Below are 143093 nucleotides of genomic sequence, written 5' to 3'. Positions count from 1 at the left end.
TGTTTATTTATTTAGTCATGTATTTATTTTAAGTATTTTATTCTGTGCATATATGTATGGGCATATATGTACATATTTTATTTAGTAGTAAAAAAAAAAAAAAAAAAAAAAATTTCCGCATATTTATTTATTATAGGGTTAGGGTCGTTTCAGTTGGTATCAGAGCACGGTTCTTGGAGGGGTCACTACTGCTATGCGAGCTCAGAAATCCACGCTACCGGTCTGTAAGTTTTAATGTTTATAGTATGATTTAATTTCTAGAATTTAAAGTTAGCCTTAATTTTAAACACTTAGTTATGCATGGCGATTTACGTAAATAAATATGTGGTGGTGCAGAATGCCTCCCAAACAAGTGAACCGACGTGGGAGACCTCCACATCCACCTCCACCTCCACCGCCACCTCAGCAGCACCCCATGACAGCACTGGAGCAGGCCAGTGCCACGATGATGGCGGGTATTACTGCTCTGTTGGAGCAGCAGGCTGCCCGTCCCAGACTGTCCCATGAGGAGGACGTCGCAGAGAGGTTCCAGAAGAAGGGGCCTAAGGAGTTTTTGGGGACCACCGATCCTTTGGTGGCTGAGGGATGGATTCGCTCTCTTGAGTCCATCTTCGATTATATGGGGATCACAGACACCGACAGGGTGAGCTGTGCGACTTACATGATGCGAGGCGATGCAGCCCTTTGGTGGGAGGGTGCAGTTCGAGGAGTCCATCTACCTACACTGACGTGGGCCGAGTTCAGGCGTATCTTCTACGCCAAGTACTTCACTGAGGACGTGCGCAGTCGCATGATCCGAGAGTTCATGAGTCTCCGTCAGGGGGACAGATCTGTTGTGGAGTACGTGAGCCAGTTTGAGAGGGGCTGTCACTTTGTGCCCATGATTGCTGATAGTCCGCAGGAGAAGCTGCGACAGTTTGTGGAGGGCCTGAAGGCTGAGATCAGGCACGACGTGCGTATGGCAGACGTCTTTACATATGAGTCTGCAGTCAGCAGGGCCTTGCGTTCTGAGGAGGGACGGAGAGAGATACAGAGAGAGCAGCAGGGTAAGAGGCAGTTTATGCAGACAGGGTATCAGCGACCATCTTCGCAGCCACCTGCGAAGAAGCAGTCTACAGGGCCATCTAAGGGCCCGAATCAGCAGAGGCCTCAGGGGAAGCCACAGCAGCAGACTAGGGGCGGGGCCCCTACTCCAGGGAGATATCCAGTATGCCCGAAGTGTCAGAAGATGCATTCCGGGCAGTGTCTATTGGGAGCAGGAGTCTGCTATCGCTGCAAGGAGCCAGGGCATCAGATTGCCAACTGCCCGCAGAGGCAGAACGTCAGTGGGCGTGTATATGTGATGCAGGCAGAGGAGGCAGACCCAGATACCTCCTTGATCACCGGTATACCTAACCCCTAGAACTTTTTCAATTCTTTGCTTTTGTTTTACTGCGATTATATCTGAATGCCTGTTACATGAGTTTAATTATCAGCATGCTAGAATAAGAATTTTGTTTCTTTGTGATTAGAATTAAGGATTTTAGTGTTTTAACCTTGGGAGCATAGTGGTATGAATTGTTGGGAATCTTCTGCGTGCAGGGAGAATTCTAGTTGGAGGCAACTCCACGTTTGCGTTGCTAGATTCAGGAGCCACGCATTCGTTTATCTCCCGAGATTTTATCAGACGGATAGGCATTTCACCGGAGGTTGTAGACAGTGGTTACGATGTTACCATGCCATCCGGACAGATTATCACTACCACTAGTGTCATCAGGGATCTGGCATTGGAGTTGCAGGGACACTCCATTCGAGCAGATCTAGTGGTTCTTCCATTGACTGGGTTTGACTTGATTTTGGGTATGGACTGGCTATCAGTTAATGGAGCTTCGATTGATTTCCGACGTAGGACAGTGTCAGTGAAGCCAGCAGGAGGTGAGATGTTTACTTTCTTTACATCTCAGTCTAGCAGTATTCCTCAGATGATATCACTTGTTCGTGCGAGGAAACTGTTGCGCAATGGATGTCAGGGTTTTCTTGCTAGTGTGGTCACTACCTCAGACGTTTCTAGCAGATCTTTATCAGATATAGAGGTGGTACGTGACTACCCAGATGTTTTTCCTGACGATGTTGCAGGAGTTCCACCAGTGAGAGAGGTGGAGTTCAGTATTGAGTTGTTGCCGGATACTGTGCCTATCTCTAAGGCACCGTATCGACTTGCTCCTACAGAGATGAGAGAGTTGAAGGAGCAGATTCAGGAGCTGTTGGAGAAGGGCTTTGTTCGTCCTAGCTTTTCTCCATGGGGAGCTCCAGTGTTGTTTGTGAAGAAGAAGGACGGCAGCATGAGATTGTGCATTGACTACCGAGAGCTCAACAGAGTCACAGTGAAGAATAAGTATCCGCTACCGAGGATAGAGGATTTATTCGATCAGTTGCAGGGAGCTTCGGTATTCTCCAAGATCGATCTGCGATCTGGTTACCATCAGCTGAGAGTCAGAGATTCAGACGTGTCAAAGACTGCCTTTAGGACACGATATGGGCACTATGAGTTCTTGGTGATGCCCTTTGGGTTAACCAATGCTCCAGCAGTGTTTATGGATCTTATGCATCGTGTTTTCCAGCCGTATCTAGATCAGTTTGTCATTGTATTCATTGATGACATATTGATCTACTCGAGGAGCATTGAGGAGCATACACAGCATTTGCATACAGCCTTGCAGACTTTGAGAGAGCATCGACTGTTTGCAAAGTTCAGTAAGTGTGAGTTTTGGTTGGAGCAGGTGGCGTTTCTAGGCCACATTATTTCTAGGGATGGGATTGCAGTGGATCAGTCCAAGGTGCAGGCAGTGAGGGATTGGGGGATTCCAAAGAATGCTTCGGAGATTCGTAGCTTCTTGGGTTTAGCAGGATACTATAGGAAGTTCATCAAGGGTTTTTCCTCTATTGCAGTACCCTTGACTTCCTTGACCAAGAAGAACGCGAAGTATAGTTGGAGTCCAGATTGTCAGAGGAGCTTTGATCAGCTGAAGGATGCACTTACTTCAGCACCGGTGTTAGCTATGACAGTGCCACATGAGGAGTTAGTGGTGTACACCGACGCATCCAAGCTTGGTTTGGGCGCAGTACTTATGCAGAGTGGCAGAGTTATCGCATATGCGTCGCGACAGTTGAAGATTCATGAGCAGAACTATCCGACGCATGATTTGGAGCTTGCAGCAGTGGTATTTGCGTTGAAAATCTGGAGGCACTATCTTTACGGCGAGAAGTGCAAGATTTTCACCGACCACAAGAGCCTCAAGTACTTCTTCACCCAGAAGGAGTTGAACATGAGGCAGCGCAGATGGCTTGAGCTTGTTAAGGACTATGACTGTGACATTAGCTGCCATCCGGGTAAGGCTAATGTAGTGGCAGATGCTTTGAGTCGGAAGTCGTCAGTGGTATCATGTTTGACTGTACAGTTACCACTACAGACCGAGATTCAGAGATTTGGTTTGGAGTGCTATCCGAGTGGCCATGCACCGAGCTTGTCAGTGTTGACGGTGCAGCCAGTTCTGCGAGATCGGATTAGAGAGGGACAGTCCACTGATGAGGAGCTACAGCGATGGAGACAGAGAGATGAGGCCAGAGGTAATCTCTTGTATACAGTGGAGGATGACATCGTTCAGTACCGTGGGAGGATGTGGGTACCGAACGTTGATCAGTTGAGAGCCGAGATTCTAGCAGAGGCTCATGCATCTCCGTACTCCATTCACCCCGGAAGTACGAAGATGTACCGAGACTTGCAGTTATTGTATTGGTGGCCTGGGATGAAGAGTGACATCGGGAGAGTGGTGTCAGAGTGCTTGACTTGTCAGCAAGTCAAGGCAGAGCATCAGCGTCCCGCAGGACTTCTTAGACCTCTCCCTATTCCGGAATGGAAGTGGGAGAATATTACGATGGACTTTGTGGTTGGCTTACCGAGGAGTACCAGAGGGTGTACAGCGATTTGGGTGATTGTGGATAGACTCACCAAGTCAGCTCATTTCTTGCCGGTAAGAACTACTTACACTTTGACACAGTATGCAGAGCTTTACGTCAGAGAGATTGTTAGACTGCATGGCATACCAGTGTCTATCGTGTCAGACAGAGATCCGAGGTTCACCTCAGCGTTTTGGAAGAGTCTGCACACAGCTTTGGGGACTAGACTTTTGTTCAGTACAGCATTTCATCCCCAGACAGATGGGCAGTCCGAGAGAGTGATCCAGGTCCTCGAGGATCTTTTGAGAGCTTGTGTCATCGATTTTCGAGGATCTTGGGAGACTAGACTGCCATTAGTGGAGTTTACCTATAACAACAGTTTTCAGTCGTCTATAGGTATGGCTCCTTATGCAGCACTTTATGGGAGGAGATGCAGATCTCCAGTGCATTGGGATGAGGTTGGTGAGAGGATTTTGTTGGGTCCAGAGATTGTGCAGCAGACAGCTGACATCGTGACGCAGATTAGAGATAGGATGAGGACTGCGCAGAGTCGGCAGAAGAGTTATGCAGATGCCAGACGACGAGATTTGGAGTTCGCAGTCGGTGATCACGTATTTCTGAAGGTGTCACCTATGAAGGGAGTAGCACGTTTTGGACGGAGAGGCAAGCTTAATCCGAGATATATAGGGCCATTCGAGATCTTGGAGAGAGTTGGCACGTTGGCCTATCGTTTAGCTCTACCTCCAGGGCTAGCGGCAGTGCACAACGTTTTCCATGTATCCATGCTTCGGAGATATGTCTCCAACCCGTCGCATGTGTTGGATTTCGAGCCCTTACAGTTGCCACCAGATCTTGTGTACGAGGAGAGACCAGTGCGGATCTTGGCTAGAGAGGAGCGGAGGCTTAGGACACGGGTCATACCGATGGTCAGAGTCCAGTGGCTGAATCACTCGGAGGAGGAAGCTACTTGGGAGACCGAGGAGGATATGAGGACTCGCTACCCAGAGTTGTTCGGGTAAGTACTTTAATTTCGAGGACGAAATTCAATTTAAGGGGGGGAGAATTGTAACACCCGGTATTTTAAATACGTAAATCCGCCTGCATAATTAGGATATTTAATTATTTAAATTTATGATTTATGGGTTAAATATTTATGTGAATTATTTATGCATGATTTAATTTATTTTTAAGCATTTAACCCATAATTAGTGATTTTTATGATTTTTAGTATTTTTATTATTTAATCGCGTAGACGGGACCGTGGACGGACGAGATGACGACTTTCTAGCCAAATTATTTTATGAGCCTTTTTGGAGCCTTAAAATATTATTTTGAGTTTTATTATCTCAAAATTTTAAGTATTTAATTTTATTTAATTTTAGGGGTCATTTTTATCCAAAATTAGCCAAAATATTGACTTTTTAGTATTTTTAAAATTTCCCTAAATTATTATTTCGAGATTTATTTTATGTTATCAGATTTCTAAAGTTTAATTAAGAGTTTAAGTTGTTTATTAATTAATTAACCTATATTCTATTTGACACAAAAATTAAACCTAATCAACCTAAAAATCCTAGTAGCCGATTTCTTCACCCCTTAGCCGCCTCCACTCTCACAAAATCTTCATCTCCTTCGGCCAAGACCAGCTCCAAGAACACCATAGCCATTATTTCGAAGGTTCCAAGCAAGCCAAGGCATCCCGTCGTCGTCCCGTCGTCCCGAAGCCCGTCGTACACGCTTTTAGCTCTATAAATCGGTATTAAGGCATGTTTCTATTCACTTTTCAAACCTATATCAGTGTATGTATGCGTGTGGGTGTGTAACATCAGAATTTATCATTTGACAGCAAGCTTTTCGAATTTCCTTCACTAATGCTCTCGGTTTTGACATGTGTTGGTTCATGCTCACGTTTTTGTCATCCATGGCTTGAAGGGGGCTGCTGGCTAGGTCCTATGGGGTCCCTAGGATGTCTAGATGAGTCGGCCATGGTTGGGTTGGGGCTAGGAATCACGGCCGATCGGGTTTTCAGAAAGGAAACTGAGGCGCGCAGGCTAGGGTTTTGGTGGAAGAGGGCTCGGTGTAGGCTAAGGGGGCAGCATGGGGTTCGGGCCAGGGTGTGGTTCGAACCGGCAGGACCCTGGGGAGGTCCTGCCGGCGGGGCTCCGGCCACGGTGGCCGGAGCTGGGCTGCAGCAGGCCGTGAAGGCCTGCTGCTCGTGCGGCCGAGACAAGGAGGGAAAGGATGGTTATGGTTTCGGGTTCTAGGATTTGAGGTATGGTCCGGGTCGGGTCTTGGGTCCGGGTCGGGTCAGTAAATAAGATGGGTTAAGTTAAGTGGGTCCGGGTCCGGATTATTTTATTCGGGCTCGGGTATTTTTATTTTTAAGTCTTTAAGTTAATTAGGAATTAAATGGACTAATTAAATTCCCAAAAAATTTAATTAGTACCATTTAATTTATTTGGGTTCCATTAATTTATTTTGGGTTATTTTATTTATTTTTGGGCTTTTAATAATTTTTATTTAAATTTTTAAGTTGGCCAAAAATTTTTATGGGCTTGGGAGCCCATGAAAGTTATTGGGCCTGTTATTGGGCTTTTGGGCCCATTGGGCCAGGGACAGTGTTATTGGGCCTAATTTAGTCTTAATGGGCTTTGGTTGATTTATGGGCCAAGTCTTAAGTTAATGGGCTTGCATGTCTAGGGCCAGCAGCTGTATCAAACCATGAGAAATTGCATGTGTCCTGAGTTTATATTTAATTATTTTTATGCATGAAAAGTTATTTGAATATGTATATGATATATAAAAAAAAATAAATTAAATATAAATGAAGGACACACAATTTATTTAAGTACATGCATTCATGAAATCAATTTTTATGCTATGATTTAATTTTCTATGGTTGAGCAAATAAAATATTTTAGGTGGAAATTGAAGTAGTGTGGCCATTTATGTATGGGCAGTTTCTGCCATTTATGTATGGGCAGTTTCTGCCATTTATGTATGGGTGGTTCGCCACCAGCCTCGTACGATGGTTTCTTAGACTGATCAGTCGCACTATGGGTCACACTTACGGATAGGACCATTCGATGTTAAGAAAATAAATGCTCAACAACTCTTGTATGTATGATATTATGTATGTTATGTATTTATTTAAGTAAGTTATGTTATGTAATTTTAAGCATGCTCATTCATGTATATGTATGTATTAGTATTAAATTGATTTAAATTATTTTAAACCCTTGTTAGTATGCATGTTGGGCCTCTAGGCTCACTACACTGATATGGTGCAGGTGAGTACGTAGAGGAGCAGGTTACTCCTACCGGTGGTGAGGATGTATGAGCAGCGCTGCAGTAGCCCCGTGACCGTGACAGCCTCTGAGTCACCGTACATGATGTCATATGATACATTTGGAATATTTTAAGGGTTGATGTTTTTGGATATTTTATTAAATATTTTTAGTGCATGCACTCTTTTATTTATTTTATTTATGCAGTATATTTTTAATTCTAGGGTTGACTCAGATGTTTAATTATTTTAAAGAATGCATTTTTCTTAAGTATTTAATTGTTTATTTATTTAGTCATGTATTTATTTTAAGTATTTTATTCTGTGCATATATGTATGGGCATATATGTACATATTTTATTTAGTAGTAAAAAAAAAAAAATAAATAAAAATTTCCGCATATTTATTTATTATAGAGTTAGGGTCGTTTCATATATATTATTAGAAATCAAAAAAAGAAAAACAAGAGAGGGTGAGTAAGCTCAAACCTCTCTCAAGATCTAAATAATTAAATAAGTTTCGAGTGATTTTTAATATAAGAAAATTGTCGAACATGATCAAAATGCTCAACTTGGATTTTTAATTGCAGCATCTCATGTTCTGCAAAGTTTTTGGATAAAACTTAGTAAATAAAACGAGATTCATTGCATTCAATTTTCTGCTAGTTTATTTAACACTATCTATTCTATGTTTATCAATTAAATTACAGTATGATTCATGAATATAGTAAAAATACGTTGTTATCCACAAATATTTTCGATCAATTATTCAACATATAAAAATAGTCAATAAAAAATAATCAAAAATGCAAAAATTAACAATGCTAATTTCATTTTTTACAATAAATTTTAGTATTTCTAACATTGATATCGAATGTGTTGTCCCATAATTAAATGAAACAAAGATTTAAAATAAGAAAAAAAAATAAATAGAAGAATTAAGAAATATATGCTCTCAAAAAACCAAAACCTAATTTTTTGAGAAAAAAATGATTTAAAATACACGATATGAAAAAAAATACACAAAAAAACCTAAAATCATTTATGAAATGCCCTTAAATCTTTTTTTTAAGGCAAAATGACCTTAAATCTTAATTGGGTGTTGTGTGTCACTGTGTTGATCGTCCACTCGAAAGAGTCGAATAGAAAAAATAAATCAAATATCCCATAAAAAAAAGAATTTGATCGCAAATTAAAATAAATTACTTTATTTTATTTGAGAAGCCAATTTATTATATATTAAAAAAAATGGGACACAACCCATTAAAATTTATTAAAAAGAAACAAATTCTTTCGTTTTCTTTTCTTTTTATTCCAAATTAAGTGTTTTTTAATAAAAGTAGAGGAAGATAGTCATATGCATCTACTTAGTTGAAAAAATAGTGTCTAGTCAATGTTATAACTTTCAGCAAAAAAGTAAGAAAAGAAAGCCAACCAAACAGAAAGACCACAGATAAAGAAGATTAAATTTAAGAGTTAAAATCTGAAAAATGGAGGGAATTGAATGGTAAGTAGATATATACATGTTTTAAACCACTAATCCATGGCACCCCAAATGCCATAAAAATAGATGAACCTAAAAATTCATTCTTTAGAAAGATTACTAAACATATATTTGACAGACCCATCGATTACAATCCAATGCATCTGAAACACATTCACAAAGGAAGAAAAAAAAAAAGAAGGAACCCAACAAAAAGAATTCGGGAATATGAAAACATAGAACATAGGGCAAGGAAATAAAAGACAATGCCCGAAAGGATTGTCCGAAAGCACTTCTACAGGAGAAAGGACTATAGTTCGAATTTGTTTAACAGACAGTTTTTCACAAGAAATAAATTAAACAAAAACAAAGAGTTTCATTTCTTACCACAGAATAACAAATAATGAGTTGTTGAGTAAGGTTTTGTTTTTATATTTAAATAAATAAATTATTGCAACCTAATTCTGCTAAGATGAACGGTGTATAGAAGCTCTTTTTAAAAAATTTGCATCAATGTACGTTACATGAATTAAAAAAATAGCATTCATAATTATTTCAAACAACAAACTTCACCTTTGTTTCTTATACTTGCATATCTTACTCTGCATGTCCACATTGCCACCAACACATAGTGTATAAATAGTGTATTAATCTGAGTTCTGAAAAAACAACAACTACAATTATGCATACAAATGAATAGAAATAAAATCTGAGTTCAGAAAAAAAAAACAGTAAATAGTAGTCATGCAGCCGCAAACAGTACATCAGTAGTAGTTATCGAAATGAGGCAAACGACATTGTAACAATCCATAAATTATTTAGCAGTTTCGATCCTTTAATTTGTGAGTAAAAATTTAGACAATGGAGGAGGGAGTTAAATGATGAGTGAATATATAAATACTTTACACCATTAATTCATGGCACCAAAAAAAAACAAAAATCCAATGCATTTGAAACACATTCACGAGGAAAGAAAGAGAAAAAAAGAAACTCAACAAAAAGAACAACACAAAATCGGACAATGTAGATCAAGTTCAATATTCAATTTTTGAGTAAAAATCTGGACAATGGAGGAGAAAATTCAACAATAATCCATGACACCCCTGGGATTCAACATGGAGAAAAAAAATTTAAGCTAACAATCACCTTAAAAGCAGAAGAATCCACAACATTACGCAAACACCATGAAAATGATAACCCTAAAATTAATTTTTTTACAAGATTATTGGACATATTCCATAAATACATCAATTACAATCTAATGCAACTGAAATACATTTGCAGAGAAAGGAGAGAAAGAAATCCAATGCATTTGAAACACATTTGCAAGGAAAAAAAACCCAACAAAAAGAACAACACAAAATTGGATAATGTAGATCAAGTTCAATATTCAACCGAGAACTTAAGAGTAGACAACATATGATATTTAAAGTAAACCAAAGAAGTTAAAAAAAATCCAAAGATAACATGCTCAAAACAGTTAATTATTTGACTACTGTACTGATGGGTGAGGTTTTTTTTTAAACTGAAGAGGATAGCGTGTACTCTTGTTGATGTGGTGGCTTTAGGATGAGAGACACTTTTAGCTGACGGGATCACAAACAGAAAATATATGTTAGAATACATTAAACGATGTGTAAATATAAACAAGAAATACTTATCAAATTTTTTTTGAAGTGTAGATATGATAAATCCCTCAATCTTGTTTATGTTGTTTTGAGCTTTTATGCGTTGGCATTTCTTTAGATTAAGCTCTTTTACCGGTTGAACTTGTTTGTTGTTCAACTGGATTTGTTGATATGAGCTCCTCTTCTATTTTTGAAGTGCTTTCCTAGGAATCAATCATAAGAATATCTGGTGCAAAACTTTTTCAAGATGTGAAGATGAACCTGGTTCTTCAGTGTTGTGGGTTGCTGATGACGATTCAGATTGTGAAGACAGACTATGATTGTATTTCGAACAAATGTTCTTCCTCTACTTTCATTCTTAGATGTTATAATTTGAAAAAAAAAAACCGTAAATCTTTGAATTTTTCATTGATATCATGGGATTTGAAATCTTCTTCCTGTTGTTTCATGCTCAGATTGCTCCAGAGCTTGTGGAGCTGTGTACGGGTGTGAATTCATATGTTTCTATTGTAATAATGACTATCCAAGTCCCAAACCACTGTGAGTTTTTTCCATAGTTAAAACAAATAAATCCATTACAAATATAATATCCAACTTTTTACTGACAAATATTTATAAGCTTATAATGTTATTTAACGTACATATATAGGTTACGTTTCCAGACAGATATATTTGATTTTGATGGAACATGAAGTTTGAATTTTTATGTAGAGAACAAAGAAGCAGAAATGTTATCCAGTACATGATCAGGTACAAAAATAATTGAAGCAAAAACACGAGGTATATTCAATTTAAATTTTTTTTGTTTAGCAAAGATTTCCATGACTTGTAGATTTATAAATTTTCCCTTGTCTACAACAGGAAGAAGATTTCAACCCCCATGATATCAATGAAAAATTCAAAGATTTACGTTTTCTTTTTCAAATTAGAACATCTAAGAATGAAACAAGAGGAAAAACAATTGTCCGAAATACAATCATAGCCCGTCTCTCACAATCTGAATCGTCATCAACAACACACAACACTAAAGAACCAGGTTCATCTTCACATCTTGAAAAAAGTTTTGCACCAGATATACCAATGATTGATTCCCAAGAAAGCACTTCAAAAATAGAAGAGGTGCTTGTAGCAACAAATCCAGTTGAACAACAAACAAGTTCAACTGGTAAAAGAAGTTTAGACTCTAAAGAAATGCCAACACATAAAAGCTTGAAACATCATGAACAAGATTGAGAAATTTACTATATCTACACTTCGAAAATTTTTTGGTAAGTATTTCTTGTTTATATTTACACTTCGTTTAATGTATTCTAACATATATTTTCTGTTTCTCATCCCGTCAGCTAAAAGTCTCTCTCAACCTAAAGCCACCACATCAACAACTACTTAGCACCCAAGAGTACGTGTTATCCTCCTCATTTAAAAAAAAAAAAAAAAAACCCACCCATCAGTACAGTAGTTAAATAATTAACTGTTTTCGAGCCTGTTATCTTTGGATTTTTTTAACTTCTTTGCTTTACTTTAACTACCATCTATTGTCTACTATAAAGTTCTCAGTTGAATATTGAACTTGATCTACGTTATCCAATTTTGTGTTGTTCTTTTTTGTTGGGTCTTTTTTTCCTTGCGAATGTGTTTCAAATGCATTGGATTTCTTTCTCTCCTTTCTTTGCAAATGTGTTTCAGTTGCATTAGATTGTAATTGATGGATCTATGGAATATGTCCAGTAATCTTGTAAAAAATTTAATTTTTAAGATTATCTTTTTTATGGCGTTGCATAATGTTGTGGATTCTTCTGCTTTTAAGGTGATTTTTAGCTTAAATTTTTTTTCTCCATGTTGAATCCCAGGGGTGCCATGGATTATTGTTAACGTTTCTCCTTCATTGTCCAGATTTTTACTCGAAAATTAAATATTAAACTTGATCTACATTGTTTGATTTTTTGTTGTTCTTTTTGTTGAGTTTCTTTTCTTTCTATTTCTTTCCTTGTGAATGTGTTTCAAATGCATTGAATTTCTTTTTTTTTCTTTGGTGCTATGAATTAATGGTGTAAAGTATGTATATATTCACTAAGCATTTAACTCCCTCCTCCATTGTCTAAATTTTTAATCACAAATTAAAGGATCGAAACTGCTAAATAATTTATGGATTGTTACAATGTCGTTTGCTTCATTTCGATAACTACTACTGATCTACTGTTTGCTGTTGTGTGACTACGATTTAACTGCTTTTTTTCCTGAACTCAGATTCTATTTCTATTCATTTCTATGCATAATCGTAGCTGCGGTTTTTTCAGAACTCAAATTTAATTTTAATACACATTTATATAGCATGTGTTGGTGGCCATGTGGACATGTAGGGTGGACATGTAGGGTAAGATCTGTAAGTATAAGAAACAAAGGTGAAGTTTGTTTTTTGAAATACTTATGAATGCATTTTTTTTTTAAATTCATGCAACGTGCATTGATGGAAATTTTTAAAAAATAACTTCTATACTCTCTCATCTCAACATAATTAGGTTGCAATAATTCATTTATTTAAACAGAAAACAAAACATTAATATTAACTTATTATTTGTTATTCTATGGTAGGAAATGAAACTCTTTATTTTTGTTTAATGTATTTCTTGTGAAAAACTGTATGTTAAACAAATTTGAACAATAGTCCTTCCTCCTGTGGAAGTGCTTTAGGACAATCCTTTCGAACGTTGTCTTTTTTTTTCCCTTGCCCTATGTTCTCTATTTTCATATTCCCGTTCTTTTTGTTGGGTTCTTTCTCTTTTTATTTTTTTTTCTTCGTTTGTGAATGTATTTCAGATGCATTGGATTGTAATCGATGGGTCTGTCAAATATATTTATTATTTAGTAATCTATTACATATATAAATATGTGAGTTTAATTGTGAATTTACATGTCTACTCTTTTCTATTAATACTACATAATTAATGTGTTTTTTCAATTATCTATTTATGTGTCTCTTCAACTAAGGGAAAACTGCAAATTTGGTCCTATATGTTTGTCACTTTGCGATTTTGGTCCTCTATATTTTCATATTTCAGTTTTAGTCCTACATGTTTCGATTTTTGGCAATTTTGGTCTTTTTTATTCGAAAATGCTTATGTGGCACTGTACACGTCAGCTCCACATCAGCACTGAATTGGTGTCACGTCAGCGCCACGTCGGAAAAATGACTAAAATTGCCAAAAAAAATAAAGATAGCGGACTAAAACTGAAATCTGAAAATATAAAGGACTGAAATCACTAAGTGACAAACATATAGGACCAAAAAAACAATTTTCCCCTTCAACTAATTATGATTCATTTAAAAAATTATATCATGCACTTTTTAAATCTATTGCATTACATTACATATATAAATATGTGAGTTTAATTGTGAATTTACATGTCTACCCTTTTCTATTAATACTACATAATTAATGTGTTTTTTTAATTATCTATTTATGTGTCTCTTCAACTAATTAAGTAATTCATTTAAAAAAGTATATCATGCACTTTTAAAAATTTTATATATAAATATGTGAGTTTAATTGTGAATTTACATGTCTACAATTTTCTATTAATACTACATAATTAATGTGTTTTTTCAATTATCTATTTATGTGTCTCTTCAATTAATTAAGTAATTCATTTAAAAAAGTATATTATGCACTTTTTAAAATAAAAAAATTAAAATTTTGTGCATCTACTATTTATTATTTGGCCTTGTTTTTATTTGATATGCACTGTTTCAAATAATCTATTATCTATTATCTATTATCTATCTATTACATATATTACATATATAAATATGTGAGTTTAATTGTGAATTTACATTACATGCCTACCCTTTTCTATTAATACTGCATAATTAATGTGTTTTTTCAATTATCTATTTATGTGTCTCTTCAACTAATTAATTAATTCATTTAAAAAAATATATCATGCACTTTTTAAAATAAAAAATCTATAACATATATAAATATGTGAGTTTAATTGTGAATTTATATGTCTACCCTTTTCTATTAATACTACATAATTAATGTGTTTTTTCAATTATCTATTTATGTGTCTTTTCAACTAATTAATTAATTCATTTAAAAAAGTATATCATGTACTTTTTAAAATAAAAAAATTAAAATTTTGTGCATCTACTATTTATTATTTGGCCTTTTTTATTTGATATGCACTGTTTCAAATAAATCTATTATCTATTTATATTAGATATATAAATATGTGAGTTTAATTGTGAATTTACATGTCTACCATTTTCTATTAATACTACATAATTAATGTGTTTTTTTCAATTTTCTATTAATACTACATAATTAATGTGTTTTTTCAATTATCTATTTATGTGTCTCTTCAACTAATTAAGTAATTCATTTAAAAAATTACATCATGCACTTTTTAAAATAAAAAAATTAAAATTTTGTGTTAAGCACTTTTTAAAATAAAAAATTAAAATTTTGTGCATCTACTATTTATTATTTGGCATTGTTTTGATATGCACTGTTTCAAATAAAAAAGGGATAATTCTCACTTTGGTCCCTCGTTTTAGACTCTGTTCTCAATTTGGTCCCCTATTTTTCGATTGACCTAATTTAGTCATCCATTTTTTTCTCATATTTCCGCAATAGGTTCTTCTGTCCAAGATAACGTCAAAACTAACGGAACTAATCTGCTTAACCTGCTTACCCAGTTAACGTCTTCAATTCTCACTTCTTCCACGGTCAATGAATTTCATTCTTTCCCAACCCTCTAAACCCTGACTTTCCCATAGAATTGAATTCCTGTTAATGACTCCAGAATTTGGCCTCCTTGCATTTATGCATTGTTCCCCAAATTTACTCCCTTTAGAAAAGATTGTGTGAGTCGAACACGATGCAATATTTTACTTTATTTATTTCGTGGTATTTATTTTCTTGTTCTGAATCTTTTCTTTTGCATTATTTCTCTTTTAATATTGTTTCGTGTTGTAATTCAGAGGTTTTCTTTGCCTCCACAACTTGTTCTTCTTATTCCACTTATCCAATTGATGCGCCTGGAATTAATTTTTTTCTAAAAAGGAGTTTTAAGGTACGAAATATTTATAATTTATTATCATTGATATTTTGGAATTTTGGGGAAAACATTGAATCATATTTCATTGTTGGCTATTTTTCTTTTATTTTGAAAAATAAATTGAAGTTTTGGCTGAACACTATGCGTGAAAAATATTGTAATTGGAGTTCTAGTGATTTTTATCATATATCATCACTTTCGTTTTGTTGTTCTTACGCAGTTGGCCGAGTATATATGTTGAACATTGAGTGAATGAGCTGGCTATAAGGAACATGTAAGGCTTCAAAATTTTGTGTATTACGGCTCTTGTATGATGAAAATGAGAAAAAAAAAATAGAGGGGAAATACTTTCAATTCAATATTATACCGTCATGAATCTTCAAGAAGAAAACTTGTAGTATTTCGATTCTTCACTACTAAATTCCATGAAAAAAAAACCCCAAAAAAAAGGAAAAAAATTATAGTAATTTTGGGCGACCAAATTCTGGAGCGAAAGGATTTTATGGTATGAGAAATTTAAGATTTATAGTGTTGGAGAAGAATGAAGATGTGTCGGACCGAACGACCGGTTGAAGAGGTCAGAATTAAAGCTTTCAAAGTGCTAACAAGGTAAATACTGTTGGTTTTAACACTAAATTGGATGAAAGGACTAATTGCGAAAACATGAAGAAAAACAGAGGATCAAATTTTGACAATCAAAAAACGGAGGACCAAATCGAGAAATGTGCCTAAAATGAAGGACCAAATCAAGAATTATCCCAATAAAAAATGATAATTTTGTGAATCTACTATTTATTATTTGGTTTTTTTTATTATTTTATTTAATTTCTCTATTATATATCTCTAATATCTAATCTAATACTATAGTCTATATTATAACTTTAAATATATGAGTTTCATTTGAGACCAATTTTATTTTACCCTTATCTAATATAATAATATAATCTATACTACAACTATAAATATATGAGTTTGATTTGTAACTAATTTTACCCTCTTATTTATTTGTGGTTGTAAATTTACATGCTTACCCTTTTCTATTAATACTACATAATTAATGTGTTTTTTCAATTATCTATTTATGTGTATCTTCAAATAATTAAGTAATTCATTTAAAAAATTATATCATGCCCTTTTTAAAATAAAAAAATTAAAATTTTGTGCATTTACTATTTATTATTTGGCCTTGTTTTTATTTGATATGCACTGTTTCAAATAAAAAATGATAATTTTGTGCATCTACTATTTATTATTTGTTTTTTTTATTATTTTATTTAATTTCTCTATTATATATCTCTAATATCTAATCTAATACTATAATCTATACTACTATAAATATATGAGTTTCATTTGTGGCCAATTTTACCCTTATCTAATATAATAATATAATCTATACTACAACTATAAATATACAAGTTTGATTTGTAACTAATTTTACCCTCTTATTTATTTGTGGTTCATAAGGTTGTTTATGTCATTTTTTGCACAAACTTAATAGAGTCATTAATACTATAAATAACTCCACCAAATTTCATAACCTTGTAGTTTGAATGTTTATTGAAAAATGATATTTCTAGGAAAAATAAGAGCTATCGACTACCCACTTTAATTTTTGTGAAATTAATGTTTTTTCCCTTTTCATAAATATAAATAAATTTTGATTTTATCTTCGTGTTTTTGATTTTATTTCAATATGAAGGATATAAAGGCGTATGCATTTTTCCGATTTGGTTTCCATATTTTAATTTTTTTTTTAAAAAAGTAATTTTACGTGTAATTTTTTGCTAATAGCCACAAGTAGAATAAAAAATTATAAAATCAAAAAAAAAATCCACAAGTGCCTTTAAATATGTCAGTAAATATCATTTTTTTTAGTTTCTTTCCAATGAAACTGGATATTGAAACAGGTAGCTAGATTATAAATGCGCTTTTGTAAATTTGTCTAAAGTTTATTTACACTAAAATTTGATTAGTTGATTTATTTTCAATTTTATTTATATATTTTATTCTTCTATCTATAATTTATTTGTGATTCATAAGGTTGTGTCATTTAATTTTCTATACTAAATTAATATAGTCATTAATAGTATACTTAACTCTACCAATTTTGATAACCTTGTAGTTTGAGTTCTTAGTAAAAAATGATATTCCTAAGAAAAAAATAATATCTAATTGTTTTTATTATTTGATTTATAATGGAAGGATTATTGATTGATGCATTCGAAGCGTGTGTTTGCATTTAATTATTTCGATAATGTGTGTTAATTATTATGACCGACTATCCATTTTTTGTGAAATTAATGTATTTTTTTGTTTCCTTCTCATCTTCCTAAATATAAATAAATTTGTCATTCATTTTCTTGTATTTGATTTTTCACTTCGATATTAATGATATAAAGATGTCTACATTTTTTTGTTTGGCTTCTAGATTTTTCTGTTTTTCAACCTTTACATATAATTTTTGCCTAGCTAATAGCCACAAGTAGAATAAAAAGATTAAAAAAAATAAAAAAACTTAAAAAAAATCCACAAGTGCCCTTAAAATATGTTGTAATTTTTTTAGTGTGTCTTTCCAATGAAACTAATTATTGAAAACATGTGTATTTTAAGTGTGCTTTTGTAAATTTTTCTAGCATTTATTTGAACTATAATTTTATTAGTTTGATTTATTTTTAGTTTTATTCATAGAAAAATAAATTAATGAAAAGTTTTAAATGATATAAATTACTTTCTATTTTGAATTTAATATAGACTATATATAATATAATATTAATTATAGGAAATTTTTTTTACATATGACGTTCGATTTTTTTTTTCTTAAAACACATATTATATTTTTTGTTTTAAAATATATGTTTTTATTACACATATTTATTTAATTAATCATATATATCATGAGAAATTTTATTTCCCATGAAATTAATTTTCATCAATATTAATTTACAGAAGAATCATTGTGACATAAAATTAACTATTTATATTATGTAACTCTAAAAAAATAGAGAAAGATTTTAAATGATTGAAAATTTCGCACAAACATGAGTGGTATTGAATTTAATAACAATTTTAGAGTTTCTATTTAACATTAATACGATCATATTTTTAATTAAGAAAATTTTCCGAGGCATAGAGCTTGAGTTGTTGTGCAGTTTAAAAGATTTGAATTGCACCGTCACCACCAGCTATAGTTATTGGTAAGTGCCATACAATCGGTCCTACATTATTTTTAGGATAATACTACATGTTCATGGAGAGTTACACGTTTACACATTACACTTACAATTACATGATTATCCCTGATGCATTTTTGAAAGATTTTTTTTCAAATAAAGTGTTGGGATAATCATGTAATTTTAAGTATAATGTGTAACTCAACGTATAACAATCCGTGTACATGTATAGCACTACCCTTATTTTTATTGGTTTTATTTATGATTAATATTAATTTAATGAAAAAATACTCTATATGTCCAAATTATGTAGGTCACGTTTTTTTTTTGTCTCAAATATATAATAATATTTATTACACTCCTTGACTAATATACATTTATTAACTATATCTTGAAAATTGTGCAATTATTTTTTGAATACATTAAATAGGAATAGAATGAGAAGTTTGTACAAAATTTGTTTCCCAATATTTTTTTTTTAATTCGTGTGAAAAAAATAGGTCTATATAATTAGGACGAATGAAATATTTTTTTTACTTGAGGAGAGTTGTTCTTACATCAATTACAAAAAAACACGGATTGAAAAATGTCTTATTTGAATAGGTGAATATATATGATTTATTGTAATGCACAACGTTTTTTTTTATCTAATGTGTTTTGCTCTTTAAATTGATAAATACTCCTAAAAGTAGTATTATTAAATGGATTTAAACAATCTAAATTTCGTGATCATGTTTTCAACCATTAGTCATCCGTGCAGCGCACGTGCACTTTCCTAGTCTTAATAAATAATGAAGTTTTAGGTTCATCTATTTTTATGGCATTTGCTGTGTGCCAGCTTAAATTTTGGTTTGCATGACTGCATGTTGAATTCCTGGGGTGCCATGGATTAGTGGTTTAAAACATGTATATATACTTACCTTTCAATTCCCTAAATTTTCCAGATTTTATCTCTTAATTAAATTTAGTCTTCTTTATTTGTTTTAACTTTCTGTTTGGTTGGCTTTCTTTTCTTACGAATATGCTGTCAGTGAATAATAAGGAAAAATGAAAATTCTTTAAGCCATCATCAAATTACAAAACTTGGCGGATTCTGTCCTTAAAAATTTTCCTTCCCATGTGTCAATATGCAAGTTTGAACTAATCCATTCTATTTCACATGCAAGAATCTCCAAACTCACTATCAAATAGAATAACCAGTAACACAAACAAGAACAAGCAAAGATCAAATTCGAGAAATAACACCGTAAATGCCCTCGACGGGAAAAAACCTGAACAAGATAACAGGAGAACAACTAACCCAGATGAAGAGGGAACACTGCGCAGAAGATTCAACCAAAAAAATTGTAAATCGGAAAAGCAGACGATGGTAAACACACCTATGAACAAAGAAAAACGCAAATAACCAGAGATACATTGTATTTGTATAGCAGCACGTAAAACAATAAAAACAAAAGAAGAGAAAAGGGGTAAGAACCGAACCCTCCACCACTCTTCTGTGTACGTGTATGTTCTTTGATGGCGGTGTAGAAGAAAGGAGCGACGCGTGTTTATTTGGTGACTGAGAAAATTGGCCCATTTTCACTTATTCGCTGTTCGCTCTTTGATAATAGTATAGATAATAGATAAACTTATGATATTTTTATTTGGGATAATTCCCAATTTAGTCCCTCATTTTAGGTCGCATTCCTGATGTCATCCCTCACTTTTTCATTGACCTAATTTGGTCCTTCGATTTTTGTCGTGTTTCCGCAATTAGTCCATCCGTCCAATTAAACATTAAATCTAACGGGGATTACCGACTTAGCCCATTCAACCTTCAACTCTCACCTATTCAACCTGTAAACCCTATTCTTCCTCATTTCCCTTTCTCTTAAACGTTATGAACCCTAACTCAGATTTCGTTCCCTCGAATTCGGCAACTCAAAAACGTCGTAAGTTTCCTTCCTTAGTTTTGGGTTTTTTTTTTCAAGTTCTTGGTTTAATTTTTCTTCATTCTCCTCTGTTAGGTTTTCTTCTTAACATGTGATGAAAATTAAAGTTTTTTTTCCCTTAAAATTGTAAAAATCACACGTTTCTTGCGATCAATTACAAGTGGGTTTTGTTCTTTCTTTTTTATTTCCACCCCCCCACCCCCAAAAAAAAATAAGAACCTGTGTGATTTATGATTTATGATTAATTTTTTTAGAAAGTAAGGTGTTTATGTGATTTGTGAGGATATAAGATGTGTTTAAATCAGCTTAGCTTTTAACATTAATGGTAGATTATGCATTCCAAAACCAACAACCTTGAAGACTCGAGTGTATTAATTTTTTTTCAACATATATAAAATGGGTACTGTAAATCAGCTTAGCTTTTAACATTAATGGTAGATTATGCATTCCAAAACCAACAACCTTGAAGACTCGAGTGTATATAAAATGGGTACTGTATATAAAATGGTAGATTATGCATTCCACAAATTTCATCAAGGTGGTTAAAAAACAGTACATTTTTTAAAAAATATCAATATTCATGAAATGGACAGATTTTTGGTGCTTGTTAATTGTGGAATATTGTATGTTGTTCAGGTTTGGTTGTGCATCATAAGGTCATCAATTGTGCTCAAATGGTGAGTCCTATAATTTAATTTTTGTTTAAGTATTTTATCTATGCAAGTTTTTTCTTTGAACTAATGTTAATTAAGATTTATTTTCCAATCTAGGGGAAAACATATGTTGTGTTTGTTGGTCGTAAACCTGGTGTCTATGATCGTTGGGAAGAAGCACATGTTGAAGTGAATAAATTTAGTGGTGCTTCCTATAAATCATATTTGAGCAGAAAAGAGGCCTTGAAAGCTTTTGATGCATTTATGAAGAAAAGGTCGAAACAGTCTGCAACTTCATTCGCTTCCAGTTACGATAATTGTTCAACTTCAACTTCCAGTTCTAAGAACGCACCTGAAAAATCTGAAATAATGGCCAAACTGTTGGATGCTCAATTGAAATTAGCACGTGAGAACCGCGATCATGCATTACGAGTTGCAAAGATGTATGAAGACATGGAATCAACAATGAAATCCTTCCGGCTGTGAAAGATGATGATTGAACTTGTTATCACTCAATATTAAGCTTTGTGTTATTTCCTGACTTTGTCATTTGATCACTTCGTAAGACATGAATATTTGTGTTGGTTTGTGTACTCTTATCTATTTATGCTAGCTTGTGTACTCGTATGTACTCATTTGAACACTTTGTTTATATGATGTTAAATTTTCCCCTTTATTTTTTGATCCATCACTCTGTTCATTTAAAAGAGAAATTCAAAATTAGCAAACACTTGATCAAGTGTTTAATTCATGAATTGAGATTATTGATTTAGCAAAATGGGTTCTGGATCGCTTTTTTGGTAAAATGATTCATGAATTTGTTCCAAATATCATATCTCGATAAACACATATGTCGATTACACATTAAAGATAAAACATAAGAGGAGAAAAATGACCAGTAAATTTGAATTAAAAAGTAAGTTGGTCATTGGGCCACTTATGGCTTAGTTAATATGCGTGGCCATTAACTATAAAGTGTGGTTAAGAAGTTCAATACTTCACATATTCATGATTAAATATTCATTTCGTAGGCAAATGATATTAATTTATATCTTTTCAATGTGCACGTGCATCACTTGGTCCACAGCTTGACAGGAGTAGGATATTAACAATGACAAATCATGTAGTTCTTTCTCAATAAGCTACATCAAAATACAAGACATATTTATATAGCTACTACTGTTTTAGTATGTAAGAAGTGTCTAATATTTATTCAAAGCTTCCCAAAACTAAACAATAGAAGAAACTGATAATATTGCATAATCTCATAAATCAGTCAAAAACGGTGAAATCAATGTATTTTCACCACGGTCTAGAGAAGAACTAACATCGTAGAGAGAACAAAAGTAGCCAAAATACACATTCAACCTAAACAAAATAACCACCAGTAGCAAAACACAGTTCTTCTCATAAAATCCAATAATGGTCATTTTTTGTTGACTGAAGCCTGCGACAAATTTCTTTTCTTTTCCTTTGAGAAGGTTGGTATGGAGTTAAGCTTTGATACCGAGGCAACTGGTTGAGATGTTGATTGAACTTGTCTTCTTTGATCATCTGAGATAGCTCTTAGCCGAGAAATCGTGGTGTAATTTCTACCACCTTTGACAAACACTGGTTTTTGAATTATGGTAGATTGATTCACCTAAAACAATTTAATTCATAAATCTAAAATCTGAAAAGTAAAATGACAATCAAGATCTGGTTTTTGACCGATAGTAGATTGATTCAACTTACATTCACATCACATATCTTGTTCGAGCTTCCTTCAATATGTATCCCAGTAGCACTTGGTTTTCTTACCTATATACAATGTTCATGGAATTTATGTAAAGAATAAAGAAAACCAGACACCAAGAAAATGCGCAAATAAATAATAGTTGATATCATGGTATCAAAACAAATAATTATAGGAACCAATTCACAGTAGCCAGCATCAACATGTTCTAGATTGATTAATTTTCCAAAAACAGTAAAGAACATCCAAGAACCAATAATACAACTTCATTAAAATTTAACATCCAAGTAAAGGAATTCAGTGAAATAACCTGTAATTTCTCCCTTGTGTTTATTACCGAATCTATATCCGTTGGTTGGGCATTTCTTTGTTGTGAATTGGCCTCATGTTGTGAATTTGCCTCATTTGTACAAGTCCTTTGATTATGACCTAATCGACCACAACTTTTGCACTTGTTTTGTCTTCGTGAACCTTTCAATTTGGTGCGACTCGAGGCTGGGGGTTCATCAGGTTCCCTTCTTCGCAATTTGGCCGGTCTTCCAGCTTTGTTTTTCTTGTAAACGGGAGGCAGTGGTGGTGGAAAATCACAATCAGGCCACAAATCAGGTCCATTCATTGGTATTATTGACCTTGAATAACACTTCTTATAAAATTCAGTTGTGTAATAGTGACTGACATAAGTCTCTGCGTCTTCATGCTTGAACCAAAGAGCGCATATGGCATGCTTGCATGGAATACCTGTCAAATCCCATTGTCTACAACTACAAGATTTTCTTGAAAGGTCCACTGTGTATTGTTCCTGACTGTTTGAGGCCTTAACTTGGAAGTTCATATCATCCGATTTCATGGGAATTTGCTTGGCAGCCTCCAAATAATTTTTTCGTAAGATGACTCTTATCTTTGGACAGATTCTTGTATTCCATTTTTCTGCCTTCTCGCGATTTAATTGAAACCGCAACATCAGCAGATTTCTGATTGCTTCAAACATTTCAATTATTGACTTGTCTCTTGCATCCAAAATAAAGCTATTGAAGCATTCACACATATTGTTTAACAATATGTCGCATTTTGGGAGAGTGCTGAAATATGCCTTACTCCAATGATTTTCAGGCTTCTTTGCTAACCACTCGTAAGCATTACGATCAATCTCCTTCAACTCTTGCATCCGTCTATGAAACTCATCGACTCTTGTTGACTTTGCAGCAGCCCACAAAGCATTTTTTATAGCCACACTTTTGAATCCATCATTCTTCATGTTGGTATGCAAGTGTCTTACACAAAATCTATGCTCAGCATTCGGAAATAAACTCTCCAAAGCAGGAATCAATCCTTTCTGTTTGTCTGACATAAATGTCCATGCATAATCATTCTCTAACTTTATGTCGGTGGCTAACAACTGCAAAAACCACATCCAAGTATCTTTCGTCTCTCCCTCAACCAGTGCATAACATACTGGAAATATGTTATTATTTGCATCTAACCCAACAGCAGACAACAATTGTCCACCAGTCCTTGATTTAAGAAAACAACCATCAATGCCAATCACAGGTCTACAAGCATCTTGGTAACCAAACTTACATGCAGAAAAGCAAACATACATCCTTTGAAACCTCGGTCTACCTTCATCACCAGTCAACTTCAAAATCACAGTGGCATCTCTATCGGTTCTTTTCAACTCGGCACAATAGTTTCTAATTTTACTAAATTGCTCTTCAACACTGCCCTCTGCCAAACTCAATGCTTTTCTCTTTGCTAAATAAGCAACTTTCATTGTAACAACTGAATTCAATGACTCACGAACCTGATTCTTGAACTCAACGCTTCCTAACTTAGGATTTGATATGAAATTTTTGGCAAATGTTTTTCCTAACCAAGTTGAGTTCATGCTTTTGTTTTTCAGAAGCCAAAAACAATTGTTGTGCTCCCCTTTGAAAGTTTTCACTTGCCAACAACTATCATTTGTCATCATCGATACATGAATTACCCATCCACAGTCATTGTTTCTGCATTGCGCCCTAAGCCTCTTGCCATCATTCTTTACAAACCTGATCGACATTCCTCTTCTGATGCAATGAGTTTCAATTGCAAATTTTGCTTCTTTTTTTGACCTAAAAATCAGCCCAAGCTTTAATTCTGGGTTTTCAGATTCAGTCTCTGGATCGAACATAGGAAAATTTCGCATATCATCATCATCCTCATCAGAATTCAATGGAATCCCCGATCCATCATTATTTACGCAATCATCATCCCCCTCATGTTGCTGCATCCTATGAAGCAAATTCTCAGATATGTTCCCGTCATCATTATACCCACTGAAACAAGCATCACGATCTATGAGTGTATCAAACAATTCATCAAGTTCATAATCACTCTCGTTAAATGCATCAACATCTTCATTTTCATCGTCAGTATTATGTATCTCGGTTTCCCCAATTCCTGTCTTCATCCTAATCAGTATGCTACCCAATCCCGTCTGACTGCTCGCACCATCATTACGTTCAATGTATATTTCGACCTCGTAATTCTTTGGAATACGAGGGATAATGTCCATAACATCTATATCATTCTCTAAATATCTTCCATCCCTCAGATTTTCTCCAAATTTATGCCAAAATTTGATACACTGCTTGTCTGAACATCCTACATCCTCTGCATAACCCCACAGTTCGATCATCCCCAATTTATCCCTATCAACATAGTCAAAATACTCAAACTGTCCACCAATGTATTCTTTGTACTCAAGACCAGATTTCATAACCCCGTTATAATGTAGTTTAATCGTAAGACTATCTGGACGTCCGCAAATTCCTAAAACAACATGCAAAAATTAAAACTCAATAAATAATGTAAATAGTAACAAAGTTATAGTATATGAAAATCATAACCCCGTTATATGTGTATTACCATAATTTGGAGTCTGATACAAGCGAGATTTACTGCGTTGAGCCATTAAATCTCATCAAGATGAAATCAAGTGTAATCAGCAAATGAACTTTTCTTAGAATTTTTATTCCTGCAAATAACTTTAAAAAACTCTACTTAGGTAGAATTTTCAGTCCTGCAAATGAAATTTCCTCAAAATTTTGGACAAACCAGCTGTAAAAATTAACAGAAACTAAGAGAAAATCAAGACTTTGATTAAACATGATAATTAACATAGCAACTGTAAATAATAGAGATTCAATATATGCTATAAATAATTTCAACACAAAAACTACTTTATGTAAAATAATAAAATTACGTGTATAATATAAAATCCAATTAGTCGTGTGTGCAATGTGATGTGAACATGAATTAAATTAATCTGCTTAATTATTTTGTTAAAGATCGAGCATTTCATGGCAAGCTAAAGTTTGATGCTTTAGCACTATCAAGATTTTTAAAGGTATGGATGGATAAGAAGCTAATTAATAATTAATAATTTGTGAAATAATTTATTCACGAAAAGAAAAAAAATTAACAAATTAAACCCACCGATCAGTAGAAATAAAGAGCCCAAGATCAACTCCAAATCAATCTATGCCCTAAGTTGTCGAAAAAGCTAACTAATAATCAATAATTTGTGAAATAACTCATTTACGAAAAGAAAAATTAAAAATAAAAAAATATGACAATTTGAACCCACCAATCAATAGAAATGAAGAGTCCAAGATCAACTCTGAATCAATCTATTCCCTAAGCTGTTGGAATGACCGCTGTAGTTGGCCGCCCGTGGAGAGACACACCATCGCAGCTGAAGGAACGAGGAGTAGATTAGGTTTAAAGTGTCGGTGGAGAATAAAATTGAAAAATATGGGTTGACCGGTTGAAGGAGGTTAGTAGTAAACTTTTAATGGGTTAAGCAGGTAATTTTCGTTAGTTTTGACACTTGATTGGACGGAAGGATTAATTGTGGAAAGACGGTGAAAAACAGAGGATTAAATTGGGTCAATGAAAAAGTGAGGGACGACATCAGGAATGCGACCTAAAATGAGGGACTAAATTGGGAATTATCCCATTTTTATTTATTCTGTATTTATTTTATTAGGGTGTTCATCGGTTGGTTCGATCCAATTTTTGGTTTTTTATTTCGCTTTTTTTGGTTTTTGATTTTAGAAATATGTAATCCGATATCCAAACTATTTTTTTTCGGTTCGGTTCGGTTTTTTACTAAATCGGTTCGGTTATTTTAGTAGGTTATTTCGGTTTTGATATAATTATTTTAATTAATATTATAAATATATTTTAAAATATAATATGTCATCTTTTAAATATTTTTTTTGTAAAATATTTAAATTCAAAGTCTAAATAAATTAAATAAACAATAATCAACTAAAAATTATTAAATGATTCTTTATTCACTAGATATCATATCATAAAATATATAATATAAACAATTATATAAATAAAATTATTAATTTAATAAAATTTCGGTTTTTTCGGTCGATTCGGTTTTGAGATATATAATTCGAAAACGAACCAAATAAATTTCGGTTTTAATATTTATATTCGAATTTTAAATTTTGGTTTTCGGTTCGGTTCGGTGTTTGGTTTTTTCGATTTGGATTTCTGATTTTTTTGGTTTTATTCGAAATTTGAACATCCCTATTAATTCTATATCTATATTATCAAAATAGATAGGCTTATACTCGCTAATTTGGTGAAACCACTATGGAAATTACAAAACACATTCTTCACACTTTATTTTTAAAAATATAATAAACAATAGCACACGCAATCTTTATTGTAAAGTAATGTATTGATGCTTACACATTTTTTTATTAATGTAATATAAAAATTATCGAAAGACTAAATTGTAATTATATAAATTATTAGGAGGTGATTTAAAATATTAAATTTTAAAAAAATAGAGAAAAAGCAATTATAGATGAAAAGATGGTGTCCTCACTCTCTAGCATGCTCATGTATTATATATAAACTATAGTATAGATAAACATACACATGTGTACGTCAGTGCTAATATATAAATTTAAAATGAATGGTGTGTGGTAAAGTGGAATAGTGCAAGATTTGTAAAAGAAATATAGATGAAATCAAATGACTATCATGGGAAAATATATAGAGAAGATTGTGTAATTACCCAATAATTGTATGATTTAGCTTATCAATTCCATTTTTTCAAAAAAAAAAATAATAATAATCGATTCCAAATGTTTATATAATGATATAACTGAATTATGATAATGTATTATTAATCGTGAATTCTTTTACTGATTGACAAATGACAATGCATAATCCAAGGTCATTAATGCAAACAAAGAAGACAAAAAATTAATGATGGATGCCTTTTCCCAAAGTTTGTAAATGAACACACTAGAAGCATCATCATCAATCTTCTCTTTTGATTTCTTCCTCAAACACAAAGAGAGCCGAACGTGGATGCTCCTCCACCATCACAATTCTAAGACTCTATCCACATCACTAGCAATTTGTGTGATACACAAACTCCCTACCCCTTCTCACACTATTTTATAACTAATAATACTTCAAACTTTTCACATATATGTTTACACTTGCCACACTCATTATTCACTGATCTAGCTAGTGATTAGAAACTACTACAATGGCTGCTCAAACAATGCTGCTCACTTCTAATGCCATTAATGGCGGGGAGGCATTGATCCGAAGGCTGAAACCCAAACCCTTTTCTCATTTCATTTTGCCTCCCAAGTCTGCAGCCTCTTCTACAAGTGGAATTGTTGCCCTTTTCAAGGCCAAAACCAAGGCTGATCCTGTCAAGAAGGTTTGTAGTATTCTTACATTGCTGGGATTGATCATAAAGTATATATTGATCAAGAGCAATGAACTGAGTTTTTGCAGTGGACTTGTTGATTTCTTGGTTTGATTTTTAATCAACACAGGGCCCAGCTGTGAAAGAGAAGGCTAAGGTGGAAAATGGGATCTTTGGAACTTCTGGAGGAATTGGTTTCACAAAGCAAAATGAGCTATTTGTTGGCCGTGTTGCCATGATTGGCTTTGCTGTGAGTAACTAGATTGTGGCAAGAGAATATAAAATTACATCTTTACAAATATTATGTTAAAATCTTGAGTTTGCAAATGTGACTTGATTCAATCTGCAGGCATCACTGCTGGGAGAAGCAATTACAGGAAAGGGAATCTTATCACAGCTGAATTTGGAAACTGGAATTCCAATCTACGAAGCTGAGCCTCTACTTCTGTTTTTCATACTGTTCAACTTACTAGGAGCCATTGGAGCACTGGGCGACCGTGGCCGATTCGTCGACGAACCTACCGGACTTGACAGGGCCGTTATCGCCCCTGGGAAAGGCCTTAGGAATGCATTGGGTCTTGGTGAAGGAGGTAACTGAGTACTATTTCAACGCTCTCTCGGAATTGTTAAGTACAATGTTTTATACATGAAGTATTGAGTGAATGTATAGGTCCTTTGTTCGGATTCACGAAAGCCAACGAGCTTTTCGTTGGGAGACTGGCACAACTTGGTATCGCATTCTCGATCATCGGAGAGATCGTTACCGGAAAAGGGGCATTGGCGCAGTTGAATATCGAAACCGGAGTTCCCATCACGGAGATCGAACCCCTCATTCTCTTCAACGTCGCCTTCTTCTTCTTCGCAGCCATAAATCCTGGCACTGGCAAATTTCTCACTGATGATGAAGAATGAGTTTAGGCAAAATTCATATATGTATTGGCCTCTGTAATTTATTTTTGTTTTCATATTTGAATGAAGTTTAGTGATTCGTAATTCGTTTCTAAGTCGAACCATCTTTATTTTTTCTACTCTTTCTTCAGTTTAATAAGTTGTTTTGCAGTACGAGTGACTTTCTTTAGGCGAACAAAGACAGCCCTTCAGCGTCTGTATATTTTATTTTTAATTAATTAGCCAGATGAAAAATAATTCGAATACAAAGCATACTACTGAATTCAGGTCACGATCAACCACGGCTACATTTGAATAACTTGAGAATTGCATTCGAGTTTTTTTTCTCTACCAGATTACTGCACAACCCGAATCGAGCCGACATCAACTCTTCTACGCACACAGGCATTTAGCTGCTTGGAGAGCAAAATAAGTGAGAATGATATCTGCTCCAGCTCGACGAAGACATAACAGAGATTCCATCATCACTTTCTCCTCATCAATCATTTTAAGAACCCCTCCAGCCTTAATCATCGAGTATTCACCAGAAACCTACGGGCGAAAAATATACTACCAAGTTACCCATTTTACCCGAACAACAAATTTGCAGCTCATTCTATGTTCAATTAGAAGCTAAACTAAACATTGGTGAAATTCATTCAAACTTGGCCCTTTTAAAAGAAAAACTCATGGTGATATTGAATATGTTGCTAAAACCGGCATGCCTCACAAATCACCATGATATGTCAGCATGAACCTTTTTTATTTCCTCTCTTTTCCTTCTTAACTGGCATCTAACATTTCGAAGGCACCGCTTTTCAGCCAAAATATATTTTCCCGTTTTGGCGAACTCAAAACTTTTTAAGCAATTCAACATGCCAGATAATGTACCTGGTATGCAGCAATTGGCAAAGGAGAGTTATCTCTTAAAAGCCTTATTATGTCCAAGTATGGTTGACCCGGCTTCACCTACAATCAAGTGATGAATTAAAATGGGATCATCAATTTAGACAAAGGCGAACTCTCGAAGAAATTAACGACAAAGGCATACTAACCAGAAGAATGTCAGCTCCTTCAGCTTCATCCTCATGGGCTTCGATCAATGCTTCTCTATAATTTGCAGGATTCATCTGATAGCTATTTTTTCATTCATGCAAAAGCAAGCTAGGTTATTGCTAGTGAATTCCAAAACCAAAAAGTGCAATCAAGATTTAAAAATTATGTCTGATGAGAAGATACATACGTCTTCTTATCTCCAAAACGTGGATTCGAATCCAGAGCCTCTCTAAAAGGACCGTAAAATGAGCTTGCATATCTGGAGAATGAGCCAACATTGTAGAATTGTGATCAACTCAAAAAACATAGGATAATTGCAGCAAAGGCTAGATAAAATGAGATTACTTGGCAGTGTAGGACATAATGGAAACATGTTGAAATCCTTCAGCATCAAGAGCCGCACGAATCGCCCCAACACGTCCATCCATCATATCACTGGGACTCACCACATCCGCTCCTGCTCTGGCCTACTTATGGAAGTTCACCGGGTGATAAGTTTACAAACTTAGCAAAAACAATAACAAAATCCAGAGAAAGTGCATATGTATCACTCAAAAAACTTTCGACAAAATTTCAAAATTCAATTGAAATTACCTGGGCAACTGCCTGCTTACACAGCTGATGCACAGTTTCGTCATTCATAATAACTCCTGCAATATGTGGCAGTAACTCAAAAGTAACTCAAGACATTCTATTTTGTTCAAATGCTCAGATTATGAGCATTGTCCATAATCAAATATGATAGCCAGTTCGGAATGTAGCACTGATAAAACTGTTATGAGTATCATATTTTAAGCATCTGATTTGCATTAGTAAGAGCAGTCAATCTTTGATAATATTTTCAGAATTATCACTAGTTTTTTACTTGCAATTTGGGTTCTTAATTGTTTTCTTGAAACACCTATATTCGCAGCACCAAATTGACATCAGGATATCTTACCATCTTCTCTAACGATACCATCATGCCCATCGGAAGAATACGGATCTAAAGCAACATCAGTGTAGATAACCTACACATATAAATCTCGAATTATCACATACAAGAATCAAGATTCAATTAACTGAAAAAAAGACCATACTCAGAAACACATATATGACTTCATAGAGAAGAATAACTTACAAGATCAGGATACTTGTCTTTAAGCAGCCGTATTGTCCGTGGAACTAGCCCATTTTCATTGTAAGCTTCATCCCCTGAAGAGGACTACAGTAGAATCCAATCAAATTAAATCAACCACAATAATTTAGCTAAATACACAATATGACAAAACTTCAAAATAAGAACCTTCAAAGCATCTGGAACTTTCGGAAAGAGAACGATGCTGTTAACACCGACATCTCGTGCCTTAGCTACCTGTAAAAGATGACTTTTTTCAGAGCCTAGACATTTCAAGTCTTAAATCATGCACCAAAATAAATAGCAATATAATGGTTGTTTACCTCTTCAACAAGTCCATGTCTCCATCCAAGCCTATAACATCCTGGCATCGCTCCAATTGGAGTGTCTTCCTCACCTGCATATCTTCTAAGAATGAGGACATATAAAAAGCACCTACGAAATATAAAAATGACAAAGTGGAATAAAAAGTTCTTATTTCTTCTTTTCAAATTGCACATCATCCACAACATACCCTCATGAATGAAAAGAGGATAAACCAGATTTGCGGGACTCAAAGTCGTTTCTTGGAATGCAGCCCTCAGTGCTGGGGACCTCCGGTTCCGACGGGGTCGGCGACTAAGTGGCTGGACAAGCATCATGATGGCATAGATAGATTGTATTAATTAGAAAAGGAAGATTAGAATGGCTAAATTGTTGATATAGGATATTACCAAATTCACTGATGAAACACGAACTAAATTACTAGATCTTAAAATTTGTCATATTGAAAAAGTTCTCAGTTCCTAGCAACTCAGGCAAATTATTCAATATCAAACAACATGCACAATTCTTTCTAGATTAAACCCCGTAATAAGCATATGTCAAGCATTGTAAAGTACTAAATCATAATTAAATGTGCATGTTTGAACTTAAATGCCTGAAGCGGGGAAAAAATTGATTCAGCTCGAAGAGTTGAAAACCGAGGCAAGCAAACACTGGGACTATATTTGTAATCATATATTCAGATAGGTAAAACTATCCTTTAAGCGACTGCAAAAACCATGAACATAAATGTGAACCTACAAGTGAGGGCACGACCGGGGTGCCAGCTGGTGCCGCGGGTTTTAGTGGGATCGGAGGTGCTACTGGGATATTCCCTGCAACCACAGCAGCCTCGCACTCCTCATCAGTCATTCCGATCTTGACGGGAACGATGTCCTTTTTTTTATCACATGCCGATATTGCAAGCTTCCGGGGCACATTTTTTATCGAACAAGGCCTCACACACAGGACGTTCCAAGGCAATTCCAATGGCTTAAGACCCACGTAATCAAGCTTCACAGCTCCACTAGCGCTACAATTCGCTGACTTGAGCATTGTTGAAGCCATAACTGGATGAGCTCAAAGCACCTATGCAACGTATGCAAGAAAAGAAGCCAAAAACCACCCGGGTGATGTCTCTACCAAATACTAAGAAGTATAAACAGGGGAAATTTTGGGTTCTAACATAGAGGAGAAAATACTGAAAGCTTGGAACAAAATGACAGAATTTGTCAAGGATTCGGCAAATCAGACAAAAGCTACCATCGGACCCATGATTATCAGTTGAGGCAACAAAATGATGTCAAATTTCTAGTCATTCCGCTGTAATTGAGCAATTTCACTTGGAGACCAGAGATTTACGAAGACAACCAAACAAGATCAAGTCTTTGAGATGATCTGAGATCAAATGAAACCCAGAAAAAAAAAATTCCTAAAATGAAAAACCCACCTTCAGGTACCGTTCGAAGCCTTATCCAAGAAGCACTGGAGAAACCCAATTGGATTCCAGTTTTTGTAATGTCATCACGTGAAATTATCTTGACAAGGATGGCGGCTTCGGTGGTTTGGAATTACCTGCGGTTGTTTACTTGTTTTCTTTGAAAGCGTGTGTCCGTAATGGCTAAAGTCGAGGAATTATGGGAGTCTTTTTTTGAATTGGTAAAAGTTAAACGACTGCAGTTCAAATTTTGCAATTTTTGCGAAGTGGGAATTGTTTTTTTTAACTTTATTTTTTTTTTTTAAAAAAAAAACCATATTTTAAGTAGTTGAATTAAATTTATTATTTCTAAGACTAACTCTTAGTATTATGTTTCATGTATCTACTCAAGATAGTAATTATACATACGAGTGAAAAATGAACAAGCATTGTGTCTATAAAATACATTTTTTTTTTAGTTTTTCATGTAAAAGGTAGCGTGAATGGGATGTTTTAATGGGGTTTTGAGTAGAAAGGGTATTATACAATAAAATATTTTTAAAAAAAAGAAATGCTCCAGGTGTAGCATAGAATAATTCTTTCGAAAATATCTATTTTTTTTTAGTAAATTTATCTTTTATATAATTAAATAGATATAAATGAGAAAATATACGGAATGCTATGGGGAAAAATGATCACTTTTATCGGTCATGCTTCCTTGTAGGCAAAATCAATGTCAAAATTAGATATTACAAACTACAAACGTAATTTGGGTCAATATTTTTGTTAAATTAAGTAAATACACATTTGATGAGATGTTTGGTGTGTCAACAGGTCAAGGCAGAGCACCGACGACCTGGAGGATTGCTTCACAGTCTGCCTATTCCTGAATGAAAATGGGAGTTTATCACAATGGACTTTGTGACTCATTTGCCGGTATCCCCGAGGAACTGTGATGCTATCTGGGTTGTGGTGGACCGACTCATCAAGTCAGCGCATTTCATTGCCTATAGCCGGGAGTACAATGTGGATCGTATGGCTCGATTGTACATTCAGGAGATCGTTCGACTTCATGGAGTGCCTGTGAGCATTGTCAGCGATCGGGACCCCAGGTTTACTTCTAGATTCTGGGGGAGTGTTCAGCGTGCGATGGGTACTACTCTCAGTTTGAGTACTGCCTATCATTCGGAGACTGATGGTCAGTCAGAGCGCACTATCCGTACTTTGGAGGATATGCTTAGAGCGTGCGTCATGGATTTTGGTTCAGCCTGGCAGGATCATTTGCCGTTGATCGAGTTCGCGTACAACAACAGCTATCATACTAGTATTGAGATGACACCTTTTGAGGCGTTGTACGGGCGACGTTGTCGTACTCCACTCTTCTGGAAAGAAGTGGGGGAGATACAGGCTGAGGGACCAGAGTTTATCCAGCAGGCGATAGACATTGTTGATCAGATCAAGAAACAGATTAAGACTGCACAGGATCGTCAGGCCAGCTATGCTAATACCAAGCGTAGGCCTTTGCAGTTCGATGTCGGGGAGAAAGTGTTTCTGAGAGTGTCACCTTTCCGCAAGATTCTCAGATTTGGCCTTAAGGGCAAGTTGTCTCCCAGGTTTATCGGTTCATTTGAGATCTTGGAGAGCATTGGCGATTTGGCTTATCGACTAGCTTTGCCACCGCATCTTTCCAGTATTCACGACGTGTTCCACGTATCTCTGTTGCGACTATATGTGGCGGATGAATCTCATATTCTGCAGCGGTATGAGGTTCAGGTGAACAAGGATTTGACCTATGTTGAGAAACCTATTCGTATCCTGGATTATAAGGATAAGGTTTTGCGGAACAAAGTCATTCCTTTGGTTTTAGTTCAGTGGCAGCGCCGAGGCACTGAGAAAGCTACTTGGGAGCTTGAAGACAGGATGCGTGAAGACCATCCTGAGTTGTTTTGATTTCATTTTCGATTTGTATTTAGTTGTAAACTCTGTAAGCGTTTGACTGGAATAAAGAATGTCTCTGATTTCTGTTTTATATTTAGTAATTAAGATCTGTTTTCGAGGACGAAACATCTTAAGTGGGGGAGAATGTAGTAGCCCGTATCCGAAATCAGTGATTAAGTGTTTATCAATTCATTAATCCTACTAGTTAAGAGTAAACATGATTAAGGGAACTCTTAATGGGTTAACGGAGTCCGGAATTGGATTCAGAACACTTGAAAATGGTTTGAGGGTAATCGAGTTCGGAGGCTCCGAAGTCCAGGTTCGGACGGTCCGAAGTTAGGGTTCGGACGATCCGAAGAGTGGTTCGGATGCTCCGAACGTGCTGCCGATAGTCGTCATGGGTGACGTCATCATGCTGACGTAAGCAATGACGTAATATTGTGTTCGGACGACCCGAAGACAAGATCGGATGGTCCGATCGCGTTCGAACGCTCCGAAGTCCAGTTCGGACGATCCGAACTCCGTCTATAAATAGGAGGGCCGAGATTCAGATTTAGACGCACCAATCACCTCTTCTCTCTCGATTCCTTAGCCTTCAAATTCAGATCTAGGGAATTCTAAGCGTCCCATCGGGAATCCGAAAGTGGCATAGCGATCCAGGCGTCGTAGCGGAGCTGTGGCCTAGTTTTGAGGCACTCGACAGCAAAGGGCTAACGACAGACGAAGGTATAGCTTTTGCTTCCTAAAAATATTTAGGAGTATGCTTTAGCTTAGTTAAGGCTTTTAGAGCGCTATAATGATAGTAATATCATTTGGCAAAGTAGCGCGGATTATAGGCGTGGACTTAGGGCTGATAGCACTTGCTTATTATTTGAGATACGAAAGTACTGTTCGAGATATCCTGACTGAGTATGCATGTATTATGTGACTGCATGGTTTATATGTCATTGATTTATGCTGCATTCATTTGCATACTGAGCTATCTCCTTCGAGATGTCTGTTAGTAGGGTTTTTCCCTATCCTGTTAGTGGTTGGACTTCCATCGATTTGGGTCCGGCATATCCACTAGTATTATGGTATGGGAGCCACCTCCTGAAGCGACGGCACAACGTGCTACATAACAGGGCCCGATCTGTCTCTGTTATCTGATCCTTGACCTCGAGTTTATAGGGAGTTCACTTTGCATGCATGTATACTCATACTCTCGTACTGAGTGTTTTATGCTCACGTCTCGTACTCTGTGTTTCTGGACACCCTATTCCATGGGGCAGGTTTGCGATTGGATGAGGCGGGTGGATCCAAGAGGGGCTAGGCAGTGGTTGGCCAGCTGGAGCTTCGTCTAGGTTTTATTTCTGTTGTTTTGGGTTGATACAGCTATTCGATTTGGTTGTATAATATTTGGATAAATTACAGATTCCTTTCCTTGGGATTGTATTTATTTATGGTTTCCGCAAGTTTATTCTGATATCTGTTTTATTAAGTTAATTGCATGCCTAAGTTCTGTTTAGTAGGTGATCTGGGTAAGGGTCACTACATCTTAGCTAGCTCACCAAGGTTGTCGAACCCATTTACTAAGCTAACTCCCTACTAATATTGGGGCTGAGCTGAGCCCCAAGCTCCCGAGCTGAGCTCCCGACCCGAGCTGGAAATTATGGTGGAGGAGCTTGGCCGAGCTCCGAGCTCCGAGCTCCCGAGCTGATCTCCCGACCCGAGCTGGGAATTATGGTGGGGGAGCTTGGCCGAGCTCCGAGCTCCCGAGCTGATCTCCCGACCCGAGCTGGGAATTATGGTGGGGAGCTTGGCCGAGCTCCGAGCTCCCGAGCTGAGTTCCTGAACCGAGCTGGGAATTATGGTGGGGAGCTTGGCCGAGCTCCGAGCTCCCGAGCTGAGTTCCTGAACCGAGCTGGGAATTATGGTGGGGAGCTTGGCCGAGCTCCGAGCTCCCGAGCTGAGCTCCTGAACCGGTTCTGGTTGATTAGGGATGTTCCTTTTATATTAGGATCATCGATGAGTTGAGGTGATTTCCTCCTCCTGGTATCACAAGTCCCTCCCATAAAAGTCGAATTGAGGTCAAAGACTCGAAATTCGTTTTTATTCTGAGATGACCCTAAAATAATGCCGAGCTGAGGTGCTCCGCCGAGCCCAGCTGTCACTCTGACAAGCACTAGGTGACGGTAACTTTTCCAAAGAATCTGAGCCATACACCTGTCTAATTTCAACGGTTCGATTTAACCCGAGATTTCTATAAATAGCCCCTTGCTGTGAAAACTTCATTTTCACTTTCTTCACTTCCGTAAATTCTCTCTCGAATTCCTTTTTCCAAGCTTCCTCGCTTTCTTACCTTTCTCCCAAGTTTCCGAGCTTCCTAAGTAAGTATTCCTTTCATGGCCACTTTTTCATGAGCTCACTCTGGAAGCTCAGACAAAGTATTCCATGAGGTGGATCAATTTGATTCCCTCGCTCTTACTCCCGCAGGAGAGCCTATAGGCCAGGACCCTGCTTGCCCCTCGACCTCAGCTCAAGATGTTGACTTGGGCAATGACCCTGATGTCCCTGCGGCGCCGTGGTTTGAGTTGTATCCTTCCGAGCTAGATGCTTCGAACGAGGACAAAATAAGAGCTCTATCCCATGCTCCCAAGGAATATGAGTTCATTATTCCTGACCTTGATGACCGAGCTGACAATCCCCCAGAGGGATATTACACCTTTTATGTAGATCAATTAGAAGCTGGTCTTAGGTTTCCCCTGCCCCTTATCTTCCAGAAACTCAGCCGTTATTATGAGCTTCACTTAGGGCAGTTCACCCCTAACTCCTTTCGAACCTTGTGCAGCTTTATAGTTCTCTTCAGAACATTAGGCTTTGAAGTAACTTGTTTTACTATCTGTAACTTTTTGCTCCCCAAACACTCTGAGGAGGGCCCTTTTTACTTCTCTTGCCGACCTAATTGTAAATTTTTTAAGGGCTCTCCTAGTTCAAACAAAACTGGAAAAACTCTTTCTTTTTTGTTCATCCCTCCGATGCCTGGGACATATGCTCAGATTGGAGGGAAACTCTCCCCCTCCTGCCTGTTCCTACCCCGGACTTTCGACAGGGGGAGTTGTTTACTGGAGCCCTAAGGGCTATAGGGGTAAGGTGCTTCGATACTTCTGCCCTTCTGGCAGAAGATCTGCTCTGTCACCATGGGCTCAGCTCGGCCGATGTCTCGGTCCGAGGAAATTTAGGTATGGCCCTTCCCCGCCCTTGCTCTTTTTTTTTTTTTTTTTTTTTTACTGACCTCCTTTCTACTTGCTCAGAAAAAAGAGTCATGAATGCTGCAATGAAGAGGATGCTAGAGAAGAAGAAGACAACAGCTCAGCCATGGAGCAAGGCTGAAGCTACCTCGGGCAAATCCAAAGCTGCTTCGCCCCGCGCTGCTGCTGCCTCCGATCCATCCTCTGCCCCTTCCAAAGGCTCTAAGAGGCATGCTGTATCCAGCCCCCACCCCAAAATAGTAGAGCTGGATTCGGGAAATCTACCATTCCCGAGGTAGTGCCTCTTCGGCAGTTCAGGTCGGAGAAGCCTCAAACCCCTGTGGTCCGATGCCGCTCTAATTTTTTTGACATGTACCATGATGAGCTTCGGATAGTGGGGGTAGGTCCTACCCCAGCAGCAGGATCAGTCCTTCGGGACATGCTTCTCAAGCCGATGCTGACTTTGTAAAGAACCTTGACTGGGCTGAGCTCCTACAACGCTCCAACACTGCTTCCGCTGAGGTGATTTATACTCTATTTAATTTAAGTTTAGCACTTTATACTCAGCTCAAAACGATCTCTGTCCTATGCCAGGCTGCTGCACTGAACGCCGAGGTGTCCCTCCGAGCTTCCATTGCTCGAAAGCAACTCATCAAGGACAGCAGGAGTTTTGATACTCATCTTGCTGAGCTGAACCAAGAGCTTGAGGTTCTAAAGCTGGCTCATAACAAGGAGGTGGCCACTCTCCGAGCTCAAATGGAGGAGATGCGGATGGGCTTCCAGGCCGACCGGCTGAAGCAGTTGAATGACCTCCGAGTCTCCGAGGTGCAGAAGGAAACCTTGCAGGGTGAACTTAAAGGTTCCCAGGATCAGCTTTCTCAAGCTCTCCAAGAGCTAGAGCTGTCCCGAACCGAGCTGGCCAAGGGAGCTGAAGGCTTCCTAAAGTCGGACGAGTTCATGGATGAGGTTGCTGTCCAAGCCTATGGCTACTTATCGAAAGGGTTCGAGAGCTGTACCCAGCAGTTCAAGGCGGCAGGTTACCCTCCTGAAAGGGTTCCTGTAGATTTTCTGGATTTGGATGGGTTTGCCCTCTCCCTCACCTCAGGAGAGCCAGTTAAGGAAGGTGAGGGCGAGGCTGAGCAGGGTGAAGGGGAGGGAGAGAATGAGCACTGATTTTTGTTATGAGGGATGTAAACATTTAACTTCTCGTTTTACTATGCAAACTTATTTATTACATTGTTTCTCTTTTATTTATCTGAATTGACCTACAAATGGGAAATAAGAGCTGAGCTAAACTAACCCCCAAAGGTGTCAAGCTCAACTAACACCCAAAAATTTTGAGCTGAGCTGAGCTCCTTGAATGGAGATAAGATTAACATTTAAAAATAAACTAACACCCGGAGGCGTTGAACTGAGCTGAGCTCCCTAAGGGGAGCAAAGTGCTTATTTAAAAATAAACTAACACCCGGAGGCGTTAAACTGAGCTGAGCTCCCTAAGGGGAGCAAAATACTTATTTAAAAATAAACCAACACCCGGAAGTGTTGAACTAAGCTGAGCTCCCTAAGGGGAGCAAAGTACTTATTTAAAAATAAACCAACACCCGAAAGTGTTGAACTGAGTTGAGCCCCTTAAGGGGAGCAAAGTACTTATTTAAAAATAAACTAACACCCGAAGGCGTTGAACTGAGCTGAGCTCCTTAAGGGGAGCAAAGTACTTATTTAAAAATAAGCCAACACCCGGAGGTGTTGAACTGAGCTGAGCTCACTAAGGGAAGCAAAGTACTTATTTAAAAACAAACCAACACCCGGAAGTGTTGAACTGAACTGAGCTCCCTAAGGGGAGCAAAGTACTTATTTTAAAATAAACTAACACCCGGAGGTGTTGAACTGAGCTGAGCTCCTTAAGGGGAGCAAAGTACTTATTTAAAAATAAACCAACACCCGGAGGTGTTGAATTGAGCTGAGCTCCCTAAGGGGAGCAAAATACTTATTTAAAAATAAACCAACACCCGAAAGTGTTGAACTGAGCTGAGCTCCCTAAGGGGGCAAAGTACGTATTTAAAAATAAACCAACACCCGGAGGCGTTGAACTGAGCTGAGCTTCAGGAGTCGAGCTGAGCTGCGCTCCCAGAGCCGAGCTAAGCTGCCGTAGCCAAACTTCCAACCTGACCTGACATATGTTCTCAGATCGCCTAAATGGGCTCCCGAGCTCACGAGCTCCCAAACCAAATTGCCCTGACTCCCTGCTCATCTAAATGAGAGCAATGTGAAGTGACTCCTCATAATTACCAAGTGTGTGTTTAATTAACCTGCTAACACCATTTGTACTTGAGTATCTAAAATGGGCTAAGGGTTGAAATCAAAGTGCTGTAACTGAGCTGAGCCCAAAAATCAGGGTCGAGGTGACGTGACTAAGGTAGGGAGCTGAACCAAAGTCGAGCCTAAGAGGCGTGACTAAGGTAGTAAGCTGAGCCAAAGTCAGGGGCCTAAGAGGCGTGACTAAGGCGATGAGCTGAACCAAAGTCAGGGGCCTAAGAGGCGTGACTAAGGTGATGAGCTGAACCAAAGTCAGGGGCCTAAGAGGCGTGACTAAGGTGATGAGCTAAGGCACATTTACATCAATATTTCCGAAAAAGTAACTGCTCATAGATAAAAATAGAATGTAACTTGCATGAATTACAACTTAAAGGAAAATTGTACTTGCAACATTAAGAATAATATTTTCGTAAATTGTAAGCGCTCCAAGGCCTCTTCATCATCTTTCCCTTTAAATCTTCCAGGTATTAAGCATCCGAACTGAGCCTCATCACCACCTTGTACGGTCCTTCCCACTTAGGGTCGAGCTTCCCTACAGCCACCTCCTGAATTCTCCTGAGCACCAAATCTCCTACCTGAAAACCCTTCCTGCGCACCCGACGATTATAGGACCGAGCTATCCTGTTCTTGTATGCCTCCATTCTGATAGCAGCAGCTTCTCTCTTTTCATCCAAAAAGTCTAGGTATTCCATTCTCCTTTCTCCATTTTCCTCATCATAGAAAAATATCCGAGCCGACTCTTCTCCAATTTCTGCTGGCAGGACGGCCTCATTTCCGTACACCATACTAAATGGAGTCTCTCCAGTTCCAATTCTCGGTGTGGTATGATATGACCATAACACACTAGGGAGCTCTTTCACCCAATTTCCCTGGGCTTTTCCCAAGCGCGTATTCAAGCTTTGCACCAAAGACCTATTAGTCACCTCCACCTGACCATTACTCTGAGGATAATGGACAGAGGTAAAGTGTTGCTGAATTTTCATTTCTTTACACCAAGCTTGCACTCGAGCCCCTTGAAACTGTCTCCCATTATCAGAAATAAGCTTCCTGGGTACTCCAAATCTGCATACTATATTCTTTCATAGAAATTTCAGCACTTCCCCTTCAGTAATTCGAGCCAAGGCCTCCGCCTCCACCCACTTAGAGAAGTAATCAATATCGACCAACAAGAATTTCTTTTGAGTTGGAGCTGGAGGGAAAGGACCCACAATATCCATTCCCCACTGATCGAAAGGACACGCTGCCACAATTCCTTTCATTAACGCTGCTGGCTGATGCTGAAGTCTGCTATGTCGCTGACAACTGTCACAAGAAGTCACCAAAGCTATGGCAACTTTCAAAATAGTAGGTCAAAAATATCCTGCTAAGAGAACCTTATGAGCTAGAGAATAAGACCCCAAGTGATTGCCACAACACCCCTCGTGTATCTCCTTCAGGACATAATGAGCTTCCTTAGGGCCTAAACACTTGAGAAAAGGTCCAGAAAATGACCTCTTATAAAGAACTCCTTCCACCACCACAAAGCGAAGACTCCTCTGCTTCAACCGATATGCTTTCTTTGGATCTTTTGGTAACTTGCCCTTCTCCATGTATTCCAAGAGCTCTTTTCTCCAGTCACTCTCTTCCTGAGCTAATGGTGTGAGCTCAGTAGAAGGTGTTAATTCCACTTGCACGACTACGTCTCTGTTCTTCCAGTTATGAAGTGAGCTAGCCATCTTGGCAAGATAATCTGCTTTTTCATTGCTCTCCCTCGGAATTTTTTCAAACATTACCTCATCAAAGAGGCCCCGAGCTTCCTCTATCGCCCTCATGTATTCCTTCAACTTCTCATTTTTCACTTCATACGTTCCATTAACCTGCTGAGCTACTAACTGTGAATCAAAGTAGAGATGCACCCGAGCTGCCCCAGCTTGCTTAGCTACTCGGAGGCCGATTAACACAGCCTCATACTCTGCCTCGTTATTAGAAGCTCTAAAATCCAACCTAACTGCCAATCTGATCTCATCTCCACGAGGAGAGATCAAAAACACCCCCACTCCACATCCTTCATTATTAGAAGAGCCATCAACATATACTTTCCACAAATCCTCTGCTTCCACATGTCTCGTTTCGGCCAGAAAATCTGCCAATGCCTGAGCCTTAATGGCTGACCTTGGTTCATACTGGATGTCATACTCACTGAGCTTCGTAGTCCATTTCACCAATCTTCCCGAAATATCAACTCGAGTCAATATCCTCCCAATAGGGTTGTGGGTCAGTACCACAATAGGATGTGATAGAAAGTAAGGTCTGAGCTTCCTTGCTGTCATAACCAAGGCTAACGCTAGCTTTTCCACCTCCGAATACCGGAGTTCTACACCCTTAAGGGCATGTGAAAAGAAATAGATAGGGTGTTGAGCTGCTCCCTCCTGCCTAATAAGTACTGAGCTGACTGCCCCTTCCAAAGCTGATAAATAGATGTACAATGGTTCACCAGGAATTGCCTTAGCCAACATAGGGAGTTCAGCTAAATAGCTTTTTAGGTCATCAAATGCCTTCCCGCATTCATCATCACATTCAAATTTCTTGGTTTTACGAAGCACTTTGAAGAAAGGTAGACTTCTATGAGCTGATCTTGATATAAATCGAGACAAGGCTGCTATCCTTCCTGCCAACCTCTGAACTTCTTGCAGATTACGAGGAGCAGACATGGATCGGATAGCCTGCACCTTCTCAGGATTGGGCTCTATCCCCCTTTCAGTAACCATGTACCCCAAAAACTTACCTCCTCTAACTCCAAATACACACTTCTTCGGATTAAGTTTCACCTGATAAGCTTTTAAAGTCGAGAAAGTCTCCTTAAGGTCGGCCAACAATCCCACATCATCCTGAGACTTCACCAGAATATCATCCACATAAACTTTCACATTTCTGCCAATTTGGGAGGCAAACACTCTGTCCATGAGCCTTTGATAAGTGGCCCCTGCATTCTTTAAACCAAAAAGCATCACTCTATAACAAAAAGTTCCATGAGAGGTAGTGAAACTTACTTTGTCCTGATCTTCCTTCGCCAAAGGAATTTGATGATATCCCTGATATGCATCCATGAAGCATAAGTACTGATGACCTGCCGTAGAGTCAACCAACTGATCGATTCGAGGCAGTGGATAACAATCTTTGGGGCATGCCTTATTCAAGTCTCTGAAATCGACACACATCCTCCACTTTCCTGAGCTCTTAGGGACCAAGACCACATTTGATAACCAAGTAGGGAACTGCACTTCCCTAATGTGTCCTGCCTCAAGGAGCTCATCCACTTCTTTTTTAATAACCTTATCCTTTTCTGGTCCAAAGTGTCTCTTCTTCTGTTTTATCGGCCTCACTCCCGCAAGAGTGTTGAGTTGATGAACCATAATTTCCGCACTAACCCCTTTGAGCTCTGACACAGACCAAGCAAAAACATCCTTGTTCTTCTTCAAGCAGTCAACCAATCTTTGCTTCACTGATGGGATGAGATCAGCGGCTAATTTAACAATCTGAGCCCCCGGGCTTAATTCCACCTTCTCATTACCTTCTCCAGACATCAGAAGCACCTTCTGACCAAACACCCTCGATGTCCGACCTACTGAAACCATTCCTACTTCCCTCCTATTCTTCTTTGCATCAATCTTCACTTCATTCACAAAACACAACCGAGCTGCCTTCTGATCACCCCGAACAACCCCCACTTCTCTTCCACTTGGGAACTTCAACTTCTGATGATAGGTGGATGCCACGGCTCAAAAATCACTCAGGGCAGGGTGCCCCAATATTCCATTGAAAGAGGACGGTGCATCCACCATGGTGAAGCAAACCATTTTGGTTACTCTCTGCTCTCCATTTTCAAGAGATCATGAGAGCACTATTTGTCCCAACGGTTGCAAAGCATGACCCGTGAACCCATACAACTCCGTGGTGATTGGGTCCAACTCAAATCCTTCCAACTTCATTTGATCAAGGGTTTCTTTGAAGATAATGTTTACTGAGCTACCAGTATCAACAAAGATGCGAGCCACATCATAATTAGCTATGGTCAAGGTGACCAATAAGGGATTATTATGAGGTACCACCACATCCTTTAAATATTCCCTTCCAAAACTAATGTTTGGATCAGTAGGACAGCTAAGTTGAGAATTTACCTCAAAATTTTCCAATCTACGCCCGTGAGCTTTGCGAGCCCTTCCTGAATCCCCATCTGTAGTGCCTCCTGAAATCATATTGATCATGCCCCTATGAGGGTGATTTGCAATTTGCTCAACCCTATCTTCCTGACCATTTCGTGGAGCTCTTCTTTGATGATCAGGTTGGTTTCCCCTTACTTCATTTCCCTGATCCCTCCATTGAGGAGCTCGGCCTTGGCGAGAAGGATTTGCCCTCCGAGTTAGCTCAGCCCTGAGTCGAGCATCCTCAGAAATAATTCTCTGCACCTCCTCGCCTAGCCTCTGACAGTCATTAGTGATATGCCCATACTCCTGATGAAAGTTGCAAAACTTGTCAGATGGCGGTAACCGCGGGCCTTTCTCAGCATTTCGAGGCCTCACAAGCGCTCGCCTATCCTCACAGACTTGCATTGCCTTCTCCAGGCTTACCGAGAGTGGTACGTAAGGGTAGGGTCCCTTAGCCCTGTTCATCTCTTCCGCAACCCTTTTTCTTCCAACAGCTGCCTTCCCTTCTACCTTTGCTCCTATCTTGGTACTTGGCTTACTCCCAGAAGTTCCTTCATGTCTCCTTTGCCTTTGTGCATCTTCCAAATTCACATACTTCTCAGCTTGACTAAGGAGCTCATCATAAGTCAAAGGAGGCTTCTTGACCAAAGATTTGAAAAACTCTCCTCCCCTCAACCCTTGAGTGAAAGAGTTTACCAAGGTATCTGCAGTGGCCGCAGGTACTTCCAAAGCTGCTGTATTGAAGAGCTGAACATACTCCCTCAAAGGTTCCACCTTAGATTGCTTCAGATTAAACAAACTAAGAGAGGTCTTCAAATATTTTTTGCTACTCGCAAATTGGTGTAAAAAGGCTGAGCTGAAGTCATTGAAACTTCGAATGCTACCAGGCTATAAAAGGTTGAACCATAGCTGAGCTGATCTCACCAGAGTGGTGAGAAAGACCCGACATTTAATTGCATCCGTATATCTGTGCAACAGGGCTGCATTTTCAAACCTTCCCAAATGTTCCTCTGGATCTGAGCTCCCATCATACTCCCCTAAGGTGGGTTGCTTAAAATTCGCAGGGAGTTCTTCATCTAAAATAGCCCGAGCAAAAGGGCTTTCTCTCTGTATCGGCCCAGGCCGACCTCCGACTTGCCGACCCAATCTCATGATCTCTTCCCACATCGCATCCATTTGGTTTGGCTGACCTCCAAGTGGAGGGGGAGGAGGTGGTGGATTCTGACCCATGGCTGTTTGCACCGTTTGAGTGATGAACTGGCTGAGCTGATCTACAGTCATGTCCGCCACATTTCCTCCTCCCCTCCCTCTTCCTCTTCCTCTTCCCGCCATATCTACGCCTTAGCTTAAATTTTCCACAGACGGCGCCAATTGATTTACCTCAATAAAGTAATCTTCTTGGATGAGCTAATTAGCCGCGCTAACAAAACTCCTCCAATAAATGATGACCTGTTGCTGAACTGAAACCACGAACAAGAGGGTTAAAGGGGGGCCGGAAGGTGTTCCGGTGTATCCCCTCCGACGCTCAAGTCAGATGCTAGGATAGCGAAATATAGAGAGTGGTGTGTGTACACGAGTGAAAATTAGGATTCAAATAATGAAAGTGAACCTGGTATTTATAGGAGAGAACTCCGAATCTTACGCTTACCTTCCTTATCAGGAACCCGAGAATCCCGGGATTGCAATCCCGAATATATAGGCGGATATCTCGTCTGAATCTAGCTTGACCGTGAAAATATCGACATGTACATTTTATCCAAGCTGACCTGTCATCACTAAGACTCTATATTGCTGCTCCCCCAGGGGTCATATGAAAAAGGGTGAGTGAGTTATTACTGAACTCCTGAGCTCGCCCTAAACATTGATCCTAACATCTTAGCTAGCTCACCAAGGTTGTCGAACTCATTTACTAAGCTAACTCCCTACTAATATTGGGGCTGAGCTGAGCCCCAAGCTCCCGAGCTGGAAATTATGGTGGGGGAGCTTGGCCGAGCTCCGAGCTCCCGAGCTGATCTCCCGACCCGAGCTAGGAATTATGGTGGGGAGCTTGGTCGAGCTCCGAGCTCCCGAGCTGGGAATTATGGTGGGGAGCTTGGCCGAGCTCCAAGCTCCCGAGCTGAGCTCCTGAACCGGTTCTGGTTGATTAGGGATGTTCCTTTTATATTAGGGTCATCGATGAGCTGAGGTGGTTTCCTCCTCCTGGTATCAATATATATAATTTAATTTTTTTTTAATAATATATGAAAGCTGTTGTTGGCCAACAGCAACTTTCAAAACTTGAACACGCTACAGCCTGCAGGTTCAGCTTCTTCTTCCCAACTTAAAAAAGTTGGGAAGAAGCTGGGGTTGCGAATGCCCTAATACCAATCCCTTTTATCAAAGAACGACAAACGCAATTTGGGCCTTTTAACTATAAGATTCGTTTACGTTTGGGCCTCTACGCCCATAACTTGAATGCTTCAGCTCATTTAAGGTGACCTATCGCAATATTTGTTTCCACTTTAGATCTTCATCTTATAACTTAATGAATTTATTTACACGAAACCCAATTAATATATAAGGAAAAAGTTTCTTGTGTCAACTATTTTTTACTATCTTGTAAGGTTTACTTATTATTAAGTTTTTTTAAAAAAAGGAAACGTGAGAATTTCAAATGAAGTGAAATATGATTGATAATGGGATATTATCTATGTAGTTAAAAACAAGAGCAGATCTAGGGAAGGAGCTGGAAAAATCATTGGAGAGGGGGGAAGAACGAATGCTTTAAATGTTACAAAATTATCGATAAATAAATAATCTATTAGTTAAGACAACATCACACATGAAAATATCTAAACATTCAAACACATTGTTGAAATTTCATTTTGATAATATATATATGTATATTGTGTATTTTTCACGTTTAGGGTATATATATTTGTAGTCTTAAAATATTGTTTGATTATTATATAGAGTGAAATTATTTAGCACTCCCTTTTTTTGGCTATTTCATATGAAAAATGTTGGAAACTTATTTATCATGAATTCTTATTGAATAAAAAACAAAAGAATGAGTAAATTTTTCACTCGATTAAATAAAAACCAGGGATTTTCCGCTTTTGTTTTTTCCCCTGAAAAATATAACAGTTTTCTATATTTTCTTGAATGTCTTTTTCTTAAAAAAGTTAGTGGGACACTATAATTAGAATTATTCTGCAAAACATAAGTGTAACCTTGATGATAGAACCCCACGAGCAACATTTTTCTTTGAAAATCACGCTTGATTAATTAATGGAAAAGATAGGTCAATATGAGGATCCTTAAGTTTGATTTTATGGTCCCATTTTTTGTCCCTAAGTCAAAAATCTTTTAAAGCTCTCATAATATCACATATAAATACACATAAAAGTACATGCATGCATGTTAAATTTTCAATAAAATTATTATGAAAAAAAGGCTATAAAATGTGTGTATATATCCATTCTAACACATTGATATCATTCGAATTCGAATGTGCTAGCTATGAACTATAGCATAATACATTAATACAAGCAAAAGTTTCCATATTCGGTATTCTTTTATGAAATATAATTTTTAAAAAGTAAATATTTATAATATACAATTCAATATTTGAAAAGAAGAAGAAAGAAATTTTAGTAAATTGATATATATATATATATATATATATATTGTTTAATAAAAATCGATCCAATCTTTATATATATATATTTTTTCACTTTATTATAAATAATTTGGTAGTCAATCACTTTAAAAAATGAAGATTGATTATCTGAGAAATGTTTCCATTTTCCCTTCAATCAAAAAACTTAAAAAGCGAATCTTCTTTATTTATTTATTTTTTAAAGGTAGGGAAAGAAAAATCTTGATTGAATAAATAACCTTGTTTATTTGAGTTGAGGGTAGTAAATATTTCCTGTCCTTATCTGATGAATTTTAAATTCTCGAGTAGATAATTTTTTTTCCTTTTTGTGTTATAATATACTAAATTTCAAATGTTTTTTGATTCTAAAAAAAATTCAAATGTATTCATTCGTTTAAATAGAGTCTATAACTTCTTAAACAAAAGCTCTTATAAACGTTTCTTATATGTTAATTTTATTTTTTATGTGAAAATTTTACATTTCACTTAAAATTTAAATATAAATTAGGTTGATTCGTCTTAAAAAACCTACTCGATTTTTATCCTTGGGCAAAAACTCTCATCCGTCTCTACTAATTCAATTTATATTTCTATCTTTATCCCATTTAATTTAGGAAAAAATAGTTTTTGGTTCATTAATTTGTTTATTTTTTGTTTTGATCTATTAACTTTTTAAATTTTGGTTTGGTATACTAACTTTTAAATTTCGATTATTTTGGTCTCCACGGATGATGTGGCACGGGAAAATACGGACTATTTCATGCTATCTACAATGACACTACCCCATGATAGATCTAAGGGTGATCATTCATCAATACACGTGGGTTCCACTAAAAAAAAGTAGATCTCATATATTTTGATAGATGTCAATCGTTAGATGTATGTCAAGGCAGTGCCCTTACAGATAGCATCTAACTAGCTGGAAAATACTGATGTGACATCGAAACTACTGACCTGTCAACCTGCTACGTCAGTAATTGGACCAAAATTATCAAAAGATTAAAAATTAGTGTACCAAAAGTTCAAAACTCAACTTTGAAAAGTTAAAACTAAAAAACAAACAAGTTAATGGAAAAAAAAAATCAATTTTCTTTTAATTTAATTATTTTACATAAAATTATTACTATATATATATATATATATATATTTATATATATATTTGAATTAGAATGGTATAGTGAATTGATAAGAGGCATGGGCAGAAAAGCATAAAGAAAAATGGTGATGATGCAGCGGCTCACACGGCGGATTTGGATGCCAGTTCTTTTGTCTTCCTCATGATGGGGTCTAAACGTGGAGGACTCAACACGTGCCAGACAACTAATATTTGTGGCCACCTTCAATAGGAAATCCGACCACCCTTTATGTTATCGTTGTTTCATATCGAATATTAAAACACACTAACAAAATTAAGATGTTTGGAATGGAACACTTATCGGATTCATAACACAACAATTTTTCAACACTCTTGTTTTTATGTAATATTAGTAACAATGATATGAAATACTATAATTGTTTGATAAAATAATATTATGATTTGCTATATAGTTTGTTGGATATGTAGAAGTTTATTATTATTCTCAATTTCTCATTAATTCCAAGTCTCGCTTGACTGTGAGGCAAAGGCGGGAGTTTGAAGGGGACCGCAAAAGATTTGTATATTATGAAAAGGACCCACAGAGATTTTCAAATATTTGCAGGTGGGTCCCTGAACATGTACCTTTATTTATTTCTTGTCTATATCATCATAATAATTACATAACATTTCAAGATTTGATTCTCAACTTCCGTATCCAATCCAATCCTCTATCACGCTATGTCTCTTTGTATGCTCACAAGTATCTCAAGGTTAAATAAATTGTTAGGCTTTTTTCCCTTTTTTAAAAAAAAATATATGATTGTTTTTTATATATATAAATTAACAGAATTTATTAAGTTTTTGTCTGATTAAAAATTTTTTTGAAATCATATTGGGTAATTATTTACATAAGATGCAAAATAAATGTAAAAACATGTGATAAATTTTGTATAAAGAGGTTGATGAAAATGTAATTAACTAAAAATGGGTTTCAAGAAATGAAATAAAAGTGAGAATAATATATAGTTTTCTTTTTTTTCAGATAAGGAATATTATTCTTTTAGAAAATTTGCATAATGTCATCTCATTTTTTTAAAAAAAATACAAATATTGTAATTTTTGGATGTTGAAAATATTCCACAAGTACGAGAATTAGGGTAAATTTCACGATTTTGTCACTTGGATTCATAATGATAAATTGTTCACGGATACATATTGAATTTGTAATAAATGGTATCACCAATTTCAGTTAGTAATTTAATGAAATTTCTTGTCAACTAATTGATGTCTCACTATTCCGGTACAAATCAAATTGAATGCATCGACCCATCGGTTCAACTTCTTGTAATGCATTATCATATCATCATAGCATAGACTGAATTAGGCCGTATCATTCATTTTCCTTTTGCGATGTGACTATATATATACATACAATACACAACAAAATTACATCTTCGTGATTAAAAATATACATATATATATATATACATATATATATATATATATATATATATATATATATTCTGTTTTTATTGTATTCGCTACTTAATCAGTGTAAGAAATGTTAAATAAATTAAATTCAAATTGTATACATAAGAAAGAAGAATATGAATAATACAATTGTGGATGTATGATGCAAAGTGTGAAAGCAATACCCCATCGTAGTGTAGTTTGATGACTTTTAAAAGTCATCTATTTACTAGGACCTCCCAAATCAAACCTCAGATTGTAAACGTCTACACAAATTGGGGCAACAAGATCATGGTACATGGATTTTTACTTGATCAATCCAAGAATCTTGATTCCAAATTGTTGTCTATATTTTTTTGATATCATCTGTTGGTGTTATGTTTCGGGAAAATAGTCAATTTAGTATTATAAGTTGTCATGTTTAATTGTTTTTTTTTATTAAGTCACATCATTAGTATTTTCAGTATCACAACAATATTTTACACTACCACATTGTCCAATAGCGAAGCCAAGATTAAAAAAACTACCCGGGCTAAAATTTTAAATTTCAGAATAATTTTTTTAATCGAGTCACCCGAACTAATATCAAATTAATCCAACATTATATAAAATTTATATACATAAATTATTTTTAAAAAAAAATGGGCCACCCGACATGTGGCTCCACTACTGACATTATCATTCCGATGAAATATGACTAAAAACCAACAAAATACAAAGTCAGAGGACTAAGATAGTACTTGAATTTAGGGTTGGGATACCGTACCAAAATAACGAATTATCGGGATACCGTACCGAATTTTTTTTCGATATACAGACATTTTTTTTTCGGTATAACGAATTTTTTTTCGGTATCTGTACGGTATCAGTATGAATTTTTTTCATATCAAAATTTTGGAATTTCGGTATCGATATCGGTATCAGTATGAATTTTTTTCACGTCGGTATTTTTGGTTACCGAAAATCCACCACTACTTGAATTTGCTTCCAAAAAGTGCTTATAAGTTTGTCCTTAACAAAATTTGAAAATATTGTGAAGGATTCAAAGGAAAAACTCACGAGTACATTTTTGAAACAACCGCAAACGTTACCAAAGGGTTAAGATTCAATTTTGGCTGGTTAATTAGAGGAGGAAATGAAAACTTATATGACTAATTTGACAATTTTCTCAAATTATTTCGATCGAAAACAATTTATTCATACATCCATTGGTATTATACCATTAATTAATGTATGTTTATACTGTACGTTTAATCATAAAATAAGACATTAAATAATTATATTTTTTCATCTAATATATGATTCGAGTTTTAGCATTAACCCTCAGTTTCTATCATATCAGAAATACATCGATTGAAATTCACATCAAATGCAAGTTGAGCATATGAAATGTGAGAGATGGATGTCACGTCATAACCATTCTTTAAAAATCGGATCGGATGTGACCCAATTAATCCATTATATACATATAATTGGAGATGAGAAATTAGAATGAAGATAAATATTATTAATTAAGACATAAATATGCAATTAAATTAAAGTCAAGCCACACATATATATATATATAAATATATTATAGACATGTTTTCTATCACTAACTAGATTTATGATGGTTAAAAAAAAACTAGATCTATGATTTGGCTATACGAAGGTTGGTCGCGTACGCTTAATAAGTATACTAGTTGTGGTGGCACACGCGATGCGTGTATATAAAATAAATAATAAAATTTTGTTATGTTTATAAACATAATAGTAAAATTCATGATACAATATTATCTACGTCCTCCAAAGAGGAAAACAAAAATTGATAGTTTTTAAATTTGAAATGTGACACACCAACGTATCAAAAATATAGTTAAGTAGTGTTTGAGAGGACTTTTAGAAAGTACTTCTTAGCTTTTCATTCACAAAATTTTATAAAATTTCAAAATTTTATGAAGAAAAAGCTCAGAAGTGCTTTCGAGAAGCTCTCATAAACACTACCTTGTTATCATATCTCAAGTTTAATATAGTAGGAAGATATATATAATTACAATTAATCAAAGTCACGAGTAAAATTTGAATACAAAATTAGGAAAGACGTGGGCCCGAAAAAGTGGGATGGCAACATTCATCTATGAATCATGATTTTGTACCAACAACATGTCTGAAGAGAATCTAGTGTGAAAGATCACTCGCGATCAATTCTTTCTTTTCCTTTTTCTTTTTTCACACCCATTTTCGTATATTATTAAAAGTTATACACACACATATGTACATAACCTCAAAAAAAAAAAAAAAAAAACGCACACACGCATATATATTAATTTTCGTTTGAGTCTGAAATAAAGTTAAAAATTCCAAAAACTGAAATAAATTAACGACTAAAACTGAAATTTATATATCCACACGGAAGACTAGATCGAATTGAAAGAAACCAAAACAAAAACAACTCAAAATTGCAATTTTCCACACACATGCATGGATTATTCTATACTACACCTGTAGTACTTCTCTCCCATGATGTGGTCAAATATCAACCATTAGATCGATCATCAAGACATATGTTAATTTTCATAAAAAAAATATGAGTCCCACATGATCTAATGGTATTGAAATAGGGGGAAAAATACTCCCAGTGTAGCATAGACTAACCCCACATGTATAAACACATACATACATACATCAATACATATTCAAAGATACTTCACACAAACATTGACAATGTAAAAACAAAAAAAACAAAAAAACAAAAGAAAACATTATTTGAAACATTAATACAATTATAGAAAAATTATTTTCAGAAGTCTTACGAAAAACCACTTTGGATCCTACACATATAATCATAAATAAGTAACACGTACGTACATAAGAATAATTGGATAATTTTAATTATTTGATGGAAAAAAATAACCAAAAAATAAAAATAAAAACAAAACTTTATTTATATTTGGTGATTGAAGTGACGTACGAGAATAAGTAATAAACTCAATCCATGCATATATATAACATGATGTTCCTCATACCCTCGCTCTTCTTACTACACAACACAATACAATACAATACAACTTCCTCCATATAAATATATATATATAGTACTCCATCAATATTTAATCCATTCACACACTCCAAATCAACACACATGTATATGCATATTATTATAAATTTATTATAACCTAATTAAATCACAACGAAAAAACAAAGAAGATCAAATCCGGTGCAGATTAATGGAGAATTCAGAAGCTGTTCAGCTCAAAAGCAGTACTGACCAAGAAATCAAGCATCGTTTTCATGTATTGGCTGTTGATGACAGTCACATTGATAGAAAGCTTTTGGAGAGGCTCCTCACTGTATCTTCTTACCAAGGTATAATATATATATATAATATATATGACAGATAATAAATAAAGAGCTGATTATTTTCTTGAATTTTCGGTTTCGTTTCGGTTCGGCGACGTTAATTGCAGTGACATGCGTGGAGTCTGGAGATAAGGCTCTGGAGTATCTGGGGTTACTCGGTATTCAAGAGAATGAATATGAAACAACATCATTATCAGGTGCTGCTTCCAACCCAGTATCTCAGCCAGAGGTCAGAATAATACAATCTTCTTTTTTTTTTTTCCTAATATATTTTCGAACCCAAATTTTATAAGAAGTTACATTCTAGTTTGAATATGATCTGGAAAAGTTTTACATACAGCTTGATCTCTTTCTCTTTATATGTGATTAATTATATTATCATATCTAATATCAGATAGAATTTGGAACTAGCTAATATGTTCAAGTTTTGAAACGTATATATATATATTCCTATTTTAGGACAATTTATATATTGAGAATTATATATACATTAGTCATCATCAGTCAAAGGTATAAAAAAAAGGATTAGCTTAATTTAAGGCACAATGTTCGTGGATCGCCTTTTTATGATCTTTTTTGTTATCTCTAAAAAGGAGAGATATATATAAAGATCATGAACAAGATTAACAAATAATTTCACAATTAATAACAAAAAGTTTCAATTACTGCATGCATGTGTGATAATTACAAAGATATATTTGAAAATCAGTGTAGCATATGTATGGAATTGAGGATAAAATTTTGTAAAACAATCTCTTTTCGTCCTTATTAAAATTCGTGAGTCCTCTAGTTGTTGAAGATGTAAAAGACTTCGTTAAAATTATTTGAATTGGCACTGTTTTATTTGTGGACAGGTAAAACTTTAATTTATTTAGATCGCGTTCTATAATTAATTGATTAATTAATTGAAGCAGTGAATTTCGGACAACACATATATGGTACGTATGTACTACATTACAGTAGTCGATCGATCCACATAAAATTCCTACCATCTTTTAAGCTACGGGCGCGCGATCAAGTTTGAGATTTGAAATTGGATTTTTAAAAACAGTATTTTCTATTTTGAGAGTCATGTTGGATTTTTTTTTTTAGGGTTTCTTGTCCTAATTCAAAATTTTATTTGTCTATATTTTGCTATATTGTTGTTAATTGTGACAATTATTAATGTTGCTCGTGTCATGCTTCTTAAAAATTTCAATTTCAGTTTTACATGTCCGTCAATATATATATTTTTTTTTTTGCAATTTTGGTCATTTTCTCGACGCGGTGTTATGTGACGCGGACCGCGTGACGTTATCAACTACAGTTTTATATATCAGCATTCCCATGGAAAAGAAAAGATTAAACTGACAAATTAAAATTTGAAAGATACATTATTAGAACTGAAATTTGACAGCAGGAAGTCGGCCAGAGACAAACAATATGCATTCCCTGAAATGCAATTTTTTCTTAATAAAAATGAACCTGAAATTCAATTACTGGTTCCCACTTCTAATTTCCTCCTCCAACTACTTGAGGAATTGTCGTTGATTTGTGAATAGTAAATTGAGAAGTCAACATATATAGGAGTTTACTTTTAAGTGTTATAATTGAGAATGATGCAATAGAAGGGGGACCTAAGAAAATAGTACTATATATATTTTTAGGTGTCATTATTATATACAGTGATCCGATGACAATATTTTATAAGGTCCCCAGCTTAGCTCCCGCAACCATTGTGTCTTTTATTTCCTCAATGAAATGTTGAGGATCCTATGTTGACTTCTTGCGACAAATCAATGTCAATTCCCAACGCATGCAAGAAGTGTTCATTAATTAATATTGTGCATTTCTCCATCTTGGGATCCATTCATTTCTCCACATATATGAAAGTATAGATCCAAGACTAGGCATGCAACTGGAGTATCCCATGTCTTTCTTAGGATCGAGTAAACCTCGTCCTCTCGTGTTTTTCGAGGATATATGTTCGGGCAAACATCTAGCTAGCTAGTTTGAAAACAAAAAATATACTACTGATTGACAATACATATCCATAATTAATTAACAAGTTATTTACTAAATAAGATCATTTGCACTTTTAATATAGCAGAAGTACTTATATATATGTTGAATTTATATGCGCGCAGGTGTCGAAAATTAACCTAATCATCACAGATTATAATATGCCGGGAATTACTGGTTACGATTTACTGAAACGAGTCAAGGTTAGTACGTACGAAATTGCATCAATGAATTTAATTAATTGTTGGTTTTTGTACATGATTTCTCTTTAAACAGTACGTATGATTTATGAATATCTTAAATGTAATTACTAATTTTGATGAACTATTTTTACTTTTATTTTATTCACAGGATTCTTCTTGGAAAGACATACCAGTTGTTGTTATGTCATCGGAGAACGTCCCCTCAAGAATCAACAAGTAAACTTCATTATATTGAATCATATGACACATTATATTCTATTGACATTAATTTCTTTACAATTACTCCGGGCTGTTCTTTTTAAACCATAGAAAAAGGGGCAAATTTCAATCATTTTAAACCATTTGATATGCACTTATTAATTAGCGGTATGATAGCTAAAAATATCAGTTACTAATTTGGTAATTTAGTTCAAGTGCTGCTTTTTTCCTCTCAAATTAATTACAAACACAACTTAGCGGAAAATTTCATTCTTTCTGTTAATTTGGTTGTTTAATTTAATGGGTAATGCTACATGTACACTGAGGATTGCACGGGTTACACATTGCACTTGAAATTACATGATTATTCTATATGCATTTTTGAAAGATTTTTTCCAAATAAAGTGCAGAGATAATCATGTAATTTCAAATGCAATGTGTAACCCAACGTGTAACCCTCAGTTACATGTAGCATTACCCTTAATTTAATGAGGCAACGAAACTTGAAATTTGAAAATGATATAAAGGTGGAGGCTAATAATATAACGTACGTGTGTGATATATATATTGTCATGTATGTGTAGATGCATGGAAGGCGGAGCAGAAGAGTTCTTGTTGAAACCATTGACATTATCAGATCTAAGCAAACTTCATTCCCATCTTCTCAATTCCATTACTCATCATGACCATCCTCGTGACAAAAACGAACAAGACGAGGACGAGAACGAGGAGGACGTGGTGGTCAACAAAAACAAGAGGAAACTGGCGACATCATCGGAACCCACGGAGAGAAGGCCCAGAGTCAAAGAATTGCATGTTTCTTGATCAGAATATTACACACGTTTTCTGTATCTTAACCACTGGAGGATCCAATATAATTAATATTATGAGGGTGGGTACGTAGGTCACGTCCTCTCAATTAACCCAAAAAAATATTTTTAAAAAAATGAAACTTTATGCGCAATTAATTATTTAAAGATTCAATTAATTCCTTACTATCTCGCCCCCCACCTTACAAACATGATGGTATTATTATCATTAAAGGAGTCGAGCATATAATTATTGAAAGAGTTAAGATGTACGTACTAAGGAATGAAATAGGATTTGGGGTAAAAGATTAATGGAAATATTGGTGATTATTAATTTTGGATTGAAAATGTTGCTGTGATCACGTACGTGAACAAATTTTCATGTGAGGAATATTGAAATATTCCTACGTGTGTTTTTTTTTCCTTTTTCAAAACATAAATCGATAAAAGTAATGTTATTTTTTAAAACAAAATGAGAGTTTTCATCAAGAAGTTAAATTATCTTTTAGGATCGGATACCGAAAGACGTACACCAAAAAAAAGTAAAGATGAAGAAATTGCGTCAAACGAAGAAACCAATAAGAAAAAAAAAAAAGAACATCACATCATCACCGAAAAGAAAAAAACAAATTTTTAATTTGTTTCTTAATAGGAAAACTTGTAGTTATTATCCTTTGATGTACATTAATTGCAAACTAGATAAACCTGAGGCTAACGTCGTGTCATGTAAATCACGTTAGTTAATTAAGTAAACTACACTGATTAAAATCTATACAACAGACTCACCCAAGAAATATATTAGCTCGATTATATGGTTTTTCAACAAAATTGTTCAAAATCATCAAGTTAAGGCAGAAGATATTTATTCATACATGCTTCAGTTCTATCAAATTAGAATATTCAAGTTTTTTTTTCAGTTCCATAACCATTAGCTGAAAATTCCTATTTTTATGAAAAAATTAGCTGCTGTATAGTTATAATAATTCAAGTAGAAGGCACCAAATTTAACACAGACTGATCAGCTGCGGCCTACCCCGCGAAAGTGGGTCAAAAAACTAGGCTCGCAATCAAACAACAAAATCCACGAGACCGAAATAGTCCAATATTGACCACGCAAGGGGAAAAGATGACCCGTGATGATTAGGGATCTGCTCTTTTATTTCCTTATTATTATTATTCTTTTCAGGATAAACTGAGAAGGGCTAGTTTGGTTTGTTAGAAAAATTATTAGAAAAGGGTTTATATGATTATTGTACCCTTTTAAGTTGAGAGTTCTGTGGTCCAAATAATAATAATAATAAAAGAAAAAATGTTGGAACAAATGCTTACGAGACCAAAACCATTCAGTTCATAACCAAAGATGTCACTAATGCCAAAACGGCAACCACAATCATTATATTAAGGAAATAGTTTGATGCGAGAGGCTTATCCGGGCTCCCGCCCACGGCTTCGTACTCGGCTCGGATCTTTTGTTTCATAGCCTCTGATAACTCTCTCTGCAATTCAAATAAGTAAAGGACTCATTGAATTTTATTCTTCTCCTTCGTTAAAAATGTCCAAATTTTTAGATATCGTTGATCACACGATTTGGTAATAGCTTCAATCTCTTGTTATTTTTAAGTAACAGCAAACGAAAAGTAGACACTGGTATTCAATTTTAGTCCTGCACCAGCCATAAAAAGTAACGAATTTAAGAACTTGCATCATCATTCATGTGAAGATTTTCGTGCATGAAAAGGGAAGTAGACAAGAAAGTTCAGAATAAGCTGATCAGAACACTACCTTTCCTGTCGAGTACTTGGCCGCAACAAATTTTTCTGGTTGACCTTGAGGGGGACTATCATCCAAAGGAAAGCCCTGCAAAAGAAGTTGACTTTATAATATAGAGCAAAGGTATTTTTGTAATAAATTCTAACTAATCTCGATGTTGCATAAATTTTTGTACAAAAAAGATGAAAACAAAAGGGCGTAGAAAAAGAATGTTGAAATTTCTGCCGCAAAAATAACTGAGAAAATACCTCAGGTGGCTCAAATTTGGATCCAAGACTGCTAAGCTTAGCATGGGCTTCAGCGTAGTCCTTGAAAAATGCATCTTGATCTTCAGCATATTTCTCTGCATATTCCTGAATATATGTAGGACCACGTGAGTTGAGGAGCAAACGACGAAAGCCTCTCAAGGGAGGATACTGCTGTTTTAAAATGATTTTTATCTACGTAGAAAGGGCATTAACATAAAGAAGCTCTTTATGTGTCATTTTTCCACTATACCTTGAATGAAGGATCTTCAACAAGAACAGCATCCGTAGGTAAAATTAACAGGTCTTCATCTTTCTTTTCTTTGATATCCTATAGATCAATTATACATTAGAATGGAACGGAGTTTTTTCCACCCAACAAATTTATAGGAGGGTGAGAATATTATCACTGCACCTTGAAATAGGAATTATCAAATTTCAGCCACTGCGCGGTCCAGGACTGTCCTCCAGGAGCCCCAGGTCCATCTTTCTGCCATGCAAAGAAACAGATGGTCAGCAGTCCATACATTTACATGAAAAATGACTTATGCCCTTGGTTGCACTTTGTTAGCAAATGCTGAAGCCCGAATACCCAAAACTGGTCTAATTACTGAACATCACAACCCGAATGCCCAAAACTGGTCTAGATAATGTATATCGAAAAAGTAAAGTAACATGGATAATAGATAATCGAGATTTATCTCATCAACATATCAAAACCATTTTCGAATGATCGTGCCTTTACAATTATACAATGATCCACTCAGCTTAATCAATAAGAGCCTTGATGTTCCTCTCAATACTTTTTACTTGTTTTAGTAAGACAACCAGATGAAATGCAGCATGCGATAATAGGCTGATATACTATCAAAATAATGTCCTGCTCAATACCGTGTATTTTGTCTCAGGTTTGCCCCATCCACTACGCTCAGGCCTCGACCTTCCAAGAGTGTGGCCACCAGAGAGTGCAACTATTTCCTGGATAGAGAAGGCCAATCCATAAACACCATGATTCCCTTTAAACTCACGATAATTTCGAAATGAAATAAAATAATAGATTACCTTATCATTGAGTCCCATGCGGTAAAAAACATCACGTAAATGAGTGGCAGGAGAAGGGGGACCAGCATCTGATGAATGAAGACATTTAGTAGCTGATTTGAAAGAAAGTAGGCACGACAAATGCAGTCTAACGTCGATAGTTAAAAGTGCACCACGAAGTTTAAGCATGTGATCTCGGAACTACATTATGGAGTCGCATAAAAGATCTACTTCAACCATGAGGTCACAAAGTTCAAGCATCTTTCAAACAATTTCAGCAATTTTTTCAAATAGATAATTGGATCTCACTCATCAAACCAGGCACAAGTGTTAGTGGTTACCGAAGGGCCAAGTGACCATGTACCTGTGGCCAACAGATTCGATATTATATTATATCTCAACATTCAGATGCCATCCATCATACTCTTCATTCAAGATGCTTTAATAGCAATTATAATGCACCACATAAAAGAGATTTACAGGGGCTACAGTTTTTACCTGGGAGCCTCCCTTCTTCTGGGCATTGTTCAGGTTCCGCAACATCTACTCTTCCATACTTCATGGGAATTTTGGGGCCTCCAGCATCCTTCAATCAAAAGAAGCATCAGCAAAATACTTGCTAAATAAGTTTTCTCATTGCACAAAACCAAAAGAGAGGAACAACCTCAATAGCCGTAGCACTGGCCAACTGAAATAAGTCGGCATAGGTCACACTAGAATACTTCTCCTTGATGGGCTGAAGAAGTTTAAGAGCATTCACAAGCCCTGCATGTCAATAAACTGTCAGGCACAAATTTCATCAACCAGAACGAGTAATTCATAAAATTGAAACATTACCGGCATTTGCTCCATGTTTCAGTTCAATTTCAAATCTTAAACTTCCATTGGCACCACCTCTTTTTGGCCACTCTTCGATATTCTTGTTATACGTACCAGAATCATGCCAAGCCAGTCGAACCTGTCAAGATAGAAATAAGACAACAACTTCCTCTTCATGTATCTCATCATTAGAATTTAAAACTGCACCGTTAACTACACCAGCAGAATTCCAAATATGAAGCATTCCTTCAAATATATCCTGACAGCAATTTGATTAAAAAAATTTACAGCCGAGCAAACTACATTTAATAATTTTGCTCTTCCTGCAACTATGAAAATAAATTATTTAAAGATTTTATTTCAACTCCTTGAAAACAAAAATCATGTTAAAACCTGGCCTTAACTGCAGTTTAAAATGGCAACAGCAATAAAAAAATCAATTAGATTAGTCTGTTAGCCAACAAAACCTAAAATGTCGTAGACAAACATGATACCTAAGGAAGTGGAACATATCTCAGATAGAGATCATACAAATTCGTACAAGTTTGTAAATTTTTCAACAATCCAATCCAATTCTATTACAACACAAAGTTCTCTATTTCTCACATTTTCTCTGCTTCTCGGTATTCTACCTTCTCATTAAGTTCAATTTTATCGAACTTTGTTTAACTTCCCTCGTTTTCCTGATTTAACGATGAATATTTTTTACCCCCTTAAATTGATCCCGAAGTTGGCGATGAAGGTGTTCGTTCGTTCAGTTAACATAGTGATATACCAAAATTAATAAGGTAAAAATGTAAAAGTCAGTTTAAACAAGCCGCATTGAGCATTCAACTATTAATTTTTTTAGAAAAATACTTCCGCACAAATTTTTGAAAAGGTAATGAAAGGTGAACTCGGTAAGTTTACCAAAATAGGATGACAGAACTTAGTCTTCAGGAGCTCCTTAATATCCTCCCGCGCACTTTTCAATTGCTCGGGGTCCGATGCAAAGCATTTCGGGGAAGCAACGGTCGAATACCCAATCCTCCCATTCGATAGTCGCCGCGAAGCTCTCCTCTATCGAAAAAAAAGAAAACAACCACGAGTTCATTTATCATTCATGATCGAAAATCACAAATTTGTATGAATATGAAGCCCTAAATATCAACTCTAGTTTATGGAAAACCTGGGGAAGGAATTGGTGGGAGAGCTGTGGGGAGGATGCGAGAGACTTGAGGTAAAGAGAAGAGGAGTAGGTGAGTTTCGTGGCGGCGGCTGTTGCGGAAGGAATGAGGCGCGTTGCGGCGGCAGCGGCGGCGGCGGTGGCAGCGGAGAGAGAAGTCATGGTTGCTGATTGGGAAAAATGAAGAGTAGTGGTTGGTTGGGTGCTTTATATTGTGGATTTGTGGTTTGAACTGGACCTCTCCGGTTAATTCCTTTGAGTAAATGCCAAAAATACCTAGAAAATTTTTATTTGACCACTCTCATCTTTTTACATTATTATTATTTAATAATTCAACGACAGCTTCGTGTGTTAGATTCTCTTCCCTCCCATAATATTCGGTGATTTTAATATTCTCTATTAACTCTGCATATTAAAAATTATGCAACCATTTTTAAATGCATTAAATAGTTTTTTCGATTATTTTTCTTCATCTGTATGAAAAATAAGACTATATAATCGAGACGGAGAACCCTGTATATGGAATATGATTCGCTTGAGCTAGTTTTTGAGGTTGGAGTTGAGTCTAAGTCCGTCCGTCATCTTTAATATGATATTAGAGCTAATTTCACCATCTTCAAAATTTGGACCACCAGTTTCATTCCTTGACGTGAGGGGTTGGAATATGACAATCCTTGTATATGAAATATTTTAGACACAGATTGATTAACAATCTATCGAAATTAAATATAATTTCATTTTTGTGACTTATGCTATATTTCTTCGGAGAGATGAGATGTTATCTTAAATTATTAATGATGTTGCTTAAAAATACATTAAATGATAGCTATTTATTAATACAAGTTTATTTTTCTATGAACACCACATATACTGTTGGCATATTACTCTAATAATAATATAGTGAAATTAAATCTCCTATTTCTTCTAAATCAAGTAATAATATTCCGAGAAAATTGATCTGTCCATATTTATTTATATAAAAGCCCAACATGTTAATGATAATAATATTTTTTTTGTTTTCGAGCAAAATAATAATTATATATATATATATAGCAATTTGTCTAAGTAAAAAAATTTAATTGTATTTGTGCACCGGCCCAAGAATCAAATAAGGCGACTGTGTTTGATTATTAACTTGGAGCCTCCTAGTTTTCTAGAACATCGGAAACGATTCTTTTCACATTTATACAATCGCAGGTCGACAAATATTTTGCAAAAAGGTTTTCCTTTCTGCACATAGTCCATGAATTGATTTGCATTTCTATTAAATACGCATAATGCTTAAATATCATACAAAATATTCGTGTGAAATATTAAATAAATAGTCATATTAATTAAAAAAAATTCCACGTATTCTTGTCGTTTCGATTTGGAGCATTTCACAATATGGGATGTTGTGCCTTAATTATAGAAAGCAACCAATTGCAAATCTCAAATCCAATATTGCTCCGAAGTAATTTTTGAGTTTTATTAATATGATTTTTTATTAAAAAAAATTAGTAAAACATTTTAGGTTTAAATTTGTTTCCTTTTCTTTTGATTTCCTTCTCATGACTCGTCATTTTTCTTTCTTTTTTTTTTTTCTTCCATCCAATTTTTTATTTTAATTTTGATGCATTCAAAAATTTCTGCATTACATAAATTATCTTGAACTGGGTTCGTTCGATGCTGCCTTTAAAGGCAGTGCCTTGATCCATTCACCAATCGACACATGGCAAGTCTTTAGTTTTCCTTTTTATTTATTTTTTTTGTTTTTTTTAAAAAAATCTTTTTTCCTCCACTCTCTCCATCAAACCCAACCCAACCTTCAACCATGGTAAACAGATCTCCTCACTTAAACCATTTTCATATCTCCTTGACTCCTCGCTTAAACCATTCTCATTTCTCTTGAGTCATTCCTCGTTTAGATCTACTCCACCGTAATCGGCGTTGTCACCCAGATCTCCTTCACCGACTCCGAGTTTGACTCTTCCTTTTCGTCACAGACTCCGGCTACCGTCAGGGTCAAGGTCAAGATCAAGATCCACACCACCGAGGCTTTCGTTGAACCACCGCTGGCTAATCTTAACTTAGGACAATTAACGATTAATAAACAATTAATCGAGTCAATTAAAACATAATCAAATCAAGAGCTAAATTTTTTTAAAAAAAATAAAAATAAAAAATTGGCCCTGCGCTCGATCGGACAAACTCATGCGATCGAGCGCACATAAAAGTTGAAACTTTCTGTTTTTCAATTTCCGGCTGCGCTCAATCGCACGTACTCACACGATCGAGCGAGCTTCAAATTCCAATTCTCTATTTTTGCAAATCACGAGCCGCGCTCGATCGGACGTACTCATGCGATCGAGCGCACGAGTTCTGTTCAGAATTCTGCAGAATCTTTGTTGCTGTCAACTATGCAAACTCAATCCAAAATAATCAAAAACCAACTCAAATCATGGTTTATAAAATCTGTAACATGCATATATACATGTAGTAAGTTCCTAGCATCAAACCATGTGATTATTACATCAACTAGTCGTTCAAAAAGCAATAAACGACACATCTATCGTAATTCTCAAAAGTATACTTCAAACTAAAATATAATATCATGTTTGATGCTTCTAAACCTTCTACAACCCGAATCCTCACATGCTAGACTCTCTCCCCACTGTCAATGATGTCGATAATCAGCTCATGTCCTCTCTGTTGTCATGCACACATACAAAACAAAACAACAGCCGGATAAACTCCGGTGAGAAACAATTCTCAGTATAACCAACATATATAGAAAGCGTTAAATAAATCATATCGACTCTATTTAAAACTCGACTCAGCAAATAGAGTAATCAACGCTTCAATAAGAATTGATTCATATCATTTCATTGCCATCAAGATTCGTAAACGATCTTGACATGGATATCCATCTATCGTAGCCATTCCGGGCTAGAAAATAAGGTTAACCGCAACCTTGGCATTGAATCAATTCAATATGCTATCATATCAACTCAAACTCAAAGATTCACTACCTGAGATGGATCAATAACATCAAAACATATCAAGTATGTGGTTTTTACGGGCCAACTCAAGAATAGACGTTCTTGAGTTTCAAAGTCCCTAACTCATGATGTCGTCATTATACCTTCGTTTAACTCGATTTTGAACTCTTCAAATCTGAAAGATATAATCAAAATACACATATCAAACTTCATTACAATCTATCATATCAAAATCGAGTCGAAAACATCATAAGATCATCGATCAAACTCATTTCAAACCTCAATCAAACTTCTTCGGTACAAAGTCGACGTCTTGATTTGTTGGTCTTCCAAACTCAACTGAAACTGAAGAATAAAAATGCTATAACATTCATATCATCTAGATAACAACTTCAGCTCAAAGATAAACCAACAAAACAGTCTAAAAACTCAATTCGACGGCGTAGCGATTGAAAATCGATAATCGACGTAATCCCGAAATCATTTCTAACTTCACTCCAATCATTCGTACAACATATATCAACTAATATATCATCAAACTCTTCATAATATCAGTTATAAACAATAATCATAAGCTGGAAATCATGCTTGGACACGTTCAATACAAACTCCACAATCCGGTTTCGAGATAGAATCGTATAAACAATGATAAACATACTCAATAACTCAAAACCTGATCTCTGCCCCAAACTGATTTTGAAATTCATATAAAACATCATAAAACTTACACGAGATCGAAGCCCTCGTCGTAAGGACTCCAGAACAATTTACGAAATCGAAATCGGATAACCGGAGCAAAAGTTACAAGGATTTGAATATCCAACTTTCAAAGAAAATGAAGGTCTATGTTCTGACTTCTCTCAATTTTCTGAACATAGCTATAGGCTTACACGTTGAAAGCTGAGTAATAAACTAAAAATCTGATAAGTTCAAGTATAATTGCAGTTTAGCCCCTCAATTCTTCAATATTTGCAATTTGGTCCTCGGCCCTTATTTTAATTCAATTTCAATCCTAAATAATTTAAAAATATTAGAATTTAAATCAAAACTCTAAATATTTTCAAATTAAATATACTCGGATTAAAATCAAATTAAATTCAGATTAATTTTTAATTAATCTCGGGCCTTACAGAGTCCTTGGCCTTGGCCATGGCAAACCATCCATTCTAGCCCAGCTACACGACTATGGTCTACAAAAAACCTTTTTGGTCACTGTTTAAGTGGACAAGGGGGAGGTTTCGTTTTCTTCGGAGGTCCTGGCTTCATCCCTGCTTCAGATATCGTGTGGGCACCGATGTTGCACGAATCGTGAGTCTGTCAATTATCCCTAGCTTCTTGATGCGTTTGATATATACTTATATCCATCAGTACTACTTATATATATTATGCTAATTAATGTTCCACTTGTTGTTTATTCAGAAAATACCACTCTTTGGAATCTGTAGACCTCCAATTTGGTGGCAAAGCTACTGATATTAAGGGCCTCCCAGTAGTTTTTGATACCGGAAGTACCTATACTTACTTCAGTGCTCAATCATATCATACTCTAGTTTCTTTGGTAAGATGAAAAAACCGGCCGATAAATATTATTCAAAACGTAATCATCTGATTGTTCTTGGGGATTACTACTATTCATCATATTGGATTGTTTTCAGATTACAAACGACATAAACAAGAACCACTTGCTCGAGGCAGTGGAGGATACTAGCCTTCCACTCTGCTGGAGAAGTATAGAACGTCCTTTTCGATCCGCTAGTGATCATGCGGCCCGTTACTTCAAGACTTTGGCATTGAAAGTTGGAAATGTTGGGTTTGAGCTGCGTCCCCAAGCATATCTTATCGTGACGGTGAGTGATTTTTCGAATATTTTCTGGTGATGATCAAAAGAGAGAACTAATCTTGAGCTAACTGGTATTGCTTATTCTAGGAACATGGCAATGCGTGCTTGGGTATCTTGAATGGAGAGGAAGTTGGACTAGGAAATCTCAATGTTCTTGGAGGTATGAAATTATTAGGACCGACAGAACTCATGTTGAGGTTTGTGTCCTTAACAAATACATAGATATTGCGCAAGCTTATAGTTTGTTTTCTTACAAAATTGCAATGAGAGACAAAAGATTGGATGGGCAGTGGCAAATTGCAGTAGACTCCCCATTTCTTGACCAAATTAATGTGTTTGTAATTGGTTCGATTATATAATTACCCTGATATTCTTTTGTACATGACAATTGCTAGTTGTCACACTTGCATTTTTCCAATCCTGAATTCAAACCCAAGATGTGTTTTTCGATTATAATCTGAAGTCGCCACGTTGTTGTGATATGTTCAAATGTTTCTTCTATATATGTCTAACGCAAATTCTTTTTTGATAAAACTGGATGTACAAATGGAAGACGAAATCTTCGCTAAAAACTCATCACTTCCTCAAACATGTAATATGTCGTCGACCTCGCGGGGAAAAAAAATCCGAGGTCTGCACTTGTATACAGTTTTGACAAGTGAGGCTACAATACAAATATGATGAATGCAGCAATGTTCATCAAATCTTTGCATTTGAATAACCGGTTAACGTCGAGAAAAACTGCAGCTTTTCTGAGAATTAATCACCATTTCAACAAATTTGCGGCTACTTGAGAAGAGAACAATGTTCTAATTACTTCGCACAAAAACTAATCCATCCTTCCCTTGAGGATTCTCTCTGTAACTTCATCAGGTGTGCTGTTACAAAATAAAATATTTATGCAAATCAAATCCATGTGATAATAAATAAAAACACTAGTTTGCTGACAAATTAGATCAATAAAAGTGCTCTTACACGAGATATGCATGTCCTCCCCAGCCACTCAGACAGTCTCGATCGACTGATGACAGGAGTGCCTGTGAGATGGTCTCGAACAATTCTTCTGCTTCCTGGATACAAAGAGTTATGTTATTAAAATTATTGGCACAAAAACAGAAAAAAGAAACCAAAAATAGAAGGTTGGCTGAAATCTACATATCCATCGATATCTATTTTCACTTTTTACTAACTACATAAATTGAGAGCACTTTGACATGGCATAGCCCAAAGTGACAAATTTTCATAAGCTGAATTTCTGATCCTATCCCTCCATTCCAACAAATTACTTACGTTAGCTGACGGATAAAAATCCAGATGGGAAATTAGAAGGTCACAACAGTGCACATCGGATCTTTAAAGGTAGAAGCAGGAAATATTAGCTAAACAGCATATTGGAGTTTTTAACATTGGAATCAGCTTGTAAGTTTTCTTATGGCTTTTCAGAATGCAAATCATCTTTCTAAAAAGAGAGGCAATACCACCAAAAATGAGTAGAAAAAGTTCGTCTCTCACGGAGGTATACGGAAAAGAATAGTAACGGGTATTCTTCTTTCTAGCCTCTAGGGTTGATTCTGTTAGTTAGACCATCACTATGACATAGTGAACTAAATCAGTGTAAATTACACTTATCACTGGCTTGACAATAAGCCAAGTATTATTGGCAATTTGGATTTATGGGTATGTTTCATTCAGCGGATATTTCTTCCTAAAGCTATCTCAATCATATACTTTTAGTTCATTAAAATCAATTAAGACAAATAGTTTCAACAATCTTTTCTCACACACACCATATCAGGCTTGAACATTGATTCACATGCACCATACAGCGATTCCGAGGCAGTTCCAGCAACAACAAAGTCTTTGGCAAGCTCCCTGCATTTGTCCGTAAAAAGTAAAACATGGCATTTCAAAGCAATCTCATGCAACATGTACAAGTTAAATCTGAAATCAATATTGCCCAGGCCATAAGCTTTGCAACATCATAACTACAGTAGAAGAAGGCTTAACAATTAATTGCACTGACTTTATCTGAGTTAAATACATAAGAATCACGCCACATGTTACAAATCACAAAGACTGATAAGAATTGCTACCGTAAATACCAATTCATACTCACAATAGGAAAAAATGACATTTCAGAACACAAAGGTGAAATTGACACATAGTTAACTTTTTCGCAAAGTTGCGAGAAAAATATGGGTGACTGCATTACGATATCATTGATCAATAAGTTAATAATCAGAAAATAAATACTAAAGGAAGCTTAACATACTTGGCCCCAATAGAATCCATAGTGCAAATGAAGGGCTTGTTGTCATTGCCTAGTCCAGCTATAACAGGCTGGCAAAAGTATGGACCAAACCTAAACAAGAGAGAGAAGAAGAATAATGTGATTATCTCCATATCAGTTCCTTGCAATGAATTCTGAAGTACGATACTCGTCATCCACTGAAGTAATCCACGACAACAATGGGAGGAAGGAGAATCAGTGAGCAAGGGTCAGGGAATATTTGTGGATTGATCTAACTGACCTTTTCTCATAAAGAAGAGCAGATACAAGGCTTGTAAAAGTTTCAGGCCTCATATCTCTTTCTTCCCTCAGCTGATACAACTTGTGTCGAAAAACAAGTTTTTGATACCTTCAGATAAAATCAACCAAAATCACAACTACGAGTCAATACAAAATTCATCTCAGCATAGACCAGGAGCATAAACATAAAAGAGAGTTAATACAGTCAATATATCTAGATTACAATACATAAAGTCATAAACCACTGTTTCTTAAAATAAACGCATCATAATCTATCATCAAGAGCTTACGATAAATATTACAATTATTCCAGAAACAAACAAATCGAACAAAACCCCTAAAACAAATCAATACCCATCCGTGACTATATTTTCAAAAATATCTAAAGCAGCAAATTTAACTATTGAATATCATGTGTCAGCAGTCCAATGTTTTTTATCAGCTCTCAAACACCATTTCATTTCATAGCTTACTTTAAAACAACAAAAGAAAATGTAACACCATCAAATAAACAAACAACATTGACAAATAAAACAAATGTGTTTGGATTTATAAAAAATGGGATTTGGAATTGAAATTGGAATTGGATTTGAAATTGGATTTGGAATTCGTGGAATTGAAATTCCGATTTGGTGTTTGGTAAGAATTTAAAATATACTGGTGTGAATTGATAATATAATTTTTTAGATAAATGATATTTTGTAAAATTTGCAAAGAAAATTTGAAATCTACGATTAAGTTATATAAATATAATTTTTTAAAATTTTATTATAATTTTTAAAACTCAAATTCTATGAAATCCCAAAAAATCCGACCAATTTTATAAGAATTTCATTTAGTTAAATGAAATTCCATGAAATCTCATCAAATACCAATCCCATTTCGAAATCCTATTTTACCGAACACTAAAATGGTATTTGTAATTCCGAATCCCATCAAATCCCATTGAAATCGTGCATTCCAAACACACATCCATCTTGCAGTAACAGTTGAACATCCATAAGTATTTCAGACCCCAAATCCACACACAGTTTTTAAGCCCATTTCAGATATCAAGGTTCATATTTCGTACTAGCTCTATAAAGTGCATGAAACTGGCCTTCGGACAAAATTACCAAACTACCTCTCTACTGAATACAAAACTAATCCGTAATAAAAGAAGGGATATAAATTAATATAAAAGTTAAGAACTTGCAAGGTTTGAGCGTCGGTGGCCAGGCCCGCTAAACCGATAAACAGCTTATCGTGGATTTCGTAAATTTTCTGAAAATCAGTGGCGATAGTCTGCAACTGCACCCCAAGTCGCCGGTCACTTGCTATAGCAAAGCAATTCTTCCCCACCATTGCCACTAACGCACTTCCGTTATACTCGAAGATCTGTAAGAAATGCAAAAAAAGCCAATTAATTCAGCATAATCACGAACAAAAGAACGGCAAGAAGAAGTAAAAATCCAATAAATTGAAAAATGCATGATTACATGTAATCATGTAATTATACTCACCGACATTTATTTCTTTAGACTTTAGATTTTTAGAATAGATTGAAAAGGAAGAACAATGAAAATGGTTTCCACAGTGAAATCGAGGGGGGTTTTCTTGGGAAGGGGGTCCGGGTACCTACAATAAAAATGGATCGGGTCAGCAAAAGCCCGTTCTCTGAAGGGCTTGCAAAGTTATCTTGAAAATATAATTTCAATATATATTAGGTTATGGAATTATTTTTTACTTCAATCGCATACTATATAATCTTATTAACTTGAATTCTCTATTATATTTTCAGATAAATAATTTTATTTTAATTAGTGAGTAAGTAACATTAATGACATAATCATGTTGAGATCAAGAACAAAATTCATATATCAATGGAGTACGTAAAGAATAGGTGTTAAATTCTATAATTCCAATGTCATGTTTAAAAATAATAATAAAGTTATCTTTTTTATGACAAGTTTCTGACTAGAAAATATGTTCTCAGATACTTATTCATAGGGATGGAAATTGAGCGGGTTTGGGCAAACCCGAGACCCGCCCCGTCCCGTTGACCCGGTGAATCCAATTCGGGTTAGACTCACTCGTCAAATTAAATATAATTTAAATTTTATTAAATAAAAAATTAAATAAGTTTAAAATTTAACAAATCATTATTAAATTTATTTTTTTAATTTATATTAATAATATTTAGGACAAAAAAATATTCCTACAAGTTAAAATATATCATTTTTTATTTAATTAATAATTAATAACAAAAGAAAAATCATAATAATATATTTTCATATTAAAAATATCATAATATATTAAAATTATTTAAATTCAAAAATATTATAAACTCAAATTAGAAATAAAATATTGATTATGTAATATAAATAATATAATTATATATTATTAATATATATACATGCATATTTTATATTTATATTAAAATATTTAATATACATATTTTTGGCGGGACAAGTTCGAGGTGGGTCCAGCCAAATCCGAGACCCGTCCCGAACCCGCATGTGGACCCGCTTGGCGGAGTCGAGTTTAGACCCGAGCCATTGTCATGCTTACTTATTCACATTATCAAATTTCACAATTACCAAATTGCAAGTCATATAGCATTATTCACAATCATTAAGATCCTAAAACAACGTAGTAATTTATGTACTTTTGAGCTGTTAACATACAATTTGTATCGAATCAATCATCATCTAATCAAATATACCACTACTATGTGAGGGCGCGCCAACCACCAACTTGGTGGGTGATATGAGTTTGGTTTTTTTTATTTGTTTGGTTTTTTTGTATTTTATCATTTTATTTTATTTTTCAACAAATTTCAAAATTTGCAAACTATTTTTTTTTACCATTTAAATTCATAGTATCAAAAATTATTTAGTCACATACTACGTCAACCGAACACTATCTATACATTATTTAAGAGGTCATAGGTTGATTTGATATCTGATGGAATGAAGTAATGAACTACCTAGCCATGAATTGTGAGTGAAATTAATAATATATTCTATGATGTTTTACACATACTTTAGAGATGTTAACATGCAAATTATATTATTTCTCAATAAATAAATAAATCAAAATCATATCAAATCAAAAACATCAACTACAACTTTATGTTTAATTGCAGATACAAATGGAAGGCTTCGCAAATTACAGATACAATCGACTCCATATTTACATTTTAGGCAAAGTTTGAAGTAATTCGAACTAAGGAAATGTTTGAAATCACTAAAAAAAATGATTCTTAGATTTTAGTTTTTTTTTAAAAAAATCACTTTTATTTGTTTCTTAAACCAGAATTATATGTTAGTCTATACTTAACTTAATTGAAATCCAAAAACTAATCATATGGTAATTATGATTCTACAAAAATAATTCTAGTAAAAAAATCAATGTTAAAATCACTTATTTATCAAAAACTATTTTTAAATTTTCACATTTTTTTCAAAACACTACCAACTTTCATTTTTTCTTAACTTTTTTATAATTGTAATCTATAAATGTAATCACTTCTTAAAAAACATAATTTTTTGCAAACACTCTCTAAGTCATCTCCCTTGTAGGTTACGCATATTTTTTTTTTTTTGAAAAGAAAGATCTCATAATTTTATTGTAGTAAATCTTTAATTACAAGATCAATCATCAGAAAGGAAAACACTCGCGCACCCAAACAAAGAGTGTGAGTGAGAAAGCAGCAAAAGACGCAATCTATTCGCAGATCTAGACACATGACGAATAGAATTAAAATCTTCTAGATATAACAGATTTCGAATTTCACTAGCAAGAGCTCCCGAATAGGAATAATCCTCCCCTGGCATTGTGACTGCTCGCACAACAAGAAAAGAATCAGAAGTTATAATTTGAGGTCGAATACTATTGTCTCGAGCAAATAAAATCCCAGCCTGAATAGCCATTAGTTCCGCATAGACAATATCCTGAGGTCGCTCTATCCGTCTTCCAAAAGCAAGAATGGGTTGACCATCATGATTTCGAACAATTCCACCAACAGCGTATCTGTCTAAATTCTCATTAAACACAGCATCTACATCTGATCTGAATTGAGATGGTAAAGGAGCGTGCCACTTTCCTTCAGAGCAGCATAAAAGTCGATTTTGATTAACAAGAGAAGCACGGCCCACCCCCTGGAAGTCTTTCAACATAACATCACACCAATCAACATTAAGCACTAAGGTGGGATTTGATTTATTGTGTAAAATATCCAGCCTAGCTTTCCAAACCGCCCACGCACGCATGATCAAAAATTCTGCATCTTGTTTACTCATATACTCTTGCATCCACATAAATATATCAATCATGTCCCAGTGCATTAACTTCTTTAATTGAGACCAGAATTGCGTACCTTTCCAACTAGCTTTAATAATTGGACAAGCGAATAGAGCATGAGTGGCTGTATCTTGATGATGTAAGCATAAAGGACAACAACCCGAGACAGGAACATGGTGAGTTTCCAAATTAACTTCAGTGGGTATCAGATTATTTACAACCCTCCACCAAAATATACGAACTTTTTCCGGAATCGATAGTGCCCAAAGAAAGAGCCACCAACTTTTGGTTTTAGCATTCGAACTCGATGGAGACGATTCATAAAAACCGATCTCTACTTTGTAGCCATCCCTTACCGAATATTTTCCTTTCGAATCAAATTTCCAAAATCTGAAATCCTTTCTCCTACTTCCTACCAGAGGGATACTAAGAATATCAGGAACAATATGGGGAGAAAAAAGATGTTCCACCAACGCAATTTTCCAACCCTCATTACCGATCAGATAGCTTACCATTAATTCCTGTTCTTTCTCAGAATGTGGAACTAAAGTTTCAGAAATTTTAGGAACCCACTTATCCTTAAAAACTCGAATTTCCGATCCATCTCCCACACGCCAACACAATCCTTTTGCCATTAGAGATCGACTCCAAAGAATTGATCTCCAAATGTAAGATGTGTTACATCCCAGCCCTGCATTCATAACATCTTGATGGCGGAAATATCTAGCCTTCAAAACTCTCGCCATTAATGATTCCGGATTTGTGATGATTCGCCAAATTTGCTTACCGAGAAGCGCTTTATTAAAAGATTCCATCTCGCGGAAACCCAAACCTCCCAAACATTTTGGCTTACTCATTGCCTTCCATGTTCTCCAGTGCATGCGTTTTTTGCCCTCATTCGTTCCCCACCAAAAATCGGAATATTCACGTTCGATCTCTTTGCATATTGATTTAGGGATGCGAAAACATGACATAGCATACGTTGGAATTGCTTGAACAATAGATTTTATAAGAGCTCTTTGCCTCCTATCGAGAATAGTTTGTTATTCCAGCCTCTCATCCGCTTGCTAACCCTTTCCACTAGGTAACGAAACTGCAACTTTTTACTACTCATAGAAAACACCGGTATAGGTTACGCATACTTTAAACGAACTAACTAGACATGAATTGTGAGTAAAATTAAAATATATTATATGATGTTCAATATCTGATTACGCATACTTTAGAGATGTCAACATGCAAATTATATTAAACGAACTCGATTGGATCAGTTCAAAGTATGATTATAATAGGCTCGATTAGTGCTATTATAAGAGATATTAAAACAAAGTCTGCATTGTAGGGTTGATTCATTTAGCTAAACCTCGTTGCAGAAAAACCAAGATGATACATCAAATCTTTCGCCTTCGCGTCCTACGGGGCACAACCTGAGAGAAGACAATCGAAAGAATGTATGTCATAAACAGACAGGCTAAGTTAAGAACACGAGAAGGCGGCATCAGGAGATGCGTGAATTATATATGGATAAGACACGATATGCAAAGTATTTGCAAGACAAAAGATTATGTTTTTGGTCTCAGCTAATAAAAAATAATTAGAATAAAGAGTCCTGTGCATCATCACAACGTTGGAAACTGCATTTACCTTGATATTTTCATCAACTTACAGGTCAACAGGCGCCAAGAGAAAAATCTAAATCTAGTTAATAAACAATAGTGCTCTTTTAATCATAGTGCAGGAGTTCAAAGGATTCAAGGGCCATGTGCAGGAAGTATTATATGATTTATATCATCAACTTGGACGATGGGCGAAGTTTTTTTTTTAAAAAAAGAATAGAACAAAGAAGTGGAAACAAAAGCTCACAGCATTGCTATCCATATTGATGACCTCCGATGTTGATACGTCCACTGCATCTTTAAGCTTCCTGTCTCTTTTTGCTGCAGGTAAAGAGAGTTTCGAGAAATTATATGTGCTTACAATCCAGACACACTTATACGGGAAAGAGCAAATTCATCAACTTAGCAGTAACTAAAAAGAAAACAATTCAATTAGAATGCATTTGACTGGATAGATTTGAAGCTGAGGATTTCAAGTTCATAGTAACAAATCCATCAGTTTGCTTAGCAAAATTCACTTGTCAGTGGATTCCAAATTCACCCCAATATAAAATCATGTCAAATTCTCCCTAACCCCTCAAATCCAAATCCTCTCATCCAAACGCAACCTAAAAGATAAGAAACAACTCAAGACCAAAAAGTTTCGGTTCTAATTAATTTATTTGACATGATGGAATGTTCCAACCTGACTCTTCTAAAGCAGGAATTTAAAATATTACCGGCCTGAGGAGCTCCAGTACAGAAGTCTCTGTTTTTTGGCAAACTTCCCGCTATGGAGTCGTATTCAAATGCACCAAGATTTTTTCGTTGATCATTTGTGCAACAACCAACACCATGATCACTACCAATGCAATAAATAAAATTTCAGATAAGCAAAACGTATTAAAAAAATGCAGAGTGTAAGTTGGTGTTAATGACAACATTATTACTTTCCCTTCTCTTTATGATTTTTGTAAGCCTCACCAGGAAGGTCAATTCAATATATGAATTTGAAAAACATAATGTGGATAGGGGACAATATTAAACAACAATTGGAAGATGAACCAAAGGAAGAAAACATTAACAAGCACAATTTGGTGGGTTAAAACTTACAGAGAACTCGATGCGATTTCATCCAAATCCTGTAGCATTATGTCAAAGCTATGTCATACAGTTTCATAAATCAAAAAGGCAAACGCATTTAAATACACTAGCAGATGAAAGCCATAATTTTAAAGAAGGAATACGGCAGTATTGATAAAATAGAGAATAACATGAGTAAAAGAATACATTAGAGAAAGGCAAGAAAAACAGCAGCAACCATACAAAATTTCGCTCTATGTTACAAATAAAGACATGCAAGGAGATAACTGTCTAATTTCTTTCCTCAAAGAAGTCGAACATCAAAGTCCTATTCTGGTTGTAAATTCCATGGGGACAAAATGGAAAACAAAACTAACAGTAGAAAAGGAATTCCAAATTCCAATTGAGTATGAATACCAGACATAACAAATTATTGATATAACTAGCAACTACTTTCTGGACACATCAATCAATGCCAGAAAGATACCGTCATCGAATACACAACTGTCAATGCACTAATGAGAAGGGAAGAAAAGGACGAATTTTTTAATTTCAATTGCATACATAAGAGCAAATGCAGCTTGGAAATAACATCTCCTTTCAAGTATTCATGACATATGAGAAATTGTTGCTTCAAAATTTGAGTACCGTGTCCAACACAATAGAAATTACCTGATGTATGCCATTGATAGAATCAAGATCATCCATGACACTAGAATGATAGCTGAACAAAAATCAAATCAAGGCTCCATGAAAAGACAAAAAAAAAAAGCTCTCAACTTCATGGAAATGGCACGCTCTCACCATATTTCTGAAGTAGAACATGCTTCAGGATGCTTGCCAGCAAATGCTTCCCCACTAGATTTGATAATCTGTGTACTCGGCAAACAACCACCACCTATTACAAAGAAAGAATACCAAAAAAAAAAAAGAGCAAAATAAAACAAAACAAAACATTTGCATCACTCTCACCTTGGAACTACAACAAATCATGTGGTCAGTTGCTCTCGATAAATTCGATTGTTCAGCACAAGCATTGCTACCTCTAGTACCAGTATCTTCTTCACTTCGATTACTCGTATTTGCCCCCTTTTGAGCAAACAATGATCTCGATGCCTCTGAACCACAAGAGAATGAAAGTTTTGCATCAAAGTTTTTGTGAGTATCTTTAAAATTTCCATTCCCTACTGTGAACTTGTTATGCAACCTAGCAGATCCATGGGGGGAGGACATGATCTGGTTTATTTTCGTCCCTGTGTCAACCTCCTGATACGAGGTCTCAAACAATTCCTCATTTCCAGTATGTGGTCCACCAAACTGATCTTTTATTTTATTCATCTCTAAATCTTCCATATTTCCAGATTTAGCATCTATTTTACACTTTGGCCATAAAGAATTCTTGTGTATCTGTTGCCCAAGATGTACGTCATTACCAATCTATGGAAGGAAAATAAGAAGAAAATCATTAAGCATCCTAACATAAACAAGCAGTAAAAGATCATGTATAAGCAAATCCTCAAGACCTCAGTTTTGAGGCTAGATATCAACTTCTTAGTAAAATGTGCATCGATTCTATAACCGTTTGAAGGATAAATGTTAGCCTGCACAGGATAAGAGAGTGTCATAATGACAAAAAAAACCAGAAGAAGAAATATCATGCATGCATTACAAGATTAAATATCAGCACGCCAACTTGCCTCTCTCGTCTTAGCAGGACCACTTTTATAGAGTGATGATGGAAGCAGAATGAGTCCAGTAGAGAGTGGCCGTGCGTTATCGGTATTTAGAGAATTCAATATAGAAATTCCCACATCTGCTAAAAGATGAAGTTTCTGCAATGTGGCAAGCAACATGGCTATATTAAAAGTATTGTAGCACCAGGAAAAAAAATGTGGGTGTAGGTGTATAGGTATGTGCTGTTTTGTACTTTCTATACTTGAGCAGAAAGATACCAAATAGCAGAATACTTACTGGAGTCATCTGACCATCAACAGCATCCTCTGCCTTTTTGATTGCATGAAAAATACTTCGCAAGAACGATGAAACATTTGAGGAATGGCACGAGTTGCTGTGAACTATATTGACATCTAATATTGCCTGCAAAGTGATGAAGAGAGGACTGCCACAAGAATGGTAATAAAAAGTCAGGAATATTCAATCGCCAAGAATAAAACTATTTGTGCATGCATCAGCATTGCATTGGTGTGAAAATCAGAAACTAATAGTACCTCAGGAACTTAGCATACATATCTTCATCTTGACAGTCAGGAGCAGGGAAATCAGTATCATGAGCAAGAACATGGATTAAAAACACAGTTACGTATAGAGGGTCATTAGCTGCTTCTTTCATATTCATGGTTTCATGTATCTGAGTTCCTTTACAATATTTCCGAATATATTCTTCCAAATATTTCCTAGCCTGAAATAAAGATTTCAATAAACAACAGCTACTATAACAGATAACTCAACAGAAGACATTTATTTAAGTGTGATTGAAGATATGCACCTACATCACATCGCAAATCTTTTAGAGAATCCACAGCAGCAAATGAAAAGGCACATGCATATCTAATGGGCAACACCTGATTCCTCAATAACTTGTATAGTTTGTTGACAAAAGATCTACGTATCCAGGGAGACTTATCCTGAAAAACTCCGGATAACCAAAAATTAGTTACTGATTATACAAACAGCAAGTGTACGTGGTACTTGACAAAATAAGAATGTAGAATATAATTGGATATCAATATCAAATTTACATTCTCCTACAATAAACCTCCTAAACACAAATAACACATTCATATGGGCTTCTAATGTGATGTTTTTATCTAATTAAAGATTACCAGCGCATAGTAAAAATGCCCCCTTCACTCAAAGAATAAAACTCATGAACTTCATGAAAAAACCAAACTAAGGACCAGGAGTAGCATGAGCTTCCAGCAACTAATTCATGCAATGTGCTTGGTGAACAACGGACTGATCTATCCATTTCTATAGTAGATTGTCCACCAAATAATTATCACATTGATATCAAATCTGATTTCAAGTAATTGGAAAAGGTAGGAGTGATAAAAGGGTCGGACGTGAGAAAGGAAAGAATTGAAAGACTGATTGGGCAGTAGGTAGAGTATAACTCTGCTTTCAATAAAGGTGGTGTGAAATTTCTGATCCTTAAAGAGTTCTGCCATTTAGATAATGACAAGCTTCCGCATTTGTATTGAGAAATTTTTCCCACAAAAAAATTGATCATTTGGGGTCAACCGGTTAAGGAACATGTCAACTCAAATCATCAAGAATGGACAAAACCACCCTGACCCGCAAGTAGGCAGGTGTAAAGGAACTTTTATCGCTCTGAATCACTTTCTTCTTATTCTAGAGTAATTTTTTTCTCATGGCTCTGGCCCTAAAGAATGAACTGGAAAACAAATAGTCAACTTCCAAGGTTGCTCTAGCTCAACTTATCAAGTCTTTGTTACATACAGCATCCAATATACAGAGAAATGCTGCTGCATGCAACACATCCAAACTGCATTTTTTGCACAAGTCGATAGGAAGAAGTTTCTGAAATTTAAGTTCACTGAAAATGAAAGAATGATGAAGCTTTATTTCAAATTCAAGCACTCATAACTCTGTTAAGAAATTAGACTTGGATCTAATTCACTCCTAAAGCTAGCTCAAGAGGGGAGGTTTGTCATTGTCTATATTAAGGGCTCCCAAGTTATTTACCCAACCGATGTGGGACAAATTTAACACACCAACACACCCCTTGCAAGCCCAGGAATGAAACGACTGGAGCGTGAAAACATTAATGGGTGGCCCAACTATGGGACGGGTGACCAAATTATGGGACGTCTAACACATAACGGTGGAACCTGGTCTCTGATACCATGTTAAGAAATTAAACTTGGCCTTAACTCACTCCAAAAGCTAGCTCAAAAGGGAAGGTTTGTCCTTGTCTATATTAAGGGCTCTCAGGTTATTTAACCAACCAATGTAGAACAAACTTAACACACCAACAAGCTCACCCAGTAAGACATGACCAAAGCAATAAAAGAGTGAGACCAAGCCAACCATCTCTTCTACCAAACTTCTAGCCAAGCAAAATGCTATTCTCACAATCAAAGTAAATGAAAAGCAAGTGAAGATAGGAACAATCACAATAGCTTATACGATCTTTTAACACCTAGTATCTAACAAGGTGATCCATTTTTAGGTAAAATAGACTATTGTGTAGTTATTATGGCTGCAGGCTTACTCATACAAATTTACTATAATTACTTTTGTAATTATGAATCATGTTAAAATGTCTTCATCTCAAGCTCTAGTCTCTACTAACCTTGGATGTTAATACTGTTAAGCGGAAAATCTGGGGAGAGATGTGTAATTCCCATTTCCTTGAAAGCCGGATCACAGACTTGGCTGCAGCTAATCGGATGTGGGACTCATCATATTTACTGGAAATACAAAAAAGTCGACGCATGTTAACTAACTTGCCTCAAAGGAGAGTAAACGAGAGAATTATGATTTGTACAACAAGAAAAACAGAAGGCTTTAGACAGGAAGCACGCATTTGTCAATAAAGCGACACAGTATGAGAATCACAGAAAGGCTCAGAGGCCAATATGGAAGAACAAATGATTATGACAAGGAAGCCTAGTAAAATCACTCAGTAGCCAATCTAAAAGCCTAACATAATTGTTTATGGCTATCCTCAGTCATCACCATGTGCTGGTACAATCAGAAAATACATCCTTTTGTAACATTCCAAAAGATATAGGAAGCAGGAAATTAAAAAAATTAAAAAAGCATCCTCACCATGGGATGGTACGATCAGAACACACATTCTTTTGTAACATTCGGTGAATGATGTCCATCAAAAAAGATATTGAACGACGTGGAGTGGAACGTTTATGTGGTAAAAAGCTCCGTACAAGCGTTTTAAGCCCAAAGACCTGTAGCCCCGGGGGTATACAATTGGTTAAAATTCACAAAATAAGAGATATATCTAGTGATGCTTTTAAGACTGATAACCAAAAGTGCCTGTACTTAGGCCAATGGATTGTCAGGTTGCCAAAAATGTTATTCTTAGGAAGACATAGTAAAGCAAGCATTCATTTGGCCATGACCTATAATCAAAGAAGCTTGCAGGCTTAAGGCCTCCATGATTATTCAAAATAAGCCTAAGAAAAAGATAAAAAATGTGGCAACAATATAGTGGACGATATGCACTTCCAAAGATGCTTAAATGTCATTAAACAAAAAATTTAGAATTTGTGTAACATGATTCTACAGGTTGAAGGCATATTTTTACCACCTCAAAAGAAAATGAACAAGTATCAATATAGTTTTTTCTTTTTTTTTATAGTGCATCGACGATATGCACTTCCAAAGATGATTAAGGTAGTGTTTGGGAGAGCTTCTAGGAAGCTTCACAAAATTCTAAGATTTTGTGAAATTTTGTGAAGGAAAAGCTGTGAAATGCTTCCTAGAAGCTCTCCCAAACACTACCTAAATGTCATCAAACCAAAAGTTTAGAATTTGTGTATCATCACTCTACAGGTTGAAGGCATATTTTTACCACCTCAAAAGAAAATGGACAGGCATCGATAAAGTTTTTTTTTTGGGTGTGGGGGTTGGGGGTGGTGGGGGGGGGGGTGGAGGGTGCGCGCAACGCTAATGAACCACACTTGTTAGCATAAAAGTTCGCCAACATAGTACAAAAATTGTCATGCTCACCTTCAACTTACAGGAACTGCAACTTTCAGATGATTCATGGAGTAGAACAAGATCCTTTGAAGCGAGAGCCTGATCATGGAGAACAGAAGAGAAAAATCAAAAATAACATGTGCAGGGTAACATATACAACATGTGGCATGACCCTGCTCCAAACAAGTTCAGGAAGAGAGAGAGAGAGAGAGAGAGAGAGAGAGAGAGAGAGAGAGGAAACGAAAATTAAGGGAAAGAGCAGACTTACATCATTTTGTTGAAATATTTCCTCAACAATGTACTGTGTAATCAATTTTTCTTGGGTTTCAAATGTTGAAACAAAATGCTGAGCCACACAGCCCAAGGACTGCAAAACAGTAGGAGTATTCTGTCCATTGCATAGAGAATCCACAAGCATCTGGTTTCACAACAGGAGAACGGAGATTAACATTGATAGACAGACACCTCACAGATTTCATAAAATCTAGCACCATTTATCCAATCAAAAGGCCAGCGATATAGATGATTGACCTTGCAAAGTTCTGATAAAACAAACTGCTCAGACGCATCAGCTAAGGCAGCAATAGCAGAAACAACAAGTTTAGACTGCACGCGTGTTGCCTCCAAACACAACTTCGCCAAGGGAGAGTACATATGACTGCATACATAGAAATTACAATTTTATAAATACTTAACAGAACGCCAGTCAAAATGGCTTACCCATGGACGATCCTGTGATTCAAATAACAGACTACTAAATACTTCTCGTTTCTTTAGCATTTTTACCCGCTAACATTTAATACAAATGGGTTATAAATTACCATCATCGTTATTTCTTTCATTGTTTGGCAGGAGGGAATTGAATTTTCCATTATGTTAAAAAATTTACAGGCATAATGCCACTATTAGTAGTATCAACAGAGAACCAATAGGAGAATCCTTGGGTAATTCCAATCAATGGCCGCACAAGCTCACAGAAAATATGCAGTTATTGTCAAGGTTGGGTTACACAAGGTATAGAAGTCACAGATCAGATAGGATTGGCCCAAAGGAACTATCTAATTGATGCTACACACAAATACGTACTACATTTGAGTCAGTAACAAAGAGTGAATTGATGTGCGATAACAAGACTTTCACATTCAACACTAACTTAAAACAGTACTTTACCAGGTTGCACTTGGAATTTGGAAAATATCCATATTCTTAAAGTTTCTTATCACAGAGAACAAAGGTTAGCTCCTTGTCTCAGGCAATCACTTTAAAAACCACTTTTCAGCATCAACTGTACTTTAGCTTTAGTGCTAGCTGCATTTCCAGTCAAATGCCATACCCAGAGAATAAAGGTTATTTCGGTAGCGATTTTCTTTAAATAATTTGATCACAATACGAATTCACAGAAAAATAAATGAATGAAATCTAGTGGCCACTGTCAATGTGAAAATGTTCTCAGATAAGTACACCCCTGTAACAGAAAAAGAAAGGCAACTTCCAAACAATATTGAAAAAATTATTTGATAACGGCAAATAATTCACCAAAAATATTGCCAGAACCACATGCAACACCTCTGTCAAGTATCAAACCCAAAACACTAAGATGGCAGTGGCACTATAACCAATTTACTGGAAGTATTACCTGAGTTTAATAGACAACTGAGAACCCTCTTTGGCGAATATCTCAATCAGATCTTCATTAAAAGGAATAACCTTTTCTGATAACAAAAGCTGAAACTGCTTCTCTGAACCTCTAAGAAGTGATGGAAAGGCACCAACGATCGTCTAGATAAGGAATTAAATTGAGAATTTTATAATTTCCACATAGAAAAACATATGAATGAAAAGGTAAAAACAAAAAGATGGTTCGATTCAGCATTTAAATACCACAAACAAATAAAGAAGTAACAAATTAAAAGAAACTTAAAACTTCATAGGTGATAGGAGTATCACTTACCAAAAGAAGTTGTACAGAATAATCCTTCAAGCGTTTACTTTCAGCTTCATCACTAGAAAGACGATCTAAAATGTATTGCACTTGCTTTGAGTTAAAAATGTTGAAAGAGGCCTTTGTGGAGAGTATGTGGAAAAATTCAGAAGGTAGATTTTGCTTGCCAAGTTCTCTAAGATATCCATCCTTAAAAAGGAATTTATGACTGATTAGACACATAAAAAAATTAAATATTACGAACAAAATTACACACGAACTCAAAAAAAGAATATGACATAGCCTGTGACGAGAAACACTTGAATTGATCATCCAAGTTGTAGTTCTCTTTCTCAAATGGAAAATAATTCTTTTTTGTGTATGACATGAATAGCATAAAAATATCGTAGATGTGATAAATATTCAGTTGTTGTGGGGTTGTTGAAAATTTCAACTCACCATGGTGGTCTGACAATCGAGAGCAATTCTCTTTCTAAATAACTGCTGCAACCCAATAGCTGTCCCTTTGTCAGTCAATTCATGAAAGTAACCTCTTGCTTTGACTGGATCGCAGAAGCACGCAGACATTTTCAAAACCAATGCCTCAAGTTTTCTTTCTGCATCCTCAGAACCATTACCCTCCAAGGAGACAACCTTCAGGCCAAGGGCATAAAACAGATTGATATGCACACAAAAAAAAAATTGTCTAACCAGATACAGTTAGCCGTGTACGCACTTTGTTTCTCTTATATGCTACAGAAGGGAGGGAAATCTCCAATGCAAGGAACATAATCAGCAACTGAAAATCAGTAGCATATTGCACAAAAGTCTAGGGAAATTCAGTGACTTGAGAAGCAAAAGACAGTTTGAGGTTGGAAGTAGCTGATGCAAGTAGAGCCATAGGGACATGTGAACCCCTTTGGATGCGAAGTTTAGGTGCAAATATGATTATGCTTGTAATAGGAACTATGAAACTGTTTGGCAACAGTTGGTTAGCTATTAATGTGGTTATAACGGCATGACCGTATTAAGCACATGAAGATGACAAATAGAAAATGAGATTATTGCACTATACTACACTCCAACAGAATCGCAGAAGCTAACATTCTTACCAAGGCTCTACCAAAAATAGATTTAGATTGCAGTTCTATGCTAGTAATGACAGAGATTCTGATGTTAAGAAATGAGTACTATATTGTATATCCAACCAGTCGAGGAAACTATATTGTTCCTCCACAGAATCAGACATTCTTACCAAGGCTCTACCAAAAATATATTTAGATTGCAATTCTAAGGTAGGAATGACAGATATTTTGATGTTGAGAAATGAGTATTATATTGTACATCCAACCAGTAGAGGAAACCATATTGTTCCTCAATAGTATGTAACCAGTCGAGGAAACTATATCGTTCCTCAATAGCATGCTATACCTCCGTTCTACTCCACAAATCCAAGTATTCCTGCAGCCAGTCTTGTAACCTAAAAGAATGAATAACAATGTGTTGATCGAATTTCGCGAAAGTTTGAAATCATATTTTCAATAAAAACACCTTCTTTTTTGGTGCAGAATGATTTTCAAAGCTTTAACATGAGGAGGCTTGAAGATTGAGAACATTAATATCCAATGCTTTGTCCTTTCCTCAGTTGAAAGGGACGTGGGAAACAGGTCTGCTAAGACTAGTTCAAGGCTTTGAGGCCTGAGAAAGTTAAAAACTGCAGTGTTTCACTTCACTGAAAACGATCAAAGCAATTTTACTTTCAATTTCAATATAAGTAGGCAAACCTGAACTCTGGACAATCTTTTCCAAAACAAAGCATTAAAACATTGCAAGGAATCTGTTCAATTTGTTCATTGAGAAAAGTATTCCCCGCCGCACACCGTGTGCAATACTCCTGATATAGTTCTACTAACTTCTGCAATGCAGTCTTTCTGACTGATACCTAAATCAAGGAAAAATAAAATAAGTAGAAAGGCAGAGAGGGTTAGCAGACCGAATCATTAGAAACCTTAAAGCAAATGTAACCTTCTTATCTCGAAGTCTTTCAGATGTTCCAGATATCAAATCCGAGGACACCAAATTTATGTTAGTCTTAGCTAGATCACACATCACTTTTACTGCTTCTGATCTCACTTTCTCGTCATGATCTAGCAGTCGACCATGAATGGCAGCTTCCCAGCCCACAAGCAGTTACAATCAATTAAAATAAGCACTAGAAAAGCTAAGAAAAAGCATGCTGCAATGCACAGGTATTATTGCAGTTCTGACAGCTTACAGAGAACTTCAAGAGATTCACTCCCTGATGGATTGGTCAGGAAAAGGCATTTTGCACATGAAATGGCTGTCAGTCTCACTTCGGCCGATTTGTCAGAGAATCTATTCAACAGCTCAATGAAAACAAGGCGGTATTCCCTCGCAATGTGGTTCCCAGGCAATGATAAGAGCTTTCTTATTAAATTAAGAGCTTTGAGTCTGACATCAACTTGATCGGTCTGCAAGTTTTGTTAATTTTTAAGCTATCAAATGTGTCAAAACAGAAATCAATAGCATAGCATCACTTGTAAAAGGTCATACTAAATAATTGTTCTTGGGGAGAACCATAATGAGTTGTTAATATATAAGTTTCAAAAGCAATGCATAGTCTCAAAACCAGTCAACTATGCAATCTCATAAGAATATGATGACATGAGTTTTCATCTCCTAACAAGGATTTTTGGGACAGATAAACTCTGATAGGATTACAAACCAGTAATTCATGGGTCAAATTAGGTATGACAGACAGAAGCATTTGAGGAGCAATTTGGAATATTTGAAATATAATTTCATGGTAAAACTCTTTAACAACGCTCCCAGCTGCATCCCTATTCAATATACATGAAGTCAAGAACTGGCATATATAGTGCTCCAGCTTTCCGTCACAATTTTTCAAAACAGAAACGGCCAGTTCAAATGAAGCAGAGGATACACCCTGAAAAGCACAAGGGCAGATATTTAGTAGCATGCAAAAGTGAATTCTCAAATGGAATAGAAGGCTAAAGGCATGGAGCAAACTTGCAAAGGTAAAAAGTAAGAATTTTCTGTGGGTTAAAATTAAATAGCAAAGAGAAAATTATTAGTCTACATCGAGACCCTGCGTCCATACATGTGCCATTGTTGGAAAAATTTTAACAGGGAGGAAATATAGAACCATTTAACATCTACCTCTCCTTCTTTAATGATATGCTGCAAAATCAAGTCTAAGAGTTGCTGAGTTATATCTGCTTCAAAATTAAGAGGGTCTGAATGTGCATCCGTTACTTTCTCCTCCAATATGCGTGCAATAATAGATGACATTGAATTGATCAAACTTTGAGGATGATCTTCCCTAAAAGGAAAAAAATTATTAAGTTAAAAACATATCCATGTATGTACTTGATTTCAACATCCTGCTGGAGTACCAACCAAGGGAACAGGATCATGTACTTGATCTAAAGCCACATTATACTCCAACTCAAAAACTTATGAAACCTGAATTCATATGAAATTATTCCATCTAATAATCAAACGAGAAAGTATGAAGTATTCCTCGCATCATTCCCTAAAGAAAGATGATGAATTGCTATAATTAAAACTATAGTTTCTTAACCTTTGCCCCCCCTTTTCAGATGAAACTTATGATGGGATACAACACTTATAATGAAGGCGAGCAGTAAAACGTATATTCACAACCAAGGAGAACAAAAGGAAAAGTTATGAAGAAGCAGTACAAGAAAATAACAAGAAATAACGGAAGGCAAAGAATGAGATAAACCTCACAACGTTGAAGAAAATTTTGAACAATTTCAAAACTAAATCCTCACATCCAGTGTCTAGCATCAGCACAAAAAACTGCAATTTAGCAACTGTCTCCAGTGATTTCACGCTCCAAGAGAAATAGGGGCTTGCGATATCATCAAGATCGCCGAACAAACTTAAAATAAGTATAAATATGTCCTGGAAAAGGCCAAAAACAAAATGAATGTGCCCAAAAAGAATGTGATTCACAAGAAAAGCAGTTCAGCATGAATTACTGCAAATTAATTTCTTACCCTAAAAACTGCATCACTAAATTCTGGATTTGGTGCGATGACCCTTATAATTTCACATAGGCAGATGCCAACAAGCAGCTTTACATCTTTATCCCTATGTTGGAGTAGGCTATGCCGAACGAAAGAATCACTCAATGGCTTAACTACTGATTTTAGTGATTCTGACTGTTTTAATTCTGGGAAGGCGGTTGTAGCTTGCTGCATGTACAAATCACAAGTTAACTGCCTACAGTGAGAGAATGGCAAGTTTCACAAAAACGTTGTGGTTTTTTTTCCCACAAATTATGTCAGTTAACAAAATTCTACAGTTGAATTACACAGATGGAAAACTAGATATTAAAAAACAAATTCTGTCATTATCATGCTACTGATTTATTCTGCGGGTCCATCCATGCTATAATATTGTTAAGAATGTGCATTTGGGAACCTTCATAGCACATAGGATTATTTCGGGTGTGATCAACTGATCTTTCAAAACAAGAAAACTCTAAATCATAATACAGATCTGGGTAATTAATATGCCATTACCACACCGTAAAAAGTTGTGAATACGTAGACATCCCTAAATATAGAAGTTTAATTGAATAGTTTGTTTAGCTCAAATTTTCATATTTCAAATAAAGTCTGAAGTTTCCGAGAAAAAGGAAAAAAATGGGATTCTGTTAGAATTGATGACAGTAGTATCAAATCAAATTAGACCGAATCCTTAAGTAAATACACAGCAGCTTTCACCCATTACAGCAAGTACACACTAAATAATTCAAGGCCAAAACGCCAGTGAGTTTCGGTGCCATATTTACGCCAAGAACATGTTTCTGTCAATTTTATCAGCCAAAGCCAGAAGAAAAATCACAATAGACCGAGAATGAAACGTGAATACGCGAAATTAAACTCAGAAACGGCGAATAAAGAACGCAAGACATTAGAGTCTCTACTTTGAGTAATTTGACGAGGGAATGTTTGTTGGGGCAGGTTTTCGAGGCCGCGAGTTGTTGGCCTATCTTTGCTATCAGCTTACGCGCCTCGATATCCTTCTCCTCGCCTCCGTCCGCCATTTTCACTGTGGTGTGTGTGTGTGTTTGGTGCGGTTTTTTTTTTTTGGGTACTTTTTGAGAGGGGGGAGATCCCGCCACTACCCTAAAAAAAAAAAAAGATCCCGCCACTGGAGCACGCTTCAAACGCAGCCAAATTAAATATTTTGATTATTTAAAAAAAAAATAGGTTGAATTTGATATAATTTAATAGTATCATATATTATTTTGATGCTCATCGTATCTTTTTTATATGCCGATATTTTAGATGATATCGAGTATTTATGTATTAACTATCAATCGATGGAGCGTGCAAGTAAATAATTTAATATTTAATTAAAGTTATAATAAATACGAAATTTTAATAATTTTCAAATAATATGTTGATATTAAACAAAATTGCAATGAAATTTCTTAATTGAAATGAATCTTTAATTTTCACAACACATGTATATAGTGAGCGGTTTAAAATGATGGGAGTGAAAAATGCAGCCGTGAGTTTTTATCATTTTACCCAATAATCATTGTTTGGTGTGAAAGATAACACATTGATTGATTAATAATCATTGTTTTGTCCAATGATTGGCTCAAATTCTTCAAAGGATTAGTGACATGCACCATTGTCTAATCCATGTATATTGATATAAAATCCTTATATTATTAATTATTCATCATCCAATCCATGAATCAAACAGTGCCTATAGTATAATGTATGTTTGAGGATTAAAAATGTAAATTTGTATTTGTGTCATCAAACGAACAAAAACCGTTTTTAAATGAGTCTCAACTTTTATATAATAGTATAGATTTAAAAATGAAAGCTTCACGTGGAAAAAAATTAATAATAAAATAGATTGCGGACGATATAATTTATTTCTTCTCCAAAATTCTTTTTGTGTCGTTTCATGTTATGGTTCACTATTACTGTCGATTGAACATAGCTTAGTCAAAAACATTTACAGCTTGAATAATTCATATTCATCTTGTCATCCACGTACCTACCCAAGCACATTGTCAATGGTGTACAATAACATTGAATTAACTTCAAGTTGTCCACATTAAAGAATAACAGAAAACACTAGATTGAAATTTTATGTTTAATTGATTCATCTAGAATGTAAAATACAAAGTCTTTGAATGATAAACAAAAAGGCAACAGAGTCAAGAAGACTATAGTTATGCACAGCTCTTCCACGATCTTTTTACAAGAACAAGAACAGGGAAAACACAGGCAGCATACACAGCAAATGCGTTTAACTACAGATTCTCTTAACATCAAAATATTACATAAATGTAGGAGATCAAAACTACAACGCGTATTGTGACGGAGACGGCTCTCTAACAAAGGCTAATATACTAAGAAATAGAGAACACCCCAAAGCAAATAACTTGGAATCTGCATTTCTCAAAACATTCATCTTAAGAATCAGGATACGCCAAGAATCCACCTCGTTATTTATTTTTGGTTCACCCGTGAACCATTATGTCAACCTGCAACTCGATTTCCTTGGGTAAGACTACTGTCATAAACCATAAACCTGCTCTTATATGTCCTAATCTGATTCAAAGGGAAGAAAGAAGACAACCTATACCATTCATATCCAAGGCGGAGGGTGAGGTTTTGGGGGATAATGCTCCCAGCCATTTTCGGGTTCTTTTCGTTTTCCACCAAAGCCTGAACTAATAGTTGGTTGGGAAGTGGACCATATCTGCTCATCCATGGGTCGAGCCGGGCCTGAATTTAAGAACAGTCCCAAGCTTGTAGGGTCCTTGTTCCCTCCTTCCATCGTTGTTCCAGAATTGAGATCTAACATACTCCGCGAGGAACCTCCGCTGTATGAAAAACTTGAGTGGGTTGTGTCTAGAAAAAATGGTGGTTGAGAGAAAGCCATTGGAAGCGCTGAAGCTGAGCCAACAATTTGGGGGATAACGGGGGCTCCTCTAGAATCCACCATGTAAGGAATAGGTCCCCCAGGTCCATAGATTGTGGAGGAGAAAGGCATTCCATGTGCAGGTGGAGGTGGAGGTGGAGGTGGAGGTGCAGGTGCAATGTTACTGCAACCATAAAATGTAGAGTGGACAAATGGAAGGACAGATCCCATTCCTAGAAAACTACCTGTTCTCCCATAGTTAATGTCAAAAGCAAGCTCTGATGTTTTGCCATTTGGGACGGGCTGAGTTTGAGCTGCAAATTCTTTATGATTGACCTCCACTCTTGTGCCCAATATGGATATTACTGAGTCATCTGATTTCACACTTCCGGGAAAATTGAGATTTTGAGAGTACTTGCTTAACTGGGAATGATTGAAAGAATCATTGGTAAAAGATGGATGATCATTCAGGTCGATATTTTTTAAAGAAGGCTGCTTTATTGAAGAAGTTGAAGAATTTGACAGGCTCTGTAGAAATTGTCTCTGGGGAAAGAGCTGCCCGGCCCGCCAATCCATCAGCCCACCTCCAACTTCACTTGCAAGATTCAGGTCCAATGCAATATGTTCGGATCTTGATTTCATTTCCACAGAAGATTCCCCGGATGGAAGACTCAAAGATGTAAGGACTTGTTTATCTGCGGACAGGTTTCTTGTTCTGCCATCTCCACTTTCCGCTACATTCAGATCAATATCAAGCAATTCTTGTCGATGCTTTGAGCTGCTGCTTCTCCCCCCGTTGGAAAGATCCTTATCAATATCAGGCATTCGGCGGGAAGATGCAGGTCGAAAAGCACTTGTCGAAGCAGAACCTTTCCAGCCAAGATTCCCTCCAAACTGTAAAGGAGCCGTAGGGAACCCAGGAGCTGCAACTGGTCTCGAAGCAGAGACAACAGAGACTGGTGCTGAAAATTGATTCATAGGGCGATCGACATCTTCCGAACAAACCTCTACATTTAGATCAAAATTGCACACACCTTTCTCTTTATTTGTTTCCTCCAGAGACTCCTCGGTGACTTGAGAGATTTCAACATCTTGGATACCATTTGTTGGCTCGGCATTTGTGTCTTTAGAGCTAGCAGAAGATTCTTCCTGCCCAGACGAAACTTCATCAGACAGCTCTGGGTCATTTGCTGTCTCTTTTGATGAGCCACCACTAGCATGGGACTGATTTCCGCTCACGGAGTCGAGGCTAAAAGAAGGCTGTACATTTTCTCCTGGCAGTTTCTCAGAACTACAACTTTGTTCTCTGTAATCCACCACTTCTCTCTGTACTTCTATGGCAACTTGCCTCGCAAATTCCAGAGGATCTAAAAGTCCATAGTCTAGGTTAACAGAAGACTTCTTGCCTGATGGCTCATGCTCTCTATCCTTGTCTTTTTTGAAAAAACTGTAATCAGTTGCCAGAACATAATCACGAATTCTCAGGTCATGTCTGTTGATCTTTCCATCATCTTCATTTGTTAGCAAGGCAGTCCTTTCATCCTCAAGATCTTCCTGATAATGTTTACCGCTGGAGGAGCTCCACAACACATGATGGTTAAATTCACCCCCTTCTTTAGTATCAAATGCGCTCGAGCTTTGTCTTCTATTTGAATGTCCATTGCTCGTGGCAACCTTTCCATCAAAGTCGCTAGCTTTCTGATCTATCCACGTTGACCACCCTTCACCACACAAGTTTTTATCACCAGAAACAGCAAGGGAGGTAGGTTCGGTCGAAGAATCCATTGCATCTGCAGCATCCAAACTAGAAGGAAATGGGATTTCTTCGAGTAACTTGGGTTCCTTTGGCAAACCTAATTTCCATGGAGAACTCCCAATTTTTGTGATATCCTTCACATCACCAATCACCTCCAACTCGTGACACTTTCCAGAAACATCTGGACAGGATACTGTTGCTGAGGTAGCACCTTTAGGTGGCTGTACAAGGGGCTCTTCAGCAGGATTGGAGATGGAAGGTGAACTGCTATGATTTGAAGGCCTATCATCTGTAAGTAGGGGATCTAAGAGCATGTCTGAATTGGGTTCACTTTCAACTGGATCAGCTTGAAGACCATCCATACATGTAGCAGTCTCTGATACTCCTTCTTCACCAGGAGCGTTATTGGAAGGAGACATATCTCTTACACAATATTCCGGAGCATCTTTTGTTACAATATTTACACATGTCCCCATCCCATCAGCAGTAAAATCTCCATTTGCTCCAACATCTGATACAGAATCACCAGATGTTTTTTTCTCCTCACCCATTCTCTTTTTTTCCCAGCTTTCAAACAGCACTCGAGCTTTATCCTGAACCCTCAAACTATTGTGGGCACGGAGATCATTGACAACAGTCCAGATTTCAGAAGAAAACATCTTGTCATTGTTTTCATGAAGTTTTTCCAGTACTTGTAACAAATGAGTAATTGATTCTTCGGCATAGCTGTCACTTGCTTCATTGCTATACTCCTGGGCATCCTTCAACCACTTATAAATAAATTGAAGTCCGTCTAGCTGAATGAAAAGATTAAGACAATCCTTATTCTCAGTGGCAGCTATAGCCCTTGCAAGTGCCGACCACTGCCTGGTTGCTTCACAGACATTTTTCGCATAGCAACCTATATCATTCATCATGACTGTCACAAGTTCCCTAACTCGAGAAGGGACCATAAGCCCATTGTTCATCTCAGCCAAAGTAAAAAAGTCTTCGAGAGTCATTATTTTCATAAGTTAGGAGTGCAACTAGTTACGGCATTCACATGCATCTTCTTAGTTCTGCCACCTGAAGAATTAGAAGAAAAAAGGTTAAAGACAAACATTCCACTGTTAAATGTTAATCCAATATGAGGTGCCTGCTGATAAACAGAATAAAGAACACAAGGAATAAACTTTAACTATCCTGATTTACTTCTCATTTTAAAAGACGCCTACTAGTTTGGAATTGAACGACTTGACTGATATAGGGAGTAACAGGGGAGAGAAGTAAATTTTGGCTTTACCTATGGAGGAAGTAATACATTATAATAAAGATTCAAAAATCCAAATAGTTGTTGCAAGGTGGTTAAATAATTATTCTTTAGAGGAACAAAGAGACGGGGCTTAGTACCACTTAGTGGTAAGAAATTATTCAAATAGCAGTGGATAGTTGGCGAGTATTCATCTCTTCAATCAAACTTTATCTTCAACACCAAGTTGGTGTGTGCTTTTATAAAGTAAATGCTTTACATCAGCAAATTAGGAGAATAAGGGGTGCATCATTGGAAATTCACACGTCATGAACAGCAATCATTTACCCAAAGTCCCAAACACAAAAAAACAAGAAACCTAATTAGTAAGTTATGTGATCACTCAAACATTCTTTCTATATATGATAAGCCGTGCGAACAAGAAAACTCGTAAGGCCCCACGCTTGAACCAATTTGGATCCACCAAGTACCTAAAATACCTATCATTCTTGCAAATGAAAAGCAGTGTTTGGCACTAGAAACCAAAGGATATTGATATGACTCGAGGAACTTTACCACATTAAGCAGATGAATCCAACACAGTTAAAACTTTTATGCTTTGTTTGGAAAGAGCATGGTGAAAAGTAGAGGAACTAATTTACATGAAAAAGAAATTATGTATGAAGTGCTAGACCTAACAACTCTAACTACTAAACTCCCAAATTTGTTCACTTTTATTTTGTGATTTATTTTAGCAAAATTGACCCATCACAATTTTTCCCAAGAAATAGAAGTAATAGGAAAGGGAACCGCCACAAACTCCAGAAAATCGAAGTGTTGGGGGATCTTCCACGAGTGCCTCAAACTAAATTCCTCCCGAAAAATATGGGGAAGATTCAATTATGATAATGCTGGTTTTAGAACACAATTTGTGAGAATGGCATCATTCAGGTGGGAGGAATATCCATTGAAACAAAGGATAATCCACAGAAACAAGAAAATATCTTCATTTCGAAAAAAACAAATGCTTGAAATTTAACAGCTAAAGATTCACTCCTCTGCAAATTAAGAAAATTAAGGATAAACAATTTTTATAACTAGACAAGAGAAGACAGGATGAGATCATGACTCATGAGAAGTACCTCATATTCAACTAATGTCTGCTTTACCAGTAAAATGCCAACAAAAAACATGCAACTCCTCACGTGTCTATGAATTACATGACACCAGAAGGATCTTTAAGCATGTCTAGTACACATCTTGAAAAGAAAATGACCGTTAATGTTATACATGCATAAAAATCTTAAAATGCGAAGAAGTGCCAAACTTAAACACAGAAAAATGAAAGCATCAACGAAAACTGTAATACACATTTCAGGTCGGTCTAATGTGGAATCTAGCTGTATCATTTTCCAAAAAATTAGCAATCAAAAGTTGATAAATTCATCAAGCAGAAGAGAAGCAATTTCAAGCTATTGATGCAACGCAAATTCCAAGCTACTTAATGAAGAGCAAAAATCCATAGATAACTCCTTCGGAATAATTTACAATGGTAAGTAATGGTTCCAAAACTCATAATGGTAAGCATAATAAAATTAATCTAAATTGGTTATACAGTTTTAACTTTTAACGCTTCACCAATGCAGCCAATTATGAAAACAAGCTAGAATTATTTCAGCATGAATTACGTTAGACAGCAGATAAATTGTGAAAAGGAAACAAATTCAGATGGGAAAAGTAGATACTTCGATCAAATAATTAAACTTTCCCATTTCCCAGATCAGGAACACCTCCAAACCACAAAACCTAAATTAAATTGCATCGATCAAAAAAGACAGAAAATCTATAAAACACATCAACGAAAGCAAATGAACAAACCTTTAACCAAACCCTAGATAATAACATTTTCAGGTTAGCGCTTCACTTGTATAAATACGCATACACACGCAATTAAGAGGAAATACGTGCTCAAAATCGAGTGCAGATTGTTGGAATAAATGCAGCAAAATAGAAAGTACAAATCAACACAATCCCCACCAAGAAGAGCGAAAATTGACAGAAATGACTAAGAATTCAAGAAAACAAATCGGGTAATCACCTCTTCCCAAAAGCTTTAAAGTTTCCAACTCCGAACTTGCAACCTCCTCACCGCTCTCCCGAATCTAGAACCTCGGATTCTCCACAGCTAGAAAATTTAAAAATAATCGAAGAAAAATAAATAAAAATCTGTCCTGTCTCGCTCAAACTTTTACTAACTCTGAGGCTTCTTCCTCGGCTTCTTCTTTACTGAGATTTCTTCTCTACTTTCAGAAATTCGTCATTGATTTTTTATTTAATTAGATTTATTATTTATTTTTAAAATATTTGCTCAGAAAAAGTCTGCGGATTATTTTGTTCAGTCGTAGTTCACAAGTGGGTATCAAACACGTGACCATCACCTGAGCCCGCCTTACCATGTAAATGGGCTGGCTCACATCGATTCAAATATTGGCCCGACCCATACAAAAGCGTTTGACCTATCTTATATTATTGGGAAAATGACCCAAAAAAAAAAGTCCACCAACTCATTTCATTAATTTTTTAAGTCCAAATCCAATTTTTTCCCAAAAACTCTTTATCAGTGTTCTTATAAACATGATAATTTTGTAAGACAGATTTTTTATTAATTCAAATAATTAAAACATATTATTTTTATGTTAAAATATTATTTTTCATTTTATATATAAATTAATTCGATTCATGTCACGGATAAATATTCTTAAAATTGTTAGAGACCTATCCTTTGTTCTACTTTATTACTATTACTATCGTGTCATATATTTAAAAGTTAAAACAGTATTAGTGAGGAGTATTTTTGGGAAACATGTGAAATTTCTGACATGTTGGGATTTTAAAAAGAAATATAAAAGTTAGTTGCACGAGTTTTTGAGAAAAATTATTTCATAAGTTTCAAGTTTAATTAATTAGACCATTTCGAAGAGATTCAAGGTCCACATGGTTTATTCTCTGCTTCAAACATTCTAGTTGCGTTAAATTAGGTAGGAAAATAAGTAGCAGTGGTTCACTGTCTACAACGCCATTGGTATACCTAATAATGTTGGGTTTCTTGGCAATTAGGAAATCGAATGTTCATTAAAATTAGTTCCTTTAACTGGTATTGAGCTTCATAAATATAATATTTGACTGGCTGCTTAAACTTGAACTTATTTGTCTTGACTTTTTGAATATATCTTCGTGTTTTTTCAAATACCAAAACTTAATAAAATAACTGGTGTTCCCCATCACTTCAGTTTCCTTCCTAAATTGTTTTTCTTTAAGTTGGTCAACTTTAGTTTGACCAAACTGACTTCTTGCACTCTTCTTTTCCTGTCACTTGCAAACACAAAACTGTTCAAACCGAATTTTCGGTTTCGGTTCGGATCGGGCGGTTATCCGAACCATGAACACCCCTAGAATTGTCTATTAATTTAGGTAATTGACAAAATACTATCCAATGTTAACTTTAAGATTATTTTGAATCAATACTTCTCACTTTTCAAAAAAAATTATTGTCTTAAATTAAGATTATATTTTAGAATCCATTTTTTAAACATATGTCAAATATAATATTTATAAATGTTGTTATTACTATTGTTTCACGAGTAAATATTAAACAATATGAAATTATTTTTACTTGCAGATCGCTGGCTCCAAGATTTCCAACGCACACTTGATGCTTGGCAGGTGATTTTTCAATTGGGATAATTTTTTCTTCCTTTAACAGAGTAATATGGTCTCCATTGTGTGGCATGAATGGTGAATAGGGACTGAAAAGTTGATGCAACTAATTAAGTACATGTGTTTTAAGTTTGAAGTGAATGAGGTGTAAGTGTTCACCGTCAATTTGTTTGGTAAATATGTTAGGGAATCGTTTGTACTTTAAGATTATGTTGAACTTACGTCGTGTTTGAGAGAGCTTCTATAAATCACTTCTTAACTTTTCCGATTTGTTGCATTTTTTATTTCTGTAAAATAATTAACGTACTCTCGATTTGTTGCATGTTTTTATTGATTGTAATCTATATTGTTGGCTTCTGGTGGCTGATATTGAAACCGAAAGAATATGGTATATGGTTTATTTATTTGCTCGACTAGTTTATACTTTTATTATTCTTTTGGTTTTCAACATTAGTGGTGAGTTGGTGAGGTTAAAAAATGATTATTCATGTTAAATTAACAAAAAAACTATCTTCTTAATCTAACATATGAAGTGATAGTTGAATATGATGCCTTATTGGTCGTCCATTCGTTTCTTAATCCTATATCATATTTTTCTACTCTTGAATTGATTTTAAAAGATGGTACAATCCTAAGCTTATTTTCTATATTAGATTCTTCTACTCTTGATTTCAAAAAATCGTAAACCTTAATGGAATTTATTTCATTGATTTACAAAACTGGGTAATAACCTCAAGTTTTGAGGTGTCCATACCTATATGTATATAATGTACCAAAGATCTCCGGCACCTTTTGTCGAGTCGGATCCAAGCCTATCCATGATGCCCGACTTGGATTTATTTTAGTAAAAAAAATCGAGGAAAAAAATAAAGGGTTGTTAGGCTTCGCAAGAAAAAAACACCATTGGAAATGACTGGTTCAATTCAAAAAACCACCGCAGAGAAGCTGGGACCTGCCGTGCGGAAGCAAGTTCTATCCCTAACGGACTCCGCCGCCACTAGAATACGGCATCTCCTGGAGCAGCGCCAGCGCTCTTACCTCAAGCTCAAGTCAAGGCCCGTGGCTGCAACTACTTATCCTACACCCTCAATTATGCCGGTGAATTCCCGTGCTCCATTTCCTTGTTTCTTTTTAATTTTTTTTATTAATTCATCCTACGCGCCAGGGATTGGTATTCGATTTGTGGGTAAGATAGTTTACGGTTGCTTGTGATCGTATTGACTTTCAATGTTTTTAACCTTGATATTATGCATTTGATAACTCATAATCTATTAATATTTGCACTCGAACACGGAAAATGACACTCTTTTACTTATATTGTTTGTAGGTGATGCTGTAGGTTTCGATTGAATTTGTGATTATGTAAAGATTGAATTTGTGATTATGTAAAGAGCTGGATGGCGATTCATTTCATCATAATCACGAGTTTGTCATTGTATATAGAATTATTCACTTAAATTCTTGTTTGATCTTTGTCGATCTCATTGTACTGAGTTTGATATGAATTTCAAAAGTTTCTCTATGCTGTAATTGTCTTATCGACATGAATAAAGCACGGGTATCACCGACATATGGTTAACTGGTTGACTTGAGATACATGAATAGTTAAGCGCGTATCGAAATGTGCAAGGGATATACATTTAATATGGCATTCCAAAATATATCTCATGTTAGTTTTCTCATTGTTACCATTCCACATCACTTTTGTTTCATTTGAGTTGATCGTGTTGTCCTGAAATGTTAAACTTTCTCAAATTCAGACGAGAAAATGAAGTTCGATATATACATATGTTCTTGTGTAAACAAATATAATACAAGCTCAAAGTAACTTGCGATCACGAGCTACCACCTGGCTTGGCTGCTTCAGAATTGCTCACTGTCATAAAAGACTCTCCACAGCCACACTGCCCTTTGGAGTTTGGATTAATGAATATGAACTCAGATCTGCACAAGAGCAAATAGAGATGTCAGGGTATGTACATGTCGCTTAATGATGTGAGGCCTGGGCTGGGGGCGAGGGGAGGGGGGCGGGGTTGAGGCAATTATATTCGCACATGCAACATAGGTAGTACAGAGTGAATATTTTCTTGCCTCCCGAAGGTTTTAGGTCATCCCTGCCCTTAGACAGACTTCGAATTATTGTTGTCACCAGAAATCTATGGTGTAGAAAGTAGAAACTCAACATGGAAATTATTTCGAAAAATGTGCATGTGCCCTATAATTCAACATCCTCCATGCCAAAAATCTTAGAATACTGCACAATCAGGTATAGAAGAAAGCTGATGAAAGAATGAGTCTTTATCTTTAATTTTTTGGATTAAAATGTTATGGAAAGTACAGAAGAGAAAATATATGCGGTCCGAGCCCATGCTATAGGTTGGGGAGGGATGCGGTGGAAGGACGTGGGTCGTTACAAAAAAAGGACGCCCTTTGTAACGACCACGTCCTTCCACCGCATCCCTCCCCAGCCTATAGCATGGGCTTGGACCGCATGGTTCGACGGGCATCGCTTCTCATGATCTCCCCACTCCTGGCAGTGGGTTTTTGCCCAACCCAACACTTGAACCCTGTACATCTAAGATAAATACAGTGTTGGTACCAATTGAGTTAATATCTGTGGATTTTAAGGTAAAATCAGTTTCTCTGAATTCAATCGTCGACCAAATAGAATGAATATAAGATAAAACAATTTTGAAAACAGAAACATATGTGCAAATAATAATACAACACAAATGCCACTAAGTTGAATTCATCAGGGAGAACAAGTATTTAACTAATCTTATACCTGAGTTTATCGTCGACAAAATCCATCTGAGTTCCTATGACATGCATTAGAGCTTTTGGATCAATCAATATCTTTATGCCTTTGTCCTCAACCAATTCATCGAACTTCATTTTCTCGTCTAAATTTGAGAAAGTTTAACATTTCAGGACAGCACGATCAACTCAAATGAAACAAAAGTGACGAGGAATAATATTACTGGGAAAACTAACATGAGATATATTTCGGAATGCCATATTAAATGTATATCCCTTGCACATTTTGATATTCACACTTAACTGTTCCATGGATGTATCTCAACTCAACCAGTTAACATAGATTCAACCATATGTGGGTGATACTCGTGCTTTATTCATGCCGATAGCAAAAACATTAGAGAAACTTTCGAAATTCATATCAAACTCAGTAGAATGAGATCGACAAAGCTCAATCAAGAATTTAAGTGAACAATTCTATATACAATGGCAAACTCGTGATCATGATGAAATGTATCGCCATCCAGCTCTTCACATAATCACAAATTTAATCGAAGCTTATAGAATCACCGACAAATATAAGTGAAAGAGTGACATTTTCCGTGTTCGAGTGCAAATATTAATAGATTATGAGTTATCAAATGTATAATATCAGGGCTAAAACATTGAAAGTCAATACGATCACAAGCAACCGTAAACTAACAAATTCGCAAGATATCTTACCCACAAATCAAAAAAATCGAATACCAATCTCCTGGCGTAGGATGAATTAATAAAAAAAATTTAAAAGAAACAAGGAAATGGAGCACGGGGAATTCACCGGCATAATTGAGGGTGTAGGATAAGCCGTTGCAGCCGCGAGCCTTGACTCCGAGCTTGAGGTAAGAGCGCTGGCGCTGCTCCAGGAGCTGCCGTATTCTAGCGGCGGCGGAGTCCGTTAGGGATAGAACTTGCTTCCGCGCGGCGGGTCCCAGCTTCTCTGCGGTGGTTTTCAGAATTGAACCTGCCATTTCCAATGTTGTTTTTCTTCCCGAGATGCTGCGAAGCCTAACAACCCTTTATTTTTTTCCTCGACATACGGGGTGCATCATTGGAAATTCACACGACATGAACAACAATCATTTACCCAAACAAATAAATCAAGAAACCTAATTAGTAAGTTATGTGTTCACTCAAACATTCTTTGTATATATGATAAGCCGTGCGAACAAGAAAACTTGTCATACCCCGAAGATATTGTAAGACCTCACTCCTGAACCAATTTGGATCCACTAAGTACCTAAAATACCTATCATTCTTCCAAATGAAAAGCAGTGTTTGGCACTAGAAACCAAAGGGTATTGAATGCAAGACTCAAGGCACTTCACCACATTAAGCAGATGAATCCAACACAGTGAAACCTTTTATGCTTAGTTTGGAAAGAGCATGGTGAAAATTAGAGGAACTAATTTACATGAAAAAGAAATGATGTATGAAGTGCTAGACCTAACAACTCTAAATACTAAACTCCCAAATTTGTTCACTTTTATTTTGTGATTTATTTTAGCAAAATTGACCCATCACAATTTTTTCCAAGAAATAGAAGTATAGAAAAGGGAACCACCACAAACTCCAGAAAATCAAAGGTTGGGAGATCTTCCACAAGTGCCTCAAACTAAATTCCTTCCAAAAAATATGGGGAAGACTCAATGATGATTATGCCGATTTTAGAACACAATTTTTGGAATTTTGTGAGAATGGCATCATTCAGGTGGGAGGAATATACATTGAAACAAAGGATAATCCACAGAAACAAGAAAATAATCTTCAATTCGAAAAATCAAATGCTTGAAATTAAACAGCTAAAGATTCACTCCTCTGCGAACTAAGAAAATTAAGGGTAAACAATTTTTATAACTAGATAAGAGAAGACAGGATAAGATCATGACTCATGAGAAGTACCTCATATTCAACGAATGTCTGCTTTACCAGTAAAATGTCAACAAAAAACATGCAACAACTCACATGTCTATGAATTACACGGCACCAGAAGGATCTTTAGGCATGTCTAGTACACATCTAGAAAAGATAAATGCTGTAAAAATCCAGTTTAACAAAGAGAAATACAAGTAATGACAGAAAATTTTTAGATTCACAAAATCTCAGGTAGACTACAGTTATCAGTTACTGCTGCAGGATCCAGCCCGACAACTTCCTTGTGTTTTAATCCATATAATGCATTATTTGCAGTATTCATTGCACTCACAAGAGCTTCTGAGTGAGTATTGACTGATAGGGCAAGGAGAGCTCAGAGAGCAAAACTTTCAGAAACCGCATGGGACCATTTTTCTTTAACGTTAATATTATACATGCATAAACAATCTGAAGATGCGAAGAAGTGCCAAACTTAAACACAGGAAAATGAAAGCATCAACGAAAACTGTAATACAAATTTCAGGTCGGTCTAATCTGAAATCTAGTTGTATCATCTTCCAAAAATTTAGCAATCAAATGTTGATAAATTCATCAAGCAGAAGAGAAGCAATTTCAAGCTATTGATGTAATGCAAATTCCAAGCTACTTAATGAAGAGCAAAAATCCATAGATAACTCCTTCGGAATAAATTTACAATGGTAAGTAATGGTTCCAAAATTCATAATGGTAAGCACGATAAAATTAATCTAAATGGTTAGAGAGTTTTAACACTTCACCAATGCAGCCAATTATGAAAACAAGCTAGAATTATTTCAGCGTGAATTACGTTCTGACAGCAGATAAATTGTGAAAAGGAAACAAATTCAGATGGGAAAAGTAGATACTTAGATCAAATGATTAAACTTTCCCATTTCCCAGATCAGGAACACCTCCAAACCACAAAACCTAAATTAAATTGCATCGATCAAAAAAGACAGAAAATCTATAAAAACAAATCAACGAAAGCAAAAGAACAAACCTTTAACCAAAACCCTAGATAAAAATACTTTCGGGTTAGCCCTTCACTTGTATCAATACGCATACTGCATACACACGCAATTAAGAGGAAATACGTGCTCAAAATCGAGTGCAGATTGTTAGAATAAATGCAGCAAAATAGAAAGTAGAAATCAAAACAATCCCCACCAAGAAGAGCGAAAATTGACAGAAATGACTAAAACTTCAAGAAAACAAATCGGGTAATCACCTCTTCCCAAAAGCTTTGAAATTTCCAACTCCGAACTTGCAGCCTCCTTCACCGCTCTCCCGAATCTAGAACTTCGGATTCTCCACAGCTAGAAATTTTAAAAATAATCGAAGAAAAATAAATAAAAATCTGTCCTGTCTCGCTCAAACTTTTACGAACTCTGAGGCTTCTTCCTCGGCTTCTTCTTTACTGAGATTTCTTCTCTACTTTTCAGAAATTCGTCATTGAATTCTTATTTTATTAGATTTATTATTTATTTTTAAAATATTTGCTCAGAAAAAGTCTCTTGATTATTTTGTTCAGTCATAGTTCACAAGTGGGTATCAAACACGTGACCATCACCTGAGCCCGCCTAGCCATGTAAACGGGCTGGCCCAGATCGCTTCAAATATTGGCCCGACCCATACAAAAGCGTTTGATTGACCTATCTTATATAATTTGGGAAAATGACCCAAAAAACAAAAAGTCCACCAACTCATTTCATTAATTTTTTAAGTCAACATCCAATTTTTTCCCCAAAAACTTTCTCAAGTTATTTCAGAATTAATTTTATGACAAAAATTCCGATGAAACGGTCTCAATGGTCATTTTTTTAGACGGGTCTCTTATATGAGTTATCCATTAATAAATATTATATTTTATGTTAAAAGTATTGCTTATTATTATAAATATGGTTAGGTTGACCCGTCTCACAGACGAGACTGTCCCACATGAGTATTACTCTAATTTTATAAGACAGATCTCTTACTTGATTCAAATAATTAAAAAGTATTATTTTTATGTTAAAAATATTATTTTTCAATTCATATATAAATCAAGAATCAAGTCGACTCATGTCACGGATAAATATTTATGAAATTGTTAACATACCTATCCTTTGTTCTACTTAATTACTATTACTATCATGTCATATATTTAAAACAGTATTTAGTGAGGAGTATTTTTGGCAAAAATGTGAAATTTCTTACATGTTGGGATTTTTAAAAAGAAATATAAAAATTAGTTGCACGAGTTTTTGAGAAAAAATCATTTCATAAGTTTCAAGTTTAATTAATTAGACCAAATTTCGAAGAGATTCAAGGTCCACATGGTTTATTCTCTGCTTCAAAGTTCAAACATTCTAGTTACTTGCTTTAAATTAGGTGGGAAAATAAGTAGCAGTGGTTCACTATCCACAACGCCTTTGGTATACCTAATATTGCTGGGTTTCTTGGCAATTATGAAATCGATATTTCTTTTAAATAAAGTTGTTTAAAAAATTATTCTAGATATATAGCTATATCATTTTACACAAGATCTAATATGATACGTTCTCACGGCTAATTCGTGAAACGGATCTTTTAATTGTATCACACAAGAGACATATATCCATCATTTTATCTTTATATATAATATATATTATTATTACTACTAGCTCCAGTGAAAAACTAAAACTTTAAAATGTTATGATATTTAATAAGTTTTTTAGATTTTATTTAACACAAACTTAATTTTTCATGCAATAAATATTTTTTTTTTATAAAAAGGAATATAGGGGCTAAAAAAGGGATATTTTGGAGATTTTAAAAATTACACCAAGATATTATTTTCTCAAGTCAAGTAGTATAGATTATATTACAGTGTCAATGGGAGTATCAAGTATGGATGAAATAACCTGGAGATGATTCCAAAAGTGATTGCACTTGGCTGGAAACCATGCTCGATTGAATAGCAGAACATAATGTTTATATCTCATGCACAAGTTATAGACAAGCGGAATTTGAAAGAAACTTATTGCTAATTTAGTAACAGCAGAACATGATGTTATTTCTTATGCACAGGTATAAAGAATAAAACCACCTCACTACCACGACGACGGAGTTTCCGAAAATGGCAAATACACAAGGTCGAGCGAGAGAGATATGCATGAATAACTCAGGGTACGCATACCAAATGCAGAAGCCGTCAATTCATACCTCCTCGCGTAATAACTGGACCCAACTTCACGACAGACCCACGTTGCAGGAGGCGTTCTTTAAGTCGTTATTGGGCTGTATTTCTCGCCCATGACGCCTCCTTTTTGTTTTTGGAATTGAATGTAACGCAATGTGCTCGCGAAAAAATTATCAGAAGTTCGATTCGGAGTCGTGCTGTCACTCTGCATCTCAGTCTTGATCAACTCTACAAGGCTCTGAATGAGACCACCAGTTATATGAGGGTTTCCCTTTTCGAAAAAATATAGGTACCTGAAGAATGTTCATTAAAAAGAAAATGAGGGGATGCAAATAGAACTAAAATTAAATTTCGACCGCAGCTAAAAATAATCCATTCAACTAACTTGTTGAGTATTTCAACGAAGAGCGTCACAGGTCCACTGCTACCCCTTGTAACATTTGCCATCTGTTGAGCAGCGTTTGCTATCCGAAGAGATCGCTTTAAGCAAAGCAAAACCCTATAAACAAAGGAACATGAGCCTTTTCATGTCATCTCAAAAGCGAACTGAAACAATGTAATTGTCCAGACACACGAGACTTTTGCCCAATAATGAGCTATTAGTCTATTACCAAATGAGTATTAACATTCAGGATTGCCAAATTTTTCGGCTAAATATCACTTTGTCCCCTCACAACAGGGTACGACATTTCTGGTGGTTTATTTTGTTCGTGATGAATTTTGGTTCTACAATTAATTATTAGGTATCGTGTGATAAGTAGGATAAAACATTAATTTATTATTCATCATTGCTTTATCCAATACTCGACTCAAGTTCTACAAATGATCAGTGTCATTCACCATTATCTTATCCAAGTATATTGATTTATCAATCCATATATTATGCATCCTTCATCATCACATCCACGAACAATCCATGTCTCATTATTTAATTTTAGTCCTTTTCCCATCACTCTAGTCTTCCATTGAAATTTTCCAAGTTAGGATATTTTGGCAGAAATTACACTAAATTGATTGTGGTAATACAATTAAGAGCAAAAATTGATGTATCTTAGTGTCGAAACTTACAGCAAAAATGACACTGATAAATTAAAGAGTATCTAAAATTTTTTTGATTCATTGACAAAATTTCGATTTTAATCTTGCAACTATTATTTGACAATCAATTTTAACCAAGGTTGGTTGTTGCAGAATAGATTACAGTACTGAATGTTTATTGCATAAGTACTAAATGGGTTAGAGGATTGGTTTGAGGGTAATGGCGGTTTGAGGAAGGCGTATGGTTTCTTTTCGGAGAATCGGGGTGTTTGGCCATGGAAACCTCTAGTTTGGAAGTCGTATATTCTTCCAAAACATAGAGTTATACTTTGGCTTTTTGCTCACGGAAAATTACTTACCCGTGATAGAATTGGATTTGTGGAAGATCAGAGTTGTGGACTTTGTAAGGATTGTGATGAGTCTATTGGACACTTGTTCTTTCAGTGCCGTGTGTCATACCGTGCTTGGGATCGCATCAAAGATTGGCTTCACATGAAGAAGGGTATGAGATCACCTACTACGATTTTGAAAGCATTTCGAGGAGTCTATAGGGGTGCGGGTGCCATGACCCGCTTGAGAGTGATGGGTTTGGCGGCTTGCATATACCAAGTAGGGAGTGCACGTAATAGAGCATGCTTTGAAGATGAAACTTCGGACGTTGAAGACATGGTTTGGCGCATTAAGACTTTGGTTTTACGTTGTATGTACTTGAACTATGATGTTGTGCCTTCATGGCTTTGTTAGCTTGCGTATCAGTTTATTGTAATCACCCGGGGATGCCCGGTGTAGTTGTACTTGTACCCATTTACCTTTAATGAATTCTTCATTCATTGAAAAAAAAAAAAAAACATGACAACTAATGTCATTTTGGGAGATGACTAAATGAAGCATTAGAAAAATAAAAAAGAGAGACAGTATACCTTTCTCCATCTTTGATGCCATCCTGATCATCAAACCAGAACAGATGCGAACAAGCATAAACCGCTCTACATTGATCAGGCTTCTTTAAAAGTTTGGCTGAATACTAGAAGAAAGAAGCAAATCAGGTGAGGAAGCAAAGAAAACAGGCCATGCGGAACAAGCTGCACACAAGACAATGATAAACTTACCCCAGTAGCCTTATGTGTCATCGTGTCTCTGTTTTCAACACCAAATACATTCATTCTCTGAAGTGTCCCAATTATTAGGTGTATAGCAGTTACCTGGGCTTTAGAATCCTGAAAATGATGGAAAAAGGTCACAGTTACTGCTCTAAGTTGCAGACAAAATTCTGGTATAATATGAATTAACTCGAGAATATGAGTTATGTTTTATAAATACCGCGATTTCTTCCTCGTATAGTACAAAAGCTTGCGTGAAAAAGTCATAAGCCACGGGTTCAAGATCGCAGTCATTAGCTGCCTGTAGAAAAAATTTCCAAACGTTTGCAATCAAAGAGAAATCAATTCTGTAGGTAAGCATGAGACCTTGGAAAAAGATCGACGATCGGGACAAAGCGACACTACGTAAATTTCAAATGATCGAAGCCAAACTGGAAGATGTGGCTGAAAATCGAGAGTTTATGGAGGAGATGCGAACCTTGATTCAACAAGTCATGAAAATGGGAGGGGAACAGGTAGAAGGAGGAGTCCAGGCGAGGAGGGAGTTGATAAGCATTCTAGAACCCAAAATTTTAATCAGAAAATTGCAGTGGGATGGTGTACAGGCAATCGATTCTCGATGGCCAGCACAAATCAGTGACTGATCGGGGATGGGTTCAAGGAGGGGGGGGGGCCTGTTGGTAGGAAAATCTATCTTATGTATCATTATTCCAACTTATTTATTGCAACTATCACAACTTAGGCTCGTCCTCTCGAACTTCACTACGTTACAAATTTCAAGTGCATGATGTGACTGGCATCGCTTTGATGCTAAACACAATATAATAATAGTTCAATTAACAACCCATGTTCCTAATAGATCTCTTACAACTTTTTGCCAATTTCTAAGGGTTTTTTTAGTTGTTTCTAAGGGTTACTTAGTAGTTGAATAGTGATGCATTTTAATTCATACGCTCCAGGAAAAATGTCCTCCCGCAATTTTATTCCACTTAAGAGGTAAGAAACAGTCCTAAATATTTTTTTTTACCTCAGCACATTGTAAGCACAGCCTCAACGCCAATTCAGGTGATGGAACAACTGAAAGTGCCTCAATGACCTGTTGCAACAACACATATTTGTCCAATCAGCGAGTATCAGATAACATTTTAACCAAAGATTTAACATACACTTCGATAGTGAAAAGATAAATGGAAGCATCGTCTGAAATAGTAGCCATTAATCCGTAGCAGATTGCCAATTCACCGGAGGGTGATGCACAGATTAAAAAATATCTAGTTCAGTTTTGCCTCACCTAAATAAGCACATAATTTCAAATTGCTCCAAGCGATTGAAAATTGAGCGATTTGAAATTAGGAACAAGTGGTCTAATTTCAAGGTTGAAAATTTTGTTACCTGATTCAACAGCTGAAAAATTTTCTTTGGAGTAGCTGGAACTTCTTCTCCAGCTACATCCCCATCTTGCCCATGCAATCTTCTAACCAACTACAACAGGAAAACACTGGTCAAGCTTGAGAAATTCATTCTCAACCATCACAGTGAACTCAAACCATATTTTAATGTATTATTGCAGTTTCTGCTACCTGCTAACTTCAATTTTTTTTAACAACACAAGTATATGCAGTTGTACTTGTGATACGTCATACCTTGAGGGCAGAAAAAACAAGAGGTGGGATGGTGAAAGGCAAGCGTTTGGGACCTCCAACAGATATATATTTCCACACAGTATAGATTATCTGATAAAGTAGAAAATGAATGTTGACAATTATAACATGATCTTTATGAATACAACACCGCAATATCATGGAAGTAAATAAATAGCCCCAGGGATAATGAAAAAGCTCCACTAATAACATCACAACAAATACAAAAATCAATGCAAAACAATTACAGTGGTGACATTTATATAATCACAATCTCACGAGAGAATACATCAGAAGGGACGGAAGCCAAAGAACATCACTTTTACAGATATGCAGACGATCCAGCAAACACTAACAGTATATGCTGTACAATTATTGTGAGAACTAATGATCCATGTTCTGAAGTCTTTGCATTAAAGAGCTTGAAAGTCAAATATGCTGAATTTTATGCTTTTAGATGGTTCCTCAGATACACATCTGTACCGATGAAAGAAAGTTACAAGTCAGAATCTTCAGATATCTTGATGGACCAATCGAGGTGTGGTACTCACTTGGTGTGGCTATAACAGATACTTGTAATATCAGTCAGAAAGCAAGGACAAAAGCAGCTATTCATACAAGACTGCATTCGTATTTAATGCAAACCAGGAAAAACTAACAGATGCAGAATTCGATACCCTAGAGCCACTGAAACGTTGCAGATTAATGAATCAATTAGCACAATTGCTAAAAAAATTCCACCTAAGAGAGAAAAATCTTTTCACCAAAAGACAGATCACCTTTAACATCTCTTCTGGGTCATCATTATACAACACGTGCATAAGTCCAGCAACAGAGTTTTGCTCCTCGTTGAAATCCTCTTCATCAAGCTGTTGACCGAAATATATGACCCACAGAAGAAATTAACACAACAACCAAGAACAAACAGATATATTAAGCAACGGATTCACCAAAATTATTAAACTACAAAGCAATTTTCCACGAACCTCATCTGTTGCCATTCCATCTAAATCTTTTATAAGCCCTTTAATCAGTTCAAATAGAACCTCAACCTGCGAATTACATTTGAGTAATGTGGTGGTGGATCAAAATGAAGAATAATACACAGTTCAAAGAGTAACCCACCTTGTCAGAACTTGAGACAGAAGTCTTATTTTTCATAATGCTTCTGATAATAACCATTGCCATAACTTTATTTGTTCCAGCATCAAGGTGATCCATGACATGGGGATAATTTGATAGAGTAAGAGCAGTGACGGTATCATTGTATTTATCTAGTGGAGCACTCAGAAGCATAACAACTTGTTTTGTCGCTCTGCTATCTTCAAGCTTTGGTTTCCCGGATAATTTCTTGACACACGCTCCCTGTGAAGGATCAGCATGCCAGAGACGATCAGTGTTATAAGCTCCATATTCCGTAATTCGATTAAATAATGTATGAAATCCCAGAATTAAGAGTTCATGTGTTTCTGCTAAGATGAAATCTATATGAATTTTGGCAGTACTGAGAAAAGTAACATACCAGCACTTGATCCACATAATCCAATCGATCGGGATGTACCCGAAGAGTGAAAGTCAGAAGGGAGACATATAAAGAAATTGCACCAACTATTGGCATGTCAATCTGTGTTTCGATGACCTGCATGGAGAACCTATCTACGTTTCAAAAATTTTAATAAGAATAACCATACGTCATTTCACACATAAACACTTAATGTCCACATCAATAAATGAGAAACAGCAAGAAACACATAATAACCATTTGTAATCTAGGGGTGAGCTTGAAATGGAGGCTTAAGAATGGTTTGACTTTCCCCAGTTTGCTAGGAAGTATATGGCAAAGGGATGGGGAGGAGCAAGGCTGTACGCATACTATAATTTGATTTCTTCTCTGTTTTTCACTTTCACGAGTTATCCTTGGGAGGAAATTTGTAAATTCAAGTTAAAAAGTGTCTCCTCACCTAAAAATTTTATTTATACAAAACAAGGTGAACGATACTCTTTTCCTTCCCCTCCATGGTATCAAAGAACTGAAATTGTTAAATTTTTTTCCCTAGATGGAAGAATTAAGTCCTTGTCTTTGCCCCTCCCACCATCACACTTTCATGATACAAAATTACCATTTTTGCCTCAATTGCAAGGAACTAAACATATTGTGACAAATGGAGATAGGATCAGATATAAGTGTACAAATTGGCTGTTGAGGAAAGAAATTATATACATTTCAAGTATCAGGTTCGACAGATTAGGACAATCCTTCTGTTTTAAGCTTCAGTACTTCGGAATTGCATATGTTAACGTCAGTCTATCATGCATGTGCCATAACTACTCTTCTGGTCATCAAGACCGTGAAATTTGGTTTTATCTCAAAACAATTTAAGTTGTGCCTCTACGCAATGATTTTTGTATCAATGAGAGCAGAAACAATAACGTTATATGATAGGTCAGATCTCAACCTCCCTGGAACATATTTCACTAATACCCCCTAAATGACGTTTAAAAATTACTTCAACAAAAACAAAGTTATAAACCATCTTCAAATTCAAAAGCATCAACTGACAGAAATCATGTTCCTGTATGTTGGATAGCTAGGCAATGCAAAATCTTACATCATTTTTCATGTACAATATGAAGCTTCATAATTTTCCACTTCCTTTAAACAAAGAACCATAATACTCGTAAATGCAAATTGTAAATGGTAAGAGTCAAGTCTATAACGCTTACAATAAATATGAACATACAAGTATCCGAGAACATCTAAATCCAAATCTAACCAAATCCAAATCTAACCGCCAATAGAGCATTCCTTGGCTATATAATGGAGGAAGGACATACTTTTCCTGATTTTTAAGCTTTATTAAGCAATACTGAAGAGACCAAACCTTGTTAAGTCATTTAAGGAATGAAAAATATGAAAATAGGTGTGTCCACGCATCAGAGCACCTTAAGTTACTCTGTCAAATAGCTCAACTTATGCCCCTCAGGACTTCACTATACTAAATTCATAAGCTAAAGAAGATTTATCATCACTTTATTATCAAATCAGGGACATTGCAAGCCATCTTTTTATTATTTTTGCAATAAATACACTAAATTCATGTCCCTTTTCTAGCCTACCACATATTTTCTGGAACTCATTCAAATATAGAAATCATATTTACCTTTCCAATGGCACTGCTCAGCTTGGAAAATGCTTCAACTTGCAAAAACTCTGGTAATATCTACAGAGGGAAAAGTGTTCAATCAACAGAATATGCGGGAGTCATTAAAACTACGTAAAACACTCACTTCAGGACTTGAAGCGGCATAGGTTGACAATCTATCCATCAATTGTGACAAAACTGTTTTGATGTCAACCACCGGCTGAGAATCAAGTTCAAGATGCAAAAAGGTTACATTGGAGTCAAGAAAATGTATGAGTGAAACAAAAGGCATAAATATAATAACAAAATAGTCATTTCAAATAATTTATGCCACGGAATCAAAAAAACTGTGGGTGCAAGAGGGCAGTGCCTTGAAGATGAGAAAGACAAACCCAATCCAGGGAAACAACAGTTGGATTGAAACTAAAGTCCTGAAAAACTTAAAAACAATATTCACGATAATAGATTTCAGCCATGACATACTTATTCCCCACCATGAAAAAATGGTTTTCTATAATGTTTTCTTTCTGGAACTACCTGAAGGCCTAAGAGGAGGGCACCTTTCCTAGGTTCAGCTCTGGATGAAAGAAAAAACTAACTAAAAGGAAATATATCCGTTGCTAAATTTTCTACTGACCTGAAGTTGGGAGCAGGCACCTAATAATGTCTCAAGGGTCTGCAAATGGTACTCGTCTGGAAAGACCTGAATTATGCAATCCATCAAATAATACTGGGCAAGTTCATCCTTACAATTAACCACCTGTCAGAAAAATGTAGAATACGTGTATTATAAGAAAGTGGCTAAAATTTCTTAATATCTCAAAATCACCAAAATTGAAAGAAACTTATTTACCTGCTCCAACACTCTCGGAAGAACATTGTCCTTATATATTTCGAGGTCAACACCCTCTATCTGACTGAGAACATGTAAATTTTTCCCAACCTAGAACATATGAAAGACAGTTGGACTGCATCTTCAGAAGCTAAAGCGGTGGAGATATGAATATGGTAAGCAACTGCATAGGAACATTGCCCTTACAAGATCACGTAGTTCGTTCCTTTCCTTTTCAAGCTTCTCTTTCTCCCTTAGAGGTCCCTGCAAAACCAGTAAAGAAGGCAGAATTCAAGATCACCTCAGAAAATTATGCATCTCAAATTCTCAATCATGATCGCGTCATCGAGCATAAAAAATACTCCTGTGATTTATTTCAACCTTGTGGCACCCAGCTCTTGTATGCCATGCATATCAAAACTAGGAACATAACAAGAACCGAAAGAGTTTCACAGACCTGATGCTGCATCCGTACCCAAAGCTTATTCATCTCGGTGAAATTTTGAAGTACAAATTCTACAGCATCCATGACAGTGTCGCCTTCACTACAATAAAGAGTTTTCACGGAATTACTATGAGAAATATTAGAAAAATATTTTACATGAAAATGAGCATCTTAAGACCATCTTCAACCCATACTCTATTCCAGTGCAACACTAACTTAAAAATTGCACAATTTTTCCACCAAAAACAAAACTCATCTTAAGCCCATCAACTCTTTAAAGAACATTTTTGGAATACTTTGTTTACAACAATTAAATTATTTCACAAATAAATTATACATTGAAATACACATATATTAAATTGTAATTTTAATAATTTATATAATTAATCTAAGTAAATGTCTAATTAATTTTAAAATATATAATAACATTATCATATTTATTCACAAACTTGTCAAATCAATCTGAAAATTAATTTTAAACTATTAACTCAATTTTGTAACTCTTATCTACATTTTAAAAAATGAAAAAGGAAACAACAAAAAAGAAGTATAGCGCAGTTATAACACCTATGTCCAACTACCTTGATCAAGCTTATAACTCAAAGGAACATAATAATAATAATAATAATAATAATAATAATAATAATAAAATAAATAATTAATTAATTAATTAAGGACAATAATAATAATAAACGTACAAAACTAATGAGTTCAATGCAAACAGAGAAGCAATTGAACTAGCTTATATTATCATTTAGCGACTAACAAGATGAACTTAAAAAAAGCAACTTTTGAATAATATTTACGATAGTAAAGCAAGATCCCATGAACTAATACAGAACTATTATATAGTCAGACTCATGAACAGAAGTTGCTCTCGTTGATCCCGTGAGCTTTATGAACAAAGAGACTGCATCTTTGTCTTAACCATAAATAGAGTGCAATATTGCAAAATGAAAATGACTAGTTTTCTTACCCTTCATACTCTGAACCGATATCTGGCAACTTGTCTCTGCTAACTTGAGCAAGATAACTCCTCAAAAAGAGCCCACGTATTGGATGTTGAACTCCACGACACATCTCAACAAGATCCTTCAAAACATGCTTAGCAGGAGCCTGTTTTGACTTTATGTAAATGGATCCAACTGTACACAAGAGATACCTAATATATTGACGAATCAAACATGAGCAACAAAAGTACCAATAATTTTGATAATAACGCTAAATATGACAAACAAACATATACATTCAGTAAAGAATATATTTAGTATAAAACAAGCCTATCACCTTTTCAACTATTACCTTTCAAATGAATGAGTTAGAATGAAAAACTTTCCCCTTCGTTGAATTATTTGGGTAAGTTGTTTTGGTTCACAAAAAACAACTAAACATAACCATCTCCAAGCATAATAATTACCTCCAATTCCACTTTTCAATAAAATTTTTTTTTTTATAAGAAACGATAATATATTATATATGTGAGAAATAATTACAAAAGGCGAAAAAGAGATCCGCGACCGACAAAACAAAAGACCGACTCCCTAATCAAATCAACAGTAACAAAAGCCCAATCTCTTAATAAATCCGAGATTGAAACATTCTTAAACTCTTTATGTGATCCACTCCAAGTAGCAAGTCTAATATTGATCTTTTCCAACACTCTTCTGGTGACTCTTCAATATTTTCGAACATTCTTCCATTCCTCTCCAACAACACCGTCCAACATCCAAAAAATTATCCCCTTCTTGCCAAGAAGATGTCCAAGATCTGTGGCGAATAAATCCTGTGTGGATCTTGGTGTTACCCAGACTAATCATCTCCAACAAAGCTCTAGCCCACTAACCGCTCATGAAAGGACAATGTGTTAACATGTGATCCTGAGTTTCCCTATCTTTTCGACATAGCACACACCAATTTGGGCTCAAAGGCCAAAGCACACGAAGGTCATCGCCTCTGCATCATATCCGAAGTCGGAAATTTACCTAGCACTGCTGATCACGAGAAAACTTGAGTCTTTGTTGGGACCGGAACTTTCCAAATAGCATTCATAAAAGAAAGCACGGGAACTTTGGCTTTGTTTGCATGTTATATTAGATCTCGTAACAATCTATTTTAAAATTTCAAAGTGACTTTGGCTTTGTTTGCTTATGTATTGGGAACAATATTCATCCACAGAAATACATTTGGAAGGTTTCTTCCTTTTCTGTTTCTATTCAAATTGTACTCGAGAGCATAGACATATATATCCTTATACTCGTATACGCAAATTATATGCTTAAATAAATATATTTACATTTATATATGTGTTGTATGAATTTTTAAAATAGGACTGACAAGTGTATGATACCATATGTAAACATACACATTTGTTAGCGCGCATACATGTGACACAAATATAAACATGCACTTACTTACATACACAAACAAAAATATATGAGTGTGCAAGTATATGAACGGTGAAAATGAATTAGAGGGGGAAAAAAAAAAGCTGCATTAATTTAACTTACAGCTATCAGCTTGCTTCCACAAAATTTAACTGATATAAGTGTGTTGCATGGCAAAAAGTGCGGAAATAGAATCTAAATCCAGCATAAAACATTCCATCTGTGGTGTGGATCGTATGATATCAAATCAAGAGCCCGTTTGGAAACAAAAGTTATTGGCTTAAAAAATCACTTAAATAAGTTCAGCTTTTTAAAGTGCTTTTATTAAAAAAAAACAGAAGTGATTTTAGTGTTTGGATAAATATTAAAAAAATGTTTTTTTAATTAAAAACATAAGCAGAAGTCAAAAAACCAAAATTTCTGGCTTTTAAAAAAGCACTTATTTGAACTTAAATAAGTTTTTTTTTAAAACGTCTATTGTACCGTAACTTTTTAAGAAAAGCACTTTTTTTAAAAAAATAATTGTTTTTCAAAATGTACTGTTCCCAATCGGGAACAAGATTGGGAACAAAGCAGAATAAAAATGACAAAAACAGAACATTTAAGGAACCCAGCAAAGTGGATCACATTTTGATCAGAACTTACAGCCTGGGTAAAATGTTCCCAGCGTGCTGAACTAGTTCATAAAGGTCAACCACTGAACAACCATGCCGATCTTCGTCCTTGAAGAACATTTCCAGCCTCCTCAACTCATCAAAAGCTCGCATATCTAAAACATAAATACCAAATTAATTCCCAAAAATGAACACGTATGACATTAATCCACCAAATGTACAAACAGATTTCACTGCACTAAAGACAGATCCAGGAAGTATACAAAGCTCGTAATATTTGTGAGGCGAGAGTTTCGACGTTCGTAGCTCCGACAACAATTGCGCGGCGAATTTCAACGCATCTCTGAGGTTATTCGAGTCCTTTAATTATTTTAAAAAAAAATCATCACGAATCAAGATTTACTGCAGCAGGAGAAATTAGGACCCTAATTTTTTGGCTAAGCTGTACCAGAGCTCGATGCAAATAGAAGGCGTTATGCTGAATTCCGGCGATGCCTTCTGCCAGCCATTTTTCCTCGTCGTCGATTCCGTTTAACATCATTTTTGCTCTCCCAATTCTCAACTGACTCCAGTTGGAACAGTGAAATAATATGACACCTATGCAGATAGTAACATTAGGGCCCGTTTGGTAGGTGTGATAGGATAAGTAAAGGACATGATATGTGGTGGATTATGAAGCCAAGTTGTATAGATAATTATATATGATGATAAAAATTAAATATGTTTGATAGGTTTTTTATTTGATGGATAAAAAAGTGTGTATGTTATGAAATGACAAAAATACCCCTGCCTTCAATTAAAAAATATAACGTGAAATACCTTCTTCCTACTTTCAGATCTCTATCCTCATTCGTATGCTGTAGCTTCTTCCTTGTGCTGGTCTAGGTGAAATCGTTGATCCGAGAGAGGTAATACGTTTCTTGTAACTAATTATTTTCTTTGTCAGATCTGATATGGGTTCCCTCCTTCACTTTTTGTTAATTTGCTGGAACCAATTACAGTATTTTGGTAATGTAATCTTCAAATTCTTGAATTGATTTTTCGTTTACTCTTCAGCCCTTCAACTTCAGAATACAAGTGTCGTTCAAATTTCGTTGTCCGACGCGAAGTGAAATTTCCATTTCGAAGGCGCACGATAGGTTTCACACTCCGTTATGGTGAAGTATTCCCATTTTTTTTATGCCTTGAAAATATGATATTTGGTTTTTCGGAATTTGACTATGCATTTGGTATAATTTGATATAATTTAGATCAAAAAACATGTGAATTAAAATAATTGCTCGTATGAAAATATTCATTTAGGCAGTCAATTATAAATGGAAAAAGGGTTCTCTTCAATCATGTTATTCATTATTCTGTTGATCACAAAGTAATATATTTGGAAATGTAGCCTAAAGCATATGTTGTTTTCGCGGGACTGAAACCGGGAGTGTACGAAAAATGGTCCGATGCAAGTGCACAAGTTACTGGCGTCCCGTTCTCTTGTCACAAAGGACACGACAGTAATAGAGAGACGGAGGCTGCGTTTGCCTCTTTTCGCAAGCTTCAGGTTGATGATCCTCCTCCTCAACAACATCAAAGTTTCACGTCGACTACATCTGCAGTTTCTACTCATGAAGTGCTCAGAAGTAGGAAATTAGCTCAATTACTTCCGGAGCAATCTGATCTAGCTCGAGTAATTGCAAGTAACTCATTCAAAATGGAGAAGTTATGCGCCGAGATAAGAGAAATATTGCAAGAAATGCAGGAAACTTATACGAATTATATTCCTGCAGTGCTTGGCTCTTGTTATATTGTATTTTTCACTTTTTAAGTATTAGTTTCGTATGTCATGTATCATGTCAAGCACAATGTAAGAATATCATCTTTTATATATTTATTCCGCGTGTTATTACCAAATTAAGTATCAACTCTTTTATAATGGTCATTTTAGTGAGCTTAAGTTTGCAGGTTGCGATTCGTGCTTCCGTCTTAGTATACTGAAAATTGTTTCCTCGAGCAAGTTCATGTCCGATGTTATGACGAGGGGTATTACTGGAGAAGGTGAAGTTTACAGGTTAAGGTAATTCAAAATTATATCCCATTTTTTATGTTCACAATATTTTCACGGTGACAATGAATGTTTATTTGTTTGTTATTATTATAATTTAGATTCATTCAATTCCTTACAACCACCACCTTTAGTACGTGTCTGAGTCAAAGTAGATTTACATATCTTATTTACCTGCTCATCCTGCTCAATTTATTTTTGGACACTGTTTGAAAGACTTGTATTAAATGTTAGTAGTTGGGCTGTAAAAAATTATTATTTAATCGTCTATAAAAACTCTGTGCTTCTAGCCAACCGTGTGCTTCTAATTATTCTTCAGGTTTCATTAACATGTCTGTGAGTTTGAAGATGGGTTCGGAAGAAACTGTCACAAGCCAATATCATGTACCAGTAGTTGATCTTTGCTCCGATGATGAAGTCGAGGTGCTTGAAGTTGCTGGGAACTCCAGCAAACAAGTCTTCTCTGTAAGCATGTTGAAATCTCCATCAAGCGAACAAAAATGTGTTAAGAAACTTAAACTTGCTCATCCTAACAAGCCTGCGTCTGACGAAGTCAAGAAAGGGATTATCAGTTGCAAACGCAGACTTGAATGTGATGGAATGGAGAAGCCAGTGAAGCAGGAGAGTGGTGAAGATTCATCATTGACTGTGATTTTGCTTGACAGTAGCAAAGAAAATAGTGGCTAACTGTTATTATTGTTATGCATGAAATACTCTTGCCCCACCCTTTTGCACTTGTCAGTATACTAGTCATGACACAAACTATTTGGATATATTAGGTGGAGAGGAGTTGTGTGTTCGTACTTACGTCCTGAAAATGTGTACGAATCTGTTATGTGTCTGTATGTACAAGTTATGTGTGAGTGTGTAAAAAATGATGTGTTATGAAAATGGTGATGTTATAAAAAGTTATGAGTTTGTTTTACTAAATGTGCAAGGCAAAGTATGTGTTATTAATATATCATCTAGTATTTTCAAATATGTGTGCATGTAGAAGCTGTTATAGCATTTACTACCAAAGAAATTTGTGGCAAAAGAAAAATATATCAATCCACATAGCTCTTTGATCAGAAGAAGTATCAGATTTTGTATATAATTGAATACCACTCAAACCACTGATGATGTATGAGAAGTAAAAACACGTTAATGAAAGAGGAATAAAACTCCATGATTGGTATTTCAAGTATGAAATACAGTGCTTGAGGTCGCAAAATGTTCGACTCACTTGCAACTCTAGCATCAATATTATGGTGTGCCACATGTTTCTCATCAACATGAAGGTACGCACACTTGCGTCACTGTCCATCATTATTATTGTGTGGTTCTCATCACATTGAAAAAAACTCGATTGTACATGACCTTCACTCACACCTTCGTGAGTACCCATACATCTCAACTTAAAACACAAACATACAAGGCTTGAAGTGTACTAACATGAATAAGACAACAATAATAGTGCTACAGCTGGCTTCATTATATTAACAAGCATTCATTTAGCATTGCATTGTCATGCAATTACAGACCATTTGTAAATACAAGTCGCAAAAGTACTTACAAGATATTTGCACCAATATCATTGCAAAATAGGACAAAATACAATGGGTGCAACTCCTATATGCATCAAGTAACCTGGAGCCAACAAAGTAGAGTTGACATATGCCTTTCAAAAAACACCTCCTGACACTTGCTTGTACACGAGCAGGCAGTACAAAAAAACATCACGTGTAACCATTATTCCAAACGCCTACTCGCCCCCTAGCAAGCGTTTCAGTAAACATATCCTACCTTTCTCTCCTAGACGCTTGAATAGCGCCAAGTCGTCGTGACTGTGGAACAAAAGTTGTGCAGCCCGCACTTGCTCGTCATCCGACAATTCTGAAATTTGTTGAATACTTTCCAATACCACGTCTTGTGCATCCGATATCTTGTCCTCGGCTGCCATTTGCTTCACCAAGTCTGCCATTGTGATCTTCGTAACATGAGCCAAGTTGTTGATTGCTCCAACAATAGAGTCGTCAAGTTCTTCTACTTTCTTTCTTTTTTTGGTCTTAGAGGATGCACCTGGAAATGTTTTAGATGATGGAGTATGAGTATCGGAGATCGATTCCGATGCAGCTTCTACTCCTGGAAATGTGGGAGTGTGGACTTCGTAATTGAACGAATCCAAAGGTGAGCTGTTGTCAAGGTTGAGGACATCTTGCAGCACGTCTCTGAAATTATTTGTCTTCACCCCGGCTGCCCGATCGTTGCCAAATATCTCACACCAGTTGTTGTAATGCGTCCATTGTTTGTGTCTCATGGACCGTACACTTGCATCACCCTACAATTATAAGTACATGTCCCCATTTAGTTTCTGGTTCAAGATCTCTAAATCTGTTATTCACAAAAAAAACGCCTGCCTAAAACAATTAAACAAGAAACAGTAGCCATCTTTTATCATTTTATTTGAATCAAAATCACGACCATGGTAATACCTTAATGAGTGCATCCCATGTCTCATCTGTTGCCTCGATCGTCTTAGTAATATCATTCCAACCAGTACCACTTTTGCTCAAAATAGTGACCAAACAGCTATAAGTTTTCTTCCACACATGTACTTTCGAGTTAATATGGGGATTCCCGCGTAAATCACAACCTGGAAGTGCTTCCTTCATTGAAGATTCCAACAAATTCAAATACCCAGATTTGAATCCATTTTCACTTCTCCATCCCTTAGTAATCACGTCTTTAAGCGAGTGGATTAGAACTTCCTCCTCACGTGCGGTCCAACTTCTTCTACTTTTATCTGCCTTTTTTGACTTACCAATAAAACTCCCAGAAGTTGCGCCACTTTCCATGTTATGCAACACCTGCACTCATTATCAAGAAAACAGGTGAATAATGACAGAATAATGTACTATCATTAATAGGATATGAAATTATAATATGATTTACGTGGAATGAAGTACTTAAAAAGAACATTCGCATAAACATGCACATAAATAATATTAAAGGTTCAAAATACAAACAGTAAACGACAAATACGAATCAAAGTGTCAAACAAAGAAAGCCCTAAAACAAGTGCCACCGTACAAGATTGAAAACTGAAATACAAAGAAATAATATTCATCCATTTGTGTTCCACATGTTCAAGGCAAACTCGTCTCTCCAAGCATCCCACACGTCGGACGACTCAAAACTACTTATGAAATCAATTTCCTGGTTCTCCCCTGGGCTGACCACATCTTGTTCTATGTCTTCAACTGGATCGTCTGGCATTTGCGAGCGAATAAAATTATGAAGTAGTATACAACCTAGTATGATCCTGTTCTGGACTTCTATCGGGTAAAACGAGGGACTTCGAAGGATTGCCCATCTCTTTTTTAGCAATCCAAAGGCTCGTTCGATGACGTTTCGAGCTTGAGAGTGCCTCCAATTGAATAGCTCCTTGTAATTTTCAGGACGTGTAGCACGGTTTCCCCAGGCATCCCTGTGGTACCTTACTCTGCGATAAGGAGTCAAGAAACCTTCTATATTTGCATATCCATTGTCGCATATGTAATAACATCCTGAAAAATATCTAGAAATTATTATTATCAAACAATCTGGTGATGCAATTGTGAGATAAATACATTGAAAATAAACGACTGAGCGAAAAGCTAACCTCTAGGAACCCTGAAAGAGTCATCTCGGGTCAATGCATCTCTTAACACGCGTGCATCTGCTGCTGATCCCTCCCACCCAGTTAGAGCATATATGAAGTTCATTTCTCGGTCACATATAGCCAGTACGTTAACTGCAACAGTTCCCTTTCTAGTTCGGTATCTCGCCCTGTCTCGAGCAGGGACGTGTACTGATATATGTGTTCCATCTAACGCCCCTAGACAACCCTGATATGCTCATACAAAATATGTCAGTTATGATGAAGAAATAGTAAAATTTGAACATACTACGCAAAGAAAAAATTCAATTATGCTAATGTCCAAATAAAATTACAGTACCTTGAACGATTTCCAATTCTCATTTGTGCAACTCTCATCAACAGGGGAAGGTTTAACTAGTAGTAACGGATGTAACTTCAAAAGTGCTCGCATAACTTCATGGAAATGTGCGCTAATGGTCTGCCCACTACGAATGTAGTCATGTCCAGCGACACAGTTCTTTTTATGATGAGCCAAAATTGACAAGAACATTGCCACTTTCTCTTCTACCCGTACATATCTCGAATCAACTAGCCCTCCTACGTTAACTAGAAGATAACACAATCGTCCAAATGCATTGCGGTTCATTCGTAAGTTAACCACACATTGAATATCTCCTGCGTCAATTATCCTATGCAGGTGGTTGAGTTGGGCATTTAATCTCCCGGTCATAGTGTACGCTGAAGCTGCTCGACGAGGGAAACGTCGCGGCTTCTCGAGTAATCTCATACGTTGTCGTATTAAAAGACTTACCATAACGAAATTTCGCAACAACATTTGGTACACCATGAGAACGAGACAAAACCAGACAAACAAAAGATTGAATGCCTAATGCTTAGGATATCCGGCACACCAAACACAGCCTTAGTATAATACAACACGAGTACACGACGATGATGATGATGTCACGATAATAATAAGGGCAAATTATTTAAAATTCTCCATTACCAAAGTTTTCTTTAATTTAATTCCATATCCACCCTTTTCTTTGTTTTCACTTCCTAATAGTCCCCTTTTTTGAATATTTTTGAATTAAAAATTAATTAAAACTAATCCTTTGTACGTGGCTTTGTTATACCTATCAAACCAGTCCCGACCATGCAAGACTATCGGTTATGCAAGGTTTCCAGCCGATATACTCTATATTAGGGTCCAACATGCTTCCGTAAGATAAATTAAATTCAAATACCTCTTTGACCATAATGTTGTCGGGTCATACCTGCCGAGTTTTACGAAGTGCTCCTCATACTCCAACGACGCAGTCGCAACAGATGGTTTTTGCACAAGCTCCTTCAACGACACCCAGCACAGCCTTAATTCGTTTTCTACCTTAAGGCGTATGGTATATAAATTTAATTATAAAATATGAGCTTGAAAGAACAAGAGGCTTTAAAGAAATTATTCAGACATAATATTATTACATAAATCAACTCCTTTGAAGAGGAGAAGACAACTTGTTTAGCTACTCATAGTAGTCTTGTTCTTGAAATACATAAAGAAAACTTAATACAATAGAAAGAGAAATATTACAACAATTTATTTGTAAGAAAACTGTAGGAAATGATCGATGTCTTCAGCTTCCTCAAATGCCTGTATTTATAGCTGCAGTTCCACTCGTTTCACCAAGAAATTTCAGGTAATCTTACAGCTGTCTTGTATTTCTTTATGTCATTATTGATGGCATCTTTTACTAGTGGAGGAGGCAGCTGTCTTGAATTTTTTATGCCATTATTGATGACATCTTTTACTAGTGGAGGAATCACATGTCTGCCACTTTCTTTTGGCTTTATTCTCCTCACATGTCTGCTTCATTGTTGTCGAGGCATCTTTTGCTTTTGAAGTAGACCCCTGTGAAAACGCATATTTGGTGGTCCTTGTCCACCTTTGCTTGTCTCGGAAAAATCCTTTCGATCCGTTCGGGGTCTAAAGGTTTTTCCAAATTCTGGCTCCTTCTGATTTGGGCATTCTGGGCAGATATTCTCTGACCATCGTCCAATATGAGCCATGTTACAAAATTTTCGGCGAGTTTCTTTACTCCCCGGCAGCTTGTTGTTCCACAAAATATTTCTCTTCTTTTTGAAGAGTTCTTCCGCAAATGCTGTAGTTTTTCCTGTCATTGTGTTCAACAGGAACGATCCGTTCACAGAATTCTGATAAAATTTGAATGGAAACTTGACTTTGTCCATCTCAGTAAGACAGACCCAAATACCCCATGTCCTTCTGGTTGAGATCTCATTTTCCCCGAAAGTGAACACCAAGGGTATTTCTTCAGTTTTAGGATCCTTGATAAATTTATGACTGTTTATATCAGGTCTCCTCAGCTTGATAAAATTAAAGGGTTCGTGTGATCCTTTCACTGTTGGTTCTGGAGCTGCAATGAAAAATATAACTCAAGCACATTTCCTCTGGATAAATGATCATTATTTGCCCATGTTTCTTGGACTGCTTCCTGAATCCATTTTGGTAACTGTGATATCTCCAGAAAGCTTGGTGACGTTGTATAAACTGAGGCCAAAGCCCCAAATTCATACCAGAGTTTTACATCTTTAGGATTGACATTGTTTTTTAGCCAAACCCTTGGATATATTCCTGCAACATCAACCCTGCAAGTGTTCGGGTTGATTTCATTCCTTGTATTCAATTTCTCCCACTTCTGTTGATAAACCTGGAATGGAGAAATAATAGATGGATTAGTATCAATCTTAGATTTGCCCTTGTCAGTGTTGGGCCTAAGATTGATCTCTTCCTCTTTTACCCCAGAGGCGGAGGGTTGACTTGATGAGTTATCCTCATCAATTGTTGCTTCATCCAGATCATCAAAGGCTGATGATAGATTAGCGCTTGTTTCTTGAGTTTTAAATTCCTCAACATCTTGTTTCACAACCGGCGGTTGTATTTCTTTTTCTTGTAAAACCAATGGTTTTAGTATATCTTGTTTATGAGAAACCAATGGTTTCTCTATAGCCTTCACAATTGGCCCTTGAATAGCAGCCCATAGTTGTGTTTGAGCTTGCATACATCCTGTAATTCGATTAGATACTTTGATCCGATCAGCTTGTTGTAACCTGCCGGCCATTTCAGCATTAATGGCTAACTGGTTGAACTCGTTTTGAAGCAATCCAAGGTGTTCCCTGAGATGCCTCTGCATTTTCAGGATGGAATCCACGTCACTGCCTTCCATCTCTTGTTAAAAAATCTGCAAGAATATTTTCATGAGATTTAATAATAACAATATCAAAAATATAATTTTGACATAATGCTTGCCATCTTAATAACCTAGCTTTCTCAGGTTTAGATTCAATCTTATTCTTTAGGAAAGCTTTTACATGAGTGTTATCAACCTTCAGAGTGAATTTTTTAGCAAGTAAAAATAATGGCAATTTTTCAAAAGCCCTTTTAACCGCATAAAATTCCTTCTCGTTGATATGTCATCTAATGGCCTCAGATTCTGAAAAAAGACCGCTACAGTATCTGCATGGTATTTCCCCATTTGGAGTGATTTTGGTAAGGACTGCCGCCCACCAATCGTCGCTGGCATCCGTAAATAATACCAGATCATCTTCATCTACGGGTATAGCCATTTTTGGGAGATTCTTACATATCTCTTTTAATTGGTTTATCCCTTTAGTATGGTCATCGGTCCATATAAACCTAGCATCCTTTTTTAACAAAGGACTGAACATCTTTCTGTACATTGCTAGATTGTTAATGAACATCCCTGCAAAATTAACTACTCCAAGAAAACTCTGGAGTTGTTTTACATCTTTGAGTTTATCTGAAAAATTCTTTACCTTTTTCACAATATGGGGTTGTAGAATTATTCCAGTTTCATCAATCTCAATACCGAGGAATTTAATTTTCCTTGTTGCTATGACTGCTTTCTTTTCAGATAACACCAGTCCTTCTTGTTTACAAATTTTATAGAAAATCTCTAAGTGTTTAACGTGTTCGTCTATATTTTTTGATGCTGTAAGAATATCATCAATATAAACAAACATAAAGTTGAAATAATCTTTAAAAAGGTTATCCATCTTTCTTTGAAATATCTGGGGTGCATTAGCCAATCCCATAGGCATAACTTCCCAAATATAGTGTCCTTGTGGAGTAGAGAAGGCTGTGAATTTTTTACTTCCTTCTTCCATTCGAATCTGGTAAAATCCAGACTTACAATCAAATTTTGAGAACACTTTAGCATTTTGTACACAACTAATTAGGTGTTCTCTACTTGGTATGAAGTACCCATTAAACTCCAAGATTTTATTAATACCTTGGTAGTTGATAACTAATCTGGGTTTCCCTCTTTTTATTTCACCATGATTTCTGACCAGAAATCCTGGGCTGCTATATGGTGAAACTCCTTCTTTGATTAGACCAAGGTCCAAATGTTCCTTGATAATTATTCTCATATCCCTTTGATCTGTTATGTTCATCGGGATAGGCTTATATCTGACGAATTCATACTCTTTGCCTTCCTTTAGAGTAAGGCTGACTTTGAGTTGATTTTTATCCCACCATGCCAAAGGATGCTCGTTGTAACTTTCCTTGAGCCTCTTTTTGACATCTTCAAGGGATACCTTATTCTCTAACTCTATATCTCTGTGATTTAGAGTTACCTTGAGAAGCTCCATATCATCCGTTTGGAGTTCTTGTTCTGTTGTTATTTTCAACATAGTTTCTTCAAACCTTCTTGGATCTTTCATTTTTGGGTGAAAAAGTTGTCCTTTATCACCACGCTGGCTGCGAAATATTATCGGTAATTGTCGATAAAAAGCAACCTTGAGTCTTTGAATGATAATTTTATGATAAAAAATTGTAGTGAACATAAGTCTTCTTGACTCATTGTCTTGTGTGTACTTCTTAAACATTTGTAAGAAGTTATTGCCTAACAGGATATCAGCTCCTGTATCATGAAAATAAATTGGTGGTGTCTTTACCTTGTACCAAGGTGTCTGACCTGCTCCTCCCATAAGGATCTCTGCTTGTTTTATTCCTTTGCAAAGAATTAAAATTCTTCGAGAGAAATCTCGTCCAGCAATTTTTGGCAATTCTTCTTCACATTCTTCAGGGAAGACTCCTCTTTTTGCTGTACAAATTCCTGCTCCTGAATCAATATAAGCTGCAAAGTATTCAGCCTTATATTGTTCATACAACATTTCTATCAGAATGTATATGGAGAAAGGACTTGTTGTCATTTTTTAAAGGGATTACTAAATGGCCCTGCCATTTTTAACAGATTGTGTTGCAACTCAGTAATCCGATTAAGACTATTCACCTTTAGTCTTTCTAAAGCTTCAGAAGGTAGAGTATGGTTAATCCTTTCTACCTTTTCAATGCGTTCTAGTAAATCATGTTCATGACTTACTAATTTCAACAGTTTCTTCTTCCTCTGTTTATAAAAAGAGTTTTCGAATCTGATTAAGGGATTGTCCCTTATCCAATTCTCTTGGTTTTCCATCTTGCAGAATTTTTATTGAATCCTCCAAGTCTTCTCTTTTGCCATGAACTCTATTCCTTTTTCAAGGCGTTTCCATGGTTTATGGTTCTCCAGAAATTCTAGGCCAAGAATGATCTGATCCATTTCTTTTCCTGGAATTCCACAGATTTGAACTTCCAATTCTCCAATATTTATCACTCCTTGGTAAGTTCCTTTTTCTTGTTGTTCCAAATAGTAAATCGAGTTACAAGGGAACTGATTCCGATGGCTTGTAATTTCGAATACTATTTTCACTTCTTTCCATCCTTCTGGAGATCTAAGTTTTCCTATTATAGAAAACTCCTTTTCTTCTGATGGAATTTCTTGAATAGGAGATTTGTCCCATCTCCTACTTGTCATTCGGTCTCCTTGGAACGATAACCTTCGGGGTTCTATTTTAAGATCTCTGTATAGAACAGGTTTGTCTTGAATTTGAATGTCTGTTTCCTGAATTAAAGGAAACTCAATTCTTTCCGGGTATATTGCATGAGCAACTTTCCCAAATATCTCTGGAATTTCAATGAACTCATTTCTAATAAATAATTCAGAATGATGAGTATTAGAAAGAGCATATGAAATTTGATATGTAATAGAATATGGTCTATTACCTTCCTTCATTAGTCTTTTTTCCTTGCAGTTTTGATGTAACGTCAAGGCTCGACTAAAATCTCTATCAGCTGTAGGCTATTCTTGGATAAATAACTCCCACAATTTTTTCTGAGCACAAATTTCCCGAGATAGTTCCTAGAACCGCATCTTGTATATTCCCCATCCTTTTATCGCATACTACGATGTCTATGGGTGAATCTATTCCTTCTTTAAAAGTAGCTTTGATCATAATTTGGATTGCTCTAATATGAATCCAAGACATTGTCTTTGTTACTTCTGCTTTTAATTTCTGTAATTCCTCTCGAATTTCTTCAAAGGGAATTAACTGCATCTCAATTTGATTACTGGTTAATTTCATAGGAATCGCCATTTCCCTTCTGGATACCTTATAAATCAAATTATGTCTTCTTTGTCTTAGCCCTAGGTTTCCTAAGACTCTTTCAACTTGTCCTGCCGAAAATCCTTGGTACTTCTGTAATGTTGGATTTTCTCTCATAATCCTTTGGACCATATTATGAGATATCGTGGTTTGACTAAAGAATCCAACCAAACTTTCATGTGTTTCATGTCGAAACACCTCCTCTTTACTCTGATTCTGATTCTGATTCATCCTCAGAAACTTCTTGACTAAATAATATCTCTTCTTCGTATATGCTTTCATCTGAGGGGATATCCTCAAATTGATATACTTGGACTAGATCTTGAAAAAAAATCACATCATCCATATCTGGTGTTGCTTCAAAGAGTTTGACTCTTTTTTTCTCATTTTCTGGACAATTTGTAGATATATGTCCTCTTGCTCCACATGTCCAGCAGTTGCAATCCTTGAAACTTTCACTTGCTCTTGTATGAGTTCTTCTGAAAGTTCTTCTTGATGGTGTTCTTCCCCTACTTTGTGATGAGCTTGTTACTGGGGATGTTCTTGTAGGTCCACTTCTTCTTCCTGATCTATAAGATCTGGCCTTTTGTTTGGACCAAAATGTTCTTGGTTTCCAAGAACTTCTCATTCTTTTATTATAGGGATTATTTTTGAATTTCTTTCTTTTAAATCCCTGTGATCTGTTTCCAATGATCGTTGGAAGATCATTTTCTCTACAACATAAAGGTGTACGTTTGTCTATACCCCTTATTTTCTTGTAGTTCTTCTGTAATGCTGCCATATGACACCATTCTGCCAATTTTCCTTTAAAAAAGGACGCGCGTTTTGCCAATGTATCAAGATGACCTGGAACGTATTCTTTAATCAGCATTTCTCTCCAGGGACTTGGCATTTTTGCGAAAAATAGCTGAATAGCTACATTTTCCTCGACTCCTGAATTCCAACTGTATTTAGTGAATAACATAATGTATTCATCAACTAAACAGATATCATGTAACTCGAGACTATACAGAGCTTGAGTATATCTTCTCTTTTTCTCTGTATCTTGATTATTGAAATAGTCTATCCCTATGAATTGAGCTTTAAATAGGGTGGCCATTCTTTCTCCAATCTCGCTGAGGGATTCTCCTGCTAAGATTGATTCCTTCGTATCTGGCATAGTCATCTCCCATGCAATCTTGACTGAACCCATTAGACTCATTTCTAGAAGTTTAATGAATCCTTCTTTATTGAGATCTAATGTTCCTGCTGCAATTCTCATAGCTGACGTCCAATCATCTATAAGATCTTCTCTGTTTTTGAAGTCCAAAACATCAAGGTTTAACATAACCCCGTAAGGATGTATTGGATCTAAAACAGTTTTTCCGTAAGGAGTTTGATGGAGTGGGATTTTACTCCTTCTTGATCTGGTTCCTGCTGGATGTGAATTTTCTCCAACCTGGAACTCACTATGTGGTTCTTCTGTTTTAACCACATATTTTGGGGGATTTCCTATGGGTTGTTCACCCTAAGGGGAATTCATTTTTAGATCTACTACTTTGAGATTCGCAAAAGAATCCGCAAGATCTTGTAGATCCTCGAGATTTAATCTTTCTAAAGTAGTCATCAGATAGTGGTTTTCTCTGATACTGATTTTATAAGATTAATCATCCTTTCATCATCAGTTAAAGGTTTTTGAACCATTTTGGTTTTACCTTTCTGATGTAACAAAGGTTCGGTACCAAACGAGAGTGGTAACCTTCCTCCTGTATTACCTTTTCTAGGACCAGAAGTGTGTTCTAGATTTATGATTTATTTTGAAGATCCTTTAGAGTCCCAAGAATTTCTTCTTGTTTCTTAAAAATTTCTTCAATTTGCCGAGGTATTTCATACAGCTGATTGCTGTAATATTGTACCGTCTTTTGAATTTCTCTAAGATCTCCGGAGAGTTTAGAGGAATTTGGGGTAATCTCTAAAAATTTAGAGTTAGAAATCATCTTTCTTTATCTCTTCAAAATTGAGAGTATTAATCACAACCTGTCGTAAGTAATCTATTGTGAACAGATTAACTTGTTTATAGGATTTCATATAAATAAAATCCTCTTGATTCAAACCTTCGTTTGAAGTCATATTTTGTAAAAATCTTCTCCTCAACAAAGAAAAGCATGAATTAACGAATAATATTACGTCTGAATAATTAACCTAAAGCTCTGATACCATTTTTGACACAAATTCTTTGTACCATGCTTAAGCACGAAATCTACAGATTTTAGCATAAAGTCTTTAGATTTTGAGCATAAAAAAACATAAATCCAGTACAAGAATTAAACAATTTAAATATTTAAGTTTGGTGGTCCTAGGGAGCTATTGCAAAGAATCTTATGGGTAGGGAGCTAGGGTAAAGTCAAGTTTAGGTTTGGGGATTTATCACCAATTTGCTCTAATAATAATAATAATAATAATAATAATAATAATAATAATAATAATAATAATAAAATGAGAAATTACTTATTTTAGCCAATAGTGTTTTTTAAAAAATAGCTTTGGTTATAATGGTGGTTTTTGGGAGTTTTTCTAGGAAACACTTAGAGAAATAAGAACCATTTTCCAAAATAAGAATAACATGATATTAATACAAAAAATAATAAATAAATAAATAAATAATATTATTAATAATGAGAATTATTTAAAATAATTATATTAATGATAAAAATATAAATTATATTGATAATTATAATAATGGTAATAAGTATAATACTGAAGATAATAAATGACTTGATATTAATAATATTAATCAAAAAAGGAATAATAAAAATTAAATACATAATCTGAAGAATAACGGGGAATAATAATGAATAAGCTAATAATATTATTAATGACAATAATAATGTTAATAACTATAAATGATGATTAACGTTTTTATATTTTGATTTTTTAGCTATAAATTTGTATTTATGGATAAGATAATAACAACTATTACTATTAACTCATACTAAAAATTTATAATTTTATAAAATTTATATTATTAGTTTCAAAAAAAATAATTTATATTATTAATATAAATTAAATAAATAAAAATTTGAATTTGAAAACAAATGCAATAAATTAAAACACAAGTACGTGCAATAAAACAATTATCTAATAAAATATGTAGTTGTTCGATAATTATATTATCATATTAGCTCAATTTATTATGTTTGTGTGCTAATATAAAAATGGTCTAAAATGATATATTTGGAACTTAAAAAGCTAATTTTAAAAATTAATTTGCATTAAGGTCAAATAGTCAAATTTGATTATATGTATTTATAGAAAGCTATTTTGAAAAATCCCTCTAAAAAAATTTATTATTGAAAACAGTTTAATTTCTTTGATAAAAAACAAAAAAAAAAAAGTTAAATTTCATTCGAAAAAAAAAACAGTTTAATTGATAATGCTTAAATCAGACATTAACTAATTTTACGAAGTACTAGCAAAACATTTTTATAAAAATGTTTAAATTTTTTTATAATAAATATATATTTGGATAACTATTCAGTAAATTAAAATATTTTTTAATAATAAATCTTATAGTTTTAGAGTGTTTATTTAGTTTGATAACAATAAGATAAGCTTATTAATTCAACTTAATTCATTGTTTACTTTTTTTAAAAAAATCAAATCTCTCAAATCTCAAGGCCCGTCATTTAACCGTAATTTATGAGATTATACATCCTTAATTATACAAGGGATAACACATCCTAACCAATATTTGTGAAAAAAATACACATAAATCCTAATCTACCCTCCTTCAATTCTTTTGCTTTCTGACCGACGATTTCGGTTGGGAAAAATTCTAGCAAGTGAACTGGGTCAAGTTATAATATAGTTGGACAGAGTCCAAGTCGATCCCACAGAGACTAACGTTTAAATACTAAGATATAGACTATTCAAATTAATCTAGGCTAATTAAAATAAAGGATTTTTATAAATTAACTACTAATTAAAATAAAATAAATTATTCTAAAGCAGAAATTTAAATTAAATTAAATGAATAGAAAAGCTTTAAGACTGATTCAAATTTTAGGAAAATGACCAGGAACACACAACGGTACCAGACATCGATAATTGCCACGTATTGGATTTAATCAAACAAAACTCATTCATATTCATGACGAAATTTCCTAGAATAAATATTAATCTATTTTTAGATTTAATAACCGTATTTTCATTTAACAGTCCAATTATTTCTAATTGAATTTAATTAAACAAAAACGCATTCACGAGTTATGGAATTTCAGCTTTCGCCTAAAATCGCACACTGAAACCGAATACTATTTCTAGTCAGTTTAACGATGTGTTAATCAATATTTTTGAAGCTAATTTCAATCTTTTTTTTTCAAGTCCAGATCGAACGACATACATGCAATTAATTGGCCAGATTAAAAGCAAGAATTATGCACAAACATTAATCAATAAATATTTCATAAATCAAAATTCAATCAATCCGTTCCATGAACAAAAATCAATAGTTTGGCCCTATTGTGGCCCCGGTCAAAAGACGACTACTCCATAATAATAAAAGCAAACAAAAGTTTCATGTTTGAATTCATAATAAAATAAAACAGAAAAAGAAGAAAAGAAAATTCTCAGCAATAGTGCCGATTCTTGCTTGCGTTGCGCGTTTCTTCTCTTCCAAGCTCTCAGCCGTCAAATCCCGAAAATCTCTCAAAAGTCTATCAGTCAAAAATCAGAAGCTCCAAAAGTCCTCTCCAATTAGGGTTTGATTCCCTTTTATACCTCATTTATTTTCGTCCAAAATAATATCCAATGTAGCCCAAAATAATCAGAATTCCAAAATTCCCAAATTCTGCGCGAATTATTTGTTTCCATATTTGTGATGTATACGCACCCCGGACATGGTCCGTGCCTAGGTCCGTGCATTAAAAACTCCAGCCCAAACATTTTACGAAGCCACACGGACCCTCTTCCAGAAGGTGCACGGGGTCCGTGCATTTTTCTGTGACGAACATCTCAAAAGCCGATGGTACACGGACCCTTTTCCAGAATGTGCACGGGGTCCGTGTATTATTTTTCTTCCAATGTCTTTTGCTTCGAACATGCACGGACCCTCTTCCAAAGTATGCACAGGGTCCGTGCTATTTCCTTTCTTCAATTCTCTTGGCGACTTAAGATTTTTTCATGTTCTCCGGCCAAGTTTCAACGTGACATTGAATTGTTTGACTTTTTTTTCAATATCCAGTTCTTCTCAAATCTTAGTCAAACCTACAAACATAGAAAATATGACGATTTATGCACAAAACTCGGAATATAAATGCCAGATAAGCACGAATACGACAAAATAAAGTGCCAAATAAGCTATAAAATTCGTGCTTATCAAATCCCCCACACTTAGCTTTTGTTCGTCCTCGAACAAATCAGAAGAAATTAGAGATGAGAAATATCGACACAGAGTGGCACAATCAAAACCTTTCAATCTACCAAATCTCGTCACACCCAATCAAAAGCTCATACTTCGAAAATCACAAGCCTCGCTTTCGTCGCAATTTAAAACTCGAACACTACCCAGAAAAGATCAACAGAATGAGACGTGTGTAGTGTGAGTGTCAAAACTTATACTCCTCAAAAGTTTTTCGGTTTAAATATCTCTCATGTTTATTCACCAACTAAAATTTTTCTTTCTTTTTCTCGCCCCATATGCTTATCTTTCATATCCCTCTCTACTAAATGTGGAATAATTATGACTCGGTCAATAGGTCTTTTAAGCTTATAACATTAGGCCACGGTTCACGGCTACAATAAAGGATAGGAAAGCAAAAATGAGAGACAACAAACAAGTTGCCATTTAGCGCAATTAAAAAGATCCATTCCCCATCTATTATTGAATTTCATCACTTTCTTTTGATTCATCAATACAACCCATTCTCTTCTTATTTTTCCTCCTTTTCTTTTCAATACCCCTTACATTTTTTTCGGGTACTTTCTTCTCTTTTTTCTTTTTTTTTTCTCTTTTCAACTCAACCCTTTCTTTCATTCAAAAATAATTCACCAACTCCTTCAAATATTTTTCTGTGAATACTTGGAGTTTTTTGTATATTTAAAAGCGCCAAAAGGGTTTGTTTCTCTCAAAACTTAGGTAGGAAAAATAGTGTATGGCTAAAAATCAGGTGGTCAATGTAGGACAGAAGAGATGACGAATGAGGTCTAATTGCGTGCCATTGGCACACACCATTCGATTTTTATCAGGCTCAATGGGGTTACTAGGGAAAAAAGTGATTTCTCAGGTAGGCTTGAAAGGCTCAAACGGTCCAAAGATCGCCTAAATCATCCCTAAGTCATAATCATTCAAATTTTCGCTTCGAGGACTAATCAGACAAGTTCTAGGGATAACAACTGCAATTTTTCTCTCTTTTTTTTTTTTTCATGAGATCACCTCCTACCAATTCACAATTAACTTGCATAAGTCTGACAAGAGTGCATGAAGGGTGTCTCATAAAGTCAATGCAAAACTAGTTCATATCAAAGTCTCTCCTTGCAACTACAACTAATCTCATTCAGTTCTAGGCACGAAGCAATTTCTCAAGTGATCAAAAATCTAGCAAACTAATTGGTATGTCATGTAAAAACCACAAGTGCTCATCTCTTTTTATTTTGAAAATTGCTGCTAAGTGATGTGAAACATAGTGTAATGAACGACCTACCCCCACACTTAGAATGCGACACTGTCCTCAGTGTTAAATGCTCGTAAAAAATAAAGAGGAAAATAACAATAGCAAAAACACTTCCCTGAAAAATGTCGACGACCATGCAAAATTAGGGGCAAGCGGCAGCCTGAGCAAAGGGAACATCAAAACCAACCAAAACGCGTAAAATAGAAAAATCACGCACACAAGCACACAAAAAGGCTTCCCAAAATAAATTCAATAAAGAAAAAACACCACTGAGGAAAAAAAACCAAAATATCCACGAAACTCCAATTAATAAAAGCGATAAAGTGCAACAACAGTTAAGACCCACGACATAACTAGAATAGGCTAGAGTATCCGCAAAATATGTCGAAAGAGAAGCAACTGCAGCAAAGAAACTCCAAAACACACATAGTTCAAAACCCATAACAAAATAACCATAATATCCAAAAAAAACACAGCAGAAAATATCGCTAAACTACTCCTCCTCTGAAGCAGAAGCTAACTCGGCAAGGTCATACAGGGCAGAGCGATCAAAAAGTGGCGCATGAATGTCGGTGGAGTAGGACTGGGAAGTGGCGTGATGCTATAGTTGAGCCATACCGGTGCGAAGCTCATCCAAGCAGTCAAATATGGCAAAGAAAACGCGACGAGTACCCCTCGGAGCTCTGGCGTGGACATGTGCACCGGCGGGAGGGTTAGCAGCCTGATCAAGGGCAGCTTCTTCCTGAATGCGAGCCTCTCGGGCTTCATCTGCAGCTGTAGGTGGTGGAACTGGGGGATCTCGTGCATGATAGTGAGTGTTGCGGCTCTCAGGATTCTTATACCATCCACCCTGTCGAAAGATAAAATACATATCAGTCATCGCATGGGCGGTGAGCACGTGCTTCGGCGCTGGGGCAAGAGAAGCCTCGCCAGTAAAATTGACGCCGCAAAAAGACAAAATCCTCGAAACTGTAATGGCAAAAGGAGCGTGCTGCTTGGCATTCGGAGCACAAGCCAAGTGAGCGACAGTGCGCATATGAGAGATCAAGATGTTCGCCAATGGAATCGCAGTGATATCTCCCAACCCGTACAACATCTTATGAATCAAATACATATCCAGGTTGCGCACCTCATTGTTTCCAGACTTCCGAGGGATGATGTTTGCACTGATGAAGTAGAAGATGAGGCGATCAATCAAAGGGAGAGTGGTAGGGAGGATGCTGTAACGAGAACCAGTTTTTACCCTACGGTAGGTGAGACGCGACATATCAAGGTTGAAATTGTAGGCAGGTTCAGACAAGATAGCATCATATTGGTTGTAAACAACCGGAGGGCCCTCATTAGGAATGTGCAAAAGCTGGACCAAGAACTCACTCGTCACCTCGATGCGAACTCCCTTCACAAAAGTTTGAATTGTTTGCATCCCTGTTTTGTCCTTCTCTTCAATATTGTCATGGAACTGCCAAACCAACTCGGGATAGTAGTCCCCTCGGATATCCAGAATAGAACCCCAGCCAAATCTATCAAACTCTGCTCGCAGTGGTACCTGAGCATCAATGGTGGGATGGATCGATTTCTCAACAATCATAGACTTATCCTTCATCTTCTCGTACCACTGATAATTTTCCAAACTAGTGAACCTAGCATCATCAAAAGCAACCCCTTGACCACTGCGAGAGGACGAAGCGCCGCCCCTCGCACGCTTACTAACAGATTTTCTTGGTGCCATAGCAAAACAATCAACAATTCCAACTCCACCACTTGAAAGACGTCAACACAACCCAAACAATCACAATAACAAATCAATATATCTAACCACGCTATCACAACAACAAAACCATCGACCAAAACTTTCCGCAGATCAGTTATAAATCAAATCTTCACACTTTCACACTAAGCAACATCATCAATATAAAATAACCCAATAATTTTCAAAGCACTATAAAGCCATCAAGAAACAACTTTCACAAAATTTCACCAACTGGCTGTTTCGAACAACAAGTAATCTCAACAATATCCGAAACGTGAACCCAACTATTCTCAATCCCAGACTTTAATCACGATAGAAACCAAAAACCATTAGAGGATTCGAGCTACGCTTACCCCAAATAAAACCGAGAAGACACGCTGAGATAGAAACAGAACAGAGCGGAGCAGCTGGAACGCCGGCGGAGGAGTGGCGACACGGAGGCGTATACGGGTGAAGAATACGGAGGTGATAGCCGGAGGAGGACGGACGGGGTCTGGAAAGGGAGAAATAAGGAGGAACGGATTTGGGGATTTAGGGATTGAAAAAGGGGAATGAGAGAAACAGATCGCGAGTCTGCGAATTTAAACCCAAAATCGAAGATCACGGACCCCGTGTAAGGGTCCGTGTCTACATCCGTGTGCCCACGCATTGTGTAAAATTTCTGAGAGAAAAATGCACGGACCCTGGAAACTGGTCCGTGCCCCCCTCCGTGCTTCCACGCATTTTTAAAAAATGTTCGATGAAAACATGCACGGACCCTGGACACAGGTCCGTGCAGTCTCCGTGCTGTGACGTTTACGGTGTTCAAATTACACGGACCCCGGACAGTGGTCCATATCTTGGTCCGTGTAGCTACGCATTTTCACGACTTCGGGCATAATAAATACCCGAACCCTTACACCGGGTCCGTGTAGGTTCTGTGTCACTTTTTTCCAGCTCAAAATAATGAACGAAAAATAACCCTTAAAACTCACAATCTTAAACCACACAAATTTGTTTGCAACTAAGAATTTCATATAAAACACTCAAGCACGCAGGATGCATAAATGTACAGAGACTCCCCTGAATGATATGATTCCCAACAATATATGTGCTCTCCTCCGCAACCAATAATATACCAGCGTCAGTAAAATATCTGCACCCAATAAAAATCACTGAGATCAAAGAAAGAAGAGACAAAGATAAAAATAAATTAACCAACAAAAAAAATAATACAAAATAAAGAAACAAAAAGAAGAGAAACTGGTTTGCCTCCCAGTCAGCGCTAAATTTATAGTCTATAGCCCGACTTTGCTTTCCTTTTAATTTGCATCTTGTAAATTCACGGTGATCTGCTCATCGACCACCTCGCCACCTCGATATACCTTAAGTCTATGGTCGTTCACTTGAAATTTTCCAGTTGCTTCGCTAGTGATTTCCACGGTGTCATATGGGAAGACTTGAGTAATCGTGTAAGGGCCTGACCAACGCGACCGCAACTTACCTGGCATCAACTTCAAACGAGAATTATACAGTAATACCTGTTGTCCCACCTCGAATTCTCGATTCACAATATTCTGATCATGCCAACGTTTGGTCTTTTCTTTGTAAAGCTTGGCATTCTCATAAGCCTCAGCCGAAACTCTTCCAATTCTCGTAACTGCAGCAACCGCTCTTCACCCGTGGCTTTGACATCAAAATTCAAAAATTTAGTAGCCCAATAAGCCTTATGTTCAAGTTCGACAGGTAAGTGACATGATTTTCCATACACTACATGAAATGGAGACATTCCAATTGGGGTTTTAAAAGCTGTACGATAAGCCCACAGTGCATCGTCGAGTTTACTAGACCATTCTTTCCTTGAAGCACCAACGGTCTTCTCCATAATGCGTTTTATTTCTCTGTTCGACACCTCGGCTTGACCACTGGTTTGAGGATGGTAAGGTGTTGCCACCTTATGCCTAACCCCATATTTAGCTAACAGACTGTCAAACTGACGGTTACAAAAATGAGTACCCCCATCACTGATAATTGCTCTAGGTGTGCCAAAACGCGAAAAAATATTTTTCTTGAGAAACAGAATGACAACCTTAGCATCATTATTTTTGCAGGCACTCGCTTCTACCCACTTAGACACATAGTCTACAACAATCAAAATATACTTATTCCCAAAAGAAACTGGGAACGGACCCATGAAGTCTATACCCCACACATCAAAAAGTTCACAAACCAAGATATTATTAAGTGGCATTTCGTGTCTCCTAGAGATATTACCAGTATGCTGACACTCATCACACTTTATCACATACTCATGTGCATCCTTAAACAAAGTGGGCCAATAAAAGCAAGATTGAAGCACTTTGGATGCAGTTCTGGTCGCACCAAAGTGACCTCCAGTTGGACCCTTATGACAGTGAAATAAAATCTCACTTACCTCTTCCTTGGGAACACACCGCCTAATTATACCATCTGCGCATATTCTAAACAAATAAGGATCTTCCCACAAATAGTATTTCAAGTCAGAAAAAAATTTCTTCTTTTGCTGATAAGTAAAGTGCGGTGGTAGAAACTTACTTGAAAGGTAGTTTACAAAATCAGCATACCATGGTAAATTGTTCACCTCAAAGAGCTGTTCATCAGGAAATTCATCATGAATTATGTTATTGCTCTGAATGGGATTCTCCAGGCGTGAAAGATGGTCCACCACTTGGTTCTCGGTGCCCTTCCTATCGATGATCTTCAAATCAAATTCCTGCAAGATAAGAATCCAACGAATTAGTCTTGGTTTTGCATCTTTTTTATTCATCAAATATTTCAGGGCTGAATGGTCAGTGTGCACGATCACTTTGCTCCCTAGCAGATAATATCTGAATTTATCAAGTGCAAAGACCACAACGAGTAGCTCCTTTTCTGTTGTAGCGTAATTCAGTTGGGCAGCTGATAGTGTCATACTAGCATAGTAGATGACATGTATGCATCTGTCGCGCTTTTGACCCAAAACTGCTCCTAAAGCTGTGTCACTCGCATCACACATCACCTCAAAAGGTGATTCCCAATCAGGTGCTACAATCACCGGTGCAGTGATTAATTTCTTCTTCAAAATCTGAAAGGCCTACACACACTCAGCAGAAAAATCAAACGGTACATCTTTTTTAAGCAAATTAGTCATCGGCTTGGCGATGCTAGAGAAATCCTTAATGAACCGTCTATAAAATCCAGCATGTCCTAAAAAACTACGCACCCCTTTCAGATTTGATGGCGGAGGAAGTTTCTCAATTACCTCAATTTTCGCTTTGTCAACCTCAATTCCACTTTCAGAAATTTTATGTCCCAAAACTATTCCCTCTCTCACCATAAAATGACACTTTTCCCAGTTCAAAACTAAATTGGACTCTTCACATCTTTCTAAAACTTTAGACAAATTCAGCAAGCAAGCATCAAAAGAAGAGCCAAACACTGAAAAATCATCCATGAATATTTCAATAAAATCCTCAATCATGTCATGGAAAATTGCCATCATGCAGCGTTGGAAAGTAGCCGGTGCGTTACAAAGACCGAATGACATTCGTTTATATGCAAAAGTCCCGTAAGGACATGTAAAAGTGGTTTTTTCTTGATCTTCAGGATCAATTGGAATTTGCATATAACCCGAATAGCCATCCAAGAAATAATAAAAAGGATGTCCGGCTAATCTTTCCAACATTTGATCAATGAAGGGTAGGGGAAAATGATCTTTACGGGTTGCATCATTAAGTTTTCTATAATCTATGCAAACACGCCAACCCGTAACAGTTCTGATGGGAATTAATTCATTATTCTCATTTTTCACAACAGTAATCCCACCCTTTTTCGAAACAACCTGGACAGGACTAACCCACTTACTATTAGAGATGGGATAGATAATACTTGCATCTAGAAGCTTAATTACCTCCTTCTTGACCACTTCTTGCATAGCAGGATTGAGCTGCCTTTGAGGTTGGGTTGATGTTTTGTGATCAGCTTCCATCAAAATTTTGTGCATGCACATAGAAGAGCTGATTCCCTTTATATCCGATATGCTCCACCCAATGACCTTGATATTCTCCCTCAACACGCGAGTCAATTTTTGTTCCTCATCCCCTGTCAAAGTAGAAGAAACAATTACAGGCAGGTTATCATTATTAATAAAAATAAATATTTTAAATGCGAAGGGAGAGGTTTCATCTCAAGGATCGGGGCTTCTTCAACTGATGGCTTTAATGCTCTTGGAACATGTCCAAGCTCTCCAATCCTTGAGTTTACCATCCTTGAGAGTGGTTTGCCGGCATCCAAATACTGAATGCATTCCTCAATCTCTTCATTATCCAAAACTCTTGGAGATGAATGAGTCAAACAGATCTCCAACGGATCTTCACTAATAAATTCCTGCACATCACACTCAACAAACTCATCAGTAGCATCAATTCTAAAACAATTAGAAACATTAGATGGATATTTCATAGAATGAAACACATTAAACACTACCCTCTCATCATTCAACCTTAGCACCAATTCACCCTTCTGGACATCTATCAAAGCTTTCCCAGTGACCAAAAATGGTCTATCCAAAATAAGAGGAATCTCACGATCCTCTTCCATATCCAAAACAATAAAGTCCACCGGGAAAATAAATTTATCGACCTTCACTAAGACATCTTCTACAATTTCCCTAGGGTATTTAATTGATCTATCTGCCAACTGTAGGAAAATTGTAGTTGGTTTCACCTCACCAATTCCTAACTTTTCAAAACAAGAATAGGGCATCAAATTAATGCTTGCACCAAGATCACACAAAGCTTTTCTAAAAAATGAATTTCCTATGGTGCAAGGAATAGAGAAGCTACCAGGATCCTTAAGCTTTGGAGGTAATTTGTTTTGTAAAATTGCAGAGCATTCCTCCAAAAGCTTCACTGTCTCTAAATCCACCAGTTTCCTCTTGTTTGATAAAATTTCTTTTAAAAATTTAGCATAAGAGGGCATTTGAGCTAAAGCTTCTGCGAACGGGAT

General features: G+C 35.9%; 10 protein-coding genes and 1 pseudogene across 26 annotated transcripts; 3 read left to right on the top strand and 8 right to left on the bottom strand.

Annotated features, from left to right (window-relative positions):
- Positions 1 to 28273: 28273 nt before the first annotated feature.
- LOC140881423 (photosystem II 22 kDa protein, chloroplastic-like) lies at positions 28274 to 29611 on the top strand. The gene is made up of 4 exons (XM_073286719.1): positions 28274 to 28628; positions 28747 to 28866; positions 28966 to 29206; positions 29287 to 29611. Exons 1-4 carry the CDS (start codon positions 28449 to 28451, stop codon positions 29526 to 29528), a joined length of 783 nt encoding a protein of 260 aa, XP_073142820.1. The 5' UTR covers positions 28274 to 28448; the 3' UTR covers positions 29529 to 29611.
- A 101-nt stretch (positions 29612 to 29712) lies between these two features.
- LOC140881422 (delta-aminolevulinic acid dehydratase, chloroplastic) lies at positions 29713 to 33584 on the bottom strand. 2 transcript variants are annotated; one of them, XM_073286716.1, is made up of 13 exons: positions 33431 to 33584; positions 32743 to 33069; positions 32192 to 32303; positions 32001 to 32074; positions 31846 to 31914; positions 31681 to 31764; positions 31501 to 31570; positions 31155 to 31210; positions 30906 to 31027; positions 30748 to 30819; positions 30560 to 30641; positions 30396 to 30473; positions 29713 to 30056 (listed from the first exon to the last, which is right to left on the bottom strand). In XM_073286716.1, exons 2-13 carry the CDS (start codon positions 33046 to 33048, stop codon positions 29898 to 29900), a joined length of 1284 nt encoding a protein of 427 aa, XP_073142817.1. In that variant the 5' UTR covers positions 33049 to 33069; positions 33431 to 33584; the 3' UTR covers positions 29713 to 29897. The 2 variants fall into 2 exon arrangements, with proteins under 2 accessions (XP_073142817.1, XP_073142819.1); XM_073286718.1 differs by lacking the exon at positions 33431 to 33584 and having other exon boundaries at positions 32743 to 33420.
- Positions 33585 to 41960: 8376 nt separating this feature from the next.
- On the bottom strand, positions 41961 to 46397 carry LOC140878339 (uncharacterized). The gene is made up of 4 exons (XM_073281941.1): positions 45990 to 46397; positions 44763 to 45848; positions 42277 to 44615; positions 41961 to 42183 (listed from the first exon to the last, which is right to left on the bottom strand). Exons 1-4 carry the CDS (start codon positions 46395 to 46397, stop codon positions 41961 to 41963), a joined length of 4056 nt encoding a protein of 1351 aa, XP_073138042.1.
- Positions 46398 to 54295: 7898 nt separating this feature from the next.
- Positions 54296 to 57945, top strand: LOC140883955 (two-component response regulator ARR17-like). Of its 2 annotated transcripts, XM_073290582.1 has the most exons (5): positions 54296 to 54598; positions 54700 to 54821; positions 56719 to 56796; positions 56945 to 57012; positions 57579 to 57945. In XM_073290582.1, exons 1-5 carry the CDS (start codon positions 54460 to 54462, stop codon positions 57817 to 57819), a joined length of 648 nt encoding a protein of 215 aa, XP_073146683.1. In that variant the 5' UTR covers positions 54296 to 54459; the 3' UTR covers positions 57820 to 57945. The 2 variants fall into 2 exon arrangements, with proteins under 2 accessions (XP_073146683.1, XP_073146684.1); XM_073290583.1 differs by lacking the exon at positions 56719 to 56796.
- Positions 57946 to 59068: 1123 nt separating this feature from the next.
- Positions 59069 to 63074, bottom strand: LOC140880004 (probable L-ascorbate peroxidase 6, chloroplastic/mitochondrial). Of its 2 annotated transcripts, none has more exons than XM_073284036.1 (12): positions 62847 to 63074; positions 62588 to 62737; positions 61697 to 61817; positions 61524 to 61624; positions 61358 to 61445; positions 60881 to 60948; positions 60710 to 60796; positions 60234 to 60308; positions 60072 to 60149; positions 59822 to 59926; positions 59586 to 59660; positions 59069 to 59299 (listed from the first exon to the last, which is right to left on the bottom strand). In XM_073284036.1, the coding sequence occupies exons 1-12, from the start codon at positions 63003 to 63005 to the stop codon at positions 59147 to 59149; spliced, it is 1260 nt and encodes a 419-aa protein (XP_073140137.1). In that variant the 5' UTR covers positions 63006 to 63074; the 3' UTR covers positions 59069 to 59146. The 2 variants fall into 2 exon arrangements, with proteins under 2 accessions (XP_073140137.1, XP_073140138.1); XM_073284037.1 differs by having other exon boundaries at positions 59069 to 59466; positions 62847 to 63071.
- A 288-nt stretch (positions 63075 to 63362) lies between these two features.
- LOC140878338 (aspartic proteinase Asp1-like) lies at positions 63363 to 67886 on the top strand (annotated as a pseudogene).
- Positions 67887 to 68061: 175 nt separating this feature from the next.
- LOC140882731 (proteasome subunit beta type-3-B-like) lies at positions 68062 to 71838 on the bottom strand. 2 transcript variants are annotated; one of them, XM_073288903.1, is made up of 8 exons: positions 71697 to 71838; positions 71390 to 71571; positions 70196 to 70303; positions 69937 to 70026; positions 69452 to 69536; positions 68640 to 68734; positions 68474 to 68542; positions 68062 to 68188 (listed from the first exon to the last, which is right to left on the bottom strand). In XM_073288903.1, the coding sequence occupies exons 1-7, from the start codon at positions 71700 to 71702 to the stop codon at positions 68494 to 68496; spliced, it is 615 nt and encodes a 204-aa protein (XP_073145004.1). In that variant the 5' UTR covers positions 71703 to 71838; the 3' UTR covers positions 68062 to 68188; positions 68474 to 68493. The 2 variants fall into 2 exon arrangements, with proteins under 2 accessions (XP_073145004.1, XP_073145002.1); XM_073288901.1 differs by lacking the exon at positions 68062 to 68188 and having other exon boundaries at positions 68205 to 68542.
- Positions 71839 to 75704: 3866 nt separating this feature from the next.
- LOC140883034 (sister chromatid cohesion protein PDS5 homolog B) lies at positions 75705 to 89971 on the bottom strand. Of its 2 annotated transcripts, none has more exons than XM_073289329.1 (30): positions 89786 to 89971; positions 88851 to 89048; positions 88574 to 88755; positions 87985 to 88147; positions 87530 to 87751; positions 87059 to 87275; positions 86809 to 86954; positions 86568 to 86725; positions 86335 to 86481; positions 86215 to 86263; positions 85243 to 85437; positions 84814 to 84993; positions 84499 to 84641; positions 83394 to 83520; positions 83131 to 83280; positions 82893 to 82961; positions 81972 to 82108; positions 81493 to 81610; positions 79667 to 79801; positions 79385 to 79575; positions 79128 to 79275; positions 78854 to 78988; positions 78680 to 78757; positions 78129 to 78593; positions 77961 to 78028; positions 77829 to 77880; positions 77187 to 77215; positions 76814 to 76935; positions 76342 to 76415; positions 75705 to 75905 (listed from the first exon to the last, which is right to left on the bottom strand). In XM_073289329.1, the coding sequence occupies exons 1-30, from the start codon at positions 89903 to 89905 to the stop codon at positions 75870 to 75872; spliced, it is 4254 nt and encodes a 1417-aa protein (XP_073145430.1). In that variant the 5' UTR covers positions 89906 to 89971; the 3' UTR covers positions 75705 to 75869. The 2 variants fall into 2 exon arrangements, with proteins under 2 accessions (XP_073145430.1, XP_073145431.1); XM_073289330.1 differs by having other exon boundaries at positions 77829 to 77868.
- Positions 89972 to 90982: 1011 nt separating this feature from the next.
- LOC140885275 (iron-sulfur assembly protein IscA-like 1, mitochondrial) lies at positions 90983 to 104617 on the bottom strand. Of its 8 annotated transcripts, none has more exons than XM_073292226.1 (5): positions 104371 to 104612; positions 103215 to 103268; positions 102031 to 102257; positions 101239 to 101356; positions 100089 to 100397 (listed from the first exon to the last, which is right to left on the bottom strand). In XM_073292226.1, coding segments are annotated over exons 2-5 (456 nt in total). In that variant the 5' UTR covers positions 103217 to 103268; positions 104371 to 104612; the 3' UTR covers positions 100089 to 100288. The 8 variants fall into 8 exon arrangements, with proteins under 8 accessions (XP_073148326.1, XP_073148325.1, XP_073148327.1 ...); XM_073292232.1 differs by having other exon boundaries at positions 102031 to 102248; XM_073292229.1 differs by having other exon boundaries at positions 102031 to 103268.
- A 1394-nt stretch (positions 104618 to 106011) lies between these two features.
- On the bottom strand, positions 106012 to 118110 carry LOC140879508 (vacuolar protein sorting-associated protein 35B-like). 5 transcript variants are annotated; one of them, XM_073283247.1, is made up of 22 exons: positions 117947 to 118109; positions 117762 to 117858; positions 117530 to 117653; positions 115477 to 115662; positions 114513 to 114600; positions 114263 to 114319; positions 114077 to 114166; positions 113861 to 113983; positions 113369 to 113443; positions 113242 to 113301; positions 111603 to 111719; positions 111206 to 111445; positions 111067 to 111132; positions 110860 to 110949; positions 110084 to 110173; positions 109833 to 109922; positions 109468 to 109536; positions 108661 to 108741; positions 108450 to 108557; positions 108261 to 108364; positions 106688 to 106801; positions 106012 to 106595 (listed from the first exon to the last, which is right to left on the bottom strand). In XM_073283247.1, exons 1-22 carry the CDS (start codon positions 118037 to 118039, stop codon positions 106385 to 106387), a joined length of 2373 nt encoding a protein of 790 aa, XP_073139348.1. In that variant the 5' UTR covers positions 118040 to 118109; the 3' UTR covers positions 106012 to 106384. The 5 variants fall into 5 exon arrangements, 4 of the variants coding, with proteins under 4 accessions (XP_073139348.1, XP_073139349.1, XP_073139351.1 ...); XM_073283248.1 differs by lacking the exon at positions 117947 to 118109 and having other exon boundaries at positions 117733 to 117857; XR_012149445.1 differs by lacking the exon at positions 106012 to 106595 and having other exon boundaries at positions 108261 to 108357; positions 117947 to 118110.
- A 3182-nt stretch (positions 118111 to 121292) lies between these two features.
- Positions 121293 to 122385, bottom strand: LOC140878337 (uncharacterized). The gene is made up of 2 exons (XM_073281939.1): positions 122023 to 122385; positions 121293 to 121868 (listed from the first exon to the last, which is right to left on the bottom strand). Exons 1-2 carry the CDS (start codon positions 122383 to 122385, stop codon positions 121293 to 121295), a joined length of 939 nt encoding a protein of 312 aa, XP_073138040.1.
- Between the last annotated feature and the right edge of the window lie 20708 nt (positions 122386 to 143093).

This window comes from Henckelia pumila, chromosome 2, assembly GCF_033568475.1.
Source record: "Henckelia pumila isolate YLH828 chromosome 2, ASM3356847v2, whole genome shotgun sequence".
Taxonomy (NCBI): domain Eukaryota; kingdom Viridiplantae; phylum Streptophyta; class Magnoliopsida; order Lamiales; family Gesneriaceae; genus Henckelia; species Henckelia pumila.
Note: the sequence above shows the minus strand (reverse complement) of the source record. Positions and strands in the feature narration are given on the sequence as shown.

What these genes read in the sequence shown, in the direction of transcription:
- LOC140881423 (XM_073286719.1), top strand. Translation starts at nt 28,449, where the DNA reads ATGGCTGCTCAAACAATGCTGCTCACTTCTAATGCCATTAATGGCGGG. An exon ending in TTGCCATGATTGGCTTTGCT is followed by an intron (nt 28,867 to 28,965) that starts GTGAGTAACTAG and finishes TTCAATCTGCAG; the next exon opens with GCATCACTGCTGGGAGAAGC. An exon ending in ATTGGGTCTTGGTGAAGGAG is followed by an intron (nt 29,207 to 29,286) that starts GTAACTGAGTAC and finishes GTGAATGTATAG; the next exon opens with GTCCTTTGTTCGGATTCACG.
- LOC140881422 (XM_073286716.1), bottom strand. Translation starts at nt 33,048, where the DNA reads ATGGCTTCAACAATGCTCAAGTCAGCGAATTGTAGCGCTAGTGGAGCT. An exon ending in ATTATGTCCTACACTGCCAA is followed by an intron (nt 30,820 to 30,905) that starts GTAATCTCATTT and finishes CTCATTCTCCAG; the next exon opens with ATATGCAAGCTCATTTTACG. An exon ending in AAGGAGCTGACATTCTTCTG is followed by an intron (nt 30,474 to 30,559) that starts GTTAGTATGCCT and finishes ACTTGATTGTAG; the next exon opens with GTGAAGCCGGGTCAACCATA.
- LOC140878339 (XM_073281941.1), bottom strand. Translation starts at nt 46,397, where the DNA reads ATGGCGGGAAGAGGAAGAGGAAGAGGGAGGGGAGGAGGAAATGTGGCG. An exon ending in GGGTCTTTCTCACCACTCTG is followed by an intron (nt 45,849 to 45,989) that starts GTGAGATCAGCT and finishes TTTAATCTGAAG; the next exon opens with CAATCTAAGGTGGAACCTTT. An exon ending in TGCAACCGTTGGGACAAATA is followed by an intron (nt 44,616 to 44,762) that starts GTGCTCTCATGA and finishes ACCTATCATCAG; the next exon opens with AAGTTGAAGTTCCCAAGTGG.
- LOC140883955 (XM_073290582.1), top strand. Translation starts at nt 54,460, where the DNA reads ATGGAGAATTCAGAAGCTGTTCAGCTCAAAAGCAGTACTGACCAAGAA. An exon ending in ACCCAGTATCTCAGCCAGAG is followed by an intron (nt 54,822 to 56,718) that starts GTCAGAATAATA and finishes ATATGCGCGCAG; the next exon opens with GTGTCGAAAATTAACCTAAT. An exon ending in ATTTACTGAAACGAGTCAAG is followed by an intron (nt 56,797 to 56,944) that starts GTTAGTACGTAC and finishes TTTTATTCACAG; the next exon opens with GATTCTTCTTGGAAAGACAT.
- LOC140880004 (XM_073284036.1), bottom strand. Translation starts at nt 63,005, where the DNA reads ATGACTTCTCTCTCCGCTGCCACCGCCGCCGCCGCTGCCGCCGCAACG. An exon ending in GAAACATGGAGCAAATGCCG is followed by an intron (nt 61,625 to 61,696) that starts GTAATGTTTCAA and finishes ATTGACATGCAG; the next exon opens with GGCTTGTGAATGCTCTTAAA. An exon ending in GCATGGGACTCAATGATAAG is followed by an intron (nt 60,797 to 60,880) that starts GTAATCTATTAT and finishes TTCTCTATCCAG; the next exon opens with GAAATAGTTGCACTCTCTGG.
- LOC140882731 (XM_073288903.1), bottom strand. An exon ending in GCTCTTCTTTATGAGAAAAG is followed by an intron (nt 70,027 to 70,195) that starts GTCAGTTAGATC and finishes TCTCTTGTTTAG; the next exon opens with GTTTGGTCCATACTTTTGCC. An exon ending in CAATGTTCAAGCCTGATATG is followed by an intron (nt 68,735 to 69,451) that starts GTGTGTGTGAGA and finishes CTTTGTATCCAG; the next exon opens with GAAGCAGAAGAATTGTTCGA.
- LOC140883034 (XM_073289329.1), bottom strand. Translation starts at nt 89,905, where the DNA reads ATGGCGGACGGAGGCGAGGAGAAGGATATCGAGGCGCGTAAGCTGATA. An exon ending in ATATCATTAAAGAAGGAGAG is followed by an intron (nt 87,752 to 87,984) that starts GTAGATGTTAAA and finishes TGTGCTTTTCAG; the next exon opens with GGTGTATCCTCTGCTTCATT. An exon ending in TATCTAGCCTCAAAACTGAG is followed by an intron (nt 78,594 to 78,679) that starts GTCTTGAGGATT and finishes TTCCTTCCATAG; the next exon opens with ATTGGTAATGACGTACATCT.
- LOC140885275 (XM_073292225.1), bottom strand. Translation starts at nt 94,518, where the DNA reads ATGAAAATAATGACTCTCGAAGACTTTTTTACTTTGGCTGAGATGAAC.
- LOC140879508 (XM_073283247.1), bottom strand. Translation starts at nt 118,039, where the DNA reads ATGATGTTAAACGGAATCGACGACGAGGAAAAATGGCTGGCAGAAGGC. An exon ending in TTTTTCAGCTGTTGAATCAG is followed by an intron (nt 109,537 to 109,832) that starts GTAACAAAATTT and finishes TTGTTGCAACAG; the next exon opens with GTCATTGAGGCACTTTCAGT. An exon ending in TATACGAGGAAGAAATCGCG is followed by an intron (nt 108,558 to 108,660) that starts GTATTTATAAAA and finishes CATCATTTTCAG; the next exon opens with GATTCTAAAGCCCAGGTAAC.
- LOC140878337 (XM_073281939.1), bottom strand. Translation starts at nt 122,385, where the DNA reads ATGGAAAGTGGCGCAACTTCTGGGAGTTTTATTGGTAAGTCAAAAAAG. An exon ending in CATGGGATGCACTCATTAAG is followed by an intron (nt 121,869 to 122,022) that starts GTATTACCATGG and finishes TTATAATTGTAG; the next exon opens with GGTGATGCAAGTGTACGGTC.